The following is a 144,179-nucleotide window of genomic DNA, read 5'->3' on the forward strand; positions in this document are numbered from 1 at the left end:
GAAGACGGCCAGAGGGCTACAGAAGTCTTCCTGTATACACGTGACTTTCTTAAAAAGGCTGCTTTCACCTATTTTTATTTTTTTTTAATTGAAGTTTAGCTGATTTACAATGGTATCTTTTTCTTTTTGGGCTGTGCTCTGTGGCTTGTGGGTTCATTCCCCGATTAGGGATTGAACCCAGGTCACAGGAGTGAAAGCACTGAGTCCTAACCACTGGTCTGCCAGGGAATTCCCGTCTTATCCTATTTTTTTAAATCCCATTCTTTTAGGTGGTATTATACCCCTGTCCTGATAATAAATAGTACGGGAGATTGGCAAGTGCAGAACGAGGGCTGAGGTCACTCTTCAACTGGCTGGTAAGACCCTCGCTTCACTAATAGCCTCAAACAGAACAAAGATGCCAAGGACGGCATCACCTTTGTCTTTGTTTTTCAAGAGAAATATTTTATTCTGAACTGAAAAGTTGAGTTCTGGCCAAGGACGGCACTTTTTCACCACCAACAGCCCCAGAGGGTTCTGAGAGCGTGGCTGAAGTTCAGATGCCAGACTGTTTTTGTCTTCTTCTGCTGGTGTGAAGGCTGGCAAGCTGATCTAATGAAGCCTTAAGAGTCACAGACACATATTTGTTAACAGGCAAAATGCCGTTTCCCTCTTCAGATTCTTGGTGGCATGGAAACAGTACAATTATTTTAAAAATCTGCTCAAGTTGTCTTTTTGAAAATTTGAAGCCAAGTGTTGTTTCCATACATCATGAGGATGGCAGCTTAACAGGTTTCAAGGCGCCCAGTATCCAGAGCTTCTAAATATCTCCCCTCTGATGGCCTCCCATCCTTAGAACAGCTGTGCATCCACAAAGCTCTCTCCCATGCCCTTCATTTGCTCCTCTGGGAGCAGCTAGGGCCCAGAAAGCAACACAGACTACTCTGGGGTCCCAGGAAGCAATGAAGCCAGGACTTCAACAGCCTTTTCTGATTTTCCACTAGATCCACCTGTCCCAGGTACTGCTGGGTCCTGGCCAAGCCCTCTGAGAAGTCACCTGTTTGTAGCAAACAACAGACCTCCCCAGCTTTGCCTTCCTTCCGGGCAATCACACCACGCAGCACTGAGTCAGCGCCTCCGAGCACGGGAAACCACTTGGTAAGACACAAGGGTTAAAAAAATAAGCCGCATGACATTTATTTTGTCTTGTTAACATTAATATCTGTAGAAACATTTTTATTGTCAGTATAAAAATTAACAGGTTTTATTAAATACTTTCTCCAATTTCATAACACGTTAAAAATCAGTGTCATCCGCATTCATGTCGCACAGCCAGAGCAGAGTGAGAAGGTGTTTTGAAAGCAAAACACAACACGTTCATACAGAACGAACACCATGGCAGTAACATGACGTTGGCATCGGGCAGGATCTTTCGGTGAGGTCCTGCCAGAGGAGGTGGAAGCGATCCCTTAAAAAGATGGAAGGATCCCCCAAACTATCAGCAGAACAACTCAATGTTTCCATTTTCTCCGACGGGGCATGAAGATTCTAAGAGACTTCTCTGTTGCCAGTGAATCTGGAAGCCGTGATGAAGATTCACCAAAGAGAATACAGGCTAATCTGATCAATGTGCAACTTGGCAGGGAGGGGGGCAGAAGGCCAGCGGCTGGACAGAACATTCTTTTAGCATCTCGAGGAGAGTTCCTCCTTTGAGGAACGGATTAAGGCATCTTTTTAAGGGAACGCTGGTACCATTTGTCTTGGGAAGCCCAGTGAAAGGTTTATGGGCCCAATAACCAAGCTGCACCAAAATAACACACTGCTCTTTTAATACGGGCAGTTAGGTGGTTAAAGAACAATCATCTGACAGCAGAGTTGAAATACAAATAAACCAAAACTTCACTTCCCCCAAATTAGTCATATTTTGTAAATATTTCTCTTTTCAAAGGATCTGGTAACTAGTTAAGTTCAAGCAAGAGATTAACTAGTCTGGTGCACTGCCTGCATAGAAATGCCACTTAAATTACAAAAAAAAAAAAAAGGTTGTTTTGTATATTACCAATTCATTAATAAATTAATGTCATATCATTTTTCCCTGAAAGCAAAAGTACTTTTCCACCTCTGCTCGGTGAAAATTAAGAAGTTCTGTGTAAGAAACAGCATTTAGCAAATAGCTATATTTTTTAAAAAAAAGAAAGAGAGACCAATTTTCTAGGTGTGCTGGGACATCCATTTAAAATCAATACAAAAAATAATTCCTTGTAAATATATAATATATATTTATACATAATTTGAATATATTTACATACATCCAGCACCTATATACTGCAATTGTGCTCTATAAGTGTGCGCTGACATATATTTTCTCCAATTATTACAAAATTCACAAGGCAGGCAGAACGGGTGTCTGCCTCAAGTCCGGCTGGTCCACAGCCAGTACCCACAGTGGGTCCCAAGCATGTGGTGGCCCATGGCAGTCCATTGCCCCCACAACCTTCTTGTTCTCCTGGTGAAGATCACAAGTCTCCAACTGGATAATCAATTCTTTACACGTGTGCCGATCACTTTTCCAAATATTTACTCCTCTGATCCATATATACAACCCAAGACAACAGGCTCCTGGAGGCAAGGCCCCCCCTGCTCAGTACAGCTAAGTTCCTGATGCCACCCTGTTTGGGGACAGGGGGACAGGCCCATTCATGTTTTAACACTGCCGTTTCTATGTGGATACTGAGGAAGGCAGGGTTCGTAAGGCATGGGGTCCGGAGAGAAAACAGAATCATCTCCCGAAGAGCAAGAACTCCTGGTGTCAGGGTAACTAGGTGAATACTGTTCAAGAAGCTGACTGAGGTCCAAGTATTCCTGAAAGAAGGGAAGAGAGACGTTTTATTTCATCTCGGGTCAGGATAACAAGGTGAATACGGTTCGAGAGGCTGACTGAGGTCCAAGTATTCCTGAAAGAAGCGAAGAGAAGACTTTTATTTCAGACACAGGCTCTTGGGACATTGATATGGGAGTCGGGACAGGATGGGGGCACCCCCAGCAGGGAGAGACCCACCCAGCCTAGCTCCCGCCAAGACCACCTTGAGACCCCGACTTTATCTCCTCTAGGTTACCCTTCAATAGTTACAAACTATTGCCAAGTGGGGAACCCTAATACCCAGCTGAGTGGTCACCTCGATGGGCACAGACCCCAGGACTCGCTGATAGACCACATGGTTCAAATCCATGCCCAGCAAAATGGGGAAGATGCAAGAAGCTGTGGAAGTCCAAGACCTCTTTCCAGCGCTAAGACCCTGAATATTTATGTCACAAATTACATTTTACTATTGTAGCTTCTAGGATAATTTAAAGGGAATATGTCTTTATTCAGCGGGTAATTTCACAGATGCAATTCATTACTCTCAGAAGCTCTCTGAGTTGAAAATGTAAATAGGTTCAAAAAAGGCCTGGATAGACTCATGTGTGTTACATCCATAATGGACAGCAAAAGAACAGTTTAGGAAAACGCAGGTTACATTTCAAAGTTTTGCAGGTTGGAAATTCAAAAAGGGCTCTTCTGCCCCCTGAAGCACTTAGTGGTGCTACTGTCGGACAACCCACCCAATGGCCCCCAGATAACACTTCTTTCGACTTAAAACAGGGTGAAAGTCCTCTATCTGCTCTTGTGCACCCTGTGAGCTAAGAATGGCTTTTAACTTTATGAAATGGTTGGGAAAAAGAAAAAAAAAAAAAAATCAAAAGAAGAATAACATCTCATGGTATTAAACTTTGTAAAATGTCCTAAAATTTAAAATTTTAGCGTTCATCAGTTTTATCTGAACGTAGACAGGTTTATTTATTCATTTACACATTGTCTGTGCCTGTTGCTACAGAGATCCACAAAGAGGCCCATGAAGCTGAAAATATTGACTGTCTGGTCCTTGACATAAAAGGTTTGCAAACTATGAAAAGATTTTTAAACTGGGGCCCTACTGGGTCTCACTACCTCATCCAGGCTAGCATGTTGGGGTGCTTCTGCTCATACTCCCAAAAGCCAAGGAGTATATCATGATACATGGTTTTGCTGAGAAGCGGACAAAAAGGTATAGACCACAGCACAACCAGCCTTGGTGTTATCAAAGAAGGGCCCACAGAATGTTGGCAACTATACATTTTAACAGACAGGGAAAAAAAAAAAAAAAAAACACCAAACCACCCCTATAATTTATCACCAGGTTTGGCAAGAAAAAGAGTCCCCATCCAAGAATGGGGGATGTGTCAGCTCCAACAGCATCAGCAAGAACCGCACGACTGGAAACAAACACGCCCACCACATCAAAAGAGAACTTCTTTGCTTACAATGATAAAAAAATGAAATTTTGTCCTAAATGGAACCATTTTTCTCCAGCATGTGGTAATGATTTTCAGAAGGAAAGAACTTCGATTTTTATATCCGTTAGACAATATGGCATTCTGCCTTTTTTTTTTTAATTTTAGGATGCTAGATGTAAATTTCAGGGTGAAAACAGGCCCACTTTAAATGTAAATATGTAAATAAATGGCATAGAGCATGGACACAGGATCATTAAAATGGAACTTTAGTGCTTTTTCAGTTTCTAACTGAAGCCATAAATGTTCAGATCTGATAGGGGGAAAAAAAAAACCTAGGGATATCAGTGGATTCCAAGTCTAGGGTTAAAGGAACTTATACTAGAAACAACAATTTTGGCAGGAGAAGAAAGTTGGTTGTTTTTTTTTTTTTCTCCCCTTGAACTGTTTCTTTCCTTTCAACTTCTGAAGGTCAGCTGTGTTCATTTAAATGCAATCTCTCTCTTTATCAGCCACAGTCAGACACACAGATAATATTGCTGGCTTAAGGTTTCAAATCACAACATTTTATTATTTAAAAAAAATCAATCTGAAACTATTAAATACATTATTTTAAAATAAATGTATTCTTTTCCTTCTAAAATGTTTAGGCAGTTTTAACCTTTTCTGTTGTTATTAAGATAATTGCGGGAGATTTCTCCCCCTGTCTAGAGGAACACTGCTCTATATCCTCATTATATTTCTCTAAGTCATTCACTATTTCTCTCTGTTGTGCGGTTTTTTCTGCCTTTGATGGGTTCATCACCTTCCCTGCTCACATCACTTTCTTTCTACAACCAAAGATCACTCTCTCTGCATGGTGAAGTAGCCACTGACATGGCTGATTGTGGACAGTGAGTGACAGAAGAGGGTTTCTTTTGTAGTTATAGGTTGTAACTATTTTATAGAAAATACATATTTTATCAGACGTTTTCACTTTAAAATCCTGTAAGTCACTCATTAAAGAAGTGACTCTGTGTATGTTTACACTATGACCACACAGGGTCATGTAGGTCTATGTCCTGCATTATATAGAAGCTAGAATGGCACAATTTCACTTCATCCCGGCAAGTTCATTGGTAAGGGACCATCAGCAGCCCTCAGAGTAATGACCAGCAGCCCTCAGAGTAATGACCAGCAGCCCTCACACTAATGAGCAGGGCAAGGAATCCAACCAGCACAGAAACTCCAGCTCCTTCCCTCTCAAATCCAAATGCTGTGGTTTTGGACATTTTTTTCCTTCTTCCCCATCTTCCTACATACACACACCATGCACCCAACCACCCACATGCCACAGTGAGGGGCAGACTCAGGTGGGGCCCTTGTGTCTGGTTTTGTGGGTCAGAACTCTCAAGATGAAGTTCCAAGAAAAGTCAGGGTTTGGGAGGAACATGGTTTCAGTCTATCCAAGCCCGGGAACAATGATAAACTGTACCCCAGACTCCCACTGGGGATGCTGCATTTCAAAAGCTGTACAGGGGTTTCCCAGCAAGGACCCTTGGCTTCTGGAAGGAGGCTCTTACCTCGTTGGTTGTGAGTGTGAGAATTCGATCCAAGTCTTCTACCAACTGCTTGAAGGTGGGTCTCTGTGAGGGTACTGCATGCCAGCAGTCTCTCATCATCATATACCTGGAAGAGATGGATTTCCTTGGTGAGTCACTTCCCTGAGGACTAGGGGTGTGGCTATAAGCCACTCTTAACAGTCAGTATAGAGAGATGTCCTCAATTATGAAAACGTATCAGAACTTCCCTAGCAACTGAACTGGCAGGTGGTGATCCACTCTGCCAAAAGAGGCACTGCTCAGTTCCTCTGAAAGTCACTTTGATTTACAAAAACATCACTTTATCCAAAATGCTTAGGACAGTATCTACACCATCAAAAAAGACACTTCTGGGAATTCACTGGTGGTCCAGTGGTTAGGACTGAGCGCTTTCACCACCAAGGATTGGGGTTCAATCCCTAACCAAGGAACTAAGATCTCACAAGCAATACAGTATGGCCAAAAACCCAAAAAGACACTTCTATCTGTTTTCCTGGTTGACTTCTGGTATCCCTGTGGCAGTGACTTATAACAGGGCATCACATTTCCATACTTCTGGACACTGTGGGAAGAGCCAGGTAGGGGCGGGTGGGAATCCAGTCTTCCCTCCCCACACGCCCCTGCCAGGACCAAAGCTGCTCTACTGTTATCTGCCCGACACTCTGGACAAAGGTTCCTCAGTTTTGAAAAACTGAAATTTGAAAAGCACAACATTAAGGCAAGGTTCTTATGAATTAATCTGTCGTCACTGAGCTATGCCTTCACTTCCTGATTAACTCCTGGACAGGCCTAGGCTCCCAGGCCTTATCTTGACAATGGGTTTCGACAGACCCTCTATAGTAGAAAAAGCCCCAGGAATGACAAGGAGCACAATAAATGGCTTTATATAATATACTATAAAATGTGACCATTCATCTGATGCCCACTGTGCACTGAAAAGCACTCATGGGATTACTGATATAAAATCCCCATGAAACAATACCCAAGAGACCGCAGTCTCTGGAACAATCCCTCTTCTTAGTTGACACTGGGAGCTGGGAGGAGAGACTCCTTTTCAAAGCACTGATTTTACTGCACAAGACACTTGTCACCAACACAAGTAATTCCACTTAAAGAACAGGGTAGGTTTTGCTCGAAACCAGTTTTATAGTCAGATCAGGATTAACAGTCAGACTATATTAGCACCTGGACAAATTTTTAATCCTCTGCACTGAAATAGGGGTAAAATATAGGTAAGCAGACACTAGTTCATTCACCCTGAGGGCTGTGGTCGAAATCCATCTATAATAGCATAGGTCACAAAGAGGCTGCAGAAGCACCCACTCTCTCCTCACAGTGCAGAGGCCACAGACCACTCATAAGAAATGGAGGCAGCGCCATGGGTCTCAGGCTCGTGCATGAGGGAAGGCTTGATGTATCTTCCTCTCACTCTGAAGAACAGCGAGGATAGCACAGCGGCCTAGGAAGATGACTGCAGGGCTCACTGTGGAAGGCTGGGAGCCCTCGGCCAAGCACCCAACACCTCAGTGGTGTAAAGCTCACTCCATACCACCCCAGAAGGATGCTCTTTCTTTTGGACAGTCAGGCCTGTCCATGGAACTCTCTATCTCAGTTCTGGGATTGAGCCCAGGAAATCTCAGCAATTCTTTTTCTCAGGACATATTTAGAAACCTGGGGGCCTTAGGAAACGGAACCAGCCAGGAGAAGCGTTAGCGGCGTGGTGGGTTCCCTGGGGCATCAGGAGAGACAAGAGCCCTTACAGTTCGTTGGTGCAGTTTGCTGGCTTGTCCATCCTATGTCCTTCCTTAAGCAGCTTAAAAAGTTCCTCCACGGGAATCCCTGGGTAGGGCGAGCCCCCTAATGTGAAGATCTCCCACATTAACACCCCGAAGGACCAGCTGCAAAGAGGGGAGAAAACAGCATTAGTAACCCATCTGAATCACAGAAACCTAAACACACCCAGTTAAGAAAACAAACTCCCCCACACTTCTTACATTCAAAGACAAATGACCGGGGCCCTCCTGCAGTTCATCCAACCTGCCCCTTCCTGTCCCCAGAAAGCATCCCCAGATGACGATGAGGAGATATTCTGATGGAATTTTCCATCAGCGGACAACAGATAAGTGATGGTAAACCATCACTCTTTGGGGAGGGTGGAAAGGGGACACAAGGGATGGAGATTTGGTTCTTTCTTCCTCCTTCCACCACTTTCAAATAAAACTCTTTGTCTTTATGCGGTGTTATCAACATGAGCTTCTAAGGTGGAAACACCCCCTTCACTGATTCTCTTAGGGTGAGTTTCAGAAATGAAACTGACTTCAGTTTTGTATACAGCAAGAGAAGCAGCTCACTGCAAAACTGGAAACCATAAGGCTCTCCTTCTAGGACTGCTGAAGAGAACCAGTGGCCGTGCCACAGGCTCCATGCCTGCCCCAGACACCCTCCCGCCCACACAAGTAAGAGCAGCTCAACTGACTTTTTAACTTTCGGAATAATTATAGATTCACAGGAACTTACGAAAATAGAACAGGGTGATCCTCTACCTCTCACCCAGTTTCTCACAATGGTAACATCTTCCCCCCAGATTTCCAAAGCTAGAATTCTAAACTACGGCTTGGAGCCTAGCCCTGATAGTATTCTTAAGTGTATCATAATTGAAATACTGTAGAGCTCTCACTCTATTGCTGTAATGTTATCAAGGCTGCAAAGACGAGGTTGGACATTTTCCAAAGGATAAGCAGGGAGTAGGCTCTGTGGAGATCCCCTGAGTGGAGCTCATCCCAACCAGCCTCCCCAGTGTAAGGACAAACCTAGGATGGGGAAAATACGACAAACCGCTCTCAAGAAGGAAAAGTTGAAGAGCGCGAAGAACATGCCAACAGCTCGGCAACTTAGATACCAGCTTTGTACTTGCACATCCGTGAGTAAGTTCAAGGCGGGAGCTTCCGCTCTGGCAGGTGCAGGTTAGCGGTTCCACCTCCCGTGTGCTTTGAAGCCAGGCAGATTAGTAACAGAGCATTGGTTACCAGCCTAGCAGAAAATCCGTCCTTTCTAAGGCTGGCTCCTGCACCTTCTCTGCATGTGTGAAATGCAGCAGGCACCAAAGAAGGCAGGCAAGGAATGGACAAGATTTCTGCAAGTCAACCCCAGCGAGAAGGCAGCGACAAGGGAGTTACTCACACATCACTCTGATGGGTGTACACTCTGTCGAAAAGGGCTTCGGGAGCCATCCACTTGACCGGAAGTCGGCCCTGCAAGCGTGGAAGAAATGTAAAACCCAATATACTAAAACCGGTTTACTTTAGCAGCCCCCACCGGGCTGTGCCCTGTTTATTTTAAGAGCCGACACTCTAATGGTTTTTGCTGGAGAGTCATTAGTGAAAAAAATACGCTCCAAGGGGACTACGCAGAGTGTGGGAGATGCACAGATATGGACATGTTGATAAAGGGTCGTTTCCTCGTGATCATACATCTTCCCCAGCACGTTGACACACCCTGGCCCATTTCTAGGTGAAAATTAACCCAGAAACTCACAAGCTCCAATCTTTGCTAGGGAATTTCCGGACGAGGAGCCTTATGAAGATCCTAGAGGCTGATTATTCAGTATGCAAGACTGGCTCACATTTACTAAGAGTCTTAACTCTTAGAGTTAAGCCTGAATTTGCTTACTGAGAAGTTTGTAAGGAGTAACGCAAATGAGCGGGAATAAAAAGGCACTGGTCTATTAGTTCTGAACATCACCTTTCACCTGGAGCGCTCCGTGCCACCCCTCTAACCCTCTCCCACCACATCGTCACCGTGGACTCACATTTGTGGTCTTTTTGTAATAGTCTATATTGTTGATATCTCTGGCCAGTCCAAAGTCAGCTATTTTCATCACGTTGTTTTCTGTTACCAAAACATTTCTGGCAGCTAAATCTCGATGAATGCACTGAAAGAAAAAAATTTTTTAAAAACTTATTTCAAAATGCTACAAGGATAAAAAGGCACATCTTATCACGCAGACAGAAAATACAACTGAGGTCAAAAATTGCTGTTTCTTTTCTAATTAAAGACTAAGGCCCCAACTATTTCAAAGAGCAAAGGCAGATAAGAAACCACACGCCTTTTTAACTTCAGTTGACTGGCATCCTTCACACTGTGAAGACTCAAATGCAATTTTTCCCTCTCTGCAGTTCAGGACCCTGTTTTCCTGCTCATTTTTGAGGCTTTCCCCCTGCTGAGTTCCACCCCATCCCTTCTCTTGGCTCACTCTCCTCCTCTCTCCCCACCCCTTCAGATTCCTTGGCTTAACTCCTCTCTCCCTCAAAACAGAGGACCTGCCCCATTAATTCTGTATATTTCCATACATCCTCATGGCTCCCATTCTTAGCTACATAGGAAAGATCTTCAAATTCTTATCTCTATCCTGACCACTCTCCTGGGATCCAGATTCTCATTTTATCAGGCTACAGGACACTGCCACATCCCTTTGGCACCTTAAGTTCAAGGTCTCTACTCTTATCTTCTCGGTCCTTTTCATACACACCTGTGATATACACACCAGACTTCTTTATACACTCCTCCCGCGTTCTTTTTGATTTCAACTCCCAAATGCCTCTCCAATTTGTCCACCTAGCTCCGTCCTCACTGCCACCTGCTTAGTCCGGGGTCTCATCACTGCCCACCCCCCATGCCCCACAGGAGACAATGACTACATGCCCGTCCCTGTGCTTCCAGACTTAGCCCTATTGCATCTTTTTTTGTCTCCCTCAAATTTTGTTTCTGAAGGAGCTGGTCACATCTGTTCCGGGCTTATATCAAAATCACTGCCTATCTATCCAAATTCTCTGTCCAGTTCTCACCCAACACCTGGCCCCCACATAGGACCCAACCGACGTCTGTCACATACACAGGGGCCAGGAGCTGAGATGCTTACTACAGGGCAGCCAATTCATGGTTCTGATGCGATCTTTTCAGTCTCAGAAAGCTCTAGTCCTTATAACATCTATATTTCCTTTCTGCAAATGATATGCTTTTGTAAGCTGTTGAAAGCGTTTTAGTTGTACTTTAATACACCAAAATTTCATCAGGATACATAGTAATTGGGGTCCCAAATCATCACCTCCTATTTTTGGAAATGTGAGGTAGACAGAAGTAAACAAACATCCCTAACAAAGCCTTTTACTCAGGTTCTGGGCAAAGGCAAACTATTACATGAAGGAGAGACTCCTAGCAACCCCTCTGATATGGGTGAGATGGGGCTGATTTTAGATAGATACTACAAGAAACAGGCCATTTTAAAAAAACAGCAAGCCAAACTCTCCCTGAACAATGAATTAGGAATAATTTTTTTCTGCCCACCCTCCAACTATTCCTTGTTTTTATCTGCGTCTGTGGCCCCCCGGATGGGCTAAGGTCACTGAAGGGAAAACAAAAGGAGCCCACACGCTGCCTGTGCCCGGCCAGAATGGAAGCAAGAAATGTGAGAGCTCCCAGAAGCCGCCCGGGGATCCGGTCGGGGTGGGAGCCGGGTTCCTGGTTTTGGAGGCCTCTTCAAATGGAACTTCCAAGTCCTGGGCCAAACTTTCCCGGTGGTGTGCTCCCCGCTGACAAGACTCTGTGCGTTTGGCAAGCCGTGCGGTCAGAAGAATCTGGCTCCCTGTGCACGGGGCTTCGACCACACATAAGGGCTCAACTACGAGTCACCATGATGGTGACCTCCATTTTCACTGGGAAAGCCAGAATCCATCACTAGCCTCCTGCGTCCCAGGAGGCTGGGAAACACCAAAGCCCACCCTCTGGGCTGAACAAGAAGAGACTTGGAACCAATACCCATGAAAAAGAAAATAATCAACGTCAAGCCAAATTTACATCATCTGCAGAAATCTGAGTTGTTCTCCAGTGCAAAGAGCTGGCCATTTTACATAACTAGAGCTCTTTGGAATATTTGGTATTCCATTTTATTTTTAAATAAACGAAGGTCAACGGGTCCCTAAGGGAAGGAAGACGAATACCTCTATGACCCTGACAGTGTGCTGGGTGCCTCTGCACAGCTGATCACATTAAATTTCCAAGGCAACTTATGAGATGGGTGTTATCATAGCCATTTTAAAGATGAAGAAGCTAAGCTTAAAAAAAAAAAAACCCCAGCAAAAATAAAAACAGCTGTTCAAGTTAAACACCTTGGAGGTTTAACTGTCCTTAATATTTTATAAAAAAGAAAAATTAGTGTACTTTGCACTAAAAATAGAAAGGCTTGCATAACTGGGATAAGGCTCAAACACCACATCACCCATTGTATTGCTGTACACATCACAGTGTCTCTTAGCTTGTCCATCTCCAGTGTTGCCAACTTAAGCACAGGACTGCAGGTTTATCTCACATGCCCAGCACAGAGCCTGACCCCGTCAATGTCCACTAAGCTGAATTTCTAATTATACTCCATCAGCAGTGAGCCAGATGTCACAGCCAACAGTTCCTCAGGCGGGTCTCTAACAAACGCATTGCCATCCACCAGGACAGAATCCGTGTGGCAGAGCTAGGATCTGACCTGTTCCCTGCTTCTCCATTTTCCACTACCCGAAATAAGCCCTCCAGTTTTAGAAGCAGGTTCCACTCAGGGTACCATCCTTAAGATCATCTAGAACCTGCTCAAATCTGTTCTAGGTCCTTAATTACAGGCAGCCTTTGGCAAAGAGCTTTGGAAACATGACTGCGAAGCCTTAGGAAACAGGACTCTGTCCCCTCTATTCCACCCTGGGTTGGCAAATGAAGCCCCAGCACAGGGCATTTCTTCTCATCTTCTTGGTCTTTTTCATGTACACCTGAGAAATACACACAGAGTTCTTTACACACTCCTCCTGAGTTCTTGATTTCAACTCCCAAATGCCTCTCAGTGGTCCTCTTCTTGGTCTAGAGAGGCAGGAATAACTGAGAGCAAGATAGCAGAGTAGAAAACCAAAAGGCCAGGTGTGGGACCAGCCTCTTTATTCTCTGAACTGACGAGTCCCCATCTCAGAAATGAGCACAGTGACACACACACACCTGGGCTCAAAGGTTTCCTGGAGTTTCCTAACAGCCCCCAGCATCTTAACCCATAGGACAGGGATTATAAACACACCTGTTTCTGAGTTATTCTGGAGTTACAGACAACATTGTATGTAAAATGTTTGCCCCAGGCCTGGTGGACATTAAGCTCTCAAAAAGTGGTAGTGATTAGTAGTATGATGATGATTACAGTACTGCTAATAAGAGTACTTTCAGTTTGTCATTCTAAAATGTATTCTTTTCTCCATTTTGCAGAGTTCAACTGATCCTCAGTTCTCTCCACCACACCACACAGCAAAGCAGGAAGGCAGCGATCCTCAGGGCCGGGGTGCAATACGGGTGGTGGGGCAGGACTCAGCCATCTTCTTTCTCCTCCTCCTGCCTTCCCAAGACTCCTCTCTGGACCTCTGAACCACATTCTGGGTTTCCTTCTCCTCCTCTGAGGGTGTCTCCTCCATCTTTTCCTGCGCTTTAAGTCAATCTCTGGATTTGAGAGGTTTCTCAGGGTTTGACTGCAAGCTTCTGATTCTGCCTCTCCCCAACCTCCCTGCCCAAGGTGAACGCATCCATTCCCGTGCCCTGAACCTATACCTTCTTCACTGGCTCCAGGGTCTCGCCTAGCCCCCCAGAGCTGAGCTGCAGCCTTCAGCTTCCTGGCGGACATCTGCCCTTGAATGACCCTCGGACATACTGGAAATGCACCTGGGGCTTCCCACAGGAATCAATTCCTGCCACCGCCCCTGCCCCTCCCATCTTCCTCATCCCGATAAGCTGTACCACCGTCACGTTTCTCAAGATGGAAATCCAGCAGTCATCCTTGGTCCCTCTTCCTCTCCCTCCTGTATCTACTCAATGCATGAACTGTCCTGATGGCAAAATACATCCCAAACCAATCTACTTCTCTGGTATCTGTCGGAGCCAATAAACCTTAGCCGAAACCATAGTCACAAGTAGCCGGCTTTCTACTGCGAACCTGATCCAAATCACTGCCCTCTGGAGGGGAGAAGGAAATGGCAACTTACTCCAGTATTCTTGCCTGGAGAATCCCAGAGACAGAGGAGCCTGGTAGGCTGCCCGTCTATGGGGTTGCACAGAGTCAGACACGACTGAAGCGACGTAGCAGCAGCAGTAGCAGCAGCCCCTTCGAGGCTTCCCCAGCACCAAGAGCCGAGTCTTGACTGGGGCTGTCAGCTTCTGAATGAGCAGGACCTGCCTCCATACAGCTTGTCCCTCTGCAGGAGGGCTCAGCCATCACCTTTGGTCCCCAAACCTCTCGAGTCCCCCCACCCCCGCCTCTGATTCCTGCCCCCACTCCAGGGGCTTCCTCCACAGCACAATTCTCAGCCTTTCAACATGCTTATTTTTATGCCCTCATTTATTATTGATTTCTAAAACCAGCTTGAACATCTGTACGTTCACGGTTCACGTATTGCTGAAGCCTGGCTTGGAGAATTTTGAGCATTACTTTACTAGCATGTGAGATAAGTACAATTGTGCAGTAGTTTGAGCATTCTTTGGCATTGTCTTTTTTGGGGATTGGAATGAAAACTGACCTTTTCCAGTCCTGTGGCCACTGCTGAGTTTTCCAAATTTGCTGGCATATTGAGTGCAGCACTTTCACAGCATCATCTTTCAGGATCTGAAATAGCTCAACTGGAATTCCATCACCTCCACTAGCTTTGTTCATAGTGATGCTTTCTAAGGCCCACTTGCCTTCACATTCCAGGATGTCTGGCTCTAGGTGAATGATCACATCATTGTGATTATCTTGGTCATGAAGATCTTTTTTGTACAGTTCTTCTATGTATTCTTGCCACCTCTTCTTAATATCTTCTGCTTCTGTTAGGTCCATACCATTTCTGTCCTTTATCGAGCCCATCTTTGCATGACATGTTCCCTTGGTATCCCTAATTTTCTTGAAGAGATCTCTAGTCTTTCCCATTCTGTTACTTTCCTCTATTTCTTTGCATTGATCGCTGAGGAAGGCTTTCTTATCTCTCCTTGCTATTCTCGGTTTTAGAAAAGGCAGAGGAACCAGAGATCAAATTCCCAACATCCACTGGATCATCAAAAAAGCAAGAGAGTTCCAGAAAAACATCTATTTCTGCTTTATTGACTATGCCAAAGCCTTTGACTGTGTGGATCACAATAAACTGTGGAAAATTCTTCAAGAGATGGCAATACCAGACCACCTGACCTGCCTCTTGAAAAACCTATATGCATGTCAAGAAGCAACAGTTAGAACTGGACATGGAACAACAGACTGGTTCCAAATAGGAAAAGGAGTACGTCAAGGCTGTATATTGTCATCCTGCTTATTTAACTTCTATGCAGAGTACATCATGAGAAACGCTGGGCTGGAAGAAGCACAAGCTGGAATTAAGATTACCGGGAGAAATATTAATAACCTCAGATATGCAGATGACACCACCCTTATAGCAGAAAGTGAAGAGGAGCCAAAAAGCCTCTTGATGAAAGTGAAAGAGGAGAGTGAAAAAGTTGGCTTAAAGCTCAACATTCAGAAAATGGCATCTGCTCCCATCACTTCATGGGAAATAGATGGGGAAACAGTGGAAACAGTGTCAGACTTTATTTTTTGGGGCTCCAAAATCACTGCAGATGGTGACTGCAGCCATGAAATTAAAAGAAGCTTACTCCTTGGAAGGAAAGTTATGACCAACCTAGATAGCATATTCAAAAGCAGAGACATTACTTTACCCACGAAGGTTCATCTAGTCAAGGCTATGGTTTTTCCAGTGGTCATGTATGGATGTGAAAGTTGGACTGTAAAGAAGGCTGAGGGCCAAAGAATTGATGCTTTTGAACTGTGGTGTTGGAGAAGACTCTTAAGAGTCCCTTGGACTGCAGGGAGATCCAACCAGTCCATTCTAAAGGAGATCAGTCCTAGGTGTTCATTGGAAGGACTGATACTGAAGCTGAAACTCCAATACTTTGGCCACCTCATGAGAAGAGTTGACTCACTGGAAAAGTTCCTGATGCTGGGAGGGACTGGGGGCAGGAGGAGAAGGGGATGACAGAGGATGCGATGGCTGGATGGCATCACCAACTCAATGGACATGAGTCTGGGTAAACTCTGGGAGTTGGTGATGGATAGGGAGGCCTGGCGTGCTGCGGATCATGGGGTCGCAGAGTCAGACACAACTGAGCGACTGAACTGAACTGAACTGACTGTTGATTTCACCTGCTGTCCCCCACAGTGCCCGCTCCAAGAGGCTGAGGACGGCATCCATTCCGGTCACCCACAGGGAGCCTGACTCAGCACACCAGGCATCCGAATCAGGAACACTCAGGCATATTTGCTGAAGGATTAATAAAAGCACCAGGCCAGCCTTCTATCACTTTTATCAAGAGCAACTCCCTGCTGAGCCCCCAAAATCATCCTCCCTCCACACCAGAGCAGGAGGACAGAGCAAGAAGGACCAGAGAGTCAGATCCGGCAGCCTGCAGGCAGGATGTCTTCCCAGGGTTTTACTTAGCAATCGTTCCAAGTTACAGAAAAGGTAAAGTAGAAGAATGGATATCCATGTTTGCCAGATTCAATTCTTATGCTTCCTTGCTCTCTTTTTCTCTCTATACCCAGGCTCCACACACACACACACACACACACGCACACACATGCACTTTTTGTGGCTAAACCATTTAAAAATGAGTTGCAGACTTCATTTGCAGGTATCTCCTACCTTAACACAAGACCTTTATCACTGCCCCCAAATTTAACAGTGAAACAGCCACACTATCTAATATACAGTCCATACACATATTTAAGTGTTCATAAACAGTTTTTACAAAAGCTGTCCCCCTACCTCCCACCCAGAACAGGGACCTAGTCCAGGATTACACATGTACATTTAGTTGTCATGACTCTTAAGCTTCTTTTCATCTGGAACACTCTCTGCAGGATTTTTTTTTTTTTTTTCAATCTTTTGTGACTCTGACATTTTGAAGCAATGTCTTGTCAAATGTCCCACATTCTGGATCTGATTGTCTGACTCGTCAGCTGGCAAAGTCTGCTGCACACGTACACACAGACACAACTCCACTCTGTCTTGGTTTCCTAAAATCTATACATTGGGAGATTGTACAGAAAAAAAAATTTTTTTCTGAAAAATCTTCAACTCTGGACTCTTTTGCTAAGAAAAAAAACCCAGAACACATGGTAACTCTGGCTGTGTTTCCTCCTGGCTACAGACAGCAGGGGCCGAGGTGCAGCGGGGCCCTTCCTGAATCGCCACGTGGTGTGGCCTGACAGAGGCCACCTTGCCCCATCAATGACCACCATGGCCAAGATCCCGCAGGGGGACAGAGGGTCCACGCCCACCAGAGGCTCTTACTTCTTTGAGGACGCGAGCAATTACTGATGTTTCATGATACTCCAGAGCAGATAAGAACTGACCCACCTCTGCCCAAGGAAGAAGCTATGTACCATCCCCGAAGTGTGGGCCAGGGAAGGGCACCTGGGGCCAATCCAAAATGCCCCAGGGGACATCTGGGCACCCGTCTAACTGCTTTCAGAATAACTCAGATGTTTCAAGTTCCAACTGCGTGCGGCATGCTTGGAATGCAAGTGATTCACCTCAGGGGACCTGGCCAACTTTCAACCGCAGAGGGTCACCTCGCGAAATGAGACAAAATAAATCCAGAGAATACCTGGCACTCGACGTTACCAAAACACCCCATCATTTGATCTCTGTTCCTAGAATCTTTAACATCATTTCAAACTCAAAACCACAGAGACGACACCCAAAGTCCACATCCAGAGACTCAAGAACCACAAAACAAAGCCAAAAGATCATCGGCATCAAAGGCAGCGCCCCCTAACCCCGCTGCCGTCCACCTGGAAAGCTGGTTCCCCAAAGGGTGCCGGCCAGCCCATCTCTGAGAAGAGATATCTTCTCTGCTCAACTCTGTGGCACTGCTACAGGTCTATGATGCAACTCTGACTGTTAAAGAGTTCATCAAACACCAGTATGAATAATGCAAGACATATTTTCCAGGTTGTACAAGACAGGCCAGGGCTTGATACGGCAAACAAGCACGTCCAAATGGCCTGTTTTCTTCAGACATTTTTCACTGGAATCCATCCAACTGAGGAGAAGGGGAAGGACTCACTTTCTGGGAAGCCAAGTACTCCATGCCCCGGGCCAGCTGGTAGGTGCATGACACCAAGTCCTTGAAGGCCATCTGCTCTTCGGGAACGCGGTTGATGTCATAGGAATACTCCATCCCAGGTGGCCTCCGGGCACGGAGGTATTCCCGAAGATTGCCTTTTGAGGCGTACTCGACGATGACATAGAGTGGCCCTGTGGATGGAAAACACGAGCTGGAGAGGCAGTGAACCCCAGAGCTGCCCTGGGGCAGCTCTGCCAAGGAGTTCGTAGTTATTACAACTCAGTGCTTTATTATTATTATTTTTTTAATTTAAACATACAGAACGGCACACACAAAAATAGAACACCTGCCTTCTAATCTCCCCCCAAATGACAACAAACACCCGGTCAAGGTAGACTCAACAGTCTTTAATAAAACAGAAATGCTTCGTGAGTGCCCCTTTCTTGTCATGTCCCCTCTTGGAAAGCAACTGCTACCATAAATTTGCTGCTCTCATTTAATTTTAACAATTGTACAAACACATGTGTATCAATAAATGATGTATTATTTTTAGCAACATCCATGAGTAATAAAGACACTGCTTTGCAACAGTTTCCCCCAACACATGATCTTTCTGGAAGCCAGTCAGGCTGATAAAAAATAGATCCAGATCATTCTGTTTAATACTTACATAGATTCTATCATATAAGTATACCATGCTGTATTTATCCATCCCCCGATGGGTTGTGTTCAGGCTTGGGCCATTGCAAACGTTGTACAATGGACACTGCAAGCTAGTGCGTGCCTCCTGATACACACGTGCAATACTGTCCCTATGGCAGAGACCAGCCTGTTTTCGTGCGTAAATGTTACTGGCACACAGCGAGACCAGTTCATTTCTGTATTGTTTGTGGCAGCTTTCTCACTCCAGCAGTAGAGGTGGGTGGCTGCCACAAAGCCAAAAATACTTACAATAACCCTAAACAGTCTCCTGACTCCCGGTAGAGATCTCAAAGGGAAATTGCCAACGCAAAAAACAGGCATTCCAAGTTTATTAATTATCATCAAACTGGTTCCCAAAGTGACACATATCATCTATGAGAGAAGCCAGGGTCCTCACTTCCTAGGGGACGATAACATGTCCTTCCTGTCCATCTCCCCTCTTTAAGGCCACTCCTGGGGACTCACCCATAGCAAGACATAGTTCTTCAATCCCATTTCAAAGGAAGAACTTGTCAACCAAAATGCAGGATCTTACGTTGGGAACTCACTCTTAGCACTCACTAAACAAAAACATAATGAGATGGCCTTTTCCAAACACCCTCTAGGTTATGTCCAAAAAACCCTATAGGCCTTCCCATCCAGGGTCACCCAACATCCACCTTTCCTTCTAGACCCCAGGCATGGTCATCAGGAACACCTTCCTGAGGTGGGTTTTAAAAAGAACTTTAAACACGTGCTTAGGAGGCTCTAGAAGCAAGATCTAAACATCCATATGCTTCTAAAATGATGCTGATGCTAAACCCTGGGTTATGTGAATGAATGGATTTTTTTCCTCCGACTCACCATCCTGAGTACAGGCTCCAAGGAGATTTATGATATTTTTGTGTTTCCCAATCATCTTCATCATCTCCATCTCGGACACCAGATCAGAAAGGTCTTTCTCAGTGGCATCATCTAGAACATTAGGTAAATTACATATCAGTTTTGCTACTGTTGGTTGATGAACATTTGGTTGAAACAGAATGAAACTGAATTTACGAACCAGAAAAGACTTTCCAAATCTTCTCTCTCATCTTACTGGTGAAGCAGGAAATGCCCAGAGAACTGCCCTCCTCCATGTCAACTAGCTAATTTGGGGTCAACAGTGTCAAAAGTCAGGACAACTACATACGCCTTGGGCGCTAAGGCCAATTCTTTCCCAGCAAACCTCACAGACATGGGGGCATTCTTCCCTACCATGAAATAATTCCATCCTCTGGAAGATAGCAGGTATCTCAGAAAACCACATCAAATTTCATGGGGCCTGAAAGCAATTGTGAGGACTTCTGTGGAGGAGGAGGAACGGGAGGAAGATGGGGGCATTTCATATACTTCAGACTTTCTCTGGATCACAGGCTGCTAAGCTGAGCCCTCAAAGCCCACAGGGCACTCACAGATGGATTCAGGCAAAGACTAAAGTCCCCATACCAGGACAAAAGTGTGTGCCCGCTCCTGCATCTTGAGGGGCTGAAGGTTCTCGCCTTCCATGGGCTTCCCAAGGGGCTGGGATTCCCATACTAAGATAATTAAAGTTTTAAAAACCTCTCTGCTCCATAATTTCAAACAAGAACAGCTTAGGTCCTGCATATCCTGGCTCGTAGTTAAGCTTCCAAAAAGTGGCAAGATTCTTCCTCAGGTACCTGAATTGAACTAATTCAATAAGGGAAAATCTGAGCTTAGGCCATGGATGGAAGCCATGCTGCATAAAGCTCTTTGGCTTCACAAAAGGAAGAGCAACACAAGTGCCTGGAGTGTAAAATCCACACGAACGCCCATGGAAAAGTGCACACCTGCCCCTCAGAGGGAGAGGCTCCACTCCAGTGACACACGGGATCCTCTCTAAGCTCTGAGATGCCCCCTGGCTATTAAAATGACCACGGCTGACGTCTGTGGTCCTCCCAGGCATCACACCCAAAGTGGGAGCAGCTCAAAATGTCCTCATTTTCCTGAGGAGCCATTCAGATCCAGAGCTAAGGAAAAACAACCAAAAAAACACCCAACCCCTTTCCAACTATTTCTACCCTGCTCCCTCCTCTCAGGAAGAGACACAATGACTCAAAATCCCATGAAAGAAAAAGCCTGACTCCTGGGTGTCCACAATGCGTGACACTCCCCCCACCCCTCACCCACACACATTCTGAGAACAGACCTGTCTGCCAGGACATGTGGGAAAAACTCTGCTTGGGGTGTCTTTTCTGAGATGCCCACAATGGGATTTATAATGTAACCGTTTCCTATAACTCCTCTCATAAAAGGATACTGTGGGAAGATGAAGTTAATGGTTAAAAGGTCTTCAGGCTCCTTGAGCAGGGTTGGAAGGTTAACACATAAATGTTCAGGCTCCCACAAACGCCTCCAAACGTCTACATCTCTGGGTCATTGCTCACTCATCCCTGAACATGTGAGCAATTCTGCACCAGCATCAATGCCATGCGCTCCCTCTTAGCTTCCTAAGCAACTCCCAGACCAGAACCATTCGCTCTCTGTGCCTCTTGCAAAGGAGAAGGAGCGGCCTCCTCTCTCTGAGCCTTCTGGGCTCCCCCTAAAAAGGCCAACTTCCCTTTATTTGTAAGATAAGGTTTGTGTTCTGCATCCAACGTGCCAACACTCATCTAAACTAATCAACTCTATGTGAGTCAATACTTTCTAAGCATTTCCAAATATAAAGGGAATGAGCTACCACTTTCTAACAGAACTGGCTTTTCTTTTTTTATAAGTGCACACTGCTTAAGATAAATAGTCTGTCCGAGATGCTGATTTATACTGAAAACTTCTCAACCCCTAGGTCAACTATGTGCTCTTTGACCCCGCGCCATGATAGAGTTCACACAAAAGGAACATTCTTGATAAGGCTACCCCCTTCTCCTCCCTCCCCACACCACCCCCCTCACCTTTCAACATCTTCACGGCCACAGTGACTGCTTCCTTGGGCTTCTCCTTGTCAATTCCCACTGCTTCAGCCATGACCACTTGCCCAAAGCAACCTTCTCCCAGGGGTTTGCCCAGCGTCAGCCTGAATGTGTAAAGGGAGGATTAGCACACGGCATCTGGTACAGCGAGGGAAATTCCAGAACTCAATATAAAAATCTTTCAGCAGCTTACAAAAGCATGGAGCATTTATCATATGGAACTAATGAGACTTGGGGAACACACGCGCTTGAGTATTTTCTTAGTGACGTTTTAGGGAATGTCAGTGACTGCTGGAACAACTACTGAATGTCACATTTGTATTCTTGATTTATTTTCTTTAAGGAAGGTATCCTTGCGAGTCAGGTGGCCAGCTTTCCTAAGTGCTAATGAGGAGAAGCTTTGATCTTGAGCCCATCAAAGATTTGTAATTTAGAATGTCTCAAAGAAAACTGTTAAACCTGTTTGTTTTTTTTTTTTGTCTCTGTGAAATGATGTCTTTAAAAATCACTATTATTTAAATACCAATGGATTTTATGGTCACATTCTGGGCCAAGTTACAAGATATGAATCTTAAATGCATTTCAAGGAATCTCTGTTTTTTCATTAAAGGAAAAAGAAACCTCTAGAGAGAGGGGGGATTTTTCTGACATATTAGTTTAGAAATCCTTATGACTGCCCAAAATTAATAATGAAGAAAATCCAAAGTGAACAAAACAAACTAAATTTCTAAGGTCAGACGTGCTACATGCATCATGCTAACAGCCATATAGACTCCTCGGACATTCCAAAAACCAACAGAATGGACGAGACTTTGGAACACTTACAAATGTGTTTTTTTTTTCACTTAAGTATAACACAGCAAAGTACTGAGCTGCCACTAGTAAGCAGTATTTTTGCTAAGTACGCAATGGTTTGAAAAAGTTAAAGCAAAGACCAAGGGTAGCGTGTGCTATGCTGAGGTCATTCCCTTCCTACCCTGAGCTAAAATGAAATTTAATATCTTGGCAGAAAATAAACATTTGCATTGGAAAAATGGCTAATTTATGTCCTATTGCCCTGCTACTACAAACATAACAATCCTTTCTTTGTACAACGTCTGCCTCCAATCTAATAAACTGCTTCTAAATAGCCTTCATTCATTGGAAATCTGCTCCACCTATGGTTGTGCTAAACACTATTTTGAAAGGCTTAGCACTCAGATTTTCCACACTCCGGGTACTCTGGGTGGGAGCTGACAGACAGATTCCCACTGCTGCCGGTGGTGTCACAAGTGGCAAAAGCTATGGCTTGAACCTGGGAGCTATAATTTCTTAAAATATGATCACAGCTCCCCAACTCAGTCCTATATCCATAGGAATGTGCACAAGAACCCACCAACTTGTTTAGTCAAGCCCATGCTCATGAGAAACACCCCCTTCTCACACTGCACAGGTGAGTAAATCATTCTTTGTGTTTTTCTGGTGCCTCACTGGTAAGAATGCAGTAACCAAGCCCTGGATGAATGAATGAACAGCACACAAGCTGGAATCACTTCCGTTAACACTCTAACAAAATGATACCAGTACAATAATTTGGCTCTCATTTATGGCGTATATTAATATCTCTAAACGAGCTGTTAGGAAACAAAGCTGGTTGGAGTTGTGTGAGTCAAGTGCCATGTAAGCTACCCCTCCTTCCAAAGAAAGGCTCCTCATCACATCCAATCTCTGGAAAAGCTTATCTTTGTATTTCCAAATCTGTGCATGAGTTCCTTCTCTAGTCATTAGACACTTCTTCGACATAATCTCAAGAAGACGGTGCAAATGTCAAGACCAATAGGGTAGCTGTGCATAAGCAAGTCAAAAGCTTATTCCAGTTGATTCGATGCAGATGTAGAGTCAGCAATTTCTACCTTCCATTACTCTCAGGCTGTTTAGACGCTAACCACTACAACAGAGACCCTGGAAATGAGCTGACAGCCCTTCACTTCAGAAGGGAGACCTGGGGGCTGGCCCCCGGCTGGAAGATGGACGGCTGGTAGCCCAAGATCTGTCCATTGGCTGGATGTCCATCCTGCTGAGATTTGAAGTTCAGATCTCACTGGTTATGAAGGGAAATTCACACGAGCCAAGAATTGTGCTCAGTCCTGGGAGGTCTGTACTATGACCTTCATTTTATAGAAATGAAGTTCAAAAAGAATCAGGTAACTCATACAAGGTTGCCCAGCCACTGGCTGGCAGAGCCAGGATTCAAATCAAGCCCAAGAGAATCCAAAGTCCATGAACTTGAAGCCAGACCAAGAATATACAGCTCTCAACAATGCCTTCACCAGAGCCCAGGTGGCCACACTTGGACTGATCTTATTGGAACACCTCTATGTCAGAAAATACTATGGACCATAAGAAATTCAATGGCAGGTACCATATTTGAAGATTTACAGCCCAATATTATATTAATAACTATTAAAAACAGCACTGTTGGGTGAAGACTCTTAAGGCAATTTATATTCTATATCTAATCCCTCTAAAGAAATGAACCATAGGACAGTCACGTTCTAGGAACCAGAAGTTAGAACGTCAATTCTGTTTTATAAATGGGATAATCCCACTTATAGTCCATTTGACTGGATCTAAATTATCTAGAAAGCAAAAAAAAGAAAAGAAAAAAATGCTAACAAGGTACCATTTTGTTTGCCAACCAGCCATGGCTTAGTAGTTCTGCTTTAAAAGAACTATTAAAAAAGGAGCCCATGAGAGAATCAGTTCTTTGTTTTTCCTGGAGTTGATTATTTAGAAATACAATCTTACCCATTCCCGTTGACATCATCACAACAAGACTTTGGCAATTAAGGGTCATAAACAGAAAATGTCAACCCAGTGTCCCCATTTATACCTAAGTCTTCATTGGGAGATGTGTCCCCACTCAAGTACTCACTTATCTCTTGGAAACTCCCATTTGGGATCTTCTGGCAGCTCATACTCGGAGACCCCTGCCAGCATGGGGGTGTCTGCAGTTGAAGAGAGGCGAGTTGTAATCCTCACCAACGGGGTGTTGGAGTTCATAGAGGAGCTGGACTCAGCAGAAACCTGGATACAAAATGCAAAGACACAGATGTAATCCTGGCTCCACCTGAGAAGACTGGGAGCCGGCCAGAGCCCAGCCATCGGTCAGCTCTTAGAAAGCAAGGAGAGGGTGGGTTGGCCAAAGTCATGAATTTAAGACCAAACATTTAGGAGCTGGATTCCAACTCCCCGGTCCTCCCATCCAGGCAATATGTGCTAGATTTCATCCAACTTGTATGTTCCTAAAACCAGACTTCCAAACAACATTTCTTAGACATTGCTTGATCAAAAAAAAAAAAAAAAAAAAGTCTTGTTTCCGCCCTAAACCCTCAACATATCACCTGAGGATACAGAGCTAGACCCCCACAGGCTTCATTCTTGCCTTTTTGCCTGGGCTTGTATCAGAGCCCCAGATTAGCAATCTCCTCCTGGCATACCAGCTCAGATGGTGAATCAATGCTACGCTTATGAACTTCCACAAAAACTTCTGGAAAATTGGCTCTTCAATCAGCTCTATCTTTTGAAATGTAAAGGAGAATACGTCAAGGATCTAGCTCCAGAATGAATGGGGAAAGCATTCTGGCAGCAACAAGTGCCTTTATTCAAGGATAACCAGAGACCCAGGCACTGGGGACCACTGTCTACTTCTTCCCCCACTCCTTCTGGGAACTAGCTGATGACCAAGTCAACTTTGGTTTCAGAAAGTAGTGAACGAAGAGTCAAGGGAAAGAAAAATACCTCTTTATTCACAATCTTGTGGGAAAGCTCCCCTCCCCATTCCCCACCCCCCCAGCAGCCTGCAAGCTTTATTGAGTTTTCTCAGTTTACACTCATTCATTATAGTCTGCATTTGAAAAAATAGTTATTTCTTAAATATATCATCTTCTCTGTGCTGATTTCTGTAAAGGAAAGTACCATTACGGGCTGCCTGACCATCACCTTATTCTAAACCATGAACAAGACCGGCCCAAGAGAACTGGAATCGGGTTTGACGTGACCCCTCAAATGTGGCTCTGTCCCCTACATGACTCTCATATCAACCCTTCTCCCCAGCAGTGCTTACAAACATTTTTAAAATCAAGATGGCAAGGACCGAGATGAACAAATTTAACAAGGATGAACTTTCAAGGCGGAGCCTGGACCATTCTCACAGGGAACCAGCAGATTGCTCTGGGAACATCCTACTTAAAAAACCTTGACTCTCTCCTTAAACCCAGACTGCCCTTAAAAAGCAGGGAGGAAACCTGAGATGTCCAAGAATAGATTAGGGGTGGGGGGGAATCATTTCAGGAATAGGAAGCTGGTATTAGTATTACTTACAATATCAAGAAGAAGGCAATTTTTAACATAGAATTTCTATCATCTTTTTAAATGTACATGAAAACATTTCTGAGCCTTCTGAGCAGTCTTTTGTCAAAGGGAATCATGCTTAAATTTTATTATGTAGACTCTATGATCAATGCTTACTCAGTATGAGCATAGTAAACATATATATATATTTATGTGTGTATTTAATGATATATATATATATATATATATGTATACATATTTTAAAGGAACTTAGCAGTCATTAGTTTTGGAGCTGAGAGGGGCCTCATGGACAGATAAAGCTCTAAGAGGCTTCACACCTAAGTGTCTGGGCCACAGAGGCAAAGAGCAGAAGCAAAAAGATGAAAAGGTAAAAAGAAAAAAAGACAAAGGTAAACATGAAAAGCCTGCAGAATCCACCTCCGCAACACGCTGACCTCAGCTGCAGGGCCACCAGTAACACCATCTCCCCAGCCTCCACTGACCCCATATATGTCTTGAGCTCCATCTGCAGAGAAGGGCTCAGAGAGATTTCAAGGAACAGGTCTGGCTAAAAACACTTTCCCAAATCCTGCTCCATCTGCAGAGAAGGGCTCAGAGAGATTTCAAGGAACAGGTCTGGCTAAAAACACTTTCCCGAATCCTAACGCCCTGCATCAGGTTGTGAGCTATGGATGCCAAAGGAGATGGGTGTTTGCAGATGAAAGGGCTCCCCCACGAAGAAGCACAAATCACCACTCATCACGGTGGGAACCCGGCTTGAAGATCACAGGACAGAAGACTGGGAACAGCAGTCAGAGTCAGTCTGGCAATGAGAGACAGGACAGGCCCCAACCGGTCAAGGTCTGGCAGAGTCCAAAGCCAGAACACCCTCTCCAAGGCCAGTAGCGTAGCCCTGCTTGCTGGACAGCAGGGTTCCTAGAACCCCTGCGCAGAGTGTGCAGGGAACTTGGAGAAAGAGAAACCCTGACCAGGGGCCGGACCCATGCCCCCTGCATTGGAAGGTGATATCTTAACCACTGGACCGCCAGGGAGGTCCCTTAGCATCTTTTTAGAATCATTTGCTGCTCAGATTCATGGGAGTTTATGACGACCCCTCTCTTTGGGGAAGCCTGCAGACTTGTAGCCTAGCACTGTTCTGTGTGTGAGATGCTGTCTGTCAGATGGCATGCAGCAGGGGAGAAAGCAATTCCATCAGCATTAAGGGTAGGATTTGCCTTAATGGTTTGAAAGATGAGACCCTCTGCTCACAGCCAGGGTGGGTGGGTAGGGCTGGAGGGGTCCGGTGGGCAGAAGAGCAAGCCTCAGAAATTAAGGAGTCAGGAGACAGTCCCAGGGCAGAAGGAGAGCTGGAGAGTTAAGAAAATCCTCATGACAAATAGGGCTTAGTGGCTGCCTCAGAAAGAAAAACGAAGCATTCAATCAGAAGTTAACTGCTCCGCGGCTAACCTGTGACCCCAGAGGAATCTTTGCCCACAAACCCGTGACAAGAGTTCACACCCATACACATCTTCCCCCACAGACAGAGTCTCCCACAAGGTTTTAATGCGAAAGCTTTGAAAATGGAAAACCTTCCCCAACTTTGTTGCTGTCACTAGGATGAAGGTTATGGAAACTTTGTTCAGATTAAGGGCAGAGGTTTAGATTCCATGGACAGATCTGGAAGATACTTCTGTTAAAAAAAAAAAAACACACACACACACAAAGAGAGAAAAAAGAGAAGAAAATGTCCCCAGTAGAAGAATCAACAGAATTCAATCCCTCTGTCTACGCAAGGTATATCATAATTTTACTTCCATGCATTTTACTATGCTTTTAAAATCCCCTCTGGGACTGTAAAACATGACTGGCTTTCTCTTCATTCCATCTTACTCCGAGCGCTAACGTGTTTGCAGGGCTGGCCCAATCCCTTGCAAGCAATTCCTCTGAGGAACACCGTGTTTCTAGAGCTTCTCTCCTCTGGACCACATTCTCCAAGGAATTCCACTGAATTTCACTTCTGAATCCTGTTCTGCAACACAGGCAATCACTCTTTTTTTTTGGGGGGGGGGGCACAAAATCAAAATCTTCCCTTTCAGATATGTTCCTTTAGTTCCAGGTTTCCTTTTCCTCTAATTTTAAAATACCCCATTGATAGTGATCACTGAGTTACTTAAAACAATAAACACTAACACGCTAAAATAAGCTGTTTCCCCACTCCCAAATCCTGGCAGGCCCTTTTCCGTCATGTTTTGCCACAGTCTCCACTCAGCTTCCTCACTCTCCAGAATCTCTTTACCATAAATTCCTCATGCCATAAATCAAGCTTTTAACTAAATGTGCTTTTTCTCCTATTTCCACCGCACATAAAGGAGATTAGGTAAGGAAGTGGGTTTTTTTTTTTTTCTTTTCTTTTTAAAGGGCCACCAAGAGACTGTTGTCCTTTAATACTAGATTTGATTCATCAATGAGAGGGGGCCCTGCAGAGAACAGGGCAGGCAAAGGTATAGATGCCACGAGGAGGAGGACTCACACATGGACCACAGCCAGCCAGAGAAACCCTCTGACGCTCAGTCCACGGATCCACATTCTCAAACCTGAGCACGAGGCCCCAGAGCTAACACAGTGATGCTATAAGCACCGTCTATCACTCCCCAATAGCAAACAAAGTGCCTTCACCTCCTAGAGCTGGCGGATGAAAAAAAGGGTCAAGGGATGGAGGGAGGGGAGGATTTGTTTTCCTTCCATGACAAATTTTAGGTAAACAGGCAGGGGAGCTAATTCGACACTTACTTTCCTCCTTTAGCAAGTCTCTGCCTCCCCAAACCTCTCCCCAGAGAAAACCTATCAAACCCCGACCAGTCTCATCAGCCCAAACCCAGGTCTGATCTTAGCTGAACTTTGTGTCTTATGGAAGCTGAGAGGAGAGAACGGCCAAGTGGGAGCCAGGCGCCCACATGCAAGGGCAAATTCCAGTTAAGCCATCCATGACCATCCAATTACCTACATGCTTTCTGGAACCAGCCAGGTTCCATTAGACCACCTGAATGACCAAAATACAGAGAATGTTCCAAGATCACACTGTTTAGCTGCTAGGCAGCAAATGAGCTTCTAGATGTGGGCCTGCCCTTCACAGAATTCAGTGGATTTCATAACACGGCCCCCAGAACTGGCTCCCGAATCACACATGCCATCTTTGTCCCATTCACAATGTCCCTGGGAATGTGTCCTTTGCTTCAAACATACTGTTATAAAACATGACCTCGACTGACCTTGATTTTCCTCTGGTTTTCGATCTATCTGTACCAGTAATCAAGAGGGTGAAATTAAAGTCTGGAGAAAGAAAAAAACAACAACGAAACACAAAAAACCAACCCTGCTGCCCTGTGCTGAGATGCTGGTGGTGAGATAGCATGAGGTACATGCACGTGAGGGGTTATCTGCTGATGCAAGTGTATCTCCATCCCACCCTATGGAAGAGTCTGGCTCTTGAAAAAGAACCGGATGTGCTCACTGAGAAACCAACTCAACAAAGCCAGCAATGCTGCCTACCTCCTGAACAAACAGCTCACTTCCTTTCACACTTCTCCCCACCCCCACAGAACTAATGTGTGCCACACATGAAAAGTACAGCCCACCCGGCAACTCAAGGATGTGTCAGGAAGACTTCTCAATGGCCACGGCGTCCACTAGCAGCCCTGGAGACCTGTACAAGAGCCAACAGGCTCGGGCAGAGGCCCCTTTCTGGGCTGGCTCTTGCTGGTCCCCTTGTCTGAGCCGCAGCTCAGAACACGGAAGGATCCCTCCCAAAGGAAATGGGGAGACGCCCTACACCACCCACCTCCCCCACCATAAAGCTATTTCTCTTTCCCCAAACATCAGAATGCATAAGGAGCCTCAACAAACTCATGGTTACCAGGAAATGATCACAGGGAATTTCTTCTTTGGTACCAGAGAAAAATATTTTTGTGTCAAAAACAAAAACTCGTATGTTAGTCTTACACTGGTAAGTCCAGTACATATTAGTAAATGTCAACAAAAAAACTCACAATAGGATAAAACAATCTTTTAAAAAAATATCTGCTCTTGTTCTAAAAAGGGAGCAACGATGGATCTGGTGAGATGTGGTCTGTGCACGTCTGGGGAGGGGCAAGGATCAGGGCCAAGAAGATGAAATTCCAGGCACAGGCAGGACGGCAAGTGCCTCGGAAATGCTGAGGAACAGTCCATCCCCAAGACATCTAATTACAGCTCACCTGTCGCCAGGTAAAGGCATGCCTGGCATCCCTGTGGTATGCTCTCTGTCATCAACGTATCTGCAGGCCTTTCTGGGGCTTTTCATTCCAGCCACAGTCCAATAACCCTCTTTTATCCAGGTATCTGATAAGCATTCTTCCACCAAAGGGGCCATGCTTATTATGGACGAACGGCTCTTTGTGAAGAATCAGTGGGTCCCACATGTGTAGCTGAGATGTGTCGACATCCCCCCAAATAAACGCCCAGAGATTTGTTTTTCCAGGGGACTGGTGCCTGCCCACTTTCTGCTGCTTCTCTTACACTATGTGACCCTACTGAAACACAAGGCCATTGCATCTCAAATGAAGGCCCCCAAATAACTGTGGAACCACTGGCAAAGGCCACAGGCCATGTCTTTCATGAAACCTGTATTAGACTAAGCACTTAGAAAATTAAGAAGGAAGGAGGGGTGGGAGGGATAAACAAGGAGGAAGAACTAGAATGCTGCCCTCAGTTACACACAGGGCAGGACAGGAAAAAGGGCCAGCTTAGACTGAGACGGACAATGAAGAAACACCAGTCAGCCAGAGGGAAGTCAAGCACAAAGACCAGAGTTGGGTCAAGGGGATTTTAAAGGCATCTGCTTCTTCTATATTAAATAAAAAGAAGAGCACTATAACAGCTGCAGAAAAAAAAGCACGATGAAATAATTACAGGACAATGGTCTAGCTACACCAAATTGAAGGTTTCTTCCAGAAGGTAGCATTTTTCCCTATCAGAAAAAAAAATAATAGAGATGGGAATACCACTCCCTCTTTCAAGTCCCTAGAGTCAGGATCTCAAGATGGTAGCTGTAAAAATGGTCCAAATGGCTGTAAAAATGGTCCTGAGCGTGGGGGAGGGGTGGCCACACCACCCAAAGGTCACTGAAGGTACCATGTTATAAGAGTCATCTTGAGACTGAACTCTCCCAGAGTCAGGCAAGTGGCCTCATCATCAGTTCCCCAAGAAAGATATGCTCGGTCGCTTCAGTCGTGTCCGACTCTTTGCGACCCCGTGGACTGTAGCCCACCAGGCTCCTCTGTCCATGGAGTTCTCCAGGCAAGAACACTGGAATGGATTGCCATGCCCTCCTCCAGGGGATCTTCCCAACCCAGGTATCAAACCTGCATCTCCTGCATCGCAGGCAAATTCTTTGCTGATGAATCATCAGGGAAGCCCCGAGAAAGACAGTGTGCCACTTTAATAAAACAGCATTCTTGGAAGCAGGGGGAACCAATGACATCTTTCTCCCCTGCCTCATCCTGCTGCCACTCTTAACACCATGTGGGCACTGTCCTACACTTGACACACACTCCAAATGCTACCCTCGGCCTCCACTTTTATTTTTTTAGCCTCCATTTAAAAAGACCTGCTTGAAACATAGATTCAAAGAAATCAACAAGGACCCATTCAGCCCAGAGTTCGGAGCTGGGCTGAGAACAGCCATATCTGTGCCAAAACCACTGCTGACCAACTGGTTCCTAATGTTTCCTAATGCCTTGTCCAGAAAATATCATTGCCACCTGCAGTCCCAGGAGGGGTAGGGCTGGGATTAATCCAGTTTCTCAGACTGCATTTCAGAACCATCTGAGGACTTACTTAAGATGCAGATTCCTGGTCCTCTTCAAAACCTACTCAACCAGAATCTCTGGGGAGGTAACTAAGGAATCTGCAATTTTAACAAGCGTCTTGTACACACTGAGTTAGACCCTGTGAGTTAGCCATTTTCCTTACTGTTTCAAAACTCATGCCTTTATTGGAACCAAGTACTAAATACTTTTGGAAACACTGCCTTCACACCTGCCTTCCCCTTCCATCTTCATGAGCACTTCCAGCCCCACCAGCTTTGCCCGGCTTTGGTTTAAGGCAGAGGTGTTGGCTCCAACTCGTCATATCTGCCCGAAGCAAAAGTAAACCCACCGGGAGGCACAGACGAGCAAAAGGAACCAACAGGACTGAGGTTAACAAGCTCTAGAGTAACAACAACTAGCTGCCCGTTCAATATACAAATCATTCTGCCACCAAATCCACAGTCATGTTCATGTGAACACCGAATCATAACATATTATAGGCATGTGTGTATGCGTGCTCAGTCATGCGACCCCATGGACTGCAGCCTGCCAGGTTCCTCCGTCTGTGGGATTTTCTTGGCAAGAACACTGGAGTGGGTTGCCATTTCCTCCTCCAGGGGAATCTTCCTGACTCAGGGATAGAACCTGCATCACCTGCATTGCAGACAGGTTCTTTACCACTGAGCCACTGGGGGGACTATAGGATTCTATTTTAAGAATCAGAGGTGAAAGCCAAATCCAGTTAAGACAGACCTCATGGGGTATTAGTTCAGACACCTCCAGGTACAGGTTTCTGACCTTGACTTCAAAAAAAGTAAGTCCAAGAAAACCAGAATCCCTTCCTTTTCAACAGGCATCAATCAGTCTATCACCAAAAGAAGCATTCGATCACAGGGACAAAGAGGGCTTATGCCACGTGCATTTGGTGAGTCCCACCAAATGCACCACGGTGCTGCCTCTTGGGTTATTTCCAGTCCTGCAGATGAGCTCAGAGTCTCACACCATTGGGCTTTCTCACCCTCAGAACTAGACTCAGCTGACCTCACCAATGCACCAGGACTTGACCTTCCAAGCTCCAGACACTGATTGGACAGATGCCCACCAAGAGGTCAGTGAGAACCACTGGCACAGTGATGCTCCCGAAAGTAGAAGCAGAGGAAGAGACCCAAGAGCTGGCTGGGCGTGGGGGAGTGGTAAAGTTCTTCAAACTCTTTATCTACTTTCTGTTACCTGTCTCCGCAGGGGGATGCGCTTGGTCAGCTTGTGCACAGCCGGCTGGCTGCTGAAGTCTGGCTTCTTGGTCGTGTTCCTCATCCGGCACAAGATGACCGTCACCACCATGCAGGCGATGAAGAACACCCCTATGCAGTAAATGGCTATTTCCAGGTAGTCTGGGGAAGCTGGGATCTCCTTTTCTCTTACAGGAGCTGGATTGTAGATCACAGGAGAGGAACAGATAAGCAGGCCACAGAGTTAGGAGACTGCACTGATGCTTCCTGGCCTAACTACAGGAAATCAAAAAGCGACAATCATTCCCAAGGCAAGACAGGCCTCCCAGCAGCTCAGCGCTGCAGGAGGCTTGGGCTCTGGGCCTGCCGTGCACCTCTTCTAAACAGAAGTGAATAACTCTGGGCTCCTTGATTTACCACTGGGGCCCAGGTGGTCTCTTATCACTATCCTCAACAGACCTCCGGAATCCTGAGATCATGATGGATTGGCTGACACCAAGGTACGAGGGTCAGGTTACAAGGTCACATTCCATTAAAACATTTGGGTAGGGTAGGACAGTCACCCACACCCACGACAAAGGGGCTGCCTTCTTCCTTGATGGTCTCTGATGCAAACCATTTAAAAATTCTTAAATATGAATGATGCCCACTTTTGTCTCTAAAGGAACAGTGCCTCTGTCTTATTTGGGTGAGCTCTTCCAAAGGAAGATGTGACCAAGTCATGCCCAGATGAACACAGTTTCAAGGAAACAAAAAAATGATTCATCTACTGGGCTGGTCGGAAAAGGTTCAGATTTCTAAACACAGTCCAGTAGATTATTTAACTAAACAAACAAATGCTTTTAATAATAAAGACTGAATTGGTTATACTATAGAATCATTATGTCTAAATGATAAAAAGTATGTAACATTCTTTAATCAATAACCATTTAAATTTTTGTGTATCTGGTTATACTAAAGTCACAACTTTTAAAGAAAAAACAGAGATGATGTCACATGTGAGGACACACAAAACCGCTTAAGTTAGAAACTCTTACACTAACTTCCAATAATCCGCTCCCTCCTTGGTCCTCAATGATCAATCGACAAGCAGTGTATTTCCAAACAGTACTTTTCTCAAACTCCATTCTCAGTTACTGTGCTCGTACTGTCAGGAAAATCGGTTAAGAAGTGCCAGTTGGGCACTCGCAAAATGCAGTACTGCAAGTAAAAGCAAGCTCAATACACGAGGCATCTCACCGTCTCAAAGCAAATACTCAGAGCGGATTCACAACAAAAGGAAAAAATGAATGCAATGGCATTATTTAAAGCTTATACATCTGAGTCAGAAAACTATTTGCAAGATAGTCAAAACTCTTAGCAGCACAGCACAAAATGAAATGATCAATTTATTTTTGCTAGATGTAAAATAAGCATGCAGGTAGGCACCAAACTCTAAAAATAAGGAATTAATAACTGGAGTGGAACATTGTGGAACATTATGAGCTGGCAAACCATAGTCTATGCAGTTTTCACAAAGGAAATGACAAAGAGACAGATGTATTAAAGAAGATAGTAGTTAAAACTTGACTAGGGTAGAGATGTCAGTTAAAAGATTTAGACAGCGGCAGTGTTTCGGCAAGAGGGCTTCAGTGATGTTGATTTCTCTGTAGGGTAGAAATAACATCAAGCCCGAGATGGCAAGAGCATGCTTTGCAGTAAAGGCCTAAGAGTCTGTTCCATTACATCATGCAGCAAGCCACCGATCCCCAAGTAGATAACACACTGCTTCTGAACACCCTACACACAGAGGTGTTTCTGCCCAGGAGCCTCAACATACACCCATCTATTTACGTCTCATTAAAAACAGAGAAGCGGAACAAAAAAAAAAATTCTTTTAAGTATATATGGGATTTTAACAAAATGGAATTTGAAATGAGAAAAATCCCTTTGAATTTTACAGAGTGATTTCAACTTCTTCCTTAAAAGAAACCGGGATGGGTGAATTTACACAGTGACTCAATAACTCACTAAAAACATAAGATCTCTCGGGGTTTGAAAGGTAAAATTTCACTTGCTCATAAATAAATGCGCGGGTGGGATCTCATTGCAAGTGAATTTCCAAGGCAACTTTCTTATCCCAGGGGGATAATTTTAAACATTTTGAAAAATCTTTATGTGAGGGGAAAAGGGACCATTCCTGAGAACAGAAGCTGTGTTAATTTCATAGCAATCAACCAAGAAGAGGGAAAAAACCATGGAGAGAAAGAGCAGTATATACCTGGCAGAACTGTCAACCATGCAGAGTGAAAGGATATCCCAATAGAATTACCCGCCAAGCACGTATATTCCCCAGCATCCTCAAAAGTTACATTCCGAATATAGAGAACCTCAATTTCTTTGTCCGTGGTATTAACACCGGCGGCCTAGAAAACAAGGAAAGCAAGAGAAAAGGCTAGACGACACAGGAATGATTGTGGAAGGGGCCATGGAACCACGAGGCATTGCACCGGGACCTCCAGCGGGTACCGGCCACCGGAAGATTCCAATCGCAGCCCATCCACAAAGCCCACAACCAAGAGACACTGAGCAACACGGAGCAGCTCACCTCCACAGGCCCGTCACCACACCGGCTTCACCACCTAGACATACATGCATGCGATCAAAGGCATGGAAAAATCAACCCACAGAGATCCATTCTCTGGGTCTTTGCTTGCTTGCTTTGGATGGAGGAATGATTTTCCAAAAGCAGGGCACCCAGAAGTCCAAGCTGGGTTCTGGTCCTGTTGGCTGCAGACTCCCACCTTGAAAAAAGGATGGCTCTGTCTAAATTGTTGTATTGCAAGACAGCACACCGCAGGTAAGTCCAGGTGGATACTTGGCATAACCTTCGAGGCCTGTGAGAACCACCAGGGTGGGGTTCTGTGTTGGTTACCAGGCTCTGGTTACTTTTATTCCTATACAACTATCTCGACATACATTGCATTAAGAGAAAATGGAAGAAAGCATGATATTGATAGCAAAGAAGCTGGGCTCTTTTTTTTTCTTTTTGCAACAAAAACATTTGCATGTGAATCATGACAAATTGGTGGCTCAGACAGTAAAGAATCTGCCTCCAACATAGGAGACCCGGGTTCGATCCCTGGGTTAGGAAAATCCCCTGGAGAAGGGAATGGCTACCCACTCCAGTATTCTTGCCTGGATAATTCCACAGAGGAGCCTGGTGGACTACAGTGCATGGTCGCAGAGTCAGACACGATAGACTCATATCACTTTCATATGAAAAACTGAAAAAGGCAACCTACTGTCTTTAATAGCCATCAGCAGTACATCTATTCACTGAGATGGAATATCCTTGAACTTGAGATAACAAGGTCAAGGACAGTATAATGCAAGTATCAATTAGGTAACAGAGAAAACGGTGCTCTGTTGAACCAATGACATTGTGCCAATATTTCTCTAAAAATCTGGGGTTGAGGAGGTATCAAATTCTGCTGTTATGCAAATGCCACAAACACAAAACACAACAGGCACACCGGTGTGTGTGTGCAACAGTGCTGATGTGCAATAATGATGGGAGATGTGCAGCCTGAACAAGATAAGCCAGAAGGAACAACTCCAAAACTGGGTGGGAGGTGAAGGGCAATCTTCAAAAGAAATTAGAGCAAGCGCTTTGAACATGTGTGGGTATTTTTCCATGGCTGCTGGCATCCTACCAGCTGCATCACGGAAGAAAGATTATGATGAATATACCAAGACCACAGAATCACCCTATAAGCTGCTTGCAATCTCCCAAAGCACCAGGTCTTTTCAGCTTCTATATCCAGCCTTCTTAAAAAAAAAAAAAAAAAAAAACCAAACAAAAACGTTGTTACCTTGCTGTTTTGGCAGGACAGTGAGCCAGGCAGACTGGTTGGCCTGCCCTATATAATTGGAGACCTTACAAATATACTCCCCAGCATCCGCCTCAGTCACATTGAACAGAGCCAGCACTTCTGCATTGGAACTATTTATCCCCGAGTGCTGGAATAGACACAGGAGAACAATATAACGGCCAACCCGGAAGGACTTCACAAGGTCCCACCACCAACACACCACCAAAAAACCACCTCCATCTCATCTAAACAGCAGCATCAAAGGCTGTGGGTTTAGAAGGAAGAAAAATAAGTCAACTGGTGGACAGTGGAAGTGACCCAGTGGAGAGGGGAGGGAGGGTGTGATCAATTCCCTCGAAGAAAGGGCTCGCAGTTCCCCAAGCTGAGCATCTCTTTCCTGCTTTTTGGATCCTGGATGTTTATAGCTGGAAAGCACACTTTGGCGGTTTAATGTTCTGAGCTAAGCTACCTATGGTTCTACTGGAAGCCTGTTCTTCTTAAGGACATTCCCTATGAGCAACTCAATGTGGGAGACATGTCAGGCAGTGTGCTCAGAAGTATTTGTGCAGACTCAGCTACCGGTCGCTATCACCATCTTGAAGAGCAAGACAGATCTAAAAAATAAAGAGGCTGGTGCTATTAAAACTAGCTCTTGCAAGGAACCAAAGAAGAACTACATGGGGAAAGAAGGCTTCCCTGTTCTACATTTCACATGTACAGAAATACCTTCTCAAGTTTATCATCTAAACCACGTGTGAAAGAACTTCAAAGGTTATGGGATTTCTTTTAAAAGGAAAATCTAAATTGTTTCTAAAACGTGGCTACTAAAATCTGATCCTAACATCATATTAAGAGAAAACATCAGTGGAACAATAAACGTTGCTACAGCACCTTGAGTTTATAACGCTCTTTCCAGCTACTCCAATCCATTGATCTGCACAGCGCCCTGTGGGGGAGATACTATCACGATCCCCACTTTTATAGATGTGCAGTTAAGCCTAAGCATCTCATCTAAGATCTCTGGGCTGATAAACAGCTCAACTCTTCTGACTCCAACTGTAGCAGTCCTCCCACTGCCCCACGGCTCCCTTCTGAGATTTTATTAGCAAGCCTAATGATCTGCTAATTCTCAAACGCACTCTGTGCTGAACACATACGAGAGTCATCTTCTCTCAAATTCAAAAGGAAATCAATGAACCTGCGGCCAAACTCATCAGGGGAAGCCCAGTTGTGGGTATCTTTGGATTCAGAACTTGCTCACCTTCAGAACCTTGAGATAGGGCAGCCCGTCGGGCCCATATTTACTGCCGTTCTTTTCCACATGTTTGATCCACTGGATATGGGGCTGGGCATCGCTGTACACTTTGCAGACAAACTCCACATCGCCTCCAACCACAGTGGAGGCATTTGCTGGCAGCCCAGCTTGGAGGATGGGCCGGTGTGGTGATCGCTCTGGTGGAGACACAGAAAGAAGGGGGAGCGGGGACGGGACACGGAGAGATGAACAAATAAGTCGTGTTGTCCAGAAGGCTGCTAGTGAACTCAAGCCAAAAAGGCCTCGAGTCTGCTGGCTGACTCTTTGAAATAACACCATGGCCCGATGCATAACAAAAAATGACTTCAAAGGAGACGGCTGGAGCACGACCCTTGTAAAAAGAGTACTTATTTAGAGAGCTGAGAAAAGAACTTACTACATTCTCGAGTCATTGTTGTCCATGACCACCTAATGAACAGGAAGAAGATTTTATTTTGAGGATCTAAAAGACAAATGGTGAGGGAAAGAGTGTCTCTTCACTTATTCCATTTGGGACCATTTCAGAAACTCACCTTGATCATCAGCTTAACATCTCAGGGACTAACTTTTGAGGTCACCCTGAATTCCAAAATGGCACCTGTAGGCAGTGTCTCCCCGCACCTTTCTAAGATGCTCTGGGGAAGATTTACAGCCCTTGTTTTGAAAAGAAAATAAACTAAAATCTAAAGCCAAAAGTAAGGAACAACTGGTTTCATCCCTTTGCTGTGGAATTCACTCCATTTGGTCATTCTTTGTCCCACGCCCCATTCACCTCCCCGGTAAGTACTACGGGTCGCTGTGCGTCCCAGCTAGATGCACAGGCCAACGCTCCTCAGCTTATTCAGATGTGGCATCAAAAGAAACACAAAGCAACACTGGTTCACAAATCCTGGCACCGTCTCAGACCGTCTTCAAGGAGGCCCCACAGTGGGTAAGCCAGCAATTACTTTCCACCCTCGCTTGTCTGCGTCTCTCCAGGGAAACTTTCCAGTTCAGGGGTGGTCTTTACAGAAACCCTGCAGAGGCAACCGCATCAAGATGCAGGAAAAACTACATAAGGTTCCTCAAGAATCAAGTAACAGACCAGCCTGCTGCACGATCTTGTCCACAAAGATAGTCCACGTAATCACAAACGGACCAGAGCCTCCCTCCACTGCAGCTCGGTCAGGAGTCACACAGAAAGAGAGTCCAGGCACAAATATCACCCCATGCCCACCTACCTACACGTGCCTGCTCCTGTATCCCTCCCCACACTGTGGGTACAGCTGCCTTTAACCTCCAGCCTAAAACATCACCAAGGGAAATGAGGACATCCCAACCAGCCCGATAAACCAAAGATGTCTCCATACCACACCTGAGCATCCCCAAGCATCACACTGGAAAAAGCAAATTAGAACGACAGCTATCTAAGCCTTTCTATATGGGGCTTTCAGATTAAAATGTCATTTAGTGGAATTTGTTGGACAGGAGCCAGACCATGTGCAAATTGATTTTACTGCGTAAGCCTGTGGCTGGCCTTTAAAAACTTAAAAAAGAAAAGAAAAAGTGCTAGCAGTTACTCTTTAGCACATTTCATTCTAGAATCTTCCATCAATTCACAAACACCTTTATTTTTACATTAAAAAGATAGGGTTGCAGAGCCCAAAGAAGGCATTCATTTGCCATGGTTTCACCCACATGGGCTAAGCAAAAGACCCCAGAAGTCGAGGCTCCTAGTCATGAGGGCAGAAAATCTCAAAGCTGGAATCCTTTCAAGCATCACTAGAAACACTCACTGCTTGGCTAAGACGCCATCCCAGTGATGGGCCACTGTGAGCCTCCTGGTCAGGCCTGATGGCCAGGTGGATGCAGCGGGGACCTGCCAGAAGCCAGCAGGGACAGTGCTTTGGTTCAACCCCAGCTCACCCCATGCACGTGAAAAGAATAGAGTTAAGTCCACACACACTCTCCCCACCAGGCCTCCTCCTAAGAGACTTAACAGCCCAAGGGGCACTGGTCCCGCGGGCTGGACACTGCCGGCTGAGCTCACAAAACAGGCTCCTTTGCACCTATCAAATACTGAGGCACTTTACTCCTTCCCGCAGAGAAGTGAATGTTAGGTATCAGTTCCTTCTCTGGCTCAGTTTTCCAGTTTTGCGTTCGTGTGTTTGCGTGTTCAAAAGATAAATATTTACAGTGGACCTAAATATTTATTCTTAGAAACAAAGGTACTATAAAATCTTAAATGTCATAAGCCAGATCAACTGAATTTCACCAAGTCCCCTTTCTGAACATGCTTGTTTCTCATAAATCGTTTCACAAGCAAACATTGTGCATGTAATACCAAATAATGATGCCGTGAACAATGAGGGCTTTCATACGGCACGGCAGCCCTGGTCTGCGCCAGCCTTCAGCAGAGAACTTCATCACTGGGGCAACACTGGCAGGGCCCACGATGGAGCTGCAGTCTTGTTTTACTTGTGGTCAACGTGCTGCTCTGCTCCAGTTATTAAGTTATTCCATTGCTATCTGGACTATGTTCACCCAAAAAAAGAAAAAAAAAAAAAGCACCATCTTCGCAATGGTTTCATGTTATTGCATTTGCAAATTACAGCATACCAAACGTTACTGCTTACAGTGGTGAATTCATCCTTTCAAATTTTCTCACCTTATACAAAATAACCTCTGAGCCACCCCCTCTCCCCCTCGGCCCTTTCTCACTTTGGGTACAAAAACTGCAAGCTGGATCGCTCTGTAATCGAAACCTTACACCGCCTTCCAAAACTTATTACAGCTGCCTTCAGTATAAAATGAAACCTTAGAGAACGTTATTTAAAATGTTTTTAAAAAGTCAGTAGGCCTCATGTTTCGTTTCTGCACATCAGGCTTTGATTTCCTTTGCAACCTTATTCTCTGCCCTTAAACAAGTCGGAGAATGAGGCCTGAGGCATCTTGGAAGAGATCCCAGGATGCCAGGCTCTGCCAAGAACGGCGTTCCCCTTTCTCAGATCCTTCAGCAACCACTCTTCCCTTGAGTCCATCAGACCCCCAAGAACGGGGATCACTAGTGAGAGGATGACAGTGCCTGGACTCCTGTTCTAACTTCTGAAAAACTGGGGTGAGCATGGGGTGCAGATGGCAGGTAGAAGAGCAGGTTAGGGGGCAGCCCCAGGAAGCGGGCAGTCCCTCTAAGGCCCAGGCCAGCAGGCACTAGGAAAGCGGGACAAGGCCAGGGCCAGGACAATGGGCATGAAGCCCCTCCAAGAGCAAACATGCTCTCCTCAGCCCTGGGGGTACACCAATGCCCTTGGGTCTACAACTCTTGAGGGGGGCAGCAAGCTGATACAAAAAGAATTTGTTGTTGTTCAGTTGCTAAATCGTGTCCGACTCTTTGCAACCCCATGGACTGTGTGGTCCGCCAGGCTCCTCTGTCCATGGGATTTCCCAGGCAAGAATAGTGGAGCGGGTTGCCATTTCCTCCTCCCAGGGACCTGCCTGGACCAGGGATCAATCCCACATGTCCCGCATTGGCAGACGGAATTCTTTACCACTAAGCCACCAAGGAAGCCCATAAAAAGAATCAGTCAGTGAATTCTCTCTGGATGAGAGAATTAAACCTAGAGCTGGCCCATCTCCTGTTCTGTAATCACAGAAGTCATATCTCCTCTACCAGGAAGGATTTCCTTTTAGGCAGCATGTTTAACGCACAGATATTATAGAAACCAGATTTTGCTCTTTATAAGGGGAGCGATATATGTGTACAGAAAAGCCAACAGGCATCTCATATCTGTGTTTTTACTGAAATGTTTAAAAATACATATTCTGAGTTCAGCAGGTTGCTGATGTACAGTGCATGGGCCGGAAGGAAGATGAGCACCCTTACAGTAGAGATCCTGAGGTCCCTGCATAAACTCCAAATTTAGACAGAATGGAAGGCAGTCCAAAGGGTGCGGCTGCGGCCGATGGGACAGTTGGCTGCCTTGCTGGAATGAGGTTCCACCAAATAAACGTGTAGTAAGCACAGCCTGGAGTACTTTAAAAAACACATTCTCCCCCCCGGATTCTCCCTTTGTCAAGTACTCCAAAAGAGTCGACTTTACCAAAGCAGAAGGCCCAGCTGCTAAGAGTCTCAATTTTGAGACAGGCTCTCTCAAATCCTACTCTGGAGCTGGGACCAAGGCTGCAGGAAGAAAATAGCCTGTTTCATTCCAAGGAGTAATTATTGAGAAGGAGAGAGAGAAAATACCTGAGTGACAAAGAATAAATCTTTGTTAATTGACCATTTGAAACTTTATAACATGCCCGTCCCTCCTCTGGACATAATAACATGTTTGCTCGTAAGAGATCTGCAACTTTTGCTCTAACATAGCAAAGGCCATAAAAAACGTCCACTGGGCAGAGAGGCCTCCTGTCCATGGGCTCCGTAAATACACATCCCCAGGATCAGGAGGAGAACCAGCTTCTTAAATTACACCTATAAATTAATCAAGCCCGGAGTCGCCGGTTTCCCAGCACACACTGGTCTTCTAAGTATTTCTCCACAAAGTTCAGCAGTGCTTGCCACAAAGAACTGTTTCAAAGCCACACTCTCTGGCAGCAAAACACCAAGAGATTCCAATCACGGTGCGTACCCAGGAACGATCTGGAAAGAGTGAGCCTCCTCCTTCTCGGGCACCCATTCATTTCAGGAACGTGAAGAACCCTGCCTGCCCTGTCTTTAAATTAAAATCAAAATTGAATTACCCCTCCTCTGAAATGGCAGTTTCTTAGCAACTCCAAGGGGCTGAATAGGGAAAGAACATTCTGCAATTTGGAGGACATGTGAAAACAACTGAGAATTCTTGCTCCTAAAGCCTAGCCTCGCTTTTTTTCTCAAGAGTAGGCGGTGGTGGCTTTTGTTGCGTAAAAAAGAAAAAACCAAAACAACACCAACAAAAAAAAAAACACGCACTAAACCAGTTAGCATGAGGCCTGGTTATTAGGAGAGCCGATCAAAAGCCTCTGATGTCTGAGGAGCCCAAGAACCTGCTAAAGACCTCACGCGAATTACAATTAGTAGAATGAGTTCATTGCCTTGTCAAGACTCTGCTGAATGCCCTCTAACCAGCCAGGCTACATCTAACTAGGTTCTGGGTTTTCTTTTCCCTAAGCTTCCTCCGGCATCTAGAGACTGGCACGAAAGGAGGTCAGAACCAAAAAGGAATCTGGAGGAAAAGGGACGTTTAGGACATAGGATGAGAAGGAGTGCTGCTCTCTCAGAAATAGTCAGTGCATCTGTAGCCAGGATTTTGCTTGTCATCTTCCAGAAAGGACTGGGGGATGCTAAGTACCAGAAATTACTTTTTAAAAAAAAGGAAAAATGCACCTTGGTGGAAGGTGACTAGTTCGCTGCTCCCTTTCCATTCTACATGTAGCCTCATCTTCCTCCTGCTTGGATATCTGATCCTGGGGGTTCTAGACGAAGTGGCCTGGGGAGCCAACTTCCTCCAAAACATACGTGTGTCTCTGCAGAGAGAGCAAAGTCTGGGGAGCAAGCTGGTTTGGGAAAAGTCAAAATGTTCTCCCCAGCACTGAGGTTCCTCACTGACTTAGGGAGGCTGCGCTATGTGAAATGCTAGAAGCAAAACACCACTAATTCCTTTGTGCTTGCTCGATGAGGTGGAGACGCAGGGTGAAGCGCTGGCCGAGGCTGGATGCACTGGGAAGCCCAAAGCAGGCGGAGGCATGGTGCCTTCCCTAATTAATGTCATAGACGGTATTATTTGGCTTCGAGTTGAGTGGCTTCTACCAGCTGGGTGTCAATTTAAGTCTTCTCGGGCAAATTACGGGAGCAGGGACATGTGCTATTTACACCCCAAATGTTTATGATACCCTGATCTCTGTGTCTTCAAAAAGTTAAACTGGATGTGAAACTGCTTTGGCGGCCACAAAGGTATGCCAATTTTAGGTTCAAACATGCCCTTTCTTTTGTGAAAAGGCTTTGGGACGATGAAAAAGATGGAGAGCGGTACAGTAACGACTATATCTAATGCCGCTGTATCCTCAGAAACGGCTGAAATGGCACACTTTATGTTGTGTGTATTTTACCTTAAAATTTTTTTTTAAAGAAACATGGCAGAGGTGGCAATCTCAGGGTGAGATCTAGTCCCAGGGATCCTGGAAAAGCCGCCTTCTCGATTAGTTAAGCATGTTTATCTTGTCCAGTTAACTAAATGAAGGCTTTCCTCTCACCAGGCACAAGGTCCCCTGCCTGTATTGTGCTTAGTTTTCAGGCTGATGCAAAACTCAGACGTCAGTCTCCCTCCTGAGGAGCTGGGGTAAACACAGCTGAGCACAGTCATGCTGGGGAGCTCCATCACTGAGCCTCAGCACCCCACCACTTGCTAGAGCCCATGCAACATCTTTCAGGAATACAAGGTTATCAGCTGCTGTCTGCAGAGCTGGCTTCCCTTCATGGGAAGAGGATGTTGGAAATGTTTAAATCCAGGACCAAAATATACTTTCTTATTACACAGGTGGAACTCTGATTTAGATTTTTTTCCCCCAAAATGATTTACAAAAAAGCTAAAAAAAAAAAAGAAAGAAAGAAAGAAAGAAAAACCAAACCATGGGGGAGTCCCCAAAGACAGCAGTGCTCAGAATGAAGCTGTTTAGGATGAAGATGTTGGTATCCAAAAAGATCCAGTGAATCTATGTCTAGAAATAGGCCCTAGGAAAATAATAACCCAGGTGGCCAACAAACAGATGTGAGCAAAGTTTGTCAGTGGAGCCTCTCTTGTAACTGGAAAGCAAAAGATGAACATAAGCTAAATACTCAGCAAAAGGGGACGATTAGATCAATTATGTCCACAACAGACAATATACAGACCACTAGAAAGACTGAAGCAAAAAGCTATGCACAGACATGGAAAGATGTCCCCAGTAATAATGTTGATGGTTTTATCAACTTTCACCATTAAAAAACCTGATTTCAAGAGGAAGTCCAGAAAAACCTATCATGCTCATCTCAGATGCCTGACTCCTGGGGCTGTTCAAGCAGAAGCAAAAGCTTTCAGCCCATCTGAGCAAACAAGAAATGCCTCCCTTTGGTAACAAACCACAGGAGAAGTTTGACATTAAAACCTCATTTGTTTTTTTAGAGGCAAACTCAGGCCCTGAAAATAAAAGTGATTCTAGAGAATAGTTCCTTGCTCATAAGCAGCAGCATCTAAAGAGAAGCTTCAAAATAGTCACCCAGATCACAAAAGGCTCCAATCTGAATTCTTCTCTTTTCACCATCCAAGCCAGATGAGAGACCTCAGGCCAGCCCTGCCCACTGCCCACCGATCACTCAGTAATAGTTCACACTCAAGGTGGTTTTGTTTCGTTTGGCCAAAACGTAAAAATTTAAAGGACTAAATCCTTCATCTTTCAGTTTTAGTCCAGAATGTATACTGAACCAAACAAAGTGAGGAATTCCTTTTCTAAGTAAAGCACAACTTCCAAAAAGATTCCTCCAAAACAATATCCAATGCTTATCTGTAAAAACAGCACTTTCATGTGGAGACGATAGAGACTATGTCTGGGGCACCTTCTGACCTGTGATTTGCACACTGATTTGGGATGGACAGAATTCCTGTAGGCTTTGTTTGAGAGAATTCTCTATGTGGGAGTCTCTGAGAGAAAGAAAAAGGAGTTCTGTCAAGATCCAGGAAGCTCCATTTCTATTTTATCACCTCACTGTGGCAGTTTGGGGGGGGTTTGCACTGTGACCTGACCTGTCAGCCCCAAGAGGCCAAAGCACATGTTCCATTCAACCGACTGTCCCAAACACCCTCTAGGCCAAGCACCAGATGCCCCACAGATAGAGGATTAATCATTACTATACAATCAATAGACATGACCCCTGTGCAATGATCTTTCCCTCCAGACCAAGGCAATGATGTTCTTAACGCCACATCTCTCTCTTCTCAGGAGGAGGAACAGAAAAACTTCCCCACAGAAACACTAACACCCTCCCTTCAGCCTTTTCTTCTCCACTTCCCACCTGCATCTGATCTCCTTATGGTGAAAGACAGTGTCGGTAACTCAAGATGCCACCTTTCCAATTCAAACCTGCTCTTGAAGTTGGGAGCACATCCTTATTACGATAGGTCCTTTCTGCCCTAGCTTCCTCTGACTATGAAAAGAAACCAAACACAAGACCCGTTTGCAACAACGGGGTGCTCTAAGGGTGGGGGAATTCATAAATGCATTCTGGTAGAACTACTGTTTCAAAGGGGAAGGATTTGTTGGTGTTTCCACATTCATCTCAATGAGAATAGGCATAATACAACCCAACAGAGGTCTTTTGTTTAAAAAGGTGATCGGTAATTGAAGCTGTGTGAGCTTAGAGAGAAACTAGGAAGATTCCTTACATTAGAATTTGCAGTTCAGTATTCTTGCCGGGACAATTCCATGGACACAGGAGTCTGGTGGGCTACAGTCCACGGGGTCGCAAAGAGTTGGACACAACTGGGCATGCAGGCATGCACACACGTAATGTTAAGAATCACAAACCCTCAAACATAAGTAACTCCGACTGTTTCTTATTATTTCAACTCAGCACATACTGATCAAAATCTTGCTGAGTCCTAGTTCAATTACTAGGCACCCTGACCGCCACTGATGAATTTACATCTTCATGCCATGCTTACTTGCCCACACTCCGATAGCAGCAAGCTTTCTCTCTGCCCTCTGCCCCCACCTGAATCATTTCCAGCTATGGTAAAGAGACCCTCTTACAAAATGCTGTAAGTCATACACTTATCTTTAACACGTCTACATCCTCTTTGCCCACATCATAGACTCAATGCCAAAGAACAGACAGGAGATCAAATATTAGCCCTCTCCCCAGCCACCTCTCACCCAGGCCCCCTGCCAGAATAAAAAACAATCAATAATGCTTCCTTCTTCAACTCTGGGGCAGAGGGCAACTGATGGGTTGCAGAGAACATGGCAAATATGCTGATATGGCAAAGTTCTAACATGTCCCATCCTGGCCAGCATGTCCCTGCTCCAACCCCAGGAGCTGGCAGCCATGGGTACCACCTGCTCTCAGTGCCTGGAAGGAGTCACCTCGACTTGGTGTTAGTCCTGCAGGAAGCACTTTCTGCTGGTCAGTATATCCGGGGCTAAAAACACCCACTGGCCAGCTTTTACCCCTGGAATACCTGTTATGAAATAGCTATGAAAACCCACTCTGTAGCAACCAGAAATCTCGTTAAACAGTAGCTACTGAAGGAAGTTTTGAAATCTCTGTCCTGAAGGAAAGGAGAGGACCAATCACTTCTTTAGCCAGGGCTGGGCTGAGTGTGCATGTCTCAGCTTAGAGCTGTGAAAGAAGGTGTGGGATCCCCTAATGATAGGGCTAGCAATCACATGGGTCCCATTATTTAAAAGCACCACCCACCTACTGCACCTTCCCAATGATGCTATAGGAAAAGTGTATCATCACCCCCATTTTACAGATGAGAAAACCGAGGTTCAGAAGTTCCATGACTTTCAAGGCCACAGAGCTAGCAGAGGAGGCAACAGAATTTGAATCACTCACTCACGAAATTCCCACAAGAACGTCCAGAAGTGCTACCCAGCAAGGAGTGGAGACCCCTGAGCATTGCTGTGACAGCAAGGCTAGGAAGAGGAGGAGGAATTGGCTGCTGAAGCCACAAAAACAGTGAGACTTTGCTTCCTACTCAATCCCCACTTGAGCTCCAAGATTCCATGTCAGTGTTAACAGGCCCACTTAGGAATGCACCACTGTGACCTATTCCCTGGCATGGCATCTTCATCCATCGTCAATAGAGGGGCCTTCTGCCCCCCTCCAGCTAGATTTCACAACGTTGAGCTGGCACACAAAACCAGCATCAGGAGAAACACCAAGTCTTAAACTTAGAACAAGAAATGGAAAAGAATTCATTGGCAGCAAAATCATGAATATGGAAAATCAAATGAGGTCTGGCCAGGAAGCTTCTAGGTCAAGATGCTTCAAGTTAAGAACCCCAAGGGGCTCTGTGGAGCCGAGGGCTGGCAAGTGCCAGGGAAATGCACAAGAGCTGTAAGCTGGAAGGCGAGAGTCAGGTGTCAGGAGCATTTAAATCTCCAGTACACAGTGTTGCGTCGTTTCATGCTGCCTGTGCCGTGGCTGCCTCATCACACAGAAATACAAAAGCAGCCTCCAGGAGCCACTGCGCGATGGAAGCCAGGACACAGAAGGGTCTTTCGTAAGGAGCAAGTGGCTGGGAATGATCCTAATTTTGAGAGCCTCAGTAATAAGCCAAAAAGTGAAAGTCACTCAGTCGTGTCTGACTCTTTGCGGGCCCATGGTCTGTATAAACCATGGAATTCTCCAGGCCAGAATACTGCAGCGGGTAGCCTATCCCTTCTCCAGCTGATCATCCGGACCCAGGAATCAAACCAGGGTCTCCTGCATTGCAAGGGGATTCTTTACCAACTGAACTATCAGGGAAGCCTGATCCAGCCAGTTAATTAACAAACTACACCATTTCTTCTTTTTTCTTAAAGCCTACTTTGTTCCAGTAGCCCCCTCTCGCCACCAAAAGAAAGGCCCACTGCCCTGCAGAAGTGTGGTTTCAGGGGCTCTGACTTGTCCCAGTCTCCTTCCTATGGCCCAGGGATCACACAGGGTCCTTTGTCTTCCTAGGACGGGGCTGCCCCAAGCAATGAACAACTGACATGACTTCTCCCATGAGGACAGGCTGCCAAGCGCTCCACACCAGGTGCCAGCCCCTTAGTCAGGCCTATCAGCCAGCGTTCAAAGGAAGACTTCATTCCTTCGCAACACACACCTGAGGGACAGGCACCACTGCGATGGGTTCCTTCCTGCTTTCAGGCTGAGTTACAGCAGATTGATGCCACGGGCCGGTGGACAGCGCCATCGTGATCTGCCACTGAGCACATCGGGCCTGGTGAAGGGGACTGAGTGATTCCCTCACAGCCAGAAGAGATACCTGGCCCCTGAATGGCTCCCAGCCGTCCACCACAACACTGTCTGCTGCTTACAGCTCTTGCCCGGGGAAGACGAATCTCTGGAAAGCCGATTCACAGGAGGTACGGCTGGCCTCTGCAAATCCAGAGGACATGTTCCCACCTCTGCTGTCTGTGGGTTTCCCTGGTGGCTCAGATAGCAAAGAATCTGCCTGCAATGCAGGAGACCTGGAAGATCCCCTAGAGAAGGGAATGGCAACCCACTCCAGTATTCTTGCCCAGAAATTCCACCGACAGAGAAGCCTGGGGGACTGCAGTCCATGGGTTGCAAAGAGTCAAACATGACTGAGAGACTAACACTGCTACACATTACCAACCCCCCTGCCAAATACCCAAGGCCAGGTGCAAAGCTCACAAGTTACCCACTGGTCTCTGGGAATACAAAACTGGACAGCAAAAGGACAGAAAGCTCATAAATCAAAGCCAAAGAAAGGGTCTTTATGAGTAAGAAGGAGCAACTGGTCTTCTGAATACTTCCCTTGCTCCCCCTCTCTCTCACTTTTTGGGGGTTTTGGCAACAAAGAGCTGAACATGGGGTTCACCTTTCTCGAGCCTGGCTGCAGCAGCTGCTGACCTACACCACAGTAATCTTGAAACAGAGACATCAGTGAGGGTGCAGGCAGCATTAATCTAGGATTTGAGAAGACCCAGCTCTGGAGTTCCTTTGAGATCTTGGCAAAATGACTTACCCACTTGGAACTGGGATTTCCCCGACAGTAAAATGGGGTGAGAGGTGGAAGTGGAAGTACGAGACCAATTTGATGAACTCAAAGCTCTCAAAACTCTACAACCTTCTTCTGCAAGTTCAAGCAACTATCTCATTCCTGGGGCAGCCTCAACAACACCTTTAACCAAAGGTGGACACCTCAGCAGGATAAGTGACTGCCAGCCATTGGCCAGTTTCATCGGTCCCAACGTGCGATCCAGTTTGTTCAATAAGACTTCCGATTGATTCAATAAAAGCCATTTAGGATGTCTTCTGATTCTCAAAGGAGTTTCTGGTTTGGCAAAAAAAGAAAGCAGTATTTGTTGCTAGCCACCTAGGTACCCACTGGTGTTTTCATCTGTTAGGCCAACAAATTTCTCAAAGCACCAAACTGGGTTGAACTGTGGCCCCAGAAAAGATAAGTCCACATCTTAACCCCAGGAATCTGTGACCGTGACCTTATTTGGAAATAAGGTCTTTGTGATTAAGTTAAGGATCTCAAGAGGAGATCACCATGGATTGAAGATGAGCCCCAAATGCATTGACTGGCATCCTTAAGAGAGAAAAGGCAGAAGGAGATTTGAGAAAACACAGAAAGGAAGGCCATGGGAAGACAGAGCCAGAAGTGGGGTGATGTGTCCACAAACCAAGGACCCCCACAGCCACCAGAAGCTGGGACAGAGACATGGGTGAACTCATCCTCAGAGTCTCCAGAAGGAACCAACCCTGTGGACACCCTGACTTCAGAATCTACAAGAGAATACATTCCTATTGTTTTAAGCCATCTGGGGGCTTCCCAGGTGGCTCAGTGGTAAAGAATCCACCTGCCAATGCAGGAGACACAGGTTCAAGCCCTGGGTCAGGAAGATCCCCTGGAGGAAGGCATGGCGACCCACTCCAGTGTTCTTGCCTAGAGAATCCTATGGACAGAGGAGCCTGATGGTCTACAGTCGATGGGGTTGCAAAGAATCAGACACGACTGAGTGACTGACCACACACACAGGCTTATTCTAACCACCCAACATTCCCTGAAAATATAAAGGATGCCATTCCAATTATTTATTAAGCTTTTTTTTATTCTTTCAAAGTATTCATTGAATTTGTTACAACATGGCTTCTGTTGTTTTATGTTTTGGTGTTTTGGCTGCAAGGCATGTGGGATCTTAGTTCCCCAACCAGGGACCACATATTCATGCCCTGCATCGGAAGGTGAAGTCTTAACCATTGGACCGCCAGGGAAGTCCCTCAAGGATTTATTTAAATACCATTTAAGTATCAGAGCTTGATCTCTGGGTCAGGAAGATCCCCTGGAGGAGGAGATGGGAACCCACTCCAGTATTCTTGCCTGGAGAATCCCATGGACAGAGGAGCCTGGCGGGCTATTGTCCATGGGGTCCCAAAGAGTCTGACTGGACAGGACGGATCATGCACGCGTGTATCTTGTGTACCTAAGCCATCCAGGCTATGATGTGTTACCACAGCCCCCAGGAAACTGAAAGCCCAACACAGGGATGAGGCAGGCATCACCTCTGAGCGGCTCAGAGCAGCTACGTCACTCGTCCCAGGTTGCTCGGTCCCCAGTGTGTGGGCGGACAGACCCGCTATGCTCACAACACCAGGCTGCGTTTATCTAACATCAGTGGGTCTTGGCACCTTCATTCTCAGACACAAGAAGGGTGAGACCAAAAATTAAATGACTTCTCCCAGGTTGCAGCTTCTTTCTTGGTGGCAGGGCCCCGGGCAGGACCCAGCACTTCAGCCTCATTCGCAGATGAACGATGGCAAACACTTGCCAACTCCCGGAGCCAGGTCTTTTAAAGAGAGCCCGTTTTATTATCAGCACAATTACCGAGATGTGGAGCTTCACACTAATTTTCCCTTGCAAGTAAATGGCTGAAAAGTAATGGTGTCAATTTTAATGAGGATCAAGCGAGGTTCTTAAAAGGGCTCACATAAACCAAAGCATCTCCCTCACACACAACAATGGCTTGCTGTTTAATTCCAGAACACAAGAATGTCACTTAAATTACACGGCTTCTACATGAAAATGCTTATGGGAATGCCTTTCCATGGAAGAATTTCAATAAAAAGATCTCACCCAGTTTGATGCATCGTCATATCTAAACTGCAACCCTATGTCTCATAGCAACAAAAATAAAGCCTCAGAGAACGTGCACTGGGACAGCACTTCACTTTCTCTGGGAAAGAGTCTCTGAACTTCTGTGAATCGGAGATGTAGCTGAGAGGCTGCTATGAAGCGGCAGTATATTAAGCTTGGACCTGCGGGCCACCAGAAATTCAGCCTTTGGGCCTGAATCCTTTTTGTTTCCACTTGCCGAGATGTTCAGAACGATTCATCTGCCAGCCCTGTAAGTCTGCCTGAGACCCTTCAGCTGACTCAATTCTTATTTTATTACCACTTCTCAGAGCAATTACTAGAGTTTTTGAGCAAAAATGAGAGTATTTCACACCTCCATCTTTCCTGAAAATGTCTTAGACGCCACTGACTTTTGGCTTCTATTTATAAAGAAGGTTCAAGGCTTGGAAAATTATTGGGCTTGAGCTTTCATGGATATTCCCAACCAGCATTGTGTCATTATTGGCCCACGTTTAGCTGGGCGAGCTCCCAAATTTGTGACATAATCAGGCCTTTCTCTGCATTACTCCATACACTCTACGCTCTCTCCACATTACACCACTGAATCATACGCTCTTTTCAACAAGACTGATTGCCAGGGGATTAACATTAGACAGCACAATTCCATTATTCAGCAGCCCAATTCAAATCCAACCCTAAATGCTAAGAGAGATTTCAGGGCTTCACAGAGATGAGCTGCCAGAAAGCTGAAAGGGGAGGTGGGGTGAGGGGCTTTTGAATGTTTTACATAACAACTCAACCTAAAACCTACTACATAAGCAAGAGCCCCGTGGCTGAAGTGGCCGAGATATGACTCCTAATTCCTGGAATGGCCCCAACCAATTTTAATGAACAATTTGTAGACCTCTGCAAAGCCAGGATCCCCAAAGACTGCTACGGCACGATGATTTTATTCCCATAATAAATTACTTATTTTCAAAATTAAGTATTTAGAACTTTTAGCCCCAAACCTTTCTTTCTTGAAATAGAAACACTTGCATGTCAAATTCAGGATGAGTCAGACCCAAAGTGAAATACAAGTTGTATGTTCTTTGATCAACAGACTTATGGTACATCAGTGCCAAGATAAATGCTATCTACTTTCTTCTGATATTTGGGTGTTACTTCTCTTTGTTTCTTTGGTAAAATACCTGTACACAGTGATTCCCACTAAGAAACATTCCACAAATATCTCTGTAAGAAAAGAGAGTATAAAACTCAGACTTTTATGAATATCTATAGAATTCACCAAATGCAAAATCCTTTCAAATTTCACATTAAGGATTCTGAATAATAAAATGTTACTTTTTTTCCACTGAATCCTCACAAATGGAAATTTTAAAAAGACTGTAGCATACTTTTTAAAGCAGGGTTTCTTAAGAATTTAATTTAACCTGCTAGAAAATTAAAATGGTTTTCTATTTAATTTTCAATTAAGCTAAAACTTCAAGTAACCAAATCTATGTAATTTGGTTAGCCAAACTTTTGCAAGGTTTCTTCATGTCTCTTTGGGCAATTCAAATATCTATGGGTGGCGGGGTGGGGGTGGAATTTCCCTGGTGGTCCAGTGGTTAAGACTCCACACTGCCAAAGCAGGGGGTGTGGGTTCGATCCCTGATTAAGGAACTAAGATCTTGAATGCCATACATAAAGCGTGGCCAAAATATTAAAAAATGTATATATTTATCTACGGGGTCTCTCTCCTCAAGGAGTTGATATTTTATTGAAGGAGAAGAAATGCCCACATGTAAAGTAATACTAGGGTCTCATGCCCAGGAAATGATGGAGGAAGGCCTTTGTTTATGGATACACAGTGGGTGGGCATGAGTTTGTGGGGTAACAAAGGGTCACATCAAGGCAAACTGAACCAAGGTAAGCTTTGAGCCTGAGACCTTAGCAGGAGCAACCTGGCATATGGAGATGTGCAAACTGATTAGGTTCCCCACAGCAAGGACTCAAGGCCAAGTGGCCACTTTGAGAGTCATGGTAGATGGCAACAAGAAAAGACGGCTTCCACAAAAGAAAAGACCTCAACCCATCATCACAAAACAAGAAGACACGTCCTTGGTGTAAGTTTATCAATCCTCTAACAACACAGCAAAACACCCTTTCTTCATCAGTTACAACAAAACCCATCATAATAGATCAGACTTGAGAAGAAATTTGAATTTCCAGGACAACAAGCTATGTGGTCTTAAGAGATTTCATTAAAAATAGCTTAATTGTCTAAGCATTTAAAGTATTCCATCAGCCCATTAAAACAGTTCTCTTTTCACAGAAGAAATAGGTTCTAGGAATGGATGTTGAACTTGTGGTGTCTAACAACTTTCTTCTGATGGAACTGAATGGCTCCTTGATGTTAACCTTCCTCCAACCAGCTATAAGCTCAGTCATTATAATACCTTTTCCTTTACTCTTCAGCCAGCATTATACAGTTGACCTTCTTTCAAAAACAATGTTCCCCCATGGCCTAACTGGACCCATTCTCTACACATGTTAACTTTTTTTTTTTTTTCCCCAGAGAAATCTCAGCTTCCAGAACATCAGCACATTTCACATCACATGCACTTCACACAAGAGGATGCTTGGGAGCCAAGGGGACCACAATAAACACATGCAACTCAGCTAATCAGGAAACAGAACACATGTCAAACGACAGAAGCATCCTTCTCAGATGACAGCCTGTATTTAGAAAGAATGAAAACAAACCAACTCTCCTGAAAATACAGGGAGAAACAACGATTACTTTCACAACTTCACATGAGTCAAGCTGCAGCAGGATGGCACATGGCTGGCACTCAGGGAGAAGTAAACTCACCAACAACGTCGAGGTGGTACGTATGGTTGATGGAACCGTAATCGTTCTCCACCACGCAGGTATAATTTCCTTTGTCAGACGGGACCACACTTTCCATAATAAGGCTCCAATGCTGGTTTCGTACCTGCAAAGAGGAAAGGCGGTTACTGGACAAGTTTTAGCACAGAATACCAGGTGCTGTGCTTTCGTGATTTGAAAAGAAGTTGAGGGAGACAAGGAAGGTAAAGAAGAATCACCTGAATTCTGAAGCTTCCTCACAATAAGGACTCAGACTGGGAGACAAAGGAAAACCATGATTAGCATCACAGTGAACATCTGGCAAGCCGGCATGGACATGTTCAGACTCAAGAGGGTATGGAGGAGGTCGGTCAAGTCACGGGCTTGAGGGTTCCTCCAGAAGCTGCCAAGTGGCCAGGGAATGCAACACTAACCCCAGTGTCAGGGTTCCTGGGCAGGTGAGCCTTGGACTGGTCATCCACTGGGAACCCTTAGACTTTATGGCACCAAGGAACCACACAGACCCAGTGTCAGGGATGTGAACACGTACTGGATACCAGGTACTAGGCTGGCCAAAAAGGTCACTCCGAAAGATGTTACGGGAAAACCTGAGCGAACTTGATGGCTAACCCAATATTTCCCTGAGCACTCCTTTCAACCTCAGCAAGTTTAACCTTAACTCCTCCAAGGAACCCATGAGGTAGCTACTGTTACTCTTCCTGGAGCCTTCTGGTTTGAAGGCCTCCCAGCATTTTCCATGTGGCCCTTAGATGCTATTGGGACATCAAGAAGTTTCAGCTAGAAACTTAGATCTGCTCCCTGTCCCATCACTCGGGGTGGCTAAATAAGATGCTACATGTCCCTGAGATATATACTCAGAATTCCAAATAGGGGAGCAATAAATCCTTAGGCAACTTAAGGTGTGTATCCATCTGTTTACAAAATCCTCGAGACTTTTCAAAGATAAGCAGCACGTGAGAAAATAAGTTACTATGATTCTTACCCTAGTTCTGTCAACATGTAAACAGGCTAGATTCTAATGTGCCCATTTTGCTTTTAAAATATTTGAATAGACTCAGGTTTTCAAGCAACTATGATTTTTCCCCCGTATTAAGAACAAAATGCAGATTGCATCGTTCAGGCTCACAGCTTTAATAGTTCTCTCCAAATCCATATCATTCTTTAACGGCATTTTGGACAAGGCATTCTGGAGAAGTGGAAAGAAAAAAAATAAAAAGCCAGGGCCTACTCATGTTAACTATCGTTTCAGGAATTCCAACTGACCTTCTGAATGATTCCCTGAGAGCGGCAAGTGTTTTCTGCCTTAATCACATAAAAACCGATAATACCAGCAGAGCCTCTGCAAGCACATGAGTGATTCAAGGAACTAAATTAGCGAAGAAAGAAAATCATCTCGTGAACACTCCATTATACGAAACAGGAGGGCAGAGCAGCTGTCCACTTCGAAAAGCAGAGCCAACAGAGGTAAGAGATTAGATGAACACGCTGTAGTACAACTCTCTTCATGTCAGCCTCTTCAGCTCAGCACAAGCCACCACTGCAGAGTGCAGTGACTGATGCCGAGTCCAAAAACAAGATAGCTGGTCATCACCAACAGCCTTAGGAAGCATCATGGGGTGAACGCTGGACTCTACTTCTTAACAGACTACAAACCCTGCATCAAGACTGAGTTTTGAGCAGTCACTTTGTTTCAGCTACTGCCTGAAGACAACTTCCCCTGTACAACCGTGGAGGTCGTTTCAGAGTCTCAGGTCCTAGAGCTGGTGATGGGGCGCTGGTCTCACTGTCACAGGCAAGAAGTCTGGCAGTAAATGAATTTGCAGGCATCAGAGCCACAGTGGAGACAGTCCATTCTCTGTGTTGGGAGAAGATGCATTTTCTGCCCTTGGCTGGACCACAGGCTTTCAGGAGACCCAGAACAAGAGGCTATGCCTCCTCTTAGAAGGGATAAGCACATTCTCTGAAGCATGTATAAAAGGGATGCTCAGAAAGAGGACAAGATGTGGATGCTAAAATTTTCAGTGCAAGGAGAATTCTCTACCGAAATCCTGGGCCTCAGGGACTCCACTGCGGCTGCAGGCTCTGAGCATGGAAAGCGCTTGATTTAACTTAGGCCAGATGAGCCCACAGTGAGACCCTCCCTCTCCCCCAGCTCTCAGGAATATCAGGAATGGGACTTGCCTGGCCTCTGAGGAACTGGTCACGTGGAGGGTAACTCAGGCCCTGACATCACCAAGCCACGTAATCCAGCGTTTAGCCCTGCTGTAAATATTCAGTTCTTTGAGCCCCCGCTCAAATGTCATGGGCCTAAGCCCTTAATCACGGCTAGTGCCTGTCTCTGGACCCCGTCCAAACTGTCAATGTCTTTCTTGTGCCTGGACCCAGATTTGGCACAGAGCAGATTCCAAATGGAGCTGAACCTGAACTGTGCAGAGAGGGCATGGTCTGCCTCGGCCCAGACGTTAAATCTTGGCACATGCAGCTCGGCATGCCACTGCCTTTTTCTTTTTTTAACCCCCGGCATACGGTCAGCCGCCATCTTTCGTCAGGGCTACGGCAGTGCACGTAAGATCCCTCTACAAGGGCATGTTCTCCCATGGATATTTACTTCCTAGAGATGCAGGACAATAATGTTAATAAGTTAACATTTATAAAATGCTTTCACAATGAGAAACACATTTACCAAACAGGGTGTTTCTGCCCTTCCAGAGACCTTGGTACTCAATCAATATTACCCCATACGATGCTGTTAATATTTATTTTCTTACACCATGGCTCCAATATTTGATTCCTTGACTTGCCACCAATCCCAAATTTTATGAGCTGTGGCATTTTCCAAATGGATGCCCTTGGAAACCACCAACAGGGAGACAATTTGACACTTTCGTAGAGGACATCCTACCATCAACTATTAGTTGCTTAATGACAAGCCAAGAGCCTATAAACAGTAACTGTACAAAAATAGGGAAGAGGCAGAAAGGTTTCTGTGTTTTGTAAACAATGTCCTCAGTCGCTTAGTCATGTCCGACTCTTTGTAACCCCACGGACAGTAACCCACCAGGCTTCTCTGTCCAAGGAATGTTTCAGGCAAGAACACTGGAGCAGGCTACCATTTCCTCCTCCAGGGGATCTTCCCAACCCAGGGATCAAACCTGCGTCTCTTGTGTCTCCTACATTGGCAGGCAGATTCTTTACCACTGAGCCACCAGGGAAGCCACCAGATTAAACTTGATCTTAGCTAAAAGGCCATGAAACACACCATTTCCACACCAAGAATCGGGGTAAACCGAAAGAAACTACAAAAATGTATAACGTGTTATCTTCAATATGTTTTTCTCAATTCCCCAGGTTTTGAATGCGCCAGCGTTTCTGCCAATTAGGTCAAATGCACATAAACCATCTTTGCATTCCCAGAAGAGGAATGTGAACATCTAATAAACATATGAAAAGATGTTAACCTCATTAAGGAGCAGGGAAATGCAAATTAAAACAATAATGAGACACGGTTACTCACCAGTTGATTAACAAAAATTAGAAAGATCAGTGTCATTGAGCACTTGGTGAGGGTGGAGGGAAACAGACTCATAACAGGAATGAAAGTTGAGAAAAATATTTCTGTAAAATAATTTACTCATACCTATTAAAACAGACATTTTGGGGGGGACCTACTTAATTCCACTTCTAGAAACCTTGTCTACACAAATAAGAGCAGAATTACTTCAAAGCTCATGACAAAATCATTGCTTCAAGCACAGCCTGTAACAGAAAAAAATACTTGGAACCCATGAGGAGCAGACTCATTCATAATGAGTAGTTTATTCCAGAAGACTAGCATACAGCCACTAAAAAATATGAAGCATTCTTTTGTCCAGTGCTGGTAAAATATCACTAATAGTTATTGATGAATGAAAACAAGTAGCAACGGCAACCCACTCCAGTACTCTTGCCTGGAAAATCCCATGGACGGAGGAGCCTGGTAGGCTGCAGTCCATGGGGTTGCTAAAAGTCGGGCACAACTGAGTGACTTCACTTTCACTTTTCACTTTCATGCACAGGAGAAGGAAATGGCAACCCACTCCAGTGTTCTTGCCTGGAGAATCCCAGGGACGGGAGAGCCTAGTGGGCTGCCGTCTATGGGGTCGCACAGAGTCGGACACAACTGAAGCGATTTAGCAGCAGCAGCAGCCTGAATGCAAATGTCTATTTATGATTCCCTTTTGTAAAAAATACAGACACACACACACACCCCACACACACCCTTCTAGGTGCATATAGGCCTGAATCTGTAAGCATGACTTATATACAAGGTAAAATCAGAAAGAAAATATACTAAATTGTCAGTAGTATATAACATATATATAATATAATTAAAGCAATGGGATTGAAAGTGTTTACACTTTCCTCATTCTCACTTTTTAAATTTAAACATACATCCCCCATGCACACAACAGAAAATGTGAACAAAACTCCAGGCGAGGAGCTGCCCCGCGGCAGATCCACCGCACGTGTAGCTCTCTAGCAGACCGACCTCAAGAGCCGGGAGAATCGAAAGCCTGCATCAACCAGCACACGCACAATTCCTTCTTTTCATTCCTGCCTGTGGCTAAATCTTTGTGGAATTCATCAGTATTTTTCATCTGCCAAGGAACAAAAGGAGAGAGCATGGGGTTTCAGAGCTAATGTTCACTAAAGACTTTTAAAAATAACATTTCAATACTTGAACCAAGTTGACTAAGCGAACAGCCTACGCTCTCTGACTTGCCATCCAAAAACTAGACCCACAAACATTCCATACCCTGTCATTGCAAAGACAAAAGGTGACCCAGACAGGTTTTTGTTTTTTTTTTTTTTCCTTTTCAAAATTCCTCTGTTACCTAAAGCCTCCGAATTGCCTGTTAAACCCCTAGCCTGTAGCTGACAACCAGGAATGTCCATTGAGTTGGTAGGACACCAAAACACCTGGGTGAAAGGTCAAAGATCCAGCTGTCACCTGGATGTTTGCTTTCCACATTGCAAAAAACTCTGGACATTTCTAAATACCCAGGTGTTCAATAACAAGCAGAATAAACACCCAGAAGCTGGACGGAAAGTTGAACTCTGTGCCAAGTTGAGGAATGCAGTGTCCATATGACGGTAAATATTCTCACAACTTCCTTCCACCAGCATCAGGGTTCAAACGGGTTCAAATTATAGAGAAGGACAGCCCTCCCTTTTAACTTTGGCCATCATAAAGTGCCCCATGAACTGTAATTCAACACAGGCCAGCTGTCATTAGGACCCACAAAATCTTACTATCCCCTGCCAGATTCCCATTTTCAGCTGGTTCCTAGGGTATTTCAAATCATCTCTCTGGGATGTGTATCTATGAACTGAGCTTACCTGTGCCAAGCACTGGGGCACGTACTGCTGCCTATCACTGGGCAGACGTGAAAGCAAACACCTGTTTAATGCTTAAACACCAAGTTTGCTTTTCAGGTGGTGTCCAGAGAACAGGGCTGGGCGAGCGCTGATCTTCTAGGACCTGTGGCAGAAACTCTTCCCTCTACTCAGTAAGCGATGGATCTCTTCGGAGGAGACAGGAAGGGAATATAAAATGCAAGCCTGTTCTCTTAGATGTCTATTCCCTAAAAATGCCCAGAAAGGTGCTCTGGGGACAGACTGCCAGTGGGGTATCCACTGCCTTTTGAACTTAACTCTTCAAAAATTTCAAGGCCCTCCTTAAAAAGCTAAACACAGAATCACCATATGATCCAGCAATTCCATTCCCAGGTATGCAACCAAAGGAATTCAAAGCAAGGGCTCAAACAGACACTAGTACCCTGATGTTCACAGCAGCAGCATCAACAGTAGCCAAAAGGTGGAGGCAACCCAAGTGCCCATTAACAGATGAATGAATAAACAAAACGTGGTCTTATCCATATAATGGAATATTACCCAGCCGTCCTTGTAAAAGAATGAAGTTATGATTCACACTACAACATGGCTGAACCCTGAACACACGAAGTGAAATAAACCAGACACAAAAGGACAAATCTCCTGTGATTCCACTCATATGAGACACCTAGACAGGCGAATTCAGAAACAGAAAGTAGATGAGAAGTTACCAGGGCCTGGGGAAAGGAGGAGCAGGGAATTAATACTTAATGGATACAGAGTTTCTATTCTAGGGGATGAAAAAGTTTTGGAAAAGAAATGACAATTTTTATGCCACGCTTTTACCACACATGCACCCAAAAAAAAAAAAAGAAAAAAATCTCCCAGGTCATGGACACTAGAAGAACAGCATCATATCATCCCCCAAGCACCCCCGACCCACAGCTTTGCTCTCAACAGTATGCCTTGATTCATCTGGTATTTATGTGCTCCAGGGAAGTTATTACCATCTCTGTTTTTCATTTATCATAACAGTGGTTTTTATTTTATTTTTTTAAACAAAACATGGAACCATGTTTGAAAAAAGCAGTTTAATAAGAGCATGAACTTTGGAGCAAAAAATTGCCCGGATCCAAATGGCAGCTCTGCCACCAAGGAGCCATGTGACAAGCCTCATCTGTAAAAGGGGTGGAACAGCTCACCTCTTTAGGCCAAAGTGTGATGCACACAAGAGGCACCCAGAACAGTCAAGACACAAGTGAACAGACCACACATGCCAGCAGATACCAACTACACCTGCTTCTCATCACAGACAGCCTGATCTGAGATGAAAGTAGAAACATCTTAGTTGAAAAAAAAAGCTCAGCGAAGTATATAAATATAGTACAAAGTCACATTAGTCGTGACTTTTCCAAATAAACATACTTTGGGGTTAAGCATAACATTTAATAACCTAGAAAATGTAAATCTAATCTACCCATCGAAACAACCAGTTATGATCATAAGAATATGATTTTTTTTTTTAGTTGTCTTTTCTTGGACCTGAAATATACTTGGAAACTAACAGTCTATGCTGTACAATGCTTCTCTCTGCCAAGTAGTTCCATGGAAATTCTAACCTCTTGAATGCCATTGACCCTTGTGCCAATTCCATGGTCATATTGAGGGAGAGATTTATCCCATGGTCTCTCCACGGGTCTTATGCAGTTGGTGGCTCAAAAGATGGTTTTCAAAAATGTTTTTCTCCTCTGTGCCTAAATCATTACCTAGGAATGAATTAGGAATGGAGATGGCCTATTAATCTCAGCCATCTTGTCATTTTTCTACATTTAATTGTGACAACTGTCCAGAGCCCTAATAAATGCCTAGCCTTAAAGGCAATCTCCTGGGACTTCCCTGGTGGTCCAGTGGCCAAGACTCCACGCTCCCAAGGCAGGGGGTTGGGTATTCGATATCTGGTCAGGGGAACTACATCTCACAAGCTGCAACAAAGATCCCAAGTGCCACAAGGAAGACCCAGCTCACCCAAATTAATTAATTACATATTTTTTAAAAAGCAATCTCCTTATAAAAAATTTGTGCAGTTATTTAACATGAAAAATGCCTGAGCTACATCATGGCTATGCTGCTAAATCACAAGTTTTAGGGCTGGAAAGGATCAAACATGGGAGATTCTCTATGCCAACTTCCCATCTTAAGGACAGGTGACGTGAAGTACAGAGCTTAGCCAACTTTTCAACTGATGTTAAAAAAAAAAAGCCCAGGAATCAGCACAATCAGGGAGATATGGTTTTGCTTCAAGTTATGCTTTGTCATTCTAAATAAATTAATAACATCCAGCCAGCCTTTGCCCACATACTAAGAAAAACAATAATTTGACTCTTAATCACCTAAGAATGGCTCAGCATGAGTTCTTTGATAAATAAAACTGAAACACAGAAAACCAAGGAGTTTCACCAGCCATTTTAATTAAAATGAGCTTTCTGCCCTGTTTCATAATTTTCTCTGATTTTACTTTGGTTTTTTGTGTTCCTTTTCCCTTCATTGGACACATAGGCATACCGCAGTAGATCAGGGCCAAAGCACCCGATCCATCAACAGGTAGAAAGAGCTAGACAGACAGTTGAGCCACAGGAGCACAGCCGTGGTTTATGGAATGAGATTTATGAAGGAGGGGAAAAAAAAAATTCACAGAAATGACACAGTTGCATTTGCAGAAAATTTCAAGTCGATTTCTTTCAAGTCGCTTTCTAGAAAAAGACGTCTTGGAAAAGTTGATACTTTGTTTCTTCATTAAATAAAAGAGCTAATGGCTGGGAATGAGAGGAGAGGTCATTTAGACCAGGTATGTGAGATATTAGCTTCCCGACCAGGGTTCAAACCCACACCCTCTGCACTGGAAGGTGAAATCTTAACCAGTGGACTGCCAGGGAAATCCCAGAGGCACAATTCTTTACAAGTGTATGTAGGTAACAAAAAGAACATCAGAGGGAAAGATCACCATCATGACCCTGCTCCCTACTCTGCCCTGTTCAGCCCTACGGGTCTGGAGCTCAGACCAGTGGGAGCAGCCCTCAGGGGAAGGTCAGCCTCTGTAACATTTAGCGACTTCACAGTCTGGGGGCCTGCAGACCTGGGATGGGTCTAACATAGCATTAGCAAGGCTGAGGCTTTAGGGAACTACATTTTCCCAGGAGATGAGAGAGCTCTGTCTTTTCAAGTCCCAGAAGCCCATGAAGCTCGATGGAATTTCTAAGAGTGCCCAGTATTTTCTAGAATGAATTATCAATGCCACACCTGGTGTGAAAACCCCTTAGTGAACCCAGGCTGACTACCCTTGCAATAGATGGGGCAATCTCTGAGGTCAGTCAAAGCCCATTGTCCCAGCCCCTTTCTCCAAAGAGAAAACCCATCCTGGTAAGAGACACACCCTCATCAGAGCCAGCCAGCACCCTATGTTCCAAAGGTGGTGGTGGTGGTGTTTTAATCACTAAGTCTCGTCTGACGCTTTTGTGACCCCAACGACTGGAGCCCGGCAGGCTCCTCTGTCCATGGGATTTCCCAGGCAAGAATACTGGAGCAGGTTGCCATTTTCTTCTCCAAGGAATCTTCCCAACCCAGGAGCAAACCTGAGTCTCCTGCATTGGCAGATGGATTCTTTACCACTGAGCCACCAGACAAGCCCAAAGGTGTGGTACTCTCTGCCTTCCCCCTTTTTGTAGAAAAGCAAAACAGATTTTAGATTTTCATCCCCATACACTCAAATTCCACTCCTCTTTCACTCCAGAAATGACTCCAACATCAAACAACCAAAATACTTGGGTCACTTCTGCCTCTACGAGAAGAGGCTAAAGGTTCCTCATTTTTCTTTTAGAACGTAGCTGCTCTTCATTTAGCAGGATGTTATCATCAATAATCAAAACCGAACTGCACCCGGTGAAAATCAAGCAGCGCTTCCTCATCAGGCACCCTCAGTCTTCCAGCGTGTTTATAATCACTAATTCAGACTTGCAAAAAAACTCCTCAGGCAGAATAATGATGTTGGTCCTATTTATTTTGAGACCAGGAATTTCTAGAGGCTCATCGACCCTTTGTACTCCCAGGAAGGAAATGAGCTAACCACCAGGATTTTGACTACCTTTCTGATACTGCTAAGTCGCTTCAGTCGTGTCTGACTCTGTGCGACCCCATAGACGGCAGCCCACCAGGCTCCCCCGTCCCTGGGATTTTCCAGGCAAGAACAATGGAGTGGGTTGCCATTTCTTTCTCCAATGCATGAAAGTGAAAAGTGAAGGTGAAGTCGCTCAGTCGTGTCTGACTCTTCACGACCCCATGGACTGCAGCCCTCTAGGCTCCTCCGTCCATGGGATTTTCCAGGCAAGAGTACTGGAGTGGGGTGCCATTGCCTTCTCTGTCTGATACTTAAGCTATATTTAAATAAATCATTGAGGGACTTCCCTGGTGGTCCAGTGGTTAAGACTTTGCCTTCCAATGCAGGGGATGAAGGTTCGATCCCTGGTTGAGGAGCTATGATCCCACACGCCATGCAGTCAAAAAACCAGAACATAGAACAGAAATTATATGGTAACAAATCCAATAAATGCTTTGAAAGCATAAAAAAAATGTTTTAATAACAATTGGAATTGCATCCATTATATTTCCAGAGAACGTCTGGTGGTAAGAACAAGCCTGCGTGTGTGTGGTCAGTCACTAAGTCATGTCCAATGCTTTGTGACCCCATGTACTGGAGCCCACCAGGTTACAAAGCCTGTCCTTCGTCCATGGAATACCCCAAGCAAGAATACTAGACTGGGCCCTCCTCCGGGAGATCTTCCCAACCCAGGGATTGAACTTGAGTCTCCTGCATTGCTGGGGAAGTCTTTACCACTGGTGTCAGCTGGGAAGCCCAAGGACAAGCCCAGGGGCCCAATTTTAGTGGGTTAACCCTTTCTTTACAGCCAGCACTGCCTAATGAAATCTGTGTCTGTTCATTTCTTTAAAAAAAAAAAAAAGCCAACTCCAACCTCACTGTGCCCATCTAAGGACGGAACAAAGAGACAAATCGCCCTTCTGCTACCGCTTCCCCCAAAGAGCAAGTTGTGGAAGACAAGTGTCCACTCCACAGCTTCAAAGGTATCCACCTTCCAGCCGATGCACTTCACACATAAACTGCCCACATGTGCACTTAGAAATGCACTCGGAGGCTTTCCCAATTATCCTCTGGGCTTTTGGCTTCTAGAAAGCCATCTTTCAGTGTTAAAAGCCATAAACTCTTAGAGATGAAAACACTAACCCCCTTTGGAGATGAGTCACTGGGGATGGTATTCCAGGAAAGGGCTCCAGGGCACCTTGGGTGGAGAGAAGCCCTACCTGACCACAGAAGTGGCGACACAGGGACTCGTGCGTCACCCAGAGTGATGCTGGTGTGTTAACACAGGTGAGAAGTGCACCAGGGAGAGTCCTCCTAGGTACCACCTTGCTGCCACCAAGAAATCCGCCCCCACGTGATTCTTAAGGACCTGGCGTCTGTCTTCACACTCTGTATTATCCACAGCACAGGCTCCTCCAATGGTCCCTGACGCTCACGTCTCCTGATATTCATGCCCTCAGTCACCACCTCCCTTGGTGACTTGCTTAATGCAGATAACAGCCATCAGTGGTAGAATGGCTCGTCCACAATTAGGTTGCAAAGGCTGTGACCTCAGTCTTCCTCATGCTCTCCTCTGTTCTTGTCTGTTCTCACAGCTGCCATGCTGTGAGCTGCCCTACAGAGAGGCCCACGTGGCAAAGAACTAAGGGTGGCCTCCAGCCCATGGCCAGTGAGGAACTGAGGCCCTAGTCCAACAACCTGCAAGGAACTAAACCCTGACAACAACCACGAGAGTGAGTCTGGAAGCAGATTCTTCCCTGTTGATCCTTCAGGTAAGAGGCCAGCCTTAACTGAAACCATAATTACAGTCCCATAAGAAGCCTTGAGCGGAGAAGGCGATGGCACCCCACTCCAGCACTCTTGCCTGGAAAATCCCATGGACGGAGGAGCCTGGGGGGCTGCTGTCTATGGGGTCGCACAGAGTCAGACATGACTGAGCGACTTCACTTTCACTTTTCACTTTCATGCATTGGAGAAGGAAATGGCAACCCACTCCAGTGTTCTTGCCTGCAAAATCCCAGGGACGGGGGAGCCTGGTGGGCTGCTGTCGCACAGAGTCAGACACGACTGAAGCGACTTAGCAGCAGCAGCGGCGGCAGCAAAAAGCCTTGAGACAGAAGGCCAGCAAAGCCACCTGGATTCCTGGCCCATGGAAGCTGTGAGTAGATAAATGTTGTTGTTAAAGCTACCAGTTCTCGGGGTAATTTGTTACGCAGCAATGGGTAACTGATACACCCACTCATGTTCCAAATGCACCAAAGAATTTCACAGTAAAGTTCCTTAAGTCTTCCTCACATACTAAATTCACAAAGCTCTCCCTTTCCAGGCTAACTGATCTGGAGATTCTGTATCACTCTTTCTGAGACAATCTTCCTTCCAGCTTAGCCCAGAATCCTTTCCTGATCTCCTTTACCTTAGTGTCTCAAGGAGCCAACATCACTGAACAGCCACAGGACAATACACTCCTCTAATTCCACCCATATCCGTGTCCTGATGGCCAGAGCTTTATCTGCCTTCCTGCTGGACAAGGACCCCTGATGAGCTAAAGGCTGTGTTTTGCCCAGAGCCTAGAACGGTGCCGGCCACAGAGGGCACTGGATCAATGTCTGCTGAATGGATGAACAAAGGCCTGAAGGGGCATCTTGGGGGAGACGTTGTCCATTTCAATCTCTCCAGTGAGTGATAAGACTGTATTTCACCACCTCCTGTAACGGGCTCTTCAGAATCCTTGAGGATGGAGGACAGGGAGATTGCCTCTGTCATCTTGGAAACGTTCTCTCTTAATAAGTAATGTTTCATACCCCAGACTCTCATCCGAGTCCATACACTATTCACACAATCCTGCTCAAACAGGGCAACTGTACGTCTCAAATTCTGCTCTAGTTTTAGTTTTACAGACCATAAAACATATAGAAAACAGACTCTCAACTTTCGACCCTTCTTTTATTAAACTCTCTTCATATAAAGAACAACACAAACGGGGATTATGCTTTAAAATCACATGCAAGTCCGAGGTAACTTTTTTAAGATAGCAAACGTGGTAATGATCAATTATGATAATTACTGATTTTTTAAAAAAGAGAATATTCCTTCTATTGTTTCCTGCTAACCTTTGACTATTTAAAAAGTGAAAAAATAAAAATTTAAGTCATAGTATTAAGTATTTTTAAAAATGTATTTTACAAGCTTCGTTCTACCTTATAGCCTCCAATGCGATGTTCCTGCTTAAATTCCTTCCCGTTTTTCAGCCACCTCATGGTTGGTGTTGGATTTCCCCCAGCTGGGCAGCGGAACTTGACAGTGTTGGCTGCTGGGACCGCGTGCAGCCGTTTTTCCATCTTTTCTGTGTTGGTCCAGTACGGTGCTCCTGTTTTGGAAAACGACATTAAAACGTACATAGATGGACAATTGCATCTCCATCAATAAACCCCTAACAGGTTTGTATGTGAACGATCTGACACTTTCAAAACTTTGGGGTAATATTTATCAATACATTAGAGAAACATTTTCTGAAGTCTGATCCAGCTGGCCTCCCAGAAGGTCCCTGGAGATGGGCTGCTTAAGAGTTTATTAACAGGGAACTTTTCTTTCCCTTGTACTTGCTGCCAGAATATAAATTCATGAATGTTTTAAAATGCTACTTTAGACACAAAGCCACAATACATACAGTAAGAACAGCTGAGTTCCCCCCACCCCAAAAACTATACCATTTTAGATCGCCGCACCTGTGAAACGATCACACGTACACATAAACAAATTGTGTTCGAAAGCCACATCAACTTATCCACTGGCGCTTTAAAGGGTGATCAGTAGTATAGCTTATCATCTCAACCTGTACATATTCAGTCATGTCTGATTCTTTGAGACCCCATGGACTGTAGCCTGCCAGCCTCCTCTGTCCATGGGATTTTCCAGGCAAGAATACTGGAGTGGGTTTCCATTCCCTTCTCCAGGGGATCTTCCCAACCAAGGAATCAAACCTGAGTTTCTTGTGTCTCCTGCATTGGCAGGCAGATTCTTTACCACTGAGCCAGCTAGGTAGCCCTTTTATTTGCAGATATGGCCCCAGAAGCTCTCACACATTTAATTCATAATGCTGACAACAATTCAATTATAACCCCTGTTTACAGATGGGGAAACTGAGTCACAGAGCAGTAACCTGCCGGAAGCCACAGAGTTAGAAGCGGTGCAACCAGGATTTGAGCCAAGGCAGTCTGATTCTAGGGCCCACTGTCTGTCTCCCCGACCTACTCTCAAAGCACTGGAATCCATACTTTCAACCTCCCTGACACACAGGACTAGCATCCAAGATAGACAGCCTCAACTGGAGGCATGCTGTCTCCTTTATCAGTGCTCAGGATTTCCGCTGACAACATCCTGTACGGCGATTTAACTCTTCACACGCGTGTTTCTGTCCCAGCAAACATGTGACCAAAATCCCCATATCCCCCTGCCCAAAGCATCCATCAACAGGGCCTGGAACATCCAAGAACATTCTAGAACACTGAAATTCTAGAAGACTTATCCATAACTGCTTACAAGGGTTAGACTGAGCAACAATTCACACCCCCCACAAACCAGAGGCAGTGTTGCGGGGAAGGGGCTTTGTCTCCAGTATGATTTAGAAGTTTCCTCTCCTGTTTTGTGGATGGCACAGCACATTCCTGGCAGGGTACCAATGCCCTTCACTTAACAGCCAGGTTGTCGTGGTAGAAAGAGGAAGTGGAACTACTGCATTCAGAACACCCACCCCTCTCTGCCTCACCCTTGCTCTTGAAACCTGCTATAAAAGGTGGAGTGAGGGTTTCTTAATGCATTGTGTCTTCTTTACCCATCTGCTTATCTAAGTGTCAAGGTGGAGGGTGGCGGGGTGGGGAGGTATGGCTGGTATGGACGTGATGCTAAGGCAGAGCCAAGTGAGGCAGAACTTCTCAGTCTGTGTTCCAGAGAGAGAAGGCCCAGGGGAGGGTGGGTGGGGAGCCAGGGCAGAAGGACAGAGCCACGTTCTCGCCCCTGCATCCAGTTGCATCTGTAATGAGCAGGCAACTTGGTAGCCACTTGACTTGGGCTGTCAAACGCCCATAAACACACCTAGTCTTTTGAGGGGGTCCCCAGGGAGTACTCAATTTCTATTTATCACAGGTCTCCCAGGGCCTGGCATATCCCGAAATAATTTCAATCATCTTTCATTTGAAAAGCTTCTACTTGGCAAAGTCCATCCACAGCCACTGAAAAAGAAAGTGTTAAGAGCACAAAATAAATAATGAGCTTTGTCGTTACACAAAGGCTTTTACAAAGCTGACCTAAATGAAAGGCATACCTCATGCAGTCAGGTGTCTGCATTCATGTCATCTGTTTAAGTAAACACAATAGCCTCTTCATATGAATTAGCTAAATATTAATGGAGTCACTCTTTCAGATACCAACAATTACAGCTGCCCTGATCCTATGGAATGTCTTTTCTTTCTTTTTTTTTTTTTCTTAAATAAAAGAAATCAACAGATACGTGCTGTGTACCATTAGGCACGGTTTCCGTATTCCCTGGGTTGAAAAGCAAACTGAGCTTTCAGCTCTAGGAAAATTGCTCTGTTCCTCTCTCATAGGGCTAAGCTGTGGGTGAGCCTGCAACCTGCCCGGGGATCACCCACACCACACGGGCACCTATGGCTGTAGCCTGTGGCAACAGCACACTGGCAACGAGCACCTTTTACTTGGCCCTGGAGTAATGATTTAAGGACAAGAGTGAAAGAATTTTGCTGGAATTTCTGGCAGGTAGCCACTTTCCTGGGGTGAAATTTCAATCATCAAAACTGCACCTATAAAACCTGCTTGTGCAAAACAGACACGGCCATGTGTCTCTCCTAAAGGCTCAGAGATCACAGGTGAGTGGGGCACCATGAAATCTAATCAACAAAGCAGAAGCCAATCGCCTGCATGACCATCACTGGAAACCTGAATTCATGACATCTGCTCTCCCTGAGGAACTGTAAAGCTCGACTCAACAGAAAGGGCCAAGGTTTCAAGGTTCCCTGAGTAGCAGCGATGGGTCACCGCCAACCCCCATGCAACCCCACTCTGGGTGGTAACATCACACAGGCATGATGCCTTCCTTCATGGTGTCCAGCTCACAGATTTTATTCGGAGTGTGATGCTGGAGAGGAGGGGCTATTTTAGTGTTTTACAATGGCTCTTTCTGAAATAAACTAGCTTTGCAAAACTTGAAGAATCTGGACGGTCTAGAAAAATAATTACAGGAATAGCTCTGCTGTGCTTCCAGCATCAACGTCCTCTGCAAACTCTTCCTGTCTTCAATGTTTCCCGCCGTGTGTGCAGTGTCAGACATGTGGACATGCCAGGGCCACCCCTCCATAAACTACAATGCAGCTGGACAGAAACAGAGACCAGGCCAGGGAAAAAGCTCCTCTACCTAAGGAGGCCCGCTTCCATCCAAGGTGGTGACCAGCATGAACAACTTCCATTTGCAGGAGGGACTCAGTTAACAAATTAATGATCTACAAAGGCAGAGACGACTCTAGCACTCGGTAGGCACTCAGTATCGATGGCCAAGGCCACATCATGTTGCCTGAAAGAAGTGTACGGTCTCCACTTTGCAAACCTTCCCTGGTATAATCTTAGCGATCTATTTAATAGAGAAGGAACTGTGGTACAAACCCCCAATGACATAAACATGGATCATACCTAAATCAGAAGTAAAGAAGTTGACCTAGACATAGGTATGGCCCTTTCTGCTCTGACATGCTCAAATCTTCTGACGTAGTATGTAGCAAAAGTACGACATAGTCATTAAAAACTAATAATGACCAAGTTAAAGGGACAGTCAGACCCAGCCAAGATAAATAAGTACAATCTCATCCTCAAGATTATCCTACTCATTGTCATCTTCTACACTGAAACAGATACTGTACGTTAGTAACGATGCCAAGGAAGTACAACTTTAATACAGCAGAAGCCTCTTAACATGGGTCTGATGAAGCAGATTCATAACCCACAGAAATGTCCCTCAAAGTTCCCTCCACACAGCCTTTCTTAACCCCCTTCATCCCACCAATAAAGATCCCCTCCTCCTGCTCTGGGCCCCCATTCTCTCAGTTATGCATATGTTGCCATGCCCAGGGCGTTTCTATACTGAAATATATTCCTTTCGATGTCTGCTGACCAGTAAGAGTGGATCACCTGGAGGTTACAGCTTAAGTCATCTTCAGATGATGGAGCAGACACTCAAGCGTTTATCGAATGGATGGATGGACAAATGGATGGATGGACACCAGACGGAGAACTGTAAAAAGCTTGAGCTATAAAATGAGGGCGTTGAACTCAAAGTTCTGATAAGGCCCTTCCCAGTTCTAACATTCTTTTCAGGTATCTGTCTATATCCTACACAGATACGGATTCTGTCAGCAAATGGTGGGATCAGAGGCTTTGTTCTGACCATGTGACTTAAACCTAAGGAGAAAAGATGGATTGCTGAGCCTGTTCCCACAAAAACTCTTATGTATCTCAACTCAAACATCTAAGGTTTACGGTGTTCTCTCTCTTTCTCAAACCAAATAGAGGGAATACAGCCTGGGGGTTTAAAAGAAAAACATGAACTCCTATTACCATGTACCAAAGGAGACCTCACTGGCCATCTGGCCCAATGGCTGGTATGATCAATGTCATTCAGAAAGGTTAAGTGATGTGATCAAGGTCACACGGCCAGAGGCTGGGCCGAGGCTAGATCCAAGTCTCCAGCTCCCTGAGCAGTGCTCTTTCAACCACTCCATGCTGCCCTTTGAACTCCCCCATGGTAATTAAGTCAAAAGTTCAAGATTTATGTGAGCTGTGGCTGCTGATGACTGCCAACTGTATTTTTATTGATGTAAAAATAATAATAAAAAAAAAAAAACCACAGCCTGTTTCAGCTCCTAGATTAAGCCTCACAAACTCTCTAAAGCCCCACTAAAGCCTCTGTCTTAAGTCTATAATTAGGGCCTTTAAAAATATCACTAATCAGGACATTTCAATGCTTTGACCCTCAATGAGGGAAGGGGTATGTGTCTGAGAGCTCTCCCCTATCCTTGTCACAGACTGCACTTCCTCTGACTTCAGTTTTGCATAGAGAAAGAGAAAACAGACAAAATATGAAGATGTCAGTGAAGGTGTGACTGCAGGGGGCAGGAGGGCTTTATTTGAGAAGTTTCATTAAAAACGACAACTTGCTGATCAGCAAGGCATTCAGTAAGATACACTGTAAAACAAACCAGGCAAAGTGACCCCCTACTGGGAGACCAGTTGCCCACGGAGGTCCCCAGGCTCTGCCTTAAAAGGGGACCGCCGATGGAGCAGAGGAAGGCTGAGAAAGAAAAGATATTGAACCTGGCTGAGTAGATGGAACATCATCACTGGCTTCTATGATGAAACACCCAAACCATGAGATGAGGTTTCACTGAAAAGGAATTTCAAAAACTTTATGCAGCTTATGTATTTTTTTTCAAAAATGCATTTTCTTCAACTCCTGGAAACTTCAACACAACTAAGAAACTAGCATTACCAACTTAGAGACAATCTCTACCAAGAACAATCTGAATTAGAGAAAATGTGACCATGATCTGCTACCATCAGCAGGCCTGAGATTGAATCTCAGGCCAAGAACCTTCATTTTCCCGTTACTGCCAAAAAAAAAACCAAAAAACAAAAAAATCCCCTTTCTCCCTAGTATGGAAGATGGGCAGCTGCAGGTCTCAAGGAGAATAAAACCAAAATCGAAAATTATCTTCTCTCTCTTCACTCAGTAGTAAGAACCACACTCCACTTGATACAGCTGTCTTACTATCAATTCCCTCTAGTTAAGCAGCCAGCCTGAACCTTCTGTCAATCACGTTCTTCCCAAGAAGTCAGTCTCAAGCTCTTCAGAAACAATAATCACTTAAACACAAGCTGGTGGTAATAAAAGTACCTTGAAAAAAATGGACAGACATGTATACTTACTTGCTGCCAGATAATCCATTAAGATACCAAGTACCTAGGGAAGGTAAGGACTAGTTAAGTTATGCTTTTCTAAGCTAAAAGATAAAGCTTGACTTTCAAAATCCTCAACCTGGATGCATTTCAAAAATTAGCATTTGAAATCGCAACTTTCTGTCCAGAGAAAGTCTCTTTCACCAAAGGGCATATGTAACAGCATTATTTCCTGGCAGCCAGGCTTGTAATGACATCACAAGATTGTTCTGCTCAAGGAACCGTCTAGCACTGGTAAAGTGTGATGTCATCAGCAAGTCAGCTGCTAAAATATGACCGGAGAATGCCCTTCACATCTGTGATGGAAGGACCTGACTTAAAAGCGGGGGGGCGGGGGGGTTAGATCAATCAAATCAGCTCACTGGAGGGATTTTCAAAGCACGTGCAGCAGGATGTTAATAGATGCTATATTTTAGAAAAGGGCAATCAGTTTGGAAAACCCTGGGAATGGACAAAAAGAAACAGATGTTTTACTACAGAACTTTTCAGAGCTTGTATTAGGCTGATAGATGCCATAAGTCTTTGAGAAAGGGTTACGGTATGAGATATTCTCCAAATTCATTTTAAAATACAGCTGATTTTTGGCAGAGGATTATTCAGAACCAGGGTTCCCAAGGATACTCTTTGAGAAACACTGACTTATTCTCTTCATGTACAGACCAAACCTGAACACTGCTCTGTTTTCAACGGGATCCGTAAAAGAGATTCTGGGAGGACGGTGATACCACAAAATATTCACTCAACATCTGGGCTAGTCATTGCCCTTCAGAAGCAATCTAAAGGGAAAGGCAGGTACCATACATTGTACAATGGAACATGCAAACACTCAAAGCCACTCAAACGGCCAGTATAAACAAGGAAATCTACAGAGGAGCCCACTTTTGAGTTAGGTCTCGTAGGATGAAGTAGAAGTTCAGATATACCTGAACACTGCAGAACATTCCCATAAAAATCAAATCAGACCTGGAGCTTAATGGATGGCAGTTTCATGGCCAAAATGCAACAAACCTGCCTTAATTTTTGACTGTTATTTTTACCATTATATTTGGCTATCATGTTTTCTGTACTCTGTACAGAATCTAAAAAGAACTCTACCAGGCAGATAAGCTTGCCTTCTTAGAGTGCACTGCCAGAATTAGATAAATGAGAATATCAGCAACCGGAGTAAACTGCCATCTATTTTTCAAGTCAGATGATGGACAACTAACGTGGACCAAGCCCCAAAAAACTCTTCTTGGAGAAGCTCAGAAATATCACTGTCAGCAAAGGGTCACTGAAGCATCCTTTGTTAACTTCACTAAAGGGGAACTTTCAAACACACCCCAGGGGCATTTCCAGACAATCAGAAGACACCGAAGGAATCCATTTGGACGCATGAGTGGTTTCCAGGTGGCTGAAAATGCAAAGAATTTGGTGCTTCTACAGTTTTCCCTATTAATCAGGTCAGGCATTTGACACTCGAGGTGGCAAAAAATTGTTTTAATGGCAACATCCCCTTCCCCACTTTGCCAATTACCCTGGCCGTGGCATTCCTCTGTCCACGCCGGCCACAGCTGCTTAATCTCAGCCGCCCCAGGCCGCACCTGTGAATCACACCAGCCTAATCACAGTAACAGATGGCAGAGGCCACGCAGCCAGCTAAGAACTGCTATCACTTTAAATCACGTCTAAAGTTTCACGGGCCCCAAAGAGAGGCAGTTCCCGACCACAGTATCTCCCTGGTACAGCTAACACCAGTCCTTAATCACCCCAGAGCACCCACTTCAGGGCAAAGCTGGTGTCATTCGAGAGCTAATTACAAAGAACCCTGGTTGCAAGGTGAAGGCACGGCGATTCACTCAACGTGGGCTGGCATTCATTAAATGGAACAACCTACTACCTGGGCACTGGGCGGTCAGCACTAGTGTTCAGGAAGCAGAGAGAGTCATCAGAGAGGGAGATCAGACAGAGAAGTAGTTCGTTCAGCCTACTTGTTACATCACCTATACCTTCCGTTACATTTTATTACTTCCTGCGTATTCTGGGTAACATGCTGTCAGGCAGGGGGCTGATCACTAGGACAAAGGTCTCCGGCATGCCGACAGAACCTCACTGAGTCTGACGCCCCAGACAGTGCAATGGCTACCACACGTGGGTACCACATTAGAGCTGCCCACGACTCTGCGAGCACCCTCCTCCTACCTGCATCATCACCCTGGGAACTGGCAGAGGGGCATGGCGATCAGACAGGCAACAAGCCTACGGCGGAAATTGCAGCTCGGCTTTGTGTTCATCGAGTCACAGATTCTCAGTCAATAAAACACAAACAACTCCTCTCTTCACCTTAAGAGGTTGCTGGGGGCACTGACTGAACCAGCAGTCCCAGCAGAGCCTGCCCTGAGCAGACCCTTCTCATCACCGTCAGGCTCACAGCCTCTTGTGCCAGAGCCAATAGTAAGAAGTGAGTGACATGTTCTAATCTACCAGTGTTTCATTACTAAGTCACAATAATAAGAACAACCACCTCATTAAAAGGCTGGTACAAATGACAGTGGAAGACACTTTCACTCACCCTGTCACCCTCTGTTTTACCAACAAGCCTTCTAATAGTCAACTCCTATTGGAGGCAGACCTGTGTGTGTGTGAATCCCTAAGCCAGCGGTTCTCACACTTACTGTGCAGCATCAGAGTGACTTCCAAAGCTTCTAATTCAGCAGAAGGTCCTGGGTGGACCCTGAGAATCTTCACTTTTAGTAAGTTCTTGAGTAATGATGATGCTAGTGGTCCAGACTGCAAGCTTTCTCTTGTCAGAAAGTGAAAACTAATATAAGCCAAAATATATCCCTTTTTGCCTATGCCGCTAGGAGACGCAGAGACAAATCTAGTTCCCCACTGAAGAAAAACATCCCAGGTGCTGAACAACACTGATTGTCTCTTCTTCCTTGAAAAAGCCCTGGATCTATTTTAATAACTAAGTGTCCCATTATTTAGGTCTTGTTTAAATTTATTAAACTGACTAATATCCTTTTGAGAAAAGGAAGACTATAACGTCGAAGACTATAACACCCAAGAATGCCAACGACCGACGTAAGGTCACTTTGGAAATATTCCAGCCATGTTATTGGAAAATACAACTTGCTGTATTTAATCTTTTATTGAATAAACACTCACAAATGTTTTTCTGAGCAGTGTACAAATATGCACTCACTAATCTTCATAACAGCCCCCAAAGATATTGTTATTATTCCCATTTTACAGATGAAGAAACTGAGGCACAGAAGTTTAATTACTTGCCCAGTTCAGCAGTGTTGGAGAAAGATTTGAACCGAGGCTGCACAGCTCTGAGAGGCCCACATTCTCACTCACCAAGTAAAGGTCTCCTAGTGTCAGTTAAGACAGTGCTCTGACCTGTCCTTAAACATGCAAACAGCATTCGGTGTCCCCCCTTTCCTACTGGCAATATAAGGCACACTTCTCTTATTTCTGCTCAGCAAGCAATAATATCTTAGCAGGCCACGATTTCACAACCTCTGCACTATCGACATTCTGGAGAAATTCTTTGTTACGGGGCTGTCCTGTGTACTGAAAAGATGTTTATGAGCAGCATCCTGGCCTCTTTGATGCCACTAGCATCACCCCATTCCTTCGGTGAAACAACCAAACATTGCCCCGTGTCCCCCAGGGGAGGGGGAAGGAGGAGAATCCCCCCAGATGGAGAACCACTGGGTCAGGCCAAGCAACATCGACAGGAAGAAGACAGGATGTCATGTGATTCTGCTGGCTTTACATCTCCAGATAGCGAGGAACCGGAGGGGAAAAGCAAGCCAAGGAAAGAAAAGTCGTGAGTGCTTTCAAAAGAAAGTGGCTACTGACACAATAAGAAAGGACAAACAGTACAGAAAGGTGTTCAGCAACACTGCTTTATTCTCAGATTTGAAAGTCAGGAATAAAAGACACAGTGGAGAAGTGGGGACTGCAGTCAACAGCATCCCAAGGAGTCGCCAGGGAGACAGCTACGAGTCAGGACTTCCCACTGAGCTCTCCTCTCTCGGGGACGTTCGGAGACTACTTACTCTTGCTGTTACTGTTCTCACTGACAAAATCCTCCGAGCCATCTGCGTCGTCCTCATCATCTCCGGATGAGATGGCATCTGTATTCAAAAGAACACAGCCATGGTTGTGTTTTTGCAAAGCAAAAGGTTGCAATCATCTACAACTCAGGCCTCCTGGAAAGGGAATTCAACAACCCAGGAACCCAGGCAAAAAGGAGTCTGAGATCGTGTTTAGTTAAGATGGTTTTAATGGCTTAAATTTCCTCTCCGTGATGACAGTTGGTCTCTATTATGATTCTTCTCGTGTTCTGCTTTCACATTATTTAACCATGCTATAAAATGGGATATACTGGAACGGGACTTTAAGCTTCAAACGGTATTCAAGTCCCCAACAAATTTACTGATTGTATAATAGCTGAAGATTCTTTCCAACGCAATCTTTCAGCACTCGGGGTCTCCTTCAAGAAAGGAATTAGTCCCTAGAAAAACTTAACCCTGGGGTCTTCTGACTGTTTCCTAATAATCTGAAAAAAGAATTTTAAACTCAGCCACAAAAGGGGACCTGGTTGCCACGTGGAAGAAAAGTCAAGGAGAGAAACTCAAATTTTAACAAAAGGAAGCAGAAACCTTTGGCATCCAAATTTCAGCCCTATGTTCTAAATGCCAAGGATGCCCGTGGTACAGGAGTTTAAAAAAAAAAAAAAAGATGTATTTTTTCTTACTTATAGGAAAGTGTGCGGTCTTAAAAATGCAACGTTGCACATGAGAACCCTGTCATTTTTAACGACCAGCCTCTCTCATATACCAGGTCCCACAGAAGAACTTCAAAAACAGATCAATCACCAACTGTGAAGCTCTGTGCCCAGTATCCAATTAGCAGACCCCACTGTGGATTTCACTGGTCTGATAACACTTTACCCAGAAAAACGACTACAGGGAAGAGAAAGCAGAGGACTGGCAGGCTGACTCACCTGTAACATTGACCATGAAGTAGACTGTCTCACTGTCTACGTTCCTAGCAGCAGTACAAGCATAGAGGCCGGAGTCTCTAGGCGTGGCACCTTTTATCTGCAAATACTCCCCAATAAGCACTGTCCTATTGTTGGGCCCCAAGTGTACCCCATCCTTAGTCCAACTGATCATGGCGGCATCTCGCAACAGGCAGCGCAACTCTAGCGACTCCCGGGGCGCAGCCACGTAAACTTCTGGTTGGGAGATTTGGTATTTGGTTGGTGGCTCTGCAGAAAGGCGGGAGAGAGAAGATGGAGACAGATGGGAAAAGAGGAAAAGGAGAGAACGTCCAACAAAGGTCAGTGGAAGCCCCTTGACTCCCAGGAGAGGCAGTTCACGGTTTTTTTTTCTTTTTTTCTTTTTTTCGCAAATGGCCCCAGGGGTGTCTGTCTGCCTCTTCTTGTACCCCAGGAACCTGCCCTCACCAAGGAGCAGAGGAGTGTCTGAAACCAACCAGAGGAAGCACCCAGCGAAAGCTGCCCCACTGAGTCTCCAACAAACCTTACAGCATTCAACACAAACCCAAAACCCGACTGGCAAGGACACTGTCCAAGTTTAAAGTCGACTGTTGATCCAAAGCCTGCTTACCACCAGTACCCAAAGAAGTCTCGCATTGTGGCATTTTTAATTTGTAAAAATGTGTGTTTTCACAAATGGCTTCATTCCACATGACTGCGCTGTGTACACACACTCACACAAACACACACCTCTCCCTATTTGTGTGTGCTGACTTGCCCTGTTATCACAAATCTGAGCTTCTTAAAAAGAAATGCCTCAGTTTCTCAGGCTCAGATCAGAAAACTGCTGGTCTGGGAGACTGACGTCTGTGCTGTTTTCCTTAAAATGATAAAAGCCTGGAGGCCTTCACGTCAAAGCCGAAAAGAGAAAACATGCTCCAGGGAGCTGAGAGGCGGTCCCCATCGCACGAGTGTGTGGTAGTCTCTCGGTCATGTCCGACTCTTTGTGACCCCATGGACTGTAGCCTGCCAGGCTCCTCTGTCCATGGGATTCTCCAGGCAAGAATACTGGAGTAGGCTGCCATTTCCTTCTCCAAGGGATCTTCCCAACCCAGGAATCGAACCCAGGTCTCCTGCATTGTGGGCAGGCTCTTTACCGTTTGAGCCACCAGGGAAGCCCACTTAAATGGATCTTAAATCGCACTTAAGTGGACCCAAAGGAAGATGCGGAGGCCTGCAGGCCTGGTGCTCTATCTGGAGAGCTGGGTGCCTCCTTGCTCCCCAACCCCCACACAGCCCAGTGTCCAGGCTTCTCAGCCTTCTTCTGCCTTGTCTCCTCAAGAGCTTTTCCTTCCTCCCTCGCCTCCCCACTGAACCCCGCCCATCCTTCACGCCCCTCCTCGCGATCACGCACGCTCTCCTGGATGAGAGCCTGCCACCAGCCACCCCAGCCCAGAGCAAAGTGGGTCTCTCCCCTTCACCAGTTCCTGGGGATGGGCCACATTCCAGATGGACTTGTCCCGTCCCCCGAGGAGATGCCCAAGATGCTAGAGGGAGGGCTGATGTCTCTGGTTCTTTGCGAGCCCCTCCCCTGCCCCAGGCAGGCACATGGAAGGTGATTGTTACAAATCGGATAACGGTCCCAGTGACTCAAGAGGTAAAGAATCCACCTGCAGTGCTGGAGACACACAGGAGATGTGCATCTGGGTTGGGAAGATGCCCTGGAGGAGGGCATGGCAACTCACTCCAGTACTCTTGCCTGGAGAATCCCATGGACAGAGGAGCCTGCTGGGCCACAGTCCATGGGGCCACAGAGAGTCGGACATGACTGAGTGTGCACACGGTCCACAAGCATGCAGGGCAAAACAGGCCCGGGAGGACCTGGCCTCTGCTAACAGAGTGAGCAGGAACTGCGCGTCTTTAAGGAGAACAGCCAGAGCCGCTGGCTGGGACCCACGAGAGTCCATGAACTGGCTTTCAGCCTTCACAGAGAGCACTATGAATGGTACCCGGAGTCCCAGGCCCAGAAAGCACAAAGCGTCTCAGCTCTGGGATGGCTCCGAATCTGGTCAGCATCACAAGGCAATTGTTTTGTCCTTAAGTGTGGTCTGGACAAGGGTCCCACATGAGACTGAAATACAGTTACTTCATGTTTCAGTGCCAGGGTCCAAGAACAAGCGAGGGCCACATGCATCAGGTTATAGAAATCCGTGCTCCCCGACCCCTGACCACCACCCACTGTGGAGGGCCAAGGCTCCCCAGAGGGGCACCTCCCAAGGCAACCATACCAGCAAGGGCCCAGACACTGAACAGGATGGGAACATAAAGGGGTAATCACAAAGAAAACAGAAGTCACATTTAACCTGGAAAAACTTACACCCCAAAACAGGGCAGAAAGCCCCAACTGACAAGAAGGTTACATTTCAAATGCTTGTTTTTTTGCAGTCGACAATTATTTTACTGAACACCTACTATGGGCCACATGCTTTTATCCTGGATGCTCAAGAAGCAAACAGAAACAAAAATACTCCCTGCACTTGTGGGTGATTAATTACAGAGGGGTGACGGATAACAAATATAAAATCTACAAAACTATAAAGTCTGCGGAGTGGTCCCGAGTGTTAGGAGGAAGAAATACAGCATGTTAGGGGCACATCCAGAGAGGCAGGCTCTGGACTCCAGAACAGGAGTTGGCAAACCACACAGCCTCTGGGGCCAAACCCAGCCCATGGCCTGTTTTTGTAAACAAAGTCGTGCAGGTGCACAGCCATGCTCATCGCTTACATAATGTCCGGGGTTGCTGTGATATGACAGTTGACAGATCTGGTGACCTGCAGAGCCTAAAATATTAACAGTCTTGCCCTTTACAGAAAATTCGCCAGCTTCTGTTGTGTAGGATCATCAGAGAAGGCTTCCTTAGAGAGAAGGGAAGGGCAAAATGATGCTTACAAGATACTGCTATTAACTTAGTTGCAAGGTCCCCAGATGGGGCCTCCCAAGGCTGTTTAAGTCATAATGCTGCTAAATTCAATGACTAATAAAATGTACTGAACTCTGGATCCTGAGCAGAAAAGGTATGGGAAGAGAAATGCAGGGTAGAGGGGAAGAGGAGGAGAACAAAGAAGTCAGTTTGGCCCCAAATCTCAGACTCTCTCTCACTTCCTGCATCCTAAAGTCACGGCCACACAACATTGCAATTGACAAGCCTCTCAAGGGCACGTGGCCCACCCCCTTTTACAGCTGGTCAAAGCCAGGATCAGATGTCATTTGAGTCCTGGGTCTCCCACAACTGATTACATAAACAGCACCCACAATGTTAGAATGAATTGACACTGCCTCAGCCTGAGTTATAAAATAATCGCTATTTATTAGGACCAACATTGCATGATCAGCAATTCACCAAGAGTGGTGTGGAATTTGCTTTCCTCTGAGCCAGAACTGGTCATCAAGAGATGACTGAACAAGGAAACAGCTGGACAGAGCAGCAACACTTCCCTCCCTGAAGGGAGAGTCCAGAACCCATGTGGCCCATTCTGCTCTGTCCTGTCCCCCTGGCCCTTGGAAAAGGGAAAGCCATGTAACTACTTCATGGAGGCACAGGAAGACTCTAAGACAGTTTTTTGTTTTGTTTTAAAGAAGACAAAAAAAAAAGGTAAGACATTTGCAGTTATGATGCAGAAAAATCTCTCTCCCAGACAAAAGGAAGAATTATGATTTCTCAAAGAAAAGCATTTTCACTAAGAATCCTCTCCTTCATCTGAAACAGGCAAACCACAAAGTCTTGCTGAAACCTAGGGTATCTAAAATGCTGGCCCAATACCACCAAAAAGACATCACTACCTGCTGCTGCAGGAGGAGGGCCACATCCTATTCAGGCTGGACACACAGGAGATGCTAGTGGAAGGGGTCCTGGTGGAGGACAGAGGAGCCTGGTATGCTACAGCCCATGGGGTTGCAAAGAGTGGACATGACTTAGAGACTGAACAACCTGCATGAGAAAAAGACGACACCCTGAGTTCCAGGTGCACTCTGCTCCTGCTTAAGCTTGTGAATGCCCCCAAACAGAATACTATTTTGAGAATCCAGCAAGCCATCCAATATGAACCTGATCTTCCAACTATAACTTATGGGGCCAGTCACCATCACCGTCACTCTTCAAGGCTGAAGACACTACCAAGATCACAAGCACCACTCTTTTCAGAGGATAATCAAGAGGCTACCTGGATTTATGAAAGTGAAAGTCACTCAGTTGTGTCCAACTCTTTGCAACCCCATGGACTGTAGTCCATGGAATTCTCCAGGCCAGAATAGTGGAATGGGTAGCCTTTCCCTTCTCCAGCAGATCTTCCCAATCTAGGAATTGAACCAGGGGCTCCTGCACTGCAGGTGGATTCTTTACCAACTGAGCTATATCCCATAGATATAAAATAATGTTACTAATGATGGCCTCCCAGCTCAAAAGGACTGACTGATAAGGTGACTTGAGATACTAAAAGTGTTTTTAATTTCCAAGAAAACCAGGTGAAAACTATCACCCAGCTTTCCAATGAGATGATCAGCTTCAAGGATAGTAAAATAATTCCCCAAAATACATCAATAGGGTGAGGATGTTCATTTATAAAACAAGACCATCCACCTTCAAGCTCTAAAACCATTAACTACTCCCATGGAAAATTCAGAGAGTGTGTGCTCCTCCCCCCCCAGCTGATTATTTCACAACAGGCTCATCTGAGGGTCTGGGGCATCTTTGGGGAACGCCAGCAGAATCCTGTGATACTCCCACGTAATCTAGGAGGACACATTTTAGGGAGGGTGGGTGGATAACTAGAAAGAGGGGAAGAGGGAAGAAGGGGTTAAAGAGTCAGGGAGGGCGGGCGAGTGGGGTCTACAGTGGGAAGAGGTGGAATGACACACCTAGCCCCTCCCAGGCCACCCAATAGCTCCCGCGGCCTAGTTTGCCCGCGTCAAAGCCATCCCAGGCCACGATTCCAAGAACACCGATACTTATTAGCAGGGACCCAGACTGGCTCAGTGGAGGCAGTTCTCTCCCTGCCCCTCCCACGTGGCCCCCGGGGCTTGGTTTCCCTTCTGGGGCTGCCATCTCCAGGTGACTCCCCACCAGGTGCTCCTGAGTGCTCCAAGGACACCGCCACAGTGGGACCGCCCTCCTCTCGCTCAGAGGGGACAATGGACCAGATCCCCCCAGGGCAGCAATGCTGCATCTGCGGGACCTGACCAACCCCTCTACCTTTGGACGCGACCGCCTTCCAATGCCACATCACCAAGCCGCACCGCCTGCTCTATCCCATAGGACAGTTGACACGGGCAGAGTATTCCCTGGGAGATTTAAACGATACCTTTTATGGCAATATTACCAGTTCCTCCATTTGTTTTTTTCTGGTGATGGAGCATACTTTTTACTCTTTTTTCACAGAGGAGGGGAGAAATCACAGGGAGCACACAGTCCAACACGTCCCTCCTCTGTTCTCGCCAAAACACAACGGGAGAAGTTTCCAGAAGCCACTTTGGTACACAGCAAGCGCTCTTTCAGAAGCTTCCATAGACAGAAAATGTCTCTTCACACCTTTCGGAATATAAGCGACAATCCACAACGAAGCGACAAGGCTGGCACACTCGCACCAGTGCCGGACGTTCGTCGTCACCGCAGCTGAAAGCGCCCGACAGACAAGGCGCCGAGCTTACTTTCTGAGGATGAAGAGGCACTTGTTCCTACCTGCTGAGTGCACGACCAGCGGGGACAACTCAGTTGTGCGTATCTTAGGTTGCATCATCTGAACTTTCTCCCCATGAGTTTCAAACACTTGAGAAGCGCCAGCGGCATCTTATCAGGCAGCTGCTTTCCAATAAATGGAGTAATCTGATATGAAAAAATGAGAGAGACGGGCACCCGTACAGCTTGGCAAAAAGTGAACAGGGTGAATAACAGCTGCCTCAGCTTATGGTCAGCGTGTGATTCCTGCTGGAGCTCCATCTCCTTCCCGCCCCTAAGAAACTCCAGAGCCCTGATCTACGGGAGCTACTGGAATTTAGAACTGAGCGGTGGCTGACTGCAAAGAGAAGATGTGTGACGTCAAACAGGGCAGAGGTCTGACGTCATGCTGACGTCACCAGCTCTACCTCCTGTACCCTCACAGGGACAGGAGTCCTTGCTGGAGGTGACCAGAGTCCAGGGAGGGGCGGGGAAGTCTTGCAAAAGGCAGAACAGGCTGTGGTTTCTGGGACTTCGCTGCTGAATTCTTCACCCGGCTGAATTCTTCCCCGGTGTCATCAGGAGGCCGTCTTGAGACAACTGAAGCAGCGAGCACGTTTGGAACGGGGAGCTATTTCAGGTATCACTTGTCGCTGCCAAACCAGCCACGGCGGCACTTCAGACTGCCACTTTTTATAATGTTTGCCTGTAAACTTTTCCCGTGTGGTTTTTGAAATGGCGCCCAAATGCAAACAGGGAACAGATGGGAAACCCGCGTCTTGCCCTGTCCAATCGCTTCGTGCAGAACGGATGACAGGTTTAAACTGTTAAGGAAGAAAAGAGCAGCATATGCCACAGGGACAGCAAACCACGTCACTTCACAAATGCACCCTTTTCTGGGGCTTCCTTGGGACCAGTGTCTTTTCAAAGGTCAGGATGCTCACAGCTTAGAAGGGAAACTCCAGCTTCAAGGATGTGGGGTGGGCAGAGGGGTCCCCCAAGAGGTCTCCATCTCAGAAAGTCAGAGGCATCCAAACCCTTAACACATTCCTCCAGAAAAAGCGGACGAAAGGGAGAAAGAAACAGAAAGAAACAGATCCTAAACAGATCCTTCTGTGAGACAAGGAGGGAAGGGAGAGAGAGGAAGGGACGTCCTACAAGGGGGTGTGGACAGCAGGGGCTCCCTTGGGAACTACAACACCCGCGTTTGGGGCGAGAATAGTAACCCAGCCTTGGTTCCTTCTGCCACCCTGCACAAGAAGAGCAAACATCTGTGTGGTGGGGCTGCCACTGTTTTGACAGAAGAGATACCCGGGATGGAGCTGCACGTGCCCCCGAACGTGGCAGTCCACGGGCACACAGTAGGCAAGTGTCTGTTCCAGACTCGCCCTCTGGTCTTCACGATGGTCACAGCAGCCACACCCCAGTCCTGCCAAGAAGTTTGAACCGGCCAATACCCCGCGTTCTCTCCACAGGAGCGGAATACAGAACTGCCTCACATACACGGCACTGCCAAAGTGCTTTTTACCAGCTGGACAGGGTCCAGACAGACAGACACCTGGCATCACTTTTCAGTGACCCATGGTGTCTTAGAGCACAGGGACTTTGGAAGCGCATAGCCTCCACTTTTCTAAAGCACAGTTTCCATCTAGGTGGCATCCAAAGTTAGCTTCAGAAAGATCTAAAGGTCCCGGGATCCCCCTCATGGAGTCAGAAATGACCACCCTTGTGTTCCCCAGCACAGGGGCCCTGCAGACGGCCAGAGAGCAGAAGCAGAGCGGGCTGTTTTCAGCTCAGACAGCCTCGAAGCTTCGCCTTTACAAGAACGGGCTTGCAGAAGACAAAATCCGGACATCAAACGGAGGCCTTATAAGGCCTGGGTACTACTTGTTCCTTCGGGGTGGGAAGGGAGACACAAATACTCTGCACAATATAAAGATGAAAGTTCTCTACCTCAAGAAATACTGCCAACATAAAAATGGGGGCCTCAAGGAATTCAAAGCCCTGGAACATGGGAGAAGTAAACAGGCTGCAGTCTCCTCTTTCCAGCCCGTGGTCGGGGTGTCTTCTAGACTCATGTGTCAGGACTTAACACTCTCCCTGTGGGTATCATGGGGGCCAGGACGACCACTAATAAATAGCTGCCTCTGCCACAGAAGCTTGACTGCTCCAGAAACTCTAGCCTGGCTCGCATTCCCCCTGATCAGGCGGGATGATGGCTAGTGCTTCCAATATGGTAACCATTAAAAATTATATAGTTAGGCACACCCCTCCTATAATTTAGGTCTCTCTTTGAGAAATAGGGCAAACAGCTCTCTGAGTCTGAAAAGAAAGGATATTTGTTGCTGCCTATGAGAAAATAAATGCATAAATAGTCCAAGTGCCGTAAAAAAGCACCATTTAAGAGTCACCATTATCACCTAATATTTGGACCCAAAATGTACAAATATCCACTCCCTAATTTGTCAGCATCCCTTGATCCAATGTTTTACACTATTCATTATAGTGCTCTCCAATAGGGAGAAAGAGCAACACAAAAAGATATTTTTGCTCCTGGACATAATATGTGCATCAAACATTAGAGCAAAAAAACATTCCAGAGATCCCCACTGGACCACCAAGAGGTGAGTATCAAAACAGAACCATCTGCAGAAGGTCCCCAGATATTGGCAGCTTTGGTTGAGCAAGAACTTCAATCTTGAGCCCTCTCTTCAAAAACCATTTCCCAGAGAGATAAGCCGTTAGATGATCTAGTGCCCAGGAAGCCGAAACGGGCGCTATGTCATGTCGGAGGGGCTCCCCCGGCCCAGGCTGGACGGACGGGAAGCCTATGTGCTCGGCCACTTGGCCGTCCAGGCCCCAGGCCTCCTGCCTCCTGGAGACACGCCTGCCAGACACAGCGCAGGAGGCTGGCCCTTCTCAAAACCTGGGCTTCCTCAGGCGCGCTGTTCCAAGGAAAACCACATCATCAAAAAGCTGGCCCTGCCGACTGACCGAGACCACTGGAAAATTCCCACTTTTTCTCAGTGGAAGGCTTTGTACTTGTGTCACCACAAGCAGGAAGGGGGACGAGGGGAGCGGGAGGGGAACTGATGAGGAGGTATAGGGATAAAGGAACGAGGGGGCTTGGCCTGAGCCTTGTCGGCCCCCTCTTAAGGTCAAGGGTGGCCTTGCCGACGCTTCACCTGTAAAATGAATACACATCATCTCCGGTCCTAAAAAGAGAACCCTCTGCACCCCCCAAAAAACACGTTCCTCCCCGAGTCCTGGTGACAGCACTTGGCCCCAGGCAGCCCTTTCCCCTGTACAAAGTTGGGGGGTCACCTTCCGCATCCAATGCTCCTCCGGCTCCCGGAGCTGTTCCCTGAGCCCAAGCATTAGGTCTTACTTCTGTCCCCTCCCTGGTGACTCTTCAGAAAAGGCGAGAATGGGCTGGGATGTTAAAAAGACCAGACTTAGAACAGGCCTGACTCTCAGCTCTGCCACTTAAGAGAGCGTGGGACCCGGGACAGGGCCCTCGGCTTCCTCATCACTCAGGGTTCTGCCCCTGCAGGCCAGGAACCATGAGCCAGTGCGTGGAAAGCTCCGCACACAATGGCTAGCACTTAGCGAGAACTCAGAGGTACCAGCTGTGGGGAAGACCTTGCCGTTGAAACCCTTATTCTTTGGCTGCAGTTGGCTAACCCTGAAAGGGGGAACCCCCTAAAGCATATCGTCCCAACTTGGAAGGGTGGGGATGACAGAAAGGAGCCCCTAACACACGATTTAGAGCACATTTACCTATAGCTGCATCCTGTTTTCCATTGGCCTGGGTGTGTGTCTGTGTGCGCACACACATGTTCTCAAGAACAGGAACACGCACTGAGGCCTCCCTGCCATTCTGGAAGCCCTATCTCTACCCCCATAGCCGTGGATGCGCTCTGAACTCCATCCCTGGCTCCTCCAATCCTTTTGCCTATTTTCTGATCACCGTCTCTGCAGCTCTTCCTACCACCACACGCCAGTGCCCCTCAAGTCCCTGCTTGCAGGTTCGTATTCCCACCTGCCGGAGGGAACACATTACCTGGATGCCAACCAAGGTCCTCTCCAAAACAGGCAGGTGACCTTCCACCTTGTCCTCCTCCGCTGGCTTCTTGCTGAATAGAGTCTCCATGTGACATCAACTCAAGCCCCACGTCTGCCCTAAAGCCCCTATGCTCCCTTCTCACCCCTCATCCCCAAAGCTCCTCCCCCTATTCACTCTGCCTCTGCAGAGCTGTGCCCCGACTCACAGCTCTGGAAAGAAAGCAAGGGCGGATGCCACTCCCACGGGCCCACTGCTGCAGACCTCTGCCCTATCTCTGAAAGATCTCTGCAGTTCTCATCATCTGTGGGTGGCCCCATGTTCATCATGAGCCACTAATCTTTTGAAAAGCAAATCTTACCTCTACTTAGAAAAAAAAAAAAAAAAAAGGGCAGTGGGCACAGACCATTCCACATTTTGACAAGATAAAACCCAAAGAACATCACCCAGGCTAAGGCCTTGGTTGCTCCTGGCCCTAGATGCCTCTCCACCCGCCCCCTCATAGCTTAGGCTTGTCTGCTCATATGGGCACTGTTCCTTCTAGCTACAACCCCAGTCCCAATACCGTGCATGGCAAACTCCTATTCAGGCGTCAAAGCCCAGCTCAAATATCTCATCTGTGAAAATTCTTCTGATTCCCATTAAGACGGACTACATGGCTCCCGTCTCCAATTCATCAGGTCTTTGTTTCTCCATCCAGTATATTCCTACAGAATACAGTCTGTCTCCACCCACCCACCCATTCCAAGTGAGAGTTTGGGGTGGGCACTCTGCATAAAGACTTTGCATAAACACCATCCAGACATAGCTTCCAGGGTCCCACTTCCAAAGTTCCTAGGCCAGGAGACCTGAGGTAGGGTCTGAGATTCTGGATTTCTTCCAAGTTCCCAGGTGATGCTGATGCTCCTGGTCCAAGGGCCATCTCATGAGAAGCCCAGTTCCAGGATCCCAGGACAAGCTGGAGACCCGCTGTAGCAGTGATGAGCCCAGTCCACTTGGGCAGCCCCTTCACATCACTCAGCCTCAGAGTCCTGCTTAGCAGAACTGGCTACCTCTGGGCTGGGTCAAAGTCACCATGGGGACAAAACCAGAGGCTGCCTGGGAAGGCTTCTGGCAAGTGGAGGTACATCTGAGAGATGTCCCCCACCCCAGCAGAGGTTCCCTGCCCACCCTCAAGCACTGGCCAGGCTTCTGTTTGTGGTCTATAGCTTGATATGACTGATCAGCAGATTTTATTAACATTTTTCCAATCATGTGGGATTGAAGGCAGGAGGAGAAGGGGACAACAGAAGATGAAATGGTTGGACGGCATCACTGACTCAATGGACATGAGTTTGAACAAGCTCCGGAAGATGGTGAAGGACAGGGAGGCCTGGCATGCTGCAGTCCATGGTGTCGCAAAGAGTCGGACACAACTGAGCGACTGAACAGCAACAAAAATCACGAGGGAACCTCAATTTGCATTCGTCTGACTTTAAAACAGAGTTTTCTTTCAAAAGAACAAATCTACCACATCATATGTATATAAGTTACTGAAGCAGGGATTTCTGGAATGTTCCTAAACATTCAAGGATCTTGTAAGAGTCACCATTATCAACAGCCACGTACAACACCCATCTGATTCCTTTTGTAAAGGAAGAGGCCTGTGGCTTATGAAAATACCATTTACTATTCGTTCATCCAACAAATCTGAGATACTTGTATGGGGCGGGGGGTACAGTAACCCCCACAGAACTCCCTAAGAAAGAGGATCCCAGCTCGACTCAAGGATGACTAATGGCAACCCCATGGCGGGCCACAAAAAAAAATGCTGAATGCCTGAGGCCCTGGGTTCCAGCAAGTAGGGTAATTGGCCAGCATTCCAGAGAGCAAGCTCCAAAGCCAGCAATCTGACTACATTCCAGAAACAAGTTTTCAGGGGCGGTCGGTCAGCTTTCCACCTTAGCATTACCTGTGGCTCACAGGGCCCGTTACTAACACAAAGTAGATAACCAGTGCCAATTCAAGTGGATACATTTGCCCTCTAAGTGCCTTAAAGTGTAAGTGTTAGTCACTTCAGTCACGTCCGACTCTTTACGACCGCATGGACTGTAGCCCGCCAGGCTCTTCTGTCCATGGAATTTCCCAGGCAAGAATACTGGAGTGGGTTGCCATTCTTCTCCAGGGGAATCTTCCTGACCTAGGGATTGAACTCCAGTCTCCTGCATTGCGGGCAGATTCTTTACCATCTGAGCCACCAGGAAGTCCCTTAATGGTCAGATCACTGTCCAAATGTGACATTTTCCCCAGCCCCTCCCTCAGTGAGTACATTCTGAATACATGAATACTTTGAAAGTGACCCCAGTGACAAATGAGGGTGGGGTGGGGGGAGGCAAGGGGGAAGAGAAGGTGAAGAGTTCTTTCCAGAGGGCAAGACTGCCTCCTGCATCTGTAACTCGGGACCTTTGGGGGGTATTGTTCAGCAAGTTTACTTAAAGGGCTCGTCCTTTCTTCTCTCAGCAGGACCCCAGCTTCAACACCGGTTTGGAGCCTGCAGAGGCGTCCCCAGAAATGTTCCCTCCCCCAGCAGCATCCCAGCCATTTGCAAATGAAGGGACAGCAGCTGGATACTGGGAAACAGATGGGCCTCCTCATTTGCATGGGTTTGATCTGGCAGCCCTGGCCCCGCAAGTTCAGGCCCGGCCAGAGAAGCAATTGCGTTTGGGCAAAGGCACAGATTCCCAGCCCGCGGGGTCTCCAGCGAGCAGCTGGATCAGAAGGACCCCTGGGAGAGGTGCCCCTAAAGTCAGAGCGGGCAGGGAGCCTCTGCAGTGGGCAGGGCCCATCCCCAGCTGGCTGGGCCCCCGCAGGACCCAGGGAGGCCAGACAAGCCACAGGGATCACTTTTCTCCAGTGATTTGCGGAGAAAAGTCTCTCTAGGGGGATCCTGGGCTGGAGGACTGAAACCACATTCATTCAGGAAATTCCAAATTAAGATAGGCGCCACCGTGGTTAACCTTTCTCCCCAGCTCTGAGCCGCCTATTTGCATGGAGGTGAAGGCTTCACGAAAACAAACAAACTTTCAAGAGTCTCTGCCTCCCCACCATGAGAGAGTGCTAACTCTTCGGGACCCCACAGACTGTAGCCCACAAGGTTCCTCTGTCCATGGGACTTCCCAGCAAGAACACTGTAAGTGGGTTACCATTTCCTCCTCCAGGGGAATCTTCCCAACCCAGGGATTGAACCTGAGTCTCCAGCATCCCCTACACTCCAGGCAGATTCTTGACCGCTGAGCCACTGGGGAAATCTACCTCCCAACAGAGCCCCTTTCAAAACCCTCAAGAGCATCCAACCTGGGAAGGGCTGTGCAAGGCTCCCCAGTATCTTAGCTTCCTGAGATGTGGACAAGGGCATACCAGGTCCTTTCTTAAGTGGAAACTATTCACCCCTCTCCAGGGCATGAGGAGGAAGCCTTATTCAAACCTCTGAGTCCCCAGGCAAGACCCCGAAGATGGAAGCAGAATCATGTTTATTGCCCAGTCCAGGCCCCCTGGCTTCCTGGGCCGTCTCCCTGCTTCCACGTGGGTCAAGCAAGAAACTGCAGCTCCAGATAGACAAGGGAAAAAAAGAAATAACCTACACAAGTGCCAACTGCAGGCTGCCCCGACCTCCTCACTCGCCATAACTTAAACTGGGGGCACAGGTGGCTCAGTGGTAAAGAATCTGGCCTGCCAATGCAGGAGATGCAGGTTTGATCCCTGGGTCAGGAAGATCCCCTGGAGGAGAAAATGGCAACCCATTCCAGTGTCCTTGCCTGGAGAACCCCAGGGATGGGGAGCCTGGTGGGCTGCCATCTATGGGGTCGCACAGTCAGACACGACTGAAGCGACTTAGCAGCAGCAGCAACAGCAGCAGTTTATCCCCACTGAGCCTGGCACAGAGTAGGAAACAGTAGGGTCTCAACTCAACTGAGGGGCAAACTAGTCACCCACGGCAATTACGCTGCAATGTGAAAGCTGTGCCACAGTCACGCCACAGCACTCAGGTCTGGAAGCTGCGGCTACATCAGGGCTGCGAGGTTTAGAGGGGACACGCTGCGGTGCTGCGTCCCCACCACGCATCATACAACTTCTCCCCCACACAGAGACCCCTCCTGAACACTGGCGTCCTCTGAATCCGCCAAGCAGGTGATCGGTGCAAAGTACGGCTAACTGAACCAGCCCTGATTCACCCCCACATCTAGCTGGAACCACTCAGAGAGCATTTAAAAAAAAAAAAAAAAATCATCAAACTGAACTCTATTTGCTTTAAAAACGGGCTCTGTTCCTCAGCCTCTTTTTTTCCCCTAGGACATCCTTCCTGGCCAAGGCCGCAGGAAGTGTAGGTGTTGGAGCTTCTGCCCTTTCATTCTTGGAATTTTTCCCCCCTTTTATTTTTATTTTGTACTTTTTTTTTTTTGCTTTCCTAGTCTCTGACATTAACAGGCCCAGCATGCATCATGTCTATGACCACAGGTTGCAGGAGCCCTGGGTATACCAGCAGTCTCACAGGTAGGCCCTGACCCAACCTCAAATCAGAAAATGCTCAAGAAAAGTTTAACACAACGTCAAACGGAGAACCAAAACGGAACACTGAGCAGGTCCCAGGGCAGACCACCCAACGCAGTCGGGACAAGAAGAACAGGATGGCCTGGAGCTGCTGCGTGGGGGCGAGTCCTTCCCGTCCTGACTCCCTGCCACGTGACTCAGCCTGGGACACTAACTGGGACTCAGAGCAGCCACCCTCTGATCTCCTGGGCAGCAGAAAGGGTTAGCTTCTTACCGATAAGCGACATACCACCAGAGGCCGTTCCAGAAGAATCCCAAGGCAGTAATTACTGGAATGGTTTTACTGCCATGACTTTTCTTCAAATAGCTTTAGGGGAATAGATGCGGACAGATGAGAAGAAACAGCATTAACCAGCAGTGTCCTTACATGTCTGAGAGAAGGATGACAGATTTAGGAATAACCGGGCCCCCAAAAGATCCCACAAAAGACCCTCCTGCTCAGGAAAGAGGCATGCACTGGGGAATCTTTGCTGCACCAATAAACTGACCCCAAGGCCTGGGCCCATGCTCACTAACTATGGGGTCTTGGAGGAATCATTTCATCTTCACGAGTCTAGGTCAAGAGTTTTGTCCGTATAAATGGGAATGTGAATAGCTGGGGTCCGCTGCGTTATTAAGATTAGAGACGGTGCAGGGAGGAGGATCTACAGCAAAGTGGGTCAAAAGGTACAGATTTCCAGTTACAAGATAAAGAAGTTCCAGGGATAAAACGTAAACATGATGACCTCGGTTAACACTGCCGTATAGTTGGTATACATGAACGTTGCTGAGAGTAAATCCTGAGTGTTTTCATTACAAGGGGAAAAAACTTTCTTTTTCTTTTTTTGTGTGTGTCTTTATGAGATGCTGGATGTTAGCTAAACTTACTGTGGTCACCATTTCACAATACATATAAGTCAAATCACAACACTGTACATCTTAAACAGTGCTGTCTATTATATCTCAATAAAACTAGGGAAAAAAGATTAGAGATAATATGTCAAGGTACCTCACACAAGGTCCAACACACAGCAGGCATTTAATAGATATTGTTATCATCTGCATTCTCATCCTCTCAAGGAATGAATGGGCTAAAAAGACTATGACCCCACCCACACTGCCTACCCCTACTCACACCCTCATCCTTCATACCCCCGCCCCACCTGTCCTGTCAAATAACCCCCAAGAGGTGTAACATACAAATAACTACTCAGCCCCCCTCCACCCCCAGTACCATGGGTACCATAAGCAGCTCCCTGCCATGAAGACTGGAAGTCTAGACACCTGTGCACTGAGGAAGGCCCAGCAGGCTGCCTGGAGGAAGTCAGAATATACCAACCTGGCAAGCCCGTCTTAATGTGCTATGGACACCCCTCAAGGGCCAGGACCCAGGCAGAGAATGCAACACCCCTCCTTCCCACCAGCCAACCCCATAACCCTCTCTCCATCCTCCTTTCTTTCTCTTTGGCCAAACCACACAGCAGGCAGGACCTTAGTTCCCCAACCAGGGATCGAACCCGTGCCCCTTGCCGTGGAAGGATGAAGTCCTAGCCGCTGGACTGCCAGGGAGGTCTCTCCCCATCCTTCTACACAGGGCCTTTTGACAATCCTTCGTCTGGAAGTCCCCAAACACAGAACTCCCTGAGAAAATACATTGCTCTTTGTGAAGCACACATCCCGCTATTATTACACAGCTGCAAATGACTTTAGACAGGGAAAAAAAAGTCAACCCTGAACTGTTTGGACCACAAGCAGCAAGAGGATCACATTTCTAAAGTCCAGATTTGTAAATGCCCCAGATAATAAAAAGGGTTGGATAAAACCAGAGCCAAGAGCTCCCTTTCTATTTTAATTAATGCAAATACCTCTCATCAGAAGACTAGACATCCTACATGGTAGGGTAAACATCCCTGAAATATTGACTAGACATCCTATCTCAGGTTTTTACCTAAAGGAGGAAGTAGGGTGGGGCAGGGAGGAAATAAGCACTCACTGAGCACCTAGTATCTGCTAAGAAATACAGTGACAGCTTTACATCCATTTGCATTTAATCCTTAAGGTCCCCCTTACAAGATATTTATTATCAGATAGACTTTTAGATAAAGAAAGGGAGGCTCAGAGAGGTTATCCAACAAATCCAAGGTCACAGCACCAGGAGATATATAGAGAGTCAAACCTGCCTTGTCTAGCTTTCAAGGCCAAGTTCTTTTGGAGAGTTTCTGTCCCCAGAAAGCACATCACATACCATTTAAAATAATTTTATTCATGTCTATGAAAAAAAAAGCAAATGCAGAATTTAGGCTAATTATATAGAGGCTTCCTGGTCTTTTACAGGCGTTGAGTGAGTGATTTTCAATTGGAAACCTTTATAATATTTAGGATCTATAATTAATTGTGTGCCCACCTAAGAAGGCAACATGTTTCGGTCAAGGTCAGGAGGCTTAGAGGGATGGGAGGGAGGTGGCTTCTTTGGAGGGTGAGGGGTTACCCACGTGGCAGGCAGGATCTTAGTTCTCTGACCAGGGATTGAACCCAGGCCCTTGGCAATGAAAGGGCTGTGTCCTAACCACTGGACTACCAGGGAGTTCCCAAGGGAAGGCGGCACCTTGAAGGCAGTCACACTCCTTTGAGGCAATCTCATCATCTATTCATGATCTGAAGTTTAAGGATTTTCAAAGAGTTTAAACCCTCAACTCACCCCTGCAAAGATCTTCCAATTCAGCTTACAGCACTGCCTCACTCCCCTCAACACACAACACTGGCCTTTTCAATGTCTTGATATCTTTAAAACATTACAATTGGTCACATGTGTAAAAACTTAAGAGTAAACTGGTCTTTAAAAAGAGGTCACACATAGTAACTTAGAAGGAGTTCTCGCGTAGAAAATAATCATCACGGTTTATACAGAGTTTATTGTACTAATGTCAGAGCTCAGAACTGGGCTCTTTCTTTCAAGTAAAGTGCTGCATATAAATCACAAAATATATACATCCCTTGTTCTCAATTCTGAATCGATCGGTATTTTCCTTATAAGCTATTTTTTTTACCTCCTCATAAAACATGTTCACCACGACTCGACATTCTATATACGCGCATTCCATTCGGACACGACTTGGAATTTACCATGCTTTAGTTGGACAGGGGTTAAAGGAAAGAGTAGGCCACATCTTAGCTCCCTGACTCAGTACAGTCAAGAAGAAGCTGAAATTTTTAATATCCACATGAAAAAGGCAGAAGTCCAGAATGGGACGTAACTACTTATGGTGTTCTGAAGTGGAATAAGTGACAACAGCTCACACCCAGCATCTTAAAACTCCATCAGTGTACAAAGCTCCTAAAACACAAATTACTGAAGCTCTAAAGCCTGCCTATTTTGCTTGACCTGTACTCTTTAAGGACTACCGTGGTCTAAACTGGTCATTACATATCCTTTTGCATGAACCTATAAATGGCAAAAGCTTGAAGTTATACAAACAGAGGCCAGTGAAACCCTGCAACCACCACCTACCACGGATGTGGCTACCATCTTGGATTTCCTATCATCCCCTAAAATGGGATGGTAACAATCAGAACGAGGGAGGAAAAAAAAAAAAAAAAACCTGGGAAAAGCGTGACCTCTATTAATTTCGGAAAGAAATATCTCCAGGACATGGGGGACCATCATGGTGAAAAGGCCAGCAGCTTGTTCAACCAGACTTCTTTACAGAACCAGCCTTCCCTCTCTTCCCCACCTTCTCGCATTCCCTGATCCAGGAAAACCAGAACTGAACCTAGTGGGGTCACTCCAGGTCTACCTGAGTGATCAAGAGGAAGCGGCCAGTGTGTACAGATTCTCAGCCTGCCAGAAAGCCTTAAGGCTTCCCACGAAGATAAACACTGTCCCCAAAATGGAATACGAGCTGCATAGAGCTTTATAAACTCAAGTTCAAGAGCCTCTAGCAAGTCAGAGCTGAATTCTTCAATCAGAGCTGATTTGTTCATCGTGGATTTAATGATCAGAAACCCCTCTCCTCTTTGGCTTAAGGTCAAACATTCCACCCTTGCTTTAGGTCCATGATTTGGCACACACGGCCTTCAACACGGTCACTGTCAGTTTAAAGATACTACCAAGACAGCAGAGTCAGAGGGGACACAGGGAGGGTGTGACACGGTTAACCACACCAGGCCCCGCAATGCCAGGGAAGCTGGACAAAGAGCCATTTCTAAATCTCACTTGGATACAGAAAAAGCACAAAAAGGATGCAAAATCGAAGGCTAAAGTCATCTCTCCAGAAAAACGAAATAATACTAAAGACCACGCGTCTTTTGCACAGCCTCATAAAATGCACTGGATCAGAAAACCATTTGTGGCATAGCCTGAAAAACTTCCAAACAATCACTTCTGAATTGCCTACCTGGCAAGCCACCCTGCTACACATCTTAACCAGCACAGCAGAAAGTAACACACAAATTGTATTTCCTTTGGAACCTAAAATCCCATACTCCATTTCCCATCTTTCCCTTTAAAGACTAAAATAAGAGGATTTTTTAATGGAAATGTACAATTAAGCCAAACTCTAATTGGGGGGTGGGGTGGGCGGTGTGCTGGCAGGGGGGAGATAGCCTTTTAACAATTATTCTGGATATGTAAACACCCAAACAAGAGACTGCAAATGGGAAGGCTCCTGGACACATTTTATTGAGAATGTAAACATTAAACAAAACTCTTCCTGTTTAAACACTTCCCCAGTTATTTCATAACCATGTAATTATTCATTAAGCTTGATATTGAAAACATCTCATAGGGATTGCTCTAGTTATATGAATTCTCACCCTCAACTTAATGCGAAAGGACTTGAAAGCAACAAGTCTTCAGTGATGGCCTAGTGGGAGCTAGTCACCTAGTAGGTGTGTGCCTGCTAAATCACTTCAGTCGTGTATGACTCTTTGCAGCCCCATGGACTGTAGCCCACCAGGCTCCCCTGTTCATGGGATTCTCCAGGCAAGAATACTAGAGTGGGTTGCCAGGCCCTGCTCTTGGGGATCTTCCCAACAGAGGGATCGAACCGGAGTTTCATTATGTTTCCTGCATTGGAGGAGGGTTCTTTACCACTAGCGCCACTCAGTGCTTTAATTGATTAAAATAAAAAGCAAAATACACACACACTTCAAATCTGCATGAGAGCGGACCAGTAGAGAAAATATACAAATACCAATTCTCTGGGCTTGCTAAATTTTTGCTCTAGAAGTAATATTAAACACAGCTCTTTGTCTATGAATTGTGAAATACTTTATATACTAATAAAGAATGTGTACTTCATTGTGTATTTAACTGCACAAGCCTGCATTTGGTTTAATTTACTAAGAATAAGTCCTTGTTCCTAAGCTAACTATCAAGTTACAGTCAACTCTTAAATATTAACACTCATATTGAGGAACAAAGATGCAGATAATACAAAACAGAAGATTATTTTAAATCATTCATTCTTGGTATGCGGATATATTCTTTTTTTTCTTTTCCTTTTAACTTGCAATTAAATGCGTATGGCTGATATTATGGCATTTACAATACTTCTAACGAAAGATCTGACCCACACTGGAAAATTCTGACAGTGGGGAAGTCTCCATGTAGACCCCCTGCTCCATCTCTCTGCTATTGAACTTTGGACCAATTCACATCAGCTCAGGACAGCATGACCTCAGAAGGTTGCCCCAAAACTGACTGCAAAAAAAAAAAAAAAAAAAAAGCAAACTACTTTCTTCCCAGGTTGTTACTTCTCAGCGTCACACTTTCTGGAGGGTGGGAAAGTAATTAAAGGTTTTGGGTTGGAAAAGGCCTTTTATTTTAACTCCTACTGGGCTGGTGTAAACAAAGATGTCGTTAAAGTCAACAACGACTTAATTAACCAGAGTAGGTGACAATGTCAGGAAGAACTTGAAAGCAAGAGTCCTCTCTGCTACAGGGTAATCAAGCTTGACTATAAATAATTAGAACTTTAATCAACAGAACAGTACTTGGCATTGAGGACTGGCCACCTTGAGTCAGTAACTGAGTTTAAACCCTGCACAGCTGGTCCCCGACAAGAATGACTGACCAACCAAAAATACTCATTTTTTTAGTCTGGAATATTAACAACTAAAGTCTTCTAGAGATTATTTTCTTAAGTCAGTTGAGTAGACCCAAAGCTACAGCTACCACTTCAGAACGTGTCCAGAAGACAAATGATACATGACAGGTGACGGGATATATGATCATGATACATGGTAGATGAGATGATGCTGATACATGACAGGATGATAGATGATGGATGGGATGGGATGATGATCAATGAGATGATACTGTACAAAGCTGAGACAATTGGAAAAGGATTCTCTAGAGGGAGGGCTCAGGCCCCTTCCTGGAACTTAGTCACATTTTTCTCTGGCCACATTTATCTAAACTGGGCTTCCACATTAGAAAGCCAAAAAGTCTTCCAAGGTAAGGCCCTGTAGGATAGAAGGTCAAGGCTGAACTTACTTTATCCAAAGCTATAGTTAAAACACGCCATGGAGGACAGATAGCGACTGATGGACACACATGGATGGGGTACTCTGTAGGTCTCTCTCCAATTCGCCAGGACCACAGCCTAAACTGGAGCTGCCCGACTAAGTCTGCTTCCAGTTGCTAAAAATTTTTCTTTCTCATCTATAATTAGATTACCTTCCTAATAGCCTCTGACACCAAAGCTAAACTCCTGCACTGGAAGAATTCATCTTAGGGCTCAAATCAGTCGACAGGGGAAGTGCAGACCCTACAGAAAGCCAACACAGCTGCTCCTCCATCAGCGAACAACTTTCTTCTCAACTGTCTTCAAAAGCCTAGATGCCTCCTGATGTTGCGGCAACTGACACAGCCAGCCCATGGGACTGGGAAGATGGGCGTGCCCAACTCACCAGGAACAAGGACAACAACTTGTCCCAGGTACTCATTAGACACCAGGACCTGTGCTAACTGCGTTTTACATCCAGACCCACTTAAATCTTCCAGCAACCTTTTTGAGGCGGGTCATCAGAAGGCTTCTGAAGATATCCATATTCATTTAACATTAATAAAGAGACCCTGAAGATTATCTAATCCAGCCCTCAGATGACAGAAAAGGAAACTGAGATCCAGGGAGTTGTGTGCTTTTTCCAAAGCCACCTCTTTCCAGGGTTTTGCACAGCTTCCACTAAACCTTTGTTTGAAAAAAACTTCTCACAACTCTGGACGCAAACCTCATAAGAGCTGTGAACCCCAAAATATGACCTCCCGTTTCAGAGAATTCAGGCACCTCCTCTCAACCCCCAAGTGCATTCACAGATGCCAGGCTGGGAAGACCAGCCTCCAACAACACTCACATTGTTGAATGCACATTTCTACACAAAGAACTGCCGGGGCTACTGCGTCCTCGTCCGTCTCCACCCCCTTCCCCATCCCTGCCTCACCTCTTCCTACCAGTATGTGCACATATATTTTTAAACTCCCTTCAATAATTAAAGACGATAAAAAGAAGTCCTCCAGGACCATTTTACACTTTATGTTGAAATAAACTCCCAATCACGCTGCCCTGAAAGTCGAAATGAGAAATGACATTTTCTTCCTAACCTGGGCCATTCCTGGGCTCACACTGCAGGAAACACTCCCGTTCAGCAGCCTCAGTGTGTGTACTGAGCCATGCACCCCAGGGAAAACCGGCAATTAGAGAAACATCCATTTTAATTATTAGCAAAATTAAAGACGTACAAGCATGACTTTCAGAAACCGGGAACCTTTTCCCTCAAGTTAAGCCCTTTAAACATGCATCCCCACTGCAAGTGACATTGGAGCTCATGTCACCAGGAGGGAGTTCCATAATCCCTGGAGCCGGAGCCTGTGAACACTTCAGACACAAACTCCTACCAGGTTCCCTACCGGAGACCTGGAAGCCACTGCAGCGTCACTACACCTGTTTACTACAAACCTCCATACCTCTGGGTAAGAAAAAGGGCACAAGCTTCCACTCGCAACTGCTGAGCTGCTTCTGGTAAGAAGCGCCTCCATTTTAGAAAAAAAAGATATGCCTTTATCCTTGCATGACTCAGGGTCCCAGTGGGATCCCCCCTCGGATGGGGACACAGCCCTCCCCTCCCGGTCTGGTCCTGGACGGGCTTGCAGTCTTCTTCCGAGCAGGGTCTTTTCCAGAACAGCTGACCGACCCCAGCCCACGCAGGCCCCCAGAGCTCAGCAGGCACCAGGTGGGCTCTCAGCAAACAGGTTCATTAAGTGGCGATGAGTGCTAGGATCTGCCGTTTTATTCTCGGATTACCACTCGAAAAATAACTCAGCTACCAATATTCCCTACTGATGACAGATCTCGTGCGGCACCAAGTTGAGGCTGGGCTACCGACGTCGCGGAAGGACCCGGGAGAAGAGGTTCCAAGTCTGCCTGGCGGGAAAATTCAGCCCTTGTGAGTTTTGTGCTCACAACTGGCCTCATGCCTTTCCGCATGTTCCAAAATGCATAATGTGTTGCCTGCGTGCAGTTTCCACAGCTGAAACACCAACGCGCACCCTGTTAGATCTGGAAGTTCTCAGAGATTCGGGAAAGGCCCAGGTACATTTCAAATTGACCTAAAATAGAATCTGCTGCTCTGTGACGTGTGGCTTAAGTATTATGAATTACAAGGGCTAAAAAGAATGTAATGTCTCAACCCTCTCCACGCTGAAGTTCAGAAGCTTTCTCTCCTTAGACAATGAAAATAAAATGTCAGCATTTCAGAGGTTGGCAATTTCCCTGCGTGACTCCTTTTGCCGGCAAACTGCAATCCTTTACATTGTGAGCAAGACTCTCTCGGGTAAGCAGGGAGTGGTAGATGGCATTCAACTCCGAGCTGCCTGCCACGGCTCTCCTGGCACTGGATGAACTGCCAGCCGCCTCCCTTACCCAGCACAGAGAAAAACGCACACGCCAAGAAACCACCGAACTACACCACCCTGCCCTCAGCGTGACAGCTGAGAACCTTCTCTTGTAATCCCTGGCTTGCAGGGGGCAGAGAGCCACAAGCTCCGCTCTTGGAGGTCTCCTTTACAACGCAAGGGGCAGCTGATTCTCAAACAGGCCTTGACCTCACTGCCACTTCCCCCAGATAAATCCCCAAACAAACTTGGTACCCTGAGAGCGAAATGAGATAACTTACCTTCCGGCTCAACCGTGGTATCGTCAACTAAATTGAAGGAGGGCCGGGCCAGGGACAAGGTTGCCATGGTGACCACAACCAGGCAGAGGAAGTGACCCCAGCTGACCATGGTTACAGTGCCGATCCCCTGTCCTCTTCCATATCTCCATGTGGACGTTAATCCCATCTGCACCCTTCCTCTACGAGCATGGACTGCCTGCAGCAATGCCTTCAGCCGGCGGTGGGCTCAGGAATCAAGGTGCTGCGGCAGCCGCTCGCTGGCCTTGCCGCTGCTGCTGCTGCTGCTGCTGCTGCAACCTCTAGAGGAGAGAGACACTGCAAGTCAGTGAAATCTTCCCCAATACCAATTTAGTGCAACCCAGTTCTCTTTCATCATCTGCAAATACCTTCCATCCGCACCTGAGTCCCAGGGGTTTCCACCAGACCGGTCCACAAAAACGTGTTAGGCTGACGGTTGAGAAAGCCTACTCTTAGGAAACAGAGATAAAAAGAGTAGCTACAGGACCCAGATACGTGCAGCCACTTCAGCTGGGCAAGCGGACTCTCTCCTCCTACCCACTGTCACCTCTCCCGCCCTCCAAAAGCCAAAGCTACGTGACCTTAGTTTCAAGGGCAACTACAAAAGCCAAGTTAACGATGCTCCGGCTGGCATAGCCAGCCTCTCGTTAACTTCTTTCACACCAACTGGGCTTCAGAGGTGTCTGCTTCTGGGGGCTGGAGCTAAGTGGCTTGCTCCACCCTCCCTGGAGCCCTCGGGAGGAAGGGAGACCAGCAAAATAAAAAGAACCCCAGGAAGGCGACCAAAAATTCCCACCAGTTTACACTTGTCAAGATTCATTTTCAAATGCAGAAATGTATTTCAATCTTTTCGCCAAGCAGCCACTTACAAAGAATGAACGAGACTGCAATACATTCAAAGCAGCTGATCCAAAAAGAGGTTCAAAGCTTGAATCCCATTCCACTGTGACGAATGGCAGCCCAGGCCTAGTGGGTGTCTTCAAACTAGACAGAGTGCATTAAGAAACAGAGCAGATGCAAACTCCTTTGAATAACACGGGTGTTCATTAATGATGATGATGGTGATGATGATATGTAAATTACTCTCAGGGTAGGTGATTGGGCCAATAACTTTCAATATGCTAACTTACTGACTAAAATTTCAGAACAGAAGTTACCAGGGGGTGTTCAATGTACTAGCCTGCTCACCCATTTAATTCAAAAGCAAAGAGAAATTTCCAAGCTTAAGATAATCCAAGACTTTACATTTGTTCAGTATCAATTACTAAGAATAAGAACCAAAATGCACAAGCTTCAGAGAATTTGATCCAATCACAGATTCTGTGAATTACATATGAAAGAACCACATTTTATAGGATTGAGGGTGGAGGTGAGACCTTTAATATACAAATCTCGAAACCCCACGCTTTCTGCTTGTGGACTTCATGTTTCAGATTATGACTTGGGATTTCAATACTGCTTGAGTGTCCCCAAAGCTACATCAGAAAAAACTTTCAGCCTTGACTAAGGATTAGAGTGAGTAACGGGAAAAGAGGACGCTGCTCCACTTTCAGAGGAGGAAAAAAGAAAGCCTCTTCTTCAAAAGAAAGCACACGTGAAATGGTGTGATTCACAGCAAAAGAAGAGCGCGTGCGTCCACCCCGTGCTTTCAGATTGCTTGAAGGATTTCTTTGGCCAGTTCTTCTTTCCTCTTTGAGGTAAGAGCCTCAAAAGATAACTCCATATCTATTTCTACATACACGTGGGAGGAGAATACACAAACATTCTCACTGATTTACGAAGCATTTCCAGAATGCATGGGAATTTTTTTGCCTCTAACACAACTCCAGGAAAATCCCAGCAAGAGAGTGGACCCCAGACTGCTTCCCCAGCCCCTCACCTACCTGTCCTAGCCTTAAGGAGCTTCCTTTGCAGGGAGAGGCGGACAGTGAGTGAGCTCAGCGAGATCTCAAGCCATCCCTTCACCCCATCAGCTTGCACCAGCAACTGACTTATGTAGCCATTTCCAGATCCAGGCTCCGCGGCCACCCCCCTTCCTTCCCAAATCTCTGGAAAGTGGAGATGGAGGGTGGCAGGTCTGCACAAATCCTCACCCGAGTGGACAAAGGTATGGAGGGACCTCCTGGGCGGGATAATGAGGTCCCCAGGCTCAGTGTTGGGAACACAGGCCCAGCGTGCCGCTGCCGGCCCACAATCCCAGCTTCCTGCCTTCAATACCATAATCCTTCCTGGAGTCTGAGCCTCAGTGAAAGCCCCAGCGTGTTTATTTTTCCCCTTGAAAGGGAACTCTCTTCTCCACTTGGGAGCGGGAGGAGTTGTCACCCTCCCAGTGATGGATGGCTCTTCCTGGCTACCCGTTCCCCAACCCCCCTGTCCATTTTCACCTCGGCACAAGCCTGCCCCCAAAGACAGGCAAAGTGACAAGCGAGAGGGCTTGGCTGGGGAGTGGTCCCTATACCAGATCTATGCAATTTACAGAACATTCCCAAACCCTCCACCCTGCAAGAAGCCAAGCCAATATAGCACCCACCTTAACTGAGTCTCTACCCAAGCACTTGGGAGCTTCGTTCCCGGCAGATTTTCCATCAGTCAAAAGTGCCAGGCAAGGTGAGGGGTGCCCAGGCCCCCAGGGGGCAGACCCACCTTCTAGGCTCCAAGCCTCCCTAGGACCCCCACGCCTGAACAGAGCAGGGGGCTCTCAAGGGGTCAGCTGTGGTGGGGGTGGAAATTCCTCAACACACTGAAATCTCAAGACAAAATACAGGCTGACCCAGGACCACCTTCTTTTCCCCGTTAACCCCCGGCAAGCCAAGAACTTGCAGCAGCTCCGGGAGAACTCAACACCACCAATCCGGTTCCAACTGTAGCAGTTGTCTCATTTGTGTGCTAGGAATATAGTGAATTTCTCCCCCTTCTCGGGGCGCTAAAGAGCTCAGAGAAATCTGCATTTTAATTGACATTCCAGGGCGAGAGAGAGGGGCGCCCGATTGCTTTTCTATTCAAACTAAACAGGCTTTTCAGATGAAAATGAGTCGAGGCCGGTGGAAGATTTACAGGGATTTGGGACCCAGGGGACAATGGGGTTTTAAATGTTGATAGCGCTTCACACCAAACACATAATGGGTGAAAGAAGGTTTGCCTTTAAGGGTGGTTTTATTGAATTGGGCGAGAAGAAGGAAGGTCCGGAGAAGAGTTTGCAAAGGAGCGGGAGGCGAGGGGAGCGGCTGAGGCTCCGCGGCCCCGGGCCGGACCCCTGCGCCTGGCCCGGTGGCCGCGAGGGTCGGAGCCAGCGCCTGGCCCAGCCCTCGGCTGACTCCCCGGCGCGGCCCCGGCGCTCAAAGAATGAGCGCGCAAGTTAGAACTCGCCTGCGCTTTCGACATCTCCGAGCTGCTGCCGGTAGAGCAGGCAGCGAACTAGAAAAAGTCGGTCCAGTTCGCCCCCTAGCCCCAGGCGAGCCGCGCTCCCTCCAGCCGAGACGGCGGCTGCGGGCCAGGGAGGCCGAAGGGCACTGCAATCGGGGAACCGGAGCAGCCCCCCTCCCAGAGTGCCACCCCCCGCCCCGAGCCCTCGCCTACCCTACAGAGGTGCTGCCAGCCCCGCCTCAGCGGACCCCTCCCGGGGAAGGGTCCCCGGCCGGGGCCTGGATGGAACGGAGTGGGGGCTCCCCGGGCCTCGGAACGAGGCACCTTCGACGATGTCCCCTCCGAGTCCGGGACCTACCGGGCTATGCCACCAGCGAGGCTGCCCCGCCGCTCGCCCGCCAGCTCTGGGGTCGGAGGATCGCGCCCGGCCAGTGGGAGTGCGCCGGCCGGAGTTTGACAGGGAGGCGGGCGCGGGCGGGGGGTGTCAGCGCCAGAAGCAGATGTCAGCATCTGGATGGGGGTGGAAGCGGCAGCACTGCCCAAAAGCCAGCCGTCAGCAGGCACCCAGCTCCCCCATCACCTATGCAGCCAAAGAGGAAGGACAGGGAGCCGCCTCCACAGGGCCAGCCCCCCGTTCGGGAGGCCGTGCACCGGGTGTCTCGGGCTTCCACTGCACCCACTCTCCCGCCCCGCGAAGCTCCCCCGAGGCGCCCGACTCGGCGATTACCTTGAATGGCAACGATCCCCGGCGATCGGGTCTGTCCCCGCGCCCAGCGTGGGTCGGGATGGAGCAAACGACCAACTCCCCCCGCAAAAAAAAAAAAAAAAAGTGGTCCTCGCCGGCGCCAAAGTTCCGAGGCTTCACGCGCACCCCAGGCTGCGGAGGCGCGCAGGCATGACGCCCGCGGGCTGCGCTCGGATTTGGGGAGCGGGAGGAAGAAAGCAGTTGGGCTTGGCGTTTCCTCCACCAAACTTCGCTCGCAACTTGCGAACGACTGGAGCGCGGAGGAAAGCCGCGGCCTCGGGGCGCCCGGGCCCCGCCAGCCTGGAAAGGAGTCGCCGCGCCGGGCCAGCTACGCCGCGCGCAGACCCCGCGGCGCCCGAGCTTTGTGGCGGCCGCGCTCACTCCCTTGCTCGCCCGCCCGCCGGCTCGGCTCTCCGCGGCGTTCTCCGCTGCTGCCGCCGCCGCCGCCGCCCCCTCCCGGCGGGTCACGCCCCCGCTGAAACCCGAGCCGTTTCCTGGACGGCGGCGCCCGCTCTGCCAATCAGCGCCGCGCGCCCCGCCGCCCCGACTCGGCGCGGCTCCCGACGCCTGCGAGCGGCCCCGAGACCCCGGCGGGGAGGGCGAGGGGCCCCGCGCCGCACCGGGACGCAAAGGGGCAGCAGGCAGCATCCTCCGTGGATGCGGCCGGGGCCCGCGCCCCCTTCCTTCCCTGGGCAGTTCGCCTGATCCACGGTTTGCCGGGTTGGTTACGTTACGCTGTCTCGTTTCAAGTCAAAACAAATGACAGAAAGCCTGCTCTCTACCCACCCCCACCCGCGGCCACGAGACTTTAAACTGCATCTGCGTGGTATTTGGGCGCTTGGGAGAGAAATAGAATGCAACTGAAACTTTGAGACGAGAGAAAGTAACCTGGGGCATGCCTGCCTGCCCATCAAAACGATAGCGATGAGCAGAGAGGCGAGTGTTTACGGAGGTTCTGCTATAGGCAGGGCGCACGGAATAGAGTCTCCTTTTTCAACCGCACAGCCACCCTGCCGAGTAATAGTCCCAGTTTCTGCTAAGGAAACAGGTTGAGAGATGTTATTTGTCCAGGGTTAACCAGCTGGTTAATGGCAGCAGCTGAGCCTGACTTTGAATCTGGCTGTCTTAGGGAAAAGTTCAAAACTGAGGGGGAAAAACAGTGTTGGGTGCTATGTATTTGGATCAATAAATTCGGAAGATTCTAAGGACTCAACTCTGCTATAAATAGCTGTATGACCTTAAGCAAATCAATTCCTCTCTCTGAATCTTAAGATTCTTCAACTAAATGCCAAGCTGTAACTGGTTAAAGTTCATATCTTCCATTTACCTTTTCCACTAGGCTGTGTCTACAGGATAATTTATTGTTTAACATACTTGCTCTCCTTCCCCACTCATCCAGCTCCCAAGCAGTGGTGCCTTAAGTCCAAGACAATATAGATAAAAACCTTAATTATTTTTTCTTAGAAAAGGTCATTAAACCCAGAAGTGCTTTGGAGTCCTAAAGATGGATGGAGCAGCAGTACCAAATTGACCTGGGAAATCGACTTTTCCTGCATTTAGAAAGGCAGTTGCTTATGGGTCATTGACACTGCACACTTCACAACATTTACGAAAATATTTTTTCAGGGTGCCACATCATTAGAAAATCATTCTTCTTCACAATACCTCTCAGAGAACTTTTATGTAAAATTACTGAAACACCAAGAGTACAGATCCGTTGAAATGCTTCAGGCGAATGGCTCTGAAATTCTGTTCTGGAAATGTGACAGCAAAAGTAATAGTCTGAGTCTCAAGCAAAATAAAATAATCAGTTCCTATGCTTAGGGGCAGGCTATGGTTTTTGGTCAAGTCTTTTAACCTGGATCAGTCCCATTATCATTTAATTCACGGAGACACCTTAGCCAGGTGACCTCAACCATCTCCCACACCTGAGTTGTTCTGACCACATCAATGCTTTTCAATGTCTCAGACCAGGCTGAGTGTCTGCCTGCTTGGAGGCTGGCACTTACAACTTTATATTCCCCACCAATGGGGAACTCAAGTCTCTCAGGACAGATTCCTTTCCCATCCTGCAAGGAATCCATCAGCCATTGAAAATGCTGTTAACACGTTCTCACATAAATTACTGGTGCAGGAAGCTGCCATCCCTACCCATCGTTCATCAGTGGCTCTGTGTACCCTGAATAAAAAAGAAGCCTTCCGCTGAAAATGACAAATAAGAACACCTACTTCAGTGTCCAGATGCAGTCGGCAGAATTTATTCTTTATAGGAATAAAAGGACACCCATCCATCAAAAGCCCCTTATTCCCTTAAGAGTGTCCGTTTTTAAGTGAGCGAAGCCCGCAAGCCCACAACAGCAAACTCTTTGGTTTAGAGAAAAGCAAAACCATGTTTGGAATTTTTTAAAAAAACCAATCCTGTCATCATATTTAGGCTTCAAGTGACCTCAGAGGGTCTAGGAAAGCTTTCACACCAGTGAGGTTTCTGAATGAGAAAATAATCTCTCTAGAGTTTTTTTCTCTTCCCTCTTCAAGTGGCTGGAACCCCTTTTGTCAATGGCCTCCCATGAATGGTGTAGCTAATAAGCTTATTAATGAGCTTCCACAGCCGAGTGTGAATAGGTAAATAAGCCCCAATCTGTTGAGGTTCAGGGCTGAGGGCAGAAAAGGCAGCAAGAACTAAAGGTGACAGTCTGAACTGAACCACGAATGCCTGCACCAGGTTTCAGCTGAAAGAGCCTCCAGACAAGGGCACATTCACAGCCCCTTCACCCCCCACCGAGGTCCCTTTTCCTAGCAATTTTCCCCCCTTTACAAAATGTCTTGAGTAGTCACCCATTTTTTCTTTTCAAAAGCCCTCGAGACGTCCTTCTTTTTTCACTCTAGTAATGATACATCAATGGAAGGAAGGAAAATGAGGACACCAGGACTCTGATGCCCCAGAAGTTTCAAGGAACAAACTACCGCTCACCCATTGGTTCCGGGAAGAAGACAGCAGGGTGGGGGGGCCCCGGCTGCCATGGGCCTCTCTCTTTTAAAGATTTATAATTTCTCTTTTAATAATTTGTTTTCTAATGGGTGGCTGGTCCTTCACCCGATGGAAAAGCTGGAGGAATAAAAAGGCTACTGACATTTAAGTGCTAATGAGCCCTTTTAATGTGATTCTGAGCACCTTGCAAAACTTTGAATTTCTTTCTTTAAGCTACATCTCAAGAATGTCCATAGCATAAAAGAAGCTTTCGAAAGGAGAAATCTACAATAGTCCAAAGACTATGGTTAAGAGTTGTTAATTCTGGGATGTGCTGATCAGAATGGCTGGGGGTATCGGAGAGACAGCACCCGTCTTCAGAGAGCTTATGACATTTAAACAGAATCATGAGTCCCAGTACTGATCATCATCAATGATCCTAAACTTAGAATGGGGCCTGAATTTCCAATCCAAGACTTCCCTGGAGAAAAATTTAAGTTATCTGAGTCTTTCAGGTTCTCAGCTATAAAATTTGGAAAACAATGGTGTGTGTATGTCTGTGTGTGTGTGTGTGTGTGATAAGTTGCTTCAGTCATGTCCGACTCTTTGCCACTAGGGACTGTAGCCCACTAGGCTCCTCTGTGCATGGGATTCTCCAGGCAAGAATACTGAAGTGGGTTGCCTTACCCTCCTCCAGGGGATCCTCCCAACCCAGGGACTGAAGCCCTGTCTCCCATGTCTCCTGCACTGGCAGCCTTATCTTGTAGTAATTTACTAGGGTCATGCAAAGCATTCACTGAATTAATGTGACAAGCATTGAGACCTTTTTATCCAGATGCCTGTGGTTCTAGAGAAACTCTTGGTACATGAGAAATGCAATGTGTTTGCAATGATTATCATTAGCTGTTAATTATTATTCCCACCTCCTGGGACTACTGGAAAAGCTAAGTGATTAAGCAAAGAGCTGAACACCCACTAGCACTACGTGGATATTATTATGAAATAATAATATGAAAACCTGGTTTTCAAAGAGTCTAGAGCCACCATTGCTGGATTCCCCAACCCACCTCTGCCACACTTAGAAGGACTGATCCTGAAGCTCCAATCATTTCATCCTCTGTGGTCCCCTTCTCCTGCCTTCACTCTTTCTCAGCATCAGGGTCTTTTCCAGTGAGTCAGCTCTTTGCATCAGGTGGCTCCAATATTTTTGCAAAGGGCCGACTCACTGGAAAAGACCCTGATGCTGAGAAAGAGTGAAGGCAGGAGGAGAAGGGGACCACAGAGGATGAGATGGTTGGATGGCATCACCGACTCAATGGACATGAGTTTGAGCAAGCTCCAGGAGATAGTAAAGGACAGGGAAGCCTGGCATACTGCAGTCTGTGGGGTCACAAAGAGTTGGACACAACTGAGCGACTTAACAGCAACCACCTCTGCCCCAGCTGAAAGGCCTGGTGGTGTCTACCCAAGGCCCACCACAAGGTGAAATGGCTGTCATACAAATGGCCATCCAACTGGAAAGCATCACAACACTCATTGGTACCCAAGGCCCAGAAGCAGTCCCTGGGAGTGGCAGGGAGGTCGAGGGGATGGTGCTGAGCAGAAAACACTTTTAACACTGGAGAACGGCTTTAAAAAGAGCATCTTTGAAAATGTGAGAAGCATCTGAATAAAAACTGGCACTATGCCTTGCTCTGATGGTTTACTTGATTGCCAAACAGCTTGAGGGACATGGATAGGTCTTTCTAGGGAGACAGTGTCCAAAGATGAGGCAGTGTATATTAAACCCTGGTGGTCCAGTGGTTAAGAATCTGCCTTCCAATGCAGGGGGCATGTGTTTGATCCCTGGTCAAAGAATTAGGATCCTACATGCTGCCTTTTTGGTGCAGCCAAAAAGAAAAGAAAAAAAAATATTACCATCATGCTGACTCCTGAATTTTACAGGGGAGGAAGTCAGGATGCTGAAAGGGGAAGTGATGGACTCAGGGCCACCACGCGGGCTGATGGCTGAGAAACCCGGAAATCTGGTCTCTCCACCAGGCTAGGATTCATTTCAGCGGCCACCAGAGCAAGATGTGGGTTTTTATCCTGACATTGTCAAGGACTAACTGTGTGATTCTGGCAAAGTCACTGAATGTACACCTTGCCCCCCCACCACTATCCTTGGCATCACCCATTTCTGCATAATTGAGGTTTCACCTTTCAAGCTGAAAAGACAGATTTGTTTATGATCTCCACCCCCTCCCAGCTCTGAACATTCCTTGCCCCTAGAGAAACAGAGAAATTGTCATTTACTCATCACTGAAGAGCGAACTGGTTACAGAAAGCCTACATCCACTCTGAAGTATTTCGAACCCTAGTCTAGGAACCCTGCTTTTCATTCCTAACTACTAGTGATGGTATCTCCCAGAAAAGTCCTTTAAGCCCTGGTCCATAGCTGCTTAAGGGCAACATACCATATACCGTACACCATTGCTCCTGCAATGCAGGAGATACAGGTTGGATCTCTGGGTCAGGAAGATCCCCTGGAGGAGGAAATGGCAACCCACTCCAGTATTCTTGCCAGGGAAATCCCATGGATAGAGGAGCCTGGCAGGCTATAGCCCATGAGGTTGCATAGTGTCAGACACGACTTAGCTAGCTGGTAAACCACCACCACCATTGCTTGGCTGCAAGACTTCATTCTTTCCCTTCACTCCCACCCAGCATTCAACCACCACCTCCACCAAAGCAAGGCCTCCCAGCGGACTGGAGAGAAAGCACACAGGTGGTTTTAGCTGGTGTAGGGCAAATGAGGATGAGATCAACCATGAGGTCCTCCTGCCTCTTTTAGACCCCTCCCCCTCACTGCCTAGAGCTGCGCTGTCCCATATGGTAGCTCCTAGCCAATGTGATCAAGTAAAAATTGAATAAGATTTCAAGTTCAGCTCTTTCATAGCATCAGCCCTGTTTCAAGTACTCAATAGCCACACACGGCTAGGGCCGTCACACTGGACAGTGGAGATTTTAGAGGAAATTGTCACCATAGCAGAATTCTGTACAGGATGGACTTCACTGGAGAGGCCCCCTGCCTTCCCCTTCCTCCTCCAAGAGGATCTCCTCAACTAGGGGCGTCCTCAGGGGCTGCTTTTGCCCGTCTCCCCCCAACTCCCACGTGCGTTCCATCATCTTGTGTTGCCAGGTCCTCTTCAGAATGGGAAGAGTGTCAGAGACAGCCAGAATGGTCTTTGATGAACAGATACAGTATTACTGTTGGCTGAATGAAAAGGGCCTGCAGCATCACCACCTCATTCCAGGACCCACTTGAAGCAGTCCCAGTGCAGGTTTCTGTGAGCCCGAAGTCCCTCCTTGTGAGGACTGAAGCTCCCCCAAACCCCCAGGAATTCACAGCTGAACCATGAACCAGAGGGAGAAAGGCCAGCTGAACCAAGATGGCAGTGCCCGAGGAGAAAGCCTTGTGGAATTTGACCTTGGACAACAATGCAGAAATAGGAGAGTTCATTGGGGACCCCTGAATCATAACAGGGCTTTCCACGTGGCTCAGTGGTGAAGAATCTGCTGGCCAACACAGAAGAGGAGGGAGACCGGTGTTTGAACCCTGAGTGGGGAAGATCCTCTGGAGGAGGAAATGGCAACCCCCTCTATGGAAAATCCCATGGACGGAGGAGCTTTGTAGGCTACAATCCATAGGGTCACCAAGAGCTGGACATGACTGAGTGACTCAGCAAGCAAGCACATACACAGATCGCATCACCCAGAAAAACCCAGCCTGCCTCTCCCCTCTCGTGGTCCAGGGCCAGGCACACTTGCTGGCTAGTTGTGGACAGCTCATGAGCTGCTTTGTGCCGCATGTCCTCAGTAGATACTAGGTAATTGATGGTGATTGTGACAGCCTCTTTGGGGGGCTTCCTAATTAGGGCATCTGGGAACCTTTACATAGAATTTGCACCTAGTTCCTGAAGTAAATTTCGAAGTTACTGCAGTGGAAGTTACCTTTCCTGGCAAGACCTGATTTCCATAGTGCCTTCCTCTTTCCCCTTGATTTTTGCCTTCCGTTTGTTAACCCTATTTCCTGAGGATGTGTCTACTGTGTCCAAACGTGAAAAGTTCACTTTAATAAACCCAAGTGGAGAAGAGTGATGCGGCCAGGATCCTGGTGAACTAGGGAAGGAGACGGGCGGGGGAATCCAGAGCAGGACTCCTCGTAAAACCACAAACCCAGTAACACTTTCGGCGTCCCAGCGCGCTCGTATTTTGTCCCCAGGCTGGGGAGAAAGTCCATCAAGGGGCGAGCGATTTCTTTAACAGGTTTCTAAGAGCAGAGCTGAGCAAAAATAAACTCCCTCGAGGGAGCCGGAGGCAGCCGCAGCGCGGGGCCCGCGGGCCCGGGGAGCAGGTGGGTCCAGGTGCAGGAGGCCGAGGTCCCCGGGGCTCCCTTTGTTCTCCGGACTCTGCGCTGTGAGGCGCGCGGCGGCCGCCGGCGCCCCCGTGTGGCCACGCGGGTCCCGGGCGCGCACTGACAAGAGTGGATGGGTGGGCGGGCAGCGCCCCGGGATGAATGAGGGGGTGCGCCGGGAGCAAGGCAATCCGGCCTGCGCCCGGCCTCACCCTGAAGTCCTTCCGGCTGTGCAGTTGAAGAGCGATTCATGTCGAGCTGTGTCTGCAGCAGGAATCCCACTGGGACGGAATGTCTTACCCTGACACCTGTGGGTCCAGCATCCTGCAAGGGCAGCGGGCGGCCTCCCCTGGGGTCTGGCCTGGCGTGTCCCCTCCATCCGGCTTCCTCTGTCCCCAGCGGGGTCTGGCCCCACATTTCCAGCTTGTGGCCGCATCTCTCCACCTGGATCAAGCCTGAGAAGCGCCTCTGCACCCTGATCCTTACAGCTCAGCTTCAAGCTCCCGCCCGGCTGTTTGGGTTTCCAGCCACAGCGCCCACCTGGACTGCCACCCTAAAGTGAGGGAGTTTCCAGCTGCCCTCCCAACAAAGCGAGTCTGTCCCAGATCTGAACTGTCTTTGGAAAACCTTACAACGCACCCCTCCTTTGGGGTTTGTTTTTCTCCCGCATCAGGACAGCTGCCCTGCCTCCCCAGTCCCTTAGGATTCTGGGGCAGCTTCAGCCTCTAGTCTGTTTTTCCCGGGAGGTGGGGACCACCACCCTGCTTTTTCATCACTCAGAGCCATGGTGGCTCCCTTTTTGCAAAAACCATGACCCTGCACTCAGCACAGACTGGGTACTTGGTGACTGACATTTACTGGGTACTTACTCTGTTCCAAGCAAGTGTGATCGTGGCCTTCCAGGTTATCCCATACAGGTCAGGTACCACTCTGACCCTCACGTTACAGATCTGTGGAAACATGAAGAGCTTGCCAAGTCATACAGTCATGAGGGAGGGAGCCTGGGTTTGGAGCAAGCGCTTGTGACTTATGCTGCCAGCACCCTGAGCAGGTGGTGGGGGCCATGTAAGATTCAGGGGTCCATGAAGGTCCAGGGGAGGGGCAGGAGCTTTAGCCAATGGATGGAAATGTAAGCCACTGGGGCCAATTCTTCAGCACCTCCCAGAGAAGTTGGCCATCCCATTCAGATGATGACTCCTGTCTCTGTTTGGGGACCGGTCCCTCTTTCAGTTAGCCAGTGGGCCTGCAGGTTGTACCCTCTGCTGTCCTGGAGTGCTGGAGGCATGGGCCCTGGAGTCCAGCTCTGCCAGCCATGGGTTTATCGTCTGCATCCTCTTTCTACATCCTCCTCTGTAGACAGAGATAATACTAACACCTGCTTGGAAGAGTTTCTGTACAGATTGAATGGGAGGCTTCAGGTAAAGTGCTTGGTTCGTGGCAAATGATCAGTCCATGTTAGCTAGTATTATTATTTCCAGCCTGAATGAAGAGACATTAAGACCTATCTCTTTGAAGCCCTAATCCTGGCTTTGTTTCCTGCTCTTTCTCTTTGCTGTGAAGCCATGGGCAAGTTACTCCACCTCCTTGAGCCTCTTGTGTCCTTATTTACAGGTAATGAACATTGAATGTCACCAAGTTCAAGTTTCACCTCTAATAGTCTTGACTCCAACAGCAGCTCAAGCCGTCTAGGGCAAAGTATCGCTCGCTTTCTTCTAAGGATCTTCTCAGTATCACACAGGAATTCATTCCAGTGTGGGCTCTTCATGACGACCAGCAGGTTCTTTGTTTTATCTGACTGAGGCATCATTTCGTCCCATCCTCTGGGGACAAGGAAAAGACCCATTGTAAAAAGTCCTCTGTGTACTCCAAAATAGGAATCAAGACATTAGCCTCTTCCAAATAAGACAAGGCATCACTTCAGAACACCACTGGGTTAAGGGTGCCAAATTCAGCTATTTAATAAATTACAAGACATTCAGTTAAATTGGGATTTCAGATAAACAATGAATACTTCTTTGTACTCCCTAATATTGCATGAACAAATATCGCACAGAATACACTTACATGAAAAAAGTATTCATTGTTTATCTGAAATTCAGATTGAGGTGAATGGTTTATATTTTATATGGCAACCCTACACTGGGTAGAAGGCACTCCCACAGGTTGCCTGGCTGGGACAAGTCCAAGAGAGATAGACCTTATTTCCAGAGGTCATTGGGAACTAATTGCCGAATTTGTGTATTGACAGCACTATTTGAATATTCAGTGATAAAGATAATCTAGTATAAACCCATGCTTCCAGGACTACCCAGATGGTCCAGTGACAGACTCCAAGCTCCCAATGCAGGGAGTCCAGGTTCAATCTTTGGTCAGGGAACTAGACCCCACATGCCACAACTTAGATCCAGTGTATCCAAGTAAATAAATAAATATTTTAAAAAACAAGCATGCCTCCTCTTGAATGAAATAGTAACTATGGTATTGACTGCATTGTTGGGAAGGACATGATGCTTCGTCATCAAGCGTGTATATAAAATGCATGGCTACGCTCAGTGCCAGGGCAGAGGCTTGCCATAGTGGACAGGTCACAAAGCCTGTGATGACAGAACAGGCCTTTGAGCCCCTGTGCTTCCTCACCTGATCTGTGCCATCCTACGGGGATTAACTGATGGGCAAAATGGAATCCTGTCCAAGATGGAAGCGGACAGACCCTCCGCCAAGAATATATCCCCACACACCTGGGCCATTTTTCTGGCTGCTGTTTAGGGCTGGCCCCTGCTACTTTACCTGGCTCTGTTTCTCAGAGCTGATTTTCCTGCTCAAGCCTGCTGAATTTCCAGTGATTCATTGTGACCCCATCAGTGTCAGCCATCTGCTGTGGGTACCATCCCCACATAAGCCCCAGAGATCATGGGGTAAAGAATCCACCTGTGAATGCAGGAGACACAGGAACTGCAGGTTCAATCCCTGGTCAGGAAGTTCCCCTGGATGAGAAAATGGCAATCCACTCCAGTATTCTTGCCTGGAGAATCCCATGGACACAAGATCCTGGCGGGCTACAGTCTACAGGGTCGAAAAGAGTCAGATACGACCGAAGAGACTTAGCATGCACGCACGCATGCATGCTGCAATAGCAAATTGCCACAAACCTAGTGGCTTGAAACAATGCAAGTTTAGTATGCCCCGGTTCTGTGGTTCGGGAGTCCAGTGGGCTCAGCTGGACTCAAGGTGTTGGCAGAGTTTCATTCCTTTCTGGGGACTCTGTGGGGGAGAATCTGCTTGCACGTTCATCTAGGTTGTTGGCAGATTCAGTTCCTCGTGGCTCCAGGTCCTGTTTCCTGGCTGGCCAATCACCAGGAGTCTCTCTCCTCATCCTTCTTCCGTTGGCAAAGTCAGCAACAACACAGCATGTAAACCTCTGACTTCTCCCTCTCCTGTGTCTCTTCTGTTCAAGCCAGAGAAAAAGTCTCTGCTGTTAAAGGCTCATGTAATTAAACTGGGTCTACCCAGGTCACCTTCTTATTTTTTTTTTTTATTTTTTTTTCATTCTTTTTTTTATTTTAATTAATTTTTTTAATTTAATTCTTACATGTGTTCACCTTCTTATTTTTATGTCCAAAATTTTAATTCCATCTGCAAAGTCCTATTACCAGGTTCTAGGGATTAGAGAACAAATGTCTTTGGGGCGGAGAGGAGGGAGGCATATTCTGTCTACCACAGATCGGGTAGTGATGCTTTAGGGGAAAACAAGGCACATTCATTTCCTAGCTGTTGTTGTTCAGTTACTAAGTCACATCTGACCCTTTGTGACCCCATGGACTGCAGCACGCCAGGCTTCCCTGTCCTTCACTATCTCCTGGAGTTTGCTCAAACTCACATCCATTGAATCGGTGATGCCATCCAACCATCTCATCCTCTGTCACCCGCTTCTCCTCCTGCCCTCAATCTTTGCCAGCATCAGGGTCTTTTCCAATCAGTCATCTCTTCGCATCAGGTGGCCAAGTATTGGAGCTTCAGCTTCAGCATCAGCCCTCCCAGTGCAGTGTAAAAGAAGGCATATTCATTTCCTAGGGCTGCTGTTGCAGTGTATCACAAATGAGGTGGCTTAAAACAATAGGAATTTGTTGTCTCACAGTTCTGGCATCTACAAGTCCCAAATCAAGGTGTCACTGATCCATTGTTTTTGTTGTTGGTGGTCAGTCATTAAGTCATGTCTGACTCTTTTGGACCCCATGTACTGCAGCAGGCTGGACTCCTCCATCCTTTAAATCTCTCAGAGTTTGCTCAAACTCATGTCCATTGAGTCGGCGATGCCATCCAACCACTTCAGTGAGCCATGCTCCCTCTGAAACCTTAGGGGAGAACCCTTTCCCTCTTGACCCAGCTTCCGGTGGGGACCGGCAGTCCTTGGCTTCCTTGGGCTACAGCCGCATCGCTCTAGTCTCTGCCTCTGTGGTCACGTGGCCTCACTCTGTGTGTCTGTGTCAAGAGTTCCTTCTTCTGATAGGGACACCAGTCATCCTGAGTGAGGGTCTTACCCAAATGACCTCAACCCAATCCCATCTGTAAAGATCCTTATTTTGAAATTAAGTCCCATACCATTCATAGGTTCCATTAAATACTGGGGCTAGGATTTCCACAAGTATTTTGCAGGGGACATAGCTCAACCTCAAACACAAGGTAATGCCAAAAAGGTGCCAGGCACAGAGCCTGCCCTCTGGTCTCTGCTTAATCAACAGTAACAGTTGGGGGACTTCCCTGCTGGTCCAGTGGTTAAGAATCTGTCTGCCTGTGCAGGGGACACAGGTTTGATCCCTGGTCAAAGAACTCAGATCCCACAAGCCGTGGGACAAACTAAGCCCACGCACCTCAACTAGAGACAAGCTCACATGCCACATCGAAGATCCTGCATGCCTCAACTAAGACCCAGTGCAGCCAAAAATAAAGTAAGTAAATAAAAATACAAACCAAAGAAAACAGTAGTAGCTGGCATGCACGAGTGGCATCTCAGACACTCTGGGCGACCGTGGCCATGGATGTGGCCAGCTGGTGCGTGTGCGGCAGGAGCCTGGAAACCACACCTCCTTCCGTCCTGCCTTCCTGACCATCCCTCCCCCCTCCTGTGGTCAGCTTCACCCCCGCCCTCTACTCAGGCTGCCCCCTTGCCTGTGATGTCCTCTCCCTTCTCCAAATCGGCATCCTGGTCACTCTTCAAGCACCGCCTTTTCTGAAGGAACATCTCTCAGGTGGCTGCACCCATCCGAAGGCTGGGCCAATTAAAGACAGAAACTGGAAAGGCTAATTCCACCCTGGAAGTCCCACTGCTCATCCGGCTGGAAAACGAGTCTTCCTATTAGGAGATGTGGGTCAAAAACTCAAGGGAGAAATGAAGATAAAGCAAGATGCTGATTCAGTGGCTCAGAAGGTTCAGAAGAGTAATTTTCAAGCAAGAAATTGCACCATCTCTCTATGCGGTCTGATAATAATCCATCTTGTAAACATGAACTGTTCTTCCTAGAAAGAAAAACAGTAACATCCATACACCCTGGCCAAATTAACCTTCCAGGGGCCATAAGTCTTTGGGTAGGGGGGGCGTCTACAGGACACACAGAGTATTGTCTGATTACCCTCCCCTCGCACATTTGTTACTATCACGTTGGCCTGAACTAAAATGCAAAGTAGGAAAGGGCTGATACATTCCATCAGCAGTCCAGGAATCTCACACCATTTTTTTAGTACCTCCACGTTTAATCAATTAGAACACGTGCACACCCAGAGCAGTCCCCAGATGCAGCCACGTCTGCGGAGAGAGCTGGCCTCAGCACTCACTCTCTAGGATGACTTCCAAACACTTGAGCATCCTGACCTTGCCTCGTTTCCGGAAATGTCCTTAAGCTCATTTCCCCCAGCACAGATGGGAACAGAGCTGGGCGGACGAGGGACAGCTGTCACTGCCAGAGGAACAGAAGAGATAGGCGGCCTCGCTTGGGGCTGAAGGATACCCCAGAGGGAAGTCACTGTCTCCCTCCAGACATGGTCCCTGGAGGCTCTCACCTACAGGGGAGGGGCTCCCAAGGGCCAGGCAGAGAATCAGCTCGGCATCGCCAGGATCTAGCCCAGGGCCTGGGAGAGACCAGCATGGGTTGGCAGAAGGAACAAATGAATGGATACTGCGGACTCAAGGTGGCCAGACCAAGACTGTGGAAGCTGTCCCTGCTGGCAGTCGAGGCTGGGTCTCAGCCCCACCTGAGTCCCAGGATTCAGGCCTCCGTCTCCCATGGACATCACCTGGAACCGGGCCTGGGGCAGAACGCTCAAGAAATGCAGCCAGCTTTTAAGCTGCAGGGCCGCAGGTCAGAGCCTAGTGCCATGGCCGCGTCGGGTGGGGAAACCGTTTGCAGCTGTTTATGTGATGTGTATCGGGTAGATAAATAAACTTCATTTTCCAGGGCTGCCAATCTCTAAACATGCAGGAATATACATTCGCTCAGAAACCTAAAAAAAATAAACGGACGTGGTGATGTTTGAATCTTCCTAGCATCAGGGCCCTGGGTCCTGAGCTACTCGCCTTTCAGCTGGTTAATAAACCCAGTTTATGGATCCCTCCCAGGGGCCTGCATGTAAAAGTTTCGCTCAGAGGAAATGCTCCCTGTTAGGACATGGGGGAGGGGGACTGTGAGCAGCAGATCCTGCTAGTATCTCTTCTGCTGGGTCCAGGCGGGCCCTGGCACAAGCCAGGTGACTCTTGGATGACCCAGGAGGTGGCCGCTGGCATCCACTACCCCGAGCCTCAGCTCAGCCTAATGCAGGGAGGTTAGGTGAGCCAGGTGAGAAGCCAGCCATGTCTTTTAAGCCAGGACCATCCCCCACCTACCCACCCCTGCTTTATTGTGACTCTGAGGCACCTTAGACGGCATCTGCCTATTTCCCCCGCCTCCATTCCCCCCTGGGACATTTGCACAGGAGAAGGAGGGAGAAGATTTGACTGTGGACTCCACCCCTTGTCCATCCAAAAGGTACCTGGAGATGTCCTCGCCTCCTCCCTTGATCTCAGCCATCACAAAGACAGTATGCTTATCTCACGGTGCCAGTTCACAAAGCCTGTTCCCACAGTGGTCCCCCAGGAGACCCATAAGGCAGCCGCTCTTTCATTCATTCATTCACTTATTGGTGGATCAGGAGATTGACAATCCACTCAGGACCTGGTCCTGGTCCTGACTCCAAGCATGACAGCAGCTGCCTTCAAGGGGCATAGAGTCTCGGGGCACACAGAGGCCAGGTTTCAGGAAACAGAAACCCAGAGGTGTGTTGGGCAACTTGGCCAAGGTCTCACCTAGTAGGCGACAGACAGAGACCCAGAGTCTGGGTCCGATTCCCAGATGGAGGCTCTTCCTACCATTCAGGGAAGCTGTATCCTATCCCCACATTAACTTAGGGTTCAGGGTTCCTAGTTAGGAAACGGGGTCAGGGGGAGCCGGGAGCAGGGTCAGAAAAGAGAGAGAAAACGTGAGAAGCGGAGAAAGAAGGGAGGGGAGACAGTTTCGGTGGCTCAGGCCACACTCCCCGCCACTTCAGGCTGAGGTCACAGGCAGGTAATACCACTCCTTCCATCATGATCCTGAGTGAGCATCACAGTGTCACCACCTCTTGGTCCTGAAGTGAACCCTCTTCTCCTTCTCCTTCTCCTGGCAACACGGCTCAGCAACGCAAACCGACCACTCCGTCTGTTGCTCAAAGCAGTGGAGACCAGCTCCAGCCTCCGAGGACAGCCTGGTGGTGGAGGACTTACAGAGTGGGGCCGCCTCCAAACCCTTCTCCAGGGGTCTCCAAGGGCTGTTTCACCTGGACTGTCCCCTTCAGTGCTAAACTTAGGCCCTACCTAACCCCTCCCACTGCTCACACCCAGGCAGCAGAGGCCACCAGGGTCCTGCTCCCAGAGGGACATCTGGACGTGCTGCCTCGTATCATTCAGAGCCACACCGCGCCCCCGCCCCCGGCTCCTCAAACTCACGAGGGACGAGAGACCCCCTGGGGTCTCTTTCATAAGGACACTAATCTCATTCATGGGGACTCCACCCTCATGACCTGGTCACCTCCCAAAGGCTCCACCTCCTAACATCACCTGGGGATTAAGTTTCCACGTATGAATTTGAGGTGGAGGGGACCCAAACCCCCAGTCTGTACACCACTCATCCATGCTTCATATTTTTCTTTTGCTGAAAGACAGGGCCAGCCCAGGGAGGTGAAGGAAGAGCTGGCCCAGCTCAGCCCCTGGGGGCTAAAGGCAGATCACGGCCCTTCTCTGGTCGCAGTTTTCTCATCTGCAGATTGGGTGGGGAAAGTGCTGACTGGCTGACCACATTCTCTCACTCAGCAATTCTTTTCAGAAGCAACAAGGAGCAGCATCAGGCAGGGAAGGTTCGTCCTGGGGAGCAAGCGCTGGTCTCCCAGCCTCACTGCTGACCTAGGGACCCTTCTGCTGTCACCCGTTTATGTATGTGTTAGTCCTTCAGTTGCATCCAACTCTGTGCGACCCCACGGACTGTAGCTCTCCAGGCTCCTCTGTCCACGGGATTCTTCTAGCAAGACTACTAGAGTGGGCTGCCATTCCCTCCTTCAGGGGGTCTCCCCAACCCAGGGATGGAACTCAGGTCTCCTGCACTGCAGGCAGATTCTTTACCAGCTGAGCCACCAGGGAAGCGCCAAGCTCACCCTGTGCGGCTGGGGCAGGCTCCTCTGCCTGCTCTACTCTGTGGCTCCCTCCACTGGGAGAGTGGGATTGGTTTTGGCAGATCCCTGACCATGGAGCCCCATCATGAAAGGGGAGGGGTGGGACTTCCCTGATGGTCTAGAAGCTAAGACCCGCACTCCCAATTCAGGGGGCCTGCGTTCCAGGAAACTAGATCCCACATGCCACAACTAAGAGTTGGCACGCCACAACTGAAGATCCCACGTGTCGCAACTAAAAAGGTCGCACAATGAAGAGAGAAGATCGCAAGGGCCACAGCTAAGACCCAGCAAAGTCAAATAAATATTTTTAAAAGATGAAGGAGAGGTGCAGGAGAACTTTGGGCTGTGCCCCAAAGAAGGCAAGGATCAGAACAAGGCTTGAGGCAAGGGTGTGTCCAGGCCAGCCCCCAGCAGAGCCTGAGAAGCAGGACCCTGCAGCCATGCAGGGCACCTGCTGGGGGGCCAGGTGGCAGCTGGGTTTGCCCACGTCCCCTGATCTGGAACCCCAGGGCACTGAACACCCAGTTACGTGGGTCATCAAGGTTGGGTTTCTACATCAGACTTCACTTACCAAGCGTTTCCCTGCTAAAACCAACATGACAAGCACACAGCACTGGCTGATTGAAGGATCCCTCTGACAGGTCTACATCCCTTACAATCGACCTGTTAATGTCACATTTCTACTAATGGAACTTTGTGACAAATAGTGACAAACAGTTTACAGGTGAGTGTAGTCAACGAGATGTGCTTTAGGGAACATCAGCCAATCCACCTTCTCTTTCTTCTTTAGTCCTCACTCTCCATAATCATTCATTCAACCAACCAAGTAGCCAACCCACTAGTAATTTTTGTGTATCTGCCTGTTCAGGGCTCTCCCAAGGGCACTAGTTCAGTTCAGTTCAGTTCAGTCGCTCAGTCATGTCCAACGCTTTGCGACCCCATGGACTGCAGCACGCCAGGCTTCCTTGTCCATCGCCAGCTCCCAGAGCTTGCTCAGACTCATGTCCATCAAGTCGGTGATGCCATCAACCATCTCATCCTCTGTCATCCCCTTCTCTTCCTGCCCTCAATCCCTCCCAGCATCAGGGTCTTTTCCAATGAGTCCAAGGGCACTAAGGATCCAGCGTTAAATAGGGCAGTATCTTTGCTGCCCCATAAAATTCACATTCTGGAGGAGACAAAGCAATAAGCAAGTAAATAAATAAACACAACAATTACAGATCGGAACAAGGGGGAAAATAAAGTGATGAAAGTTAAGAGTGCCTGAGAGGCCTTGTCCTTGTCATCCTCTGAGCCCCAGTCATCTAAGTGGGCAGCCACAGTCTGAGCAGGTCTCCACTCACCCAGCAGAGCCTCTGAAACTGACGTGTGTGTGTGAAAAGTTGATTCAGCTCTTCTGGGGCCTGAGATGCCACATTTCTGCCTGGCTTCTAAATGATGCCGGTACAGCTGGTCCAGGGATCACAGAACAGCGCGCTCCCTGCAACCCTGACCAAGTGACTTGTCCTTGTCCAGCACAGGGGCCACAGGAGAGCTCAGAGGGGCCTCCATCAATAGCCAGGACCACCATGAGACTTAAGCAAGTAAATTTTTCTTTCCCTGAAAAATATTCTGTTCCAGCTAGGTGTGTGGTGTGGAGGGACAGCTGAACCATGGAAGGAAGATATGTGATGGACTGGTTTGTGTGGACTGAAGCCACGAGACACATCTCTGCACCAGCCATTTTATTCTCCTTGGATCTTTCTCTTTTTATTCCTGAAACTCTGAGACCTGTACTCAGGCTGCCCAGGTTGCTGTGTAAAGAGCACTAGTTTGGACTCCATGGCACTCAAGCCCTAGCTACATCATTGACGAGCATGCAGCCTCTTGGTCCTGGTGGCCCAGCTGTGCAGAAGCCAACATCACCTACTTTGCTTTCCCCTCAGAGGAAATGGACATCATTAACATAAGGAGCAGTCAGATCTAGAAGCCTAGATGGTTTACCCACCCTTGAAATAGACCAGAACCCTTTGCTGGGAATGTGAACGAAGGTGGTTGAGAGTCAGCCATGGCATATAGTTCTAAGGAACAATGCAGCAGAAATGAATCTGCAGCAGTTGGAAAAACAGCGACAGGGAGTCCTAGAGGCTTGTATAAACATCGTGCAAAATCGATGTCTAGAATAGTGCTTGATACACAAGCTATGCGTGAGCACAGAACTAATCTCCCCACCTCTCATCTCCACCCTCCTACCGATCTTACAGGACCCTTTGTTTTTTCCTTTTCTCTCTAAGTCCCTGTGGCCCTGGCTGAGCCATCCAGTACCTGAAAAGTGGTGCTATTTCTTTAAGCCCCTTGTAGGTCTCCCTGATTTTCTTTGGCATCTGGGTTGGGCATCTCTGGGAATCTGACCCACATCTGGGTGCGATAAAGAACAATTATCAAGCTGGAACATGCCCCGCACCAAACACACCTACTTAATTGTTGCTTTACTTAAGCTAACGTTTCACATTATTTGGGCCTCCCCAAAGCATCAGGTTGAAAAGGCAAAGCTCCTTTAGTGAAAGCTTCCTTGAAGTCTAGATGGGCCTCGTATGTACCACACGTGCACAAAAGCTTCCAGTGCATGCTGGGCACGGGCCTAATTAATGATGCTTTTACTTATTACCAATAACCAACTTCACATGCATGGGTTTTGAACTTGTTTCTGGAACCCTCTTCTGAACCACAAGACTAGAATAGAATAACGGGCACTCTGTAAATATTTGTTGAGTGACTAAACAGTGTGGGTGCAGTCAAGCATGCTGGCTAAGAAGGCTGGAGACACTGGCTTCAGGAAGATCTAGGATCTGGGTCTGGGTCTCAGTTCTGTTTGTCATTTTTTGTGCGACCTTAAGTTCTTTACGTTTGTGTCTTCATCAGCTTAACTGATTAAATGCAAGTAAAATGATTAAATTAAATCACATTTACATAACTCACTATTTGGTAAGTCATAGGTATTTGAAAAATGTTAGCTATTAAAAGGTGACCATATTACCCAAACAGGGACATGTTTAGCGGTGAATATGGAGCTATAATAAGCAGGCATCAACCAGGACTGTCCAGGCAAGCGAGGGCATCTGGTCACCCTGGCTGTTCCTATCTAACACATGAGGTCTTTGCAGATCATCAGATCCAACCTACTTCCTTGACACATGAAGCTAGTGAGCTAGGGAGCCCTGGGGAGGTTAAGAGTGACCTGAAGTGACATGGCCTCATAGCAGACCCCAGGTTCAGGGTCACACTGCAGGTGCTAATTCCTTTTCCTCAAGAACAACAGCAAGGATGAGAGACGCTGGGAGGTGCTGGTCTCTGTCATTGTTTCAGCAAGATCTCATTTTGCAAAGGACAACAGTGAACCTCAGAGAAGTTAAGAACCTTGCCCAAGGCCACGCAGCAGTATGTTCGGATGCAGGGATTGCAGGCATCTCCCAGACTCTCTTCCACTGGAGAGTAAGCTGCGTGGTCTGTAACAGCCCGAGTGCTGGTTTGCAAGCTGATGTCATTTGTGACATCAACAACTTATGTTTTTAGTTCACCCTTCTTCTTTGGGTGTGTTTCAGAGCTCAGTGATCATCCTGATTATCGGTGCCTGACACAGACATTCTGGTTACAATTCACTACTCTTTCCCCACACCCCCACATCCGTCTCTGTCATCATATAATTACTTGTTCCTGTTTCTAAAGACTGTGCTCTGCAGAGAATGCAACAGTATTACGTTGCTTCTCACACAGAAGTGTGGTGAAGGTTATCATTCTCAGCATCCATCACATTGCTGACAATCCAACAGGAACCACCAGGGACCCATCTTTCCCAATTTTCAAGACATGAAAATGCTCAGGGACTTCCCTGACAGTCCAGCAGCTAAGAGTCCGTGCTCCCAGTGCAGGGGACCAGGGTTTGATCCTTTGTCAGAGAACCAGAGCCCACTTGCCAGGATGAAGACCAAAGATCCTAAGTGCTGCCACTAAGACCTGCCACAGCCAAATAAGTAAATAATGTTTTTTTAATTTTTAAGAAAAAAAATTCTCAGAAAGTGCTCCACACATCCCTGCTGAAATGACCTACCTCCAGTGCAAAGTGATGGGTGACATTTCCTCCTAAATAATGGAGCCTAATTTACACCTACTCAGTTTCCTCCTCCCAGTCTTTCTTCCTTGTCCAGGCTTGCATTTCTCTGTTAAATCCTGGAGAACCACCATTTATCTCACACATGTGAGGGAGCCGGCTCTGCCTAGCTCACAGGAGTCAACTCCATGCTCCTGTTGCCAAGGCCATGTCCAGGGAATTCACTTGGATGGCTTGGACTTGGCCTTGGCCATGGGGGGAATATTTGCACCACAGAAATCAGCAGACTATAAATCAGGGTTTCTTTGTCTTTTCTTGGAGAACCAGTGGTTTAACGTTTATAGCTCACCACCGCATATATGGCACCAAACCCAAACCCTGCCTGGCTGCTCATGTCACATGCTTTTTATCAGCTCAGTCCTCCCAAATTCCTACCACTTTCCCCAGTTCCTCTGCTCTTGCCTGGTGATTGTAGGCAGTCAAAACACCACTGTTACAAAAGATACAAGTATCATCTAGAACAGAATCTTTTACAACCACTTTTTCCGCCCACCCCAACCCCCCAGATGAGTCTGTTTAGTCCACTGCTTGTAAAACTGCATTTACAGAATCTCTTTCAGATCCATGCCCGACACATGCCTTCACTTGCTAAAAAAGTTATCCAGCTTTCCTCCACTCCCCCCTCCCGAGTCCCACACAAAGTGTGATCATCACATATTTTTGAATCTCCAGCACACCCTGGGTCTTGTCAGGGGTCCACATATGGACTGAGTTTCTTTTAAACAGGCTAAAGTTTCTCAGCTCTCAATTCTGTCTTTAAGGATCTGACAAAGTGGGGCTGCAGAGAGACGGACGTACGGAGACTCCCCAGCTGAAAACCGCTCTTTCCACAGAACGCTCATTTACAGAATTAAGTTACAGCCTGACTGTTTGAGTGGATGGTCCCAGACTGGGGCAAACTTCTGGGGCTAAAATGTGAGCTGCCATTTTGCACATGCAGTGCAATTTCTAGAGAGCCTACTCCATCGTCCACCCTGACTCTCAGCACTACCGTGCATTTTGGTCAGTCTCTATGCACGAGGGTTCCGGGCAACAGTACATCAAGGCTAGGCTGCAACTGCCCTTCTCTATAAACATTTTTCTATGGCAGTTTTAACAACCAGAGATAAAGCTGACCTAGACAAGAAATCTTATGAAACTCGGCCACCTTCCTGCTGTTCTGACTCTGTTAGAAATGACGGTTTGGGGCCTTGCATAGGTTTCCATAAGACAATGCAAGCCTCTTCAAACTATGAACCAGTCATTCCTTATAACTTATCTGTAACTCAGTTATTTTGGAAACAAAATGAAAAGACTAGGAAAGCTCACTAAAAATAGTAAGTCACTGCTTTGCAAGAGCTGGCTTTAAGACAATTAATTATGCAGCAATAATGTTCTTAATCATCTCTAAAGGAAACTATTTGCTCATGGTACTAGAAGAAATCAAACAAGGATCTCGCTTTAGCTTTGCATTGTAAGCTCATTTTGCAGGGTCATTTGGGCCTGACTGCTTTCTGAGTCTTTCAGAAGAAGACCTGGGTAGGACTATGGGAGGCAGAAGCTGTATTTGGGCCGCCTGGGTGTTATCCAGGAGAAACGATCCAAGCACATTCACCTATCTTCAGAACTTATTATCCCAAATAACACACAACTATTTTTTAAATTCTAGATGTAGACACAGACATAGCGAATGGATACGTGGGCACAGAGGGGGAGGGGAGGGTGGGTTAAACTGGGAGATTATGAAGGACGTATACACTCTGCTGCTGCTGCCGCTAAGTCGCTTCAGTCGTGTCCGACTCTGTGCAACCCCATAGACAGCAGCCCACCAGGCTCCCCCGTCCCTGGGATTCTCCAGGCAAGAACACTGGAGTGGGTTGCCATTTCCTTCTCCAATGCATGAAAGTGAAAAGTGAAAGTGAAGTCACTCAGTCGTGTCCGACTCTTCGCAGCCCCATGGACTGCAGCCTACCAGGCTCCTCCACCCATGGGATTTTCCAGGCAAGAGGACTGGAGTGGGGTGGGAACCTGCTATAAAGCACAGGGAGCTCAGTTCAGCGCTCCGTGAGGGCCTAGAGGGGTGGGACGGGAGTGGGGGCGGGGCATGGGAGAGAGGTCCGAGAGGAAGGGGATATATGAATACATATAGCTGATTCACTTCATTGTAAAGCAATTACATGCCAATAAAAAATCAATGAATTCAAAAAAATCCTGGAGGTAGGTTACTATTACCACGCTTACAGAAGGGAAACTGAGGCACAGGGTAGTGCCGTAACTCAGTTCAGTTCAGTTCAATAGCTCAGTCGTGTCCAACTTTTTGCGACCCCATGGACTGCAGCACGCCAGGCCTCCCTGTCCATTACCAACTCTCAGAGTTCACTCAAATTCATGTCCATTGAGTCAGTGATGCCACCCAACCATCTCATCCTCTGTCATCCCTTTCTCCACCCACTTTCAATCATCCCCAGCATCAGGGTCTTTTCAAATGAGTCAGTTCTTTGCATCAGGTGGCCAAAGTACTGGAGTTTCAACTTCAGCATCAGTCCTTCCAATGAATATTCAGGTTGATTTCCTTTAGGATGGACTGGTTGGATCTCCTTGCAATCCAAGGGACTCTCAAGAGTCTTCTCCAACACCACAGTTCAAAAGCATCAATTCTTTGGCGCTCAGCTTTCTAGTTACTTAGTGCTGTAACTAATCCACTATAAAACAGCTCTGAAGTGGCTCCAACTAGGGACAAACCCAGGGTGCACATGCACACCCACCCCTCTATGTAGACTGTGGTCCTGAGAGAAGGGCTTGTCCCAAGTCACCCAGACCATTCATGGCAGAGCTAGGCCCCCATCAGCATGTCTTTCGGTCTCAGCATTCTGCCTCCATGAATGACACTCTGAATTCAGAGACATCTGAATAGGGGGAGATACAGCTTGTGAATTAGTGTTCTGATACAGAGCTGTGCCCCCCGCCCTTGATAAAAAACAGCAGATTTTATGTCTCTAAACCAGGGCTCGGCAAAAATTTTCTACAAGAGCCCAGATAGAAATAATTTAGGTTTTGTGAGCGATATGATCTCTGGTGCCACTTTTCAACTGTGCAGTTGTAGCAAAAACAGCCATAAAAGATCCAGAAGTGACTGCGTGTGGTTGTGTTCCAACAGAACTTGGGTTTATGGACACTGAAACTTGAATTCTACATAACTGTTTTGTGGTGATAAAATAGATGTGACATGAATTGACCATTTTCATCAGTTTTTTCTTTTTCTTTTCTTTTTCTTTTTGTGGCCATGCTGCATGGTATGTGGGATCTTAGTTCCTTGACCAGGGATCGAACCTGTACCCCCTGCCTTGGACGTGCAGAGTCTTAATCACTGGACTGCCAGGGAAGTTCTTGTTTTTATCATTTCTAAGTGCACAGTTCAGTGGCCTGGAGTACATTCCCACTGTTGTGCAACCATACCACCGTCCAGCTCCAGAACTTTTCCATCGTCCTGAACTGAAACTCCACCCAAAGTCGACAGTAACTCACCACTCCCCTCCCCCAGCCCCGGGCAGTGGCCCTGCACCTCTCTGTCTCCGTAAGTCTGACAATTCAAGGTGCCTCGGATAAGTGGAATCATATAACGTTCATCCCTCTGTATCTGGCTTCTTTCACTAAGTGTGATATAAATATCACACAATTTTTGCATATCACAAAATATTATTCTTCTTTGGACTTAAAAAAAAATAATTGTTTTGACTGATTTTTGGCTGCCGTGTCTTCGTTGCTCCTCAGGCTTTTCTTTCGCTGCAGCGAGGGGCACAGGGCCTCCTCTCTAGCTGTTGCAGGCTTCTCATAGCGGAGGCTTCTCTTGCTGCAGAGTGCGGGTTCTAGGGCATGACGGCCTCAGTAGCTGAGGCATGTAGGCTCAATAGCTGTAGCTCCTGGGCTCTAGAGCACAGGCTCAGTAGTCGTGGCACATGGGCTTGGTTGCTCTGTGGCACGTGGGATCTTCCCAGATCAGGGATCGAACCTGTGTCTCCTGCCTGGGCAGGCGAATTCTTTACCACAGAGCCACCAGGGAAGCCCTGCACTTTTTCAGTGATTTAACACTGTAAAACCTTTCTTACCTCACCTGCCACACAGAAGCTAGATTTGACCTGTGGGCCATAGTTTGCCAACCCCTGATCTAAAGGAGGTTTTCACAAATGCAGGTCTGACCATCTGTTCTTTGCCAGTCCTTAAACTAAGGCACAGAGAGCCCTAGCAACCTGCCCATGGTAACACAGCAAGTGGCCCGACTTAAACCAGCAGCTGGGAATCCACACCCCCCAGCTCAGTCACCAGAACAGAGAAGTAAAGTTCAGATCCATGAGTTTTCCCCCCAAAGTGGTTCCATGGGGAGTGAGTCAGTAGACATTACTTTGTTGCTGGGGAGTGCATGGTGGGGAGGTCTTTCCCAGAGGCCCGTCCTGGAGACAATTGGCAACGCATTAGACGCGCGGGCTTGAGAAGAAATGTCAAGTACGCACTCGTCCTTCTGACTGTCGTTCAAGTCAAACACACCGGGCCAGACCGTGAATAGGCAGCTTTATTCACTCAAGCCCTCTTTTCATCGGAACATGCATTACTTTTATATACAGTGACTTGCCAGATGCTTAAAAGACACGTTTAAAAGAATAACAAATGCTCTTCTGTTCCTTTCTGGTGGCTGAGGGGATCTCGGGTTTACAGCACTGGCTTCTCAGCAAACCCAGCCTTTCCCCTGTCTGTCTTCTCTCCAGAACTCACACACGTGGGCTTTCCTTCGGGTCTCCCCTGTTGGCAGGATGCTGTTGGGGAGGAGCCCACTTGGAGGGTGGGGGTCGGTCTCACGCACGCCTGCGCAGTGACCAGAGCATGCTGACTCCCTGAGTTGAACTGTGAATGTAGTCGGACAGCCCGTTCTTCTAGGTCAGTGCCGGCAAGAAGGGCAGACAGAGCTCATATGCAGGAAAATAAATAGTTGGGGTTCACTTTCAAAAGCTGGAAACAGAGACCCCAGGGCAGGGGCTGAGGCATGTCTGTCTTTTGCCGTGTCTTCCAGACTCATCCCTTTTCACAACCGTCCACCCCAGGAGTTGAGATGGCAAGTCCCTAATTGGAGGGTGCTTGTTCCTGGGGTCTTGGCTCAGCCTCCACAGTTTGGAGGGAGTAAGCTTCCCTCTGTGACATTATAAAGTGGATCCCTGGAGCAAAGTGTCCCCTGGGGCCTCTGCTCAAACAAAACACAAGCTTTCCATTTTCATTTAACTATTGCATCACATTTGACTGACAGTCCTGGCTGGTCCTATGGAAACTGATAAGGAAGTACTATTGTAAGCTCCTGCCTAGAGCTTGAGCCTCAGGAAAGCCTACAGATAAATATAATTTTGGATCAAGTTTTCTTAATTTGTAACCAAGAGTCCTTGTTTACAACAGACTTCATGTGGGGACAAAAATGAATGGCTAGGGAAACCCCATTTCTTCAGCGATTCCAGTTCATTGTAACTTCCAACTTGGATGAACTACACAATCGATGAAGTCGTCTTTATCATCAAAATGAGGAGAAGAAGGAGAAGCAGCAGTAGCAGCTGCTAATCTGGTAGTTATAAGATGCACATGGTCAGGAGGGACTACCCTGGGGGCCCAGTGGTTAAGAATCTGGGTTCGATCCCTGGTGTGGGAACTAAGATGCCATGAGGTGACAAGCCTGTGTACAGCAACTGCTGAGCCCACATGCCACAACTTAACCACCCCTGGTTTCTGAACCGAGGATGTCGCTTATTTCCTCATGACCAAGCTTCTTCATACCTCCCTGTCCATGCAGGGACCCAGGTCATTCTTTTGGTCCAGGGCTCTCAGCAGATTCCCCAGATTTCTCCAGCACTCATGTTGGAAACCGAGGCTCAGCTCCCTCTTCTGGGGTGCCACTCCGTGTCATAAATCAAGGTCCGCTCCAACCAGCCAAGGCTGTACCACACTTCTGTGCTTGCTGGCTTCCTGCATGGCTGCGATCCTGGGCAACTCCTACTCTCCCCCAAGGTTTCAAGGTGACACTAGAGTGTCACCTGGCCCCCCATCAGGTCTCCCGGGGACAGAATCTGGATCCAGAATCACATTGCTCAACAGCCCAAGGCTACACCTCCCATCTGTGGGAATGTCAACAGGCACCCCTGTGGGGAAGGGCTGCCTCTGCAGCACCCAGGTTGGTACCTGCTGGCAGCTCCACTGGACTGGCATAGAGCTCTGGTGCCCAAAGCACAGGGCTCCTCTCTGATCTCTCCATCCACAGGGTCTTGGTGAGCCGTGGGTGCCCCAGAAAAGAGAAATGGATCAGGGCAGGTCATCAACAACCTGGCGCTGGGAGAGATGAAGGCAAACTGCCGTGGAACCAGATGATCTAAAACCTCAATACATAGAACAGAGCTGGAGGGTCAAATCTGCAAGGTCAAGCGCTTGAGCTTTTCCATTTCCATGGTGATTAAACAGAAATGTATATATCATACTGTATACTTCCCTGTTGTTTTCTAAGGAGAATTTTGACAGATTTGGTGGTAGGAAAAAAAATAAAATTTCTGTATAGAGAAGACCATAATCACATTAAATGTCACATATGTAGTGAAACTATGTTTAATTTCGTTCTATATTTTTCAAGTCTCCTGTAAATGTGTTATCATATTTTCATAACTTAAAAAAAGAAGGAAAAAAACAGAGGAGAGGATAATTTAAGAAACTAAATGTCACATCAGGAAAGTGGTTTAGAAAATCTGTAATAGAGGGCTACTATCTTTATGACATAAGCAGTTCTTCCAGGACAAGAAGAAACCGATGCCCACTTTTTTTTATGACAAAAAAATAAACATGAAAATGAAGTTCTTCTAGAAGAAATATAAATGACTCATATATACTTTAAAAAATCAACCTCCCTAGTAATCAGACGATATGAAAACATAATCAATTTTCAGACACGATTTTTCACCAATCAGAAGGTTTAAGAAACCAACAGGATGCCTTTTTAACAGCCCAATATTCTGGTGGGACTGAAATTTGGTCAAGCTTCCTAGATGGCAGATTTTGATATATGTCAAATGTCTTTTAAAAATATCATTAGCTTTGGTCCCAGCGACTTGACATGGAAAGAAGTATGGGTATGCACAAAAATGTATTTATAAAGCACATTCACTGCATTATGGGTTATAATAGTGAAAGGAAACCATCTAAAGGGCCAAGAGTGAATTAACTAAAAAATAAAGAGCCAAATCATAAAACAGTACATAATCATTACACTTTAGGAAAAAATTTAATGACATGAAAAGATGTTCACAGTAAATTAGGTGAAGAAAAACATACAGTATTGCAAAACAGTATGGTACTGTGACATTCGTGTTAAAAAAAAAATCCCAACTGGTATCTATATAGAAAATCATCTGCAAATGTGTACTCCAAGGTGTTAATAGAAGTTGGTTTGGAATAGGTGGAATTGTACGTTTTTTTTTTCTTTTTCTCTACATTATCTGGTTTTCTGCAATAATTGTGTGTTTTTATAAAGAAAAAAGATTATTTTGATGATAAAAACATATACACAAACAAGACTGGGCAAAAATATCTGCAGCAAAGACTCTTTCCAGTGTCTGCCTGCTGCTTTTCTGCTTAAACAACAACTTATGTTGGTTTAATATTTTTGGATTTTGCTTTCTTTCCTTCAGAACACCCTAGACATTGCTCCATTGTCTTAATAAGTCTGGGACACCTGACTTTTTTCCCCTTGTAGGCTTCTTCTGCCTGAACGTCTGAGAAGTCTTTGTTTACCCTCCAAGTTCAATATCTTGACCAGGATGCAGCTTAATGTCAGTACTAATGTATTTTTTTTCCCTATGCCCTTTTGATCTGCAGGTTTGACTTTATTTCTGATGATTTCTCTCTCTGAGTGGTGTTTTTCCTATTTCATTTGTTGGGCTCCTAATTCAGAGACATTATTCATCATTATATTGGATCATCTTTGTCCATTATTACCATATCTCCTCCAACCTACTTTAACCTTTTGCCTTTTTTCCTGTGTATTTATCATGAATAATTTCAGTAATTCTTCCTTGTCAGTAATTTGATTTCCATTGGTGCCTTTATTATTCCTTACTTCTAATCTATTAAAGTCATCAACACTGTCTTTTTAAATTTAGTGTGTTTCCTGTGCTCTGAAATTTTTAAAAATCTCATTCTGTTATTGTATATCATCTTACTTTTAAGGTCTTGTCTTACTGCATTTATAGTCTTATTAAGTTCTATTATCAGGAATGTTCATAAATAGTTCCAGGAATAGGCTTTCACTCAAGACAGGCCCTTCATCTTTTTTTTCCCCCCAGCTCTGTTCCTTTTCTTTCATTTACTGTCATTGTTTTCTATAATGAGCTTGCATGATGGCCGCACTGTGTCTTACCTTGTTCAAGTTTAAAGAGAGCAACACTGTATTTCCTCTGAATAGCAGGGGAATTTTCCTTGACCCCCCTTTTCACATTATCTGAGGCTCATGATCCTGTAAGCTGTGTTGTGGTTTATTTTACTAAATGCTTCACTCTTCTGTAGTCTGATGACACAAATATGGGGAAGGAGCCGGGTTGTGGGGTAGGGAGCATGGCCAGTAGCCTTCTCTTGGAAACCAGGGCTCTGCTCCCTCTTCTGGGGTGCCACTCCATGTCATAAATCACGGTCCACTCCAACCAGCCAAGGCTGTATCACACTTCTGTGCTTGTTGGCTTCCTGCATGGCTGCGATCCTTGGCAACTCCTCCTACTCTAAAAGTAACATTTAGGGCCTTCCAAATTCAAAGAATCCTTTCACAGGGCTGCTGCTGCTGCTGCTAAGTCACCTCAGTCATGACCGACTCTGTGTGACCCCATAGACGGCAGCCCACCAGGCTCCCCCGTCCCTGGGATTCTCCAGGCAAGAGTACCGGAGTGGGGTGCCATTGCCTTCTCCATTTCACAGGGTTAGTCAATCCTAAAGGAAATCAACCATGAATATTCACTGAAAGGGATGATGCTGACAAAGGATTGGAGTTTCAGCTTGATGCAAAGAGCTGACTCATTGGAAAAGACCCTGATGCTGGGAAAGATTGAAGGCCAAAGGAGAAGTGGGTAGCAGAGGATAAGATGGTTTGATAGCATCACCAACTCAATAGACACGGATCTGAACAAACTCCAGAAGATAGTGGAGGACAGCAGAGCCCGGTGTGCTGAGGTCCACGGGGTCGCAGAGAGTCAGACAGGACTGAGCGACTGAATAACACTTACTCTTGTCTACTCTGCTAGAGATCCCGTCTCTCTCCAAATTTAAGAGTATTAGTAAAAAGGCTGAATTTCATCTAATCTCTTTCTTTTCTTGGAGAGACAGTTTGAGAGCCCGGCGGCCTACAGTCCATGGGGTTGCAAAGATTTGGACAACTTAGCGACTAGACCACAACCATAAGGGCCAGAAGAACATGTTACAGGTTAGAAGGCAAGAAACATCAACCAAATGGCAGTGCTTGGTGGTTGCACCAAGATTCAAACAGACTAACTGCAAAAGGAGGCTTCCCGGGTGGCTCAGTGGTAAAGGATCCACCTGCCAATCCAGGATCCACGGGAGACACAAAGAGTCAGACACGATTGAAGCAACTGAGCACACACACATCCGCAAGGACGTCCTGGAGGGAATCGGGGGAAACTGAAACTGGACTGAATATTAGATGATTTGAAGGAGTATGGGGGCGGGTTATAGTATTATCGTCACATGAAAGACGAGAAGTCCTTACCTGTTACATAAACCCACTAAAGTATTTACAGGTGAAATGATGTGATAGCCAGGAATGAAACATTCCAGAAAACAACAACAAATGTGGGGAAGAAAGATAAGATGGCAGACTGTCGATCATGGTCGAAGGGGGTGAGTGACACAGAGGGGTTCATTGGGCAATTCTCTCTACTTTTCTATGTGTTTGAAATTTTCTGAAATAGTTTCAAAAAGCAAACCAACCAATCTGTCTGGGTTCATAGCTTGGCTGCAGCACTTCCTGGCTGTGTGAGCAAAGGAAAGTTTCTGAGCCTCTCTGGGCCTCAATGTCCCTATTCATAAAGTAACGATAAAGACAGTCCCTGCTTCATAGGCTCGTTGTGAGGATTTGGGAGGCAAAACACATAAACCACGTTCAAAAAATCTCTGGCACATAGTAAGCACTCAATAAACAATCCACACTGATCCAATATTTATGTTCTAGCTCAAGTTCTGTACAGCAATACATCCAGATGAGGAATCTCCGAAAGCCTTGAGTCAATAAACTTTTTTACAGACAAAGGTCTTCATGGGAATATTATCCAGTCAGCTTGTCCTGATTCTGCTTGAAAGCAGGGGGACCTTGACACACCATCCACTGTCAACAAGAAGATAATGGGCACTGTCTCCACGTGCTAATTTCAAGCAGTTGTAAAACTCTTCCGGTCCCTACTCCGTGCTGAGAAATTGGGCACCCGCAGAATCCACAGGCTGCTTCTAGAAGGTCACCTTGTGCTATTTTTCTCTACCGAACATTCACAGATGCTGTGTCACTGCTCTGAAAGCCAATATGGTCCTTTCTAGAGAAACGGTCACCACCACACAACCATGGCCACATGGCTCTCACCCAGTGTGCCCCTGAATCAGCTGGATGCCTTGGTACACTGTGGCCCACTTACAGATGTATGCCTGGGGAGGCAGGCACGCATCTCTGTCTTCTGGAGGCCCCACCATAGCTTTAAATGTCTGCGTCTGTTAAAGGAGCCTCCGCTTCTGCATCTGTAACACAGGTATAAAACATCTCCACTGCGTGATCCTTTGAGGACTGAGTCTGCAGGCCTGTGAAGCCCTCACTCCAGAGAGGAGTCTTGGTGATGGCTACTATCTTCTCAGAGGCGATTCCTCCTACTCCTCACCCTCCTCTCTTGCTCTGAGAAGAAACCCCTCACTTCGTTCCCCATCGGCCTTCCCTTGGGTGCCTCCTTCTCTCTCCCCCAGTAACTAAGGAGGCACCGTGGGGGCCAGCATTTCCCCCAGCATGTCCGCTCGGCTGTGTCCTGGAATCCGCACACTGTCCCGACAGCCCGGCAGCCCCTGGCCCTGGCCCGTCTGCCCTGAGTTTAAAGACCAGAAGCTTTGAAAGATGCTTCAAAGTGGTTCTCTCCACCGCTGACCACTAGCCACTCCCCCCTCCCACTCACACTTTAAACTTTCCAGTTGTAGCCTGGTCACATCTCGCCCTACGAGGTGTGTCTGAAATCTATGAAACCCACATGGGACACACGTTGATTCCTTTTCTAATAGCATTCCTCTTCCCCTTGAAAGAAAGGGAAAGAACAAAATATATGATTTCTGGCTCTCTACCCCGTGTCCTGTAGGAAACTGGTGCCCCATAAATTACGAGACAGCCCTGAGGTCCAAGGCTTGGTGGCTGCCAATGGTGCCGAGGGTGGGGTGACAGGGAACGGAGTGTCACCGCTGCTGGGCCAGGGGCGATGGGGCGCGCCTGCCCTTCTTCTCTCAGGATTGGGGTGCACATTCTCTTCTGTGTTGAGAATATTCCAGATGCCTTAATGCAGCTATGGTCTCAGCAATGCATCTGCCCCCCAGGAGACACTGGAACATCAGCTGGGGAACCAGATGGCGTGGGAGCTGGTCCCTGTCCTTGCCCTCTGCAGCACAGTGCAGCCGGTGTGGCAGTCACGTGACACCCAAAGTCACACGGACCGCTGACATCTGACTGAGAACTGAAACCAAAGGCAGCGTAAGAGAGCCCCAAAGTCACACGGTCCTGGTCCACCCTTTTGGAGCTCTGGGCTCGACCTCCATGCCAAGGGGCTGAGAACCCCAAGCAGCCTGCCTGTGTCCAGGGTGGGCAAGAGAGGTGGCCTCAGGCTGAGACCAGCAGGCTGAATTGACCACAGAGCATTTTGCGCGCCGAGTCGCTGGCCGTCAGCACAGCAAGGCCACGGCCCTTCCTCTTGTCAGCCAGGCTGGTCTCTACTGCTGAGGTGCCCTCTCCTAATGTCATCAAGGAATAAGGCTTTCATACCAAGGGAGTGGTGCAGAAACCCTGTTAGGAATTTTCTAGAAGCTCCCGTGAATGCCTAGCCTAGCGCACACACACACACACACACACACACACACACACACACACACACACACACACACACACACACACACACACACACACACACACACACACACACACACACACACACACACACACACACACACACACACACACACACACACACAGACCAGGCAGGGAATTAAACACATAGGGCCTCACTACCCCAGGGGTGGCCCAAGGCCCTGCACCCCAACCTGGGAGATTGTTAGAAACACAGAAGCCCAGGCTCCACCCACATTTACCAAATGGGCCTCTAACAGCTCACAAGGTTGGTTAGCGGGCACATTAAAGTTCAAGAAACGCCAGTTTATGACACTTTTTGGGTTCCAGCCAAACCATCCAAGGTTGCAGTCAGCTCCTGGTGTGATATCGTTTGAGAAGTTGGCTCCATCTTCAAAGCCACTGGGGAACAGGATGTGGGGGGAGGGGTGCAGAGGAAGTGCTGTCTCTGGTATGAATTTTGTTAAATATGGACCCCAAACCGGTGAGCATAGCCCAACTGCTCTTCGTGTCTGGGGCTGACAAGGAGGTGTAAACGCTGTGATTCGTATCCAAGCAGCTGCATGTCATGATGCTTAACTCCATATAAGATAGGTGCCCGGTTCCCATCTCCAACCCATGCAAGGAAACTGGGACAGTCCACCCAGCAGACAAAACAAGCTGGTCACATTTCTGTACTGCTTTTCCCAAAGCACTAAATTATAATATAAATCAGTATCACAGTCTTTATAACCACGTCTTCACAGCTATAGTTATTGAAAATTTACCATTAACCAGAAACTTTATGCAATTAACTCACAGAATTGCCCCAGGAACTCTCGTTTGTGAACCCATGACCCCAAGATGGTTCGTGCTGAAGTCAGTGCATAGAACATGGGTACTAAGTCGCTTCAGTCATGTCCGACTCTTTGTGACCCTATATTCTGTAGTCTGCCAGGCTCCTCTGTCCATGGGATTCTCCAGGCAAGAATACTGGAGTGGATTGCCATTCCTGCCTCCAGGGGATCTTCCCAACCCAGGGATCAAACTCAGGTCCCTTACATCTCCTGCACTGGCAGGTGAGTTCTTTAGCACTAGTTTCACCTGGAAAGAACCTAAGGAAGATTCTAATGAACACGGAAGAGTTCCCCATGGCAGGTATTGGGAAAAACAACCTGGGACTCAAAGCTGGACAGTAACCATGGAGAACAGATTAGAACCTTGAATGAGGGGCTTCCAACAAAGGTGGCCCAGTGGCTAAGACTCCACACCCCCAGTGCAGGGAGCTGGGTTCAACCTCTGGTCAGGGAACCAGATCCCACATGCCACAACTAAAAGCTTGCACGCCACAACTAAAGATCCTGCATTTTGCAACAAAGATAGACGATCCCGAGTACTACAGCCGAGACTTGGCAGAGCCAAAATAAATAAATAAATAATAACAATAAGAACCTCGGATGTGAAAGGCAGCGGGGACCCAGGCCGCATTTCCTCTGCAAAGGGAGGGGCATGTGAAGCCCTGTGAGAAAAGGTCTCCCCCGGTTGAATCTGTACGTGGGCCGAGCAGAAAACTGCCTCTTCCTCCATCCCTGGGGCTGACCCCCCACTGGCCTCTTGGGTCCAGTTTCATTTGGGTTCACTGGGTGTGTGCCCGGAGGGGATCTTCACCCACTCCTGACACTCACTTTTCTCCTCGGGGGCTTCTCAGTGCCCCTGAGGGAAATGACCGTTCACTGGGCTCCCTGCGGAGGGAAAGGAGCTTCAACCAGACCAAGGTCAAGAGCCACATCTCAGGGCATCTGCACGGAATGTGACGTCCCAGGAAACTGAAACTACTTCGCACAACCTTTCTAAAATGCCGCTAGACTGGATAACCGGAATGTGGTGGTCCATACAGAGGAATATTAGTCATAGAAAGGAAGGGAGTCCCAACACCTGCTCTGAGGGTTTGGAAACATTATACTAAGTGAAAGAAGCCAGGCACAAAAGACTGAAAATTAAATGATCCTATTTATACAACAGATCCCCTGCAGAAGGAAATGGCAACCCTCTCCAGTATTCCTGCCTGGGAAATCCCATGGACAGAGGAGTCTAGCGGCTACAGTCCACGGGGTCACAAAAGAGTCAGACACCACTTAGCAACTAAATAATAACAACAACAAACAATATACAAACACCCAGATAAATCCATAGAGATGGAAAGCCAATTACCAGTCGTCGGGAGCCAGGGGAGGGGAATGGGGACTGACCACTCACGGGGGCAGGGTTTTCTTTTGGGATGATGAAAATATCTTGGAACTTACATAGCACAACATTGCAAATGTATTGAATGCTGCTGAAATATACATTGTCAAAAACAGTTATTTTTATGTGACTTTCATCAATAGAAAAAGAAAATGAAATAAAAAAGGGCCAGAGGCCAGCATTGTAATTGAAAAGGGTGTTTGTCTTTTTTGGATGAAAAGGCTTCCCTGGCCTTGGCTCCTAAGAGCCTCTCCCTAAGCCCCTTACCAACACCCTCCTTAGTAATTCATGACCTTGTGTTTGGACACCCCTGAGGCAGGAAAGATGGAGGAAAGGCTGCAGGCTTCAGGGTGTAACCTTGAGAAGATATCTTGTGTCCCCAAGCCTGTTTCCCCCTCTACAGAGTGAGGGTAATAGCGTTGGTTCCATGTCCTTCACGGGTGTTTATAAGGATCAAATGCAACAGGAACTATGTAAGGCACCCGAACGCTCTGTGTAATGACAATAGTAGATTTGCCGTAAAGCAGAGAACCAACAGCAATCCTATTTACTGTAGAAGGAAACCTACACAAGTGGACCTCAGCCCTTAGTGGACCCTAAGAAGCCATTTGGTCCACCCCCCCAGCCTCCCGTGCCAGGTTCTGGGACTCTGATGCATTCACTAACTCAAAAAGCATCCGGGGTGCCAGTCCTGGGCCACAGACTCTCGCAGAAGATGCAGAACAAAGTGCACAGAAATCTCCCCGCTTGTGGAACTTACCTTCTGATCTCAGGGATGAGCAGCTGATACACACGTGCGAACACGCGGCTTCATCACTCTGCGCTTCCCCACTCACACCTTCACTGGCGAGCAAGCAGGAGAAACCACTCTATGCTAATTAAAGAAGATAGGGCCCTGCTGGGGCCAGCCCAGGGTGTTCACATGGAGCCACTCAACCCACCTGCCCATGCCCCTGAAGTGCCACTCTTTTGAGACCTGCATTGTTCCCTCAGGTGGTGTCACTTAAAATGTAGAGGCTCTGCCAATGGACACTCAGGTTGCTTTCGTGTCCCGGCTGTTGTAAATAGTGCTGAATGAACCCTGGGGTGTAAGTACACCGCATGTGTATCGAGTCACTTCCGTCAGGTCCTACTCTTTGCAACCCTATTGGCTGTAGCCCACGAGGCTCCCCTGTCCATGGGATTCTCCAGGGATTGATACTGGAGTGGGTTGCCATGCCCTCCTCCAGCAGATCTTCCCGACCCAGGGATCGAACCCATGTCTCTTATGTCTCTTGCATCAGCAGGCAGGTTCTTTACCACTAGCACCACCTGGGAAGCCCGCATGTACACTACTATGTATAAAATTGATAACTAATGAGAACCTATTGTATACCACAGGGGACTCTACTCAGGGCTCTGTGGTGACCTAAACGGGAAGGAAATTGAAAAACGAGAGGGCATATATATACATCTATGACAAACCTAGACAGTGTATTAAAAAGCAAGGACATCACTTTGCTAATAAAAGTCTGTATAGGCAAAGCTATGGTTTTTTCAGTAGTCATGTACAGATGTGAGAGTTGAACCATATGAACCATAAAAAAGGCTGAGTGCCAAAGAACTGATGCTTCTGTATTGTAGTTCTGGAGAAGACTCATGAGAGCCCCTTAGACTGCAAGGAGATCAAACCTGTCAATCCTAAAGGAAACCAAACCAGTCAACTCTAAAGGAAATCAACCTGGAGTATTCATTGGAAGGACTGATGCTAAAGCTGAAGCACCAATCCTTTGGCCACCTGATATGAAGAGCCAGCTCTTTGGAAAAGACCCTGTAGCTGGCAAAGATTGAAGGCAGGAGGAGAAGAGAGGGTGGCAGAGGCTGGGATAGTTAGATAGCATCACTGAGTCAATAGACAGGAACTTGAGCAAACTCCAGAATATAGTGGAGGACAGGCAAGCCTTATGTGCTGCAGTCCATGGGGCTGCAAAGAGCTGGACATGACTTAGCAACTGAACAATAGAAGCAATAGGTATCCGTGTGGCTGATTCACTTTGCTGTACAGCAGAAACTGACACAGCAGCGTAAAGCAACTATTCCAATAAAAAGTTTTTAAAAATGAAGAGACTTCGTGAAACTAGGAGCCATAGCCTTGGTGTGAACTTGTTTATTAGACTATTGATTAACCCAGGAAAGTGGAAAGGGGCTGGTAGGTAAGAGACACACACAGGTGTGAGGGAGAGGCAGGGCCCAGAACAAGAGGTCTGGGCCAGAATATAATGTTCATCCCTTCCTGACCGACTGGGCTCCACGATCCAGACTCACTGGATCTCCACGAAAGCCAGGATGCCCAGCCTAGAGAGGATCAGGGTAGACAGAAAAGCACAGGGCATCCTCCTCCAGCAGGAATAAGGGCAATAAAGACCCCTGATTATGCCAACGTGACATGAGGGAGAAGAAAAGAAGTCACCAGCTCCGGTGGCTGCACTGGCCCAGGTGAGCTCAGCTCAGCCAGATAACTGGCTCAGTAAGCAAGTTCTTGGGCCAAGCCCCAAGCCCATCCATCTCCTCAGCAGGATGCTAAGGGTGCTGGGACACAGAACAGGTACATTTTGATGAGGATAGAGAGGGAAAGCAGAGGAGGCAGGAATGGATCCGAGGACAAGGAGTGCAGGGTGCTAGGCTATGAGCACCAGCCAGAGAGGAGCTGGTGTGAGGGCTCAGGGCTCTTGAGCCGGGGACACGGGGCAGTAGGCATCTGCTGTACAGGCTGGAAGGTTGCAGATACCAGGAGAAGAAGGCAAGCAGGGGGAGACGGCGGGAGAGAAAGAGAGAAGGGGAAGGGAGGCAGGAAGGACTGGGATGACGACAGGACCAAAGTCCAGAGAAGCAGCCTGTGCCAGCCCGGTGAAGTCCAGCTCTGTCCTAGGCCTCCCCACCCACCCCAAAGCCCATCAATGCCTTGTCTGTTTCAGGTACAAGCTCCGGCCCCTCCTCTGCTGCTACTGGGGTGCTCAGAGGCCTCGCGTCAGCTGGTACCCCACGCGGCGGGATACAGGGCGAGGAGGCAGCCTCTCCCACTGGCACCAGTCGCTGCAAAAAAAAAAAAAAACCCCGACTGGTCACTGCCCCTTTGTGTGGGAACAATAGGGCCCCTCCGGCCAGAGAGAGGAAGTCTCGGGACAATGACCTCCCTTCCCCCACTTCCTAGTCTGCGTGGAAACGTGGGGGTGGAAGTAATCTAGTGTTCTGCATTCTCAGTGGCTTAGTGGCCCGGGCCAGGCCAGGTTCTTGCTGTACATAGTCATCACCTCTGACACCTGCCTGCCCGTCCACCTCCTTACCCTGCCATCCACGCCACTGCCCAGCCCGATGTACTCCTTAACAGTCCTCTCATCGCCACATGTACTGTCTCACTGTTCTGGAGGCTGAAGTCCAGGGTCAGGACATCGACAGGTTTGGTCTCTCCTGGGCTGCAGATGGCACTTTCTCTCTGTGTCCTCTGAG

The 144,179-nt window shown here is 47.0% G+C and overlaps 1 protein-coding gene across 3 annotated transcripts; it reads right to left on the reverse strand.

Moving 5' to 3' along the window:
* Window positions 1-1,235: 1,235 nt before the first annotated feature.
* On the reverse strand, window positions 1,236-106,437 carry FGFR2 (fibroblast growth factor receptor 2). Of its 3 annotated transcripts, none has more exons than XM_068961793.1 (18): window positions 106,079-106,437; window positions 101,971-102,269; window positions 78,461-78,727; window positions 77,511-77,588; window positions 67,638-67,807; window positions 54,900-55,023; window positions 38,202-38,392; window positions 35,347-35,491; window positions 33,088-33,284; window positions 24,594-24,745; window positions 21,662-21,783; window positions 19,575-19,685; window positions 18,030-18,220; window positions 9,679-9,801; window positions 9,051-9,121; window positions 7,631-7,768; window positions 5,853-5,958; window positions 1,236-2,841 (listed from the first exon to the last, which is right to left on the reverse strand). In XM_068961793.1, the coding sequence occupies exons 2-18, from the start codon at window positions 102,134-102,136 to the stop codon at window positions 2,677-2,679; spliced, it is 2,517 nt and encodes an 838-aa protein (XP_068817894.1). In that variant the 5' UTR covers window positions 102,137-102,269; window positions 106,079-106,437; the 3' UTR covers window positions 1,236-2,676. The 3 variants fall into 3 exon arrangements, with proteins under 3 accessions (XP_068817894.1, XP_068817893.1, XP_068817892.1); XM_068961792.1 differs by lacking the exon at window positions 35,347-35,491 and adding an exon at window positions 36,941-37,088; XM_068961791.1 differs by lacking the exons at window positions 35,347-35,491; window positions 78,461-78,727 and adding an exon at window positions 36,941-37,088.
* Window positions 106,438-144,179: the final 37,742 nt, after the last annotated feature.

The sequence above is a fragment of the Capricornis sumatraensis genome, chromosome 23, assembly GCF_032405125.1.
Source record: "Capricornis sumatraensis isolate serow.1 chromosome 23, serow.2, whole genome shotgun sequence".
Classification (NCBI taxonomy): Eukaryota; Metazoa; Chordata; class Mammalia; order Artiodactyla; family Bovidae; genus Capricornis; species Capricornis sumatraensis.

Bases quoted from the DNA above. Each gene is read 5' to 3' on its own strand.
- FGFR2 (XM_068961792.1), bottom strand. From the start codon at position 102,136: ATGGGATTAACGTCCACATGGAGATATGGAAGAGGACAGGGGATCGGC. The intron at 7,769-9,050 runs GTGAGTAACTCC...CCCTCTTTGCAG, and splicing joins TACACCCATCAGAGTGATGT to CTGGTCCTTCGGGGTGTTAA. The intron at 5,959-7,630 runs GTAAGGGCTCTT...CATCTCTTCCAG, and splicing joins GCAAACTGCACCAACGAACT to GTATATGATGATGAGAGACT.